Source organism: Mus caroli, unplaced genomic scaffold (assembly GCF_978045245.1).
Source record: "Mus caroli unplaced genomic scaffold, Mus_caroli_1 scaffold_7, whole genome shotgun sequence".
Taxonomy (NCBI): Eukaryota; Metazoa; Chordata; class Mammalia; order Rodentia; family Muridae; genus Mus; species Mus caroli.
In genome coordinates this window covers 7396294-7540472 of record NW_028227262.1, presented here as the reverse complement: position 1 = coordinate 7540472, position 144179 = coordinate 7396294, and the positions used below count along the sequence as shown (strand labels likewise).

The 144179-nt window shown below is 39.7% G+C and overlaps 1 protein-coding gene and 1 pseudogene across 1 annotated transcript; one reads left to right on the top strand and one right to left on the bottom strand.

Annotated features, from left to right (window-relative positions):
- Positions 1-39771: 39771 nt before the first annotated feature.
- LOC110288502 (solute carrier organic anion transporter family member 1A6) lies at positions 39772-111143 on the bottom strand. The gene is made up of 14 exons (XM_085839804.1): positions 111054-111143; positions 107423-107564; positions 102866-102998; positions 90723-90829; positions 90165-90311; positions 74397-74495; positions 70889-71110; positions 56161-56325; positions 54787-54982; positions 52660-52825; positions 49655-49827; positions 44678-44742; positions 43597-43714; positions 39772-40284 (listed from the first exon to the last, which is right to left on the bottom strand). The coding sequence occupies exons 1-14, from the start codon at positions 111111-111113 to the stop codon at positions 40065-40067; spliced, it is 2013 nt and encodes a 670-aa protein (XP_085695930.1). The 5' UTR covers positions 111114-111143; the 3' UTR covers positions 39772-40064.
- On the top strand, positions 71486-73066 carry LOC110288012 (sorbitol dehydrogenase pseudogene; annotated as a pseudogene).
- Positions 111144-144179: the final 33036 nt, after the last annotated feature.

The following is a 144179-nucleotide window of genomic DNA, read 5'->3' as shown; positions in this document are numbered from 1 at the left end:
GAGAATTCAGCCTCAAAACTCCTACCTGTCTCCCACAGATGGTCCCCTACTCATGCCCCAGGAACACCACAAAGTTATAGCCCTGCTACTAATTGTTTTCATAAAGATTCAGGAAGTCCCATGGTTGCAACTTCTAGTCACAAGAGAAAGAGGGGGATGAGATGCCAAAGGTTTTTAATTTAGGCTCCATTTTAGAGAACCTGACCTAAGTTTAAACTCAAGAAGACTAGCAGGCTGGTATAGCATTCATTTCCAAGTTGACCCCCAACAGAACCTGAGCCTACCTCCAGTCTCTAAGCTAATCCCCAACAAGAGCAGAGTTTCCAGGTTACACCCCCAACAAGACCAGTGTCTTCCGATTATTCCCCCCAGTAAACCTGCACCCCAGGTTACAAGCCCAGCTTCTACCTAACGACCACCAATGCAGAGGGAGCAGAAGTTAAGTTTATGATAGGAATCCCAGCACCAGGTAATTATATTAATTCAATTAGGTGCTTGCACATGTATTCCCTGCTTGCTGCTTACTATAAAGCCTTGACCCAGTAGATATTCGAGGCTCCCCCACCACCAAACTCCGTCCTGCGTGAGAGTGGTGCATTTGGGGGACCCTAGCTAGCTCAAATAGAATAAAGACCCTGCTGTGAGTTGCACCAGATTGGCTCCTATGTGTGTTTTGGGAGATCACTAACATTTCCCTAGCACAACAAAGGGATACAATAATATGACTCCTGGAAATTTCCTATATTGATGACTTAACTTACAAAGAGGGGCACTCTTCTATATACTTAGGTAATATGTAGAAAATATTAAATTCAGTGCTTTATTTCTCAGTCTAACCTTAAAATTATAGCAATAATCAATTAATTAATATTTTTTAGGTTTACTTATTTTTATTTCATGTATATAGTATTTTTGCCTGCCCACAACATGTGTGTAGTGCACATGGAAGCCAACAGAGGGTGTCAGGTTCCCTGTAATTGAATTTACAGATGGTTGTGAACAGCCATGTCAGGACTGGGAATTGAACCCACCCCCTCTGGAAGAGCAGCCACTGTTCGTAACTGCTGAGGTGTAGCTCTAACTCCTTAACCAAATTCAGATCCCTAGGTGAAACAATTATTTGATAAAATGTATTGTGTAGCATTACATTTTAAAAGCTGTTCTATAAATCTCAAATATTTACAAGTTCAAGATGGACAAATTCCCATCATGGAGACAGGAGGTAGGCACAAAACCCCATTCCTAGCTAAAAAGCTTGCTGCAGTTAATAGCTATTGGGAGAGGGAGAGTAGGGTTTTTTAGCAGTATGACCCATGATGGGCTTCAGACAGTCTGGAGAAGGCCACTCCAAGAGCATACAGACAGCACAAGCTATAGTTGATGAGTTGTACAAAATGAAGAAGGCCCAAATTTGGGTGAGTAACGAAGTAGGCATGGGTCAAAATGGTGAATGTGGTCAAAATTTATTGTGTAAGGAAAAAAATAATAACTATTGGTACTTGGACTCTGATTGAATGTTTATTCTGAATACAATGCCAAAGATTGGTCCATTCATTGGCTATATCATACAAACACATGTTGCTCAGATGTATATAGACATTGGATATATACACCTAAGCAAACAGAATCACATAAGAGACCAGGAGAATGTCTCTCAAATACCAGCCACCACACCTCAGAGTTACTGGTTTAACTACTTTTTTAATGATCCTTTGATTGCTCTGTTTTAGAAATTGTAAGAGCAGAGAATAGACCCATATATGTAACAAAGCAACATTTTTTATTTGCCTATGCCATGCTCCAAGTCAGTATAAAGTAGGGCATTTTGGAACAATCTTACTGTAGGTGACTATTTCAAAAGTAACCTGGTCATACAGTCAAATTAGTTGCACATTCACTTTCTGGTGAACTAGATTGAAAATGTGTGAGTTGCAAATTGAAGCTTCTGGAAGGTGCTGTGGAACTATGGGAGTGAAGAATGGCTGGAGGAGCTTGAACCACGGAGGGGCAATTCCATGTGTCTAAGATTTGATGCTTTCCTGCCATACCCACTCCAGTGAAAACTGTGTGACAAACCCAAAAGCTTGGATGCAGTCCTGAGGCAAAAAGTTTCATGGAAACTAGTCTCCTGGAGCCTTGGCATTCGTAGCATGAATGCTCCAAACTTGTTCTTGCGGCAGTCAGTGAATGGTTGTGTGTGCTTTCTTTAAGTATTGTTTTATTATAAGTGCCTCCAAGGAATGATTTGACAAATACCTAACTTAGATTAAACTTTGCTTCCTGGCCATCACCAATGTCCTAGGCAGCCCTTGAGCCAACCCTGGGCTTGGAATTTTGTAAGAATGTTACTAATTCAGATAAAATGCCTCAAGTGTTGATAGTTAGAAAACAGGCATTGCAGTTTGCCAGAGAGGAGCTAGAAAACTCAGGGCTAGTTCAAAACAGTAAAGTTAGAATTTTCGTTACATACATGAATGACAGCCTACATTATATAATAGTAGAAAGAAGGTAGGTTGTGGTTTAAGTAGGAAGTGGAGTATTGCATTATTCATGAAAAAGTTAGTAGAACAGAAATTCCCTTGTGCATGTTTTTCACTAGGCCCAAAGGAATTGCATAATTATATATTCACTTAGGGACCCCGGGTAGTGGGTTAGACAATAGACTAGAATTGCACCTGGACATATTAGCCCTTTCACCTGGCTCCTGTGAATAGCTGATTTTAGATAGGGCTGATCTTATCTCAGTTATAAACACTGCCTGGTTCCTGGTAACATTTATGCATTTACTTTGTTTTGTGTAAAGAGCCATTGTGCATCTCAATGTACCTTGCCTGATGTATTGCCTAATTTCCTTGTTTTTCTTCTGTGTTATAAATCTAATGCTTGCTTTTTTTTTTCTTTTTAAAATATTTTTATTAGGTATTTTCCTCATTTACATTTCCAATGCTATCCCAAAAGTCCCCCATACCCTCCCCCACCCACACTCCCCTACCAACCCACTCCCACTTTTTGGCCCTAGAGTTCCCCTGTACTGGGGCATATAAAGTTTGCATGACCAATAGGCCTCTCCTTCCAGTGAGGGCCGACTAGGCCATCTTTTGATACATATGCAGCTAGAGGCAATAGCTCCAGGGTACTGGTTAGTTCATATTGTTGTTCCACCTATAGGGTTGCAGATCCCTTTATCTCCTTGGGTACTTTCTCTACCTCCTCCATCTCTATCACCTCCCTGTGATCCATGCAATAGCTAACTGTGATCATCCAATTCTGTGTTTGCTAGGCCCCCGCATAGTCTCACAAGAGAGAGCTCTATCTAGGTCCTTTCAGCAAAATCCTGCTAGTGTATGAAATGGTGTCAGCGTTTGGAGGCTGATTATGGGATGGATCCCTGGATTATGGCAATCTCTAGACGGTCCATCCTTTTGTCTCAGCTCCAAACTTTGTCTCTGTAACTCATTCCATGGGTGGTTCGTTCCCAGTTCTAAGAAGGGGCAAAGTGTCCACACTTTGGTGTTCGTTCTAGAATTTCATGTGTCTAGCAAATTGTATCTTATATCTTGGGTATTCTAAGTTTCTGGGCTAATATCCACAGTGAGTACATATCATTTGAGTTCTTTTGTGATTAGGTTACCTCACTCAGGATGATGCCCTCCAAGTCCAACCATTTGCCTAGGAATTTCATAAATTCATTCTTTTTAATAGCTGAGTAGTACACCATTATATAAATGTACCACATTTTTTTGTATCCATTCCTTGGTTGAGGGGCATCTGGGTTATTTCCACCTTCTGGCTATTATAAATAAGGCTACTATGAACATAGTGGAGCATGTGTCCTTCTTACCAGTTGGAACATCTTCTGGATATATGCCCAGGAGAGGTATTGCTGGATCCTCAGGTAGTATTAAGTCCAAATTTCTAAGGAATCACCCGTCTGATTTCCAGAATGGTTGTACAAGCTTGCAATCCCAAAAACAATGGAGAAGTGTTCCTCTTTCTCCACATCCTCGCCAGCATCTGCTGTCACCTGAATTTTTGATCTTAGCCATTCTGACTGGTGTGAGGTGGAATCTCAGGGTTGTTTTGATTTGCATTTCCCTGATGATTAAGGATGTTGAACATTTTTTTCAGGTACTTTTCAGCCATTGGGTATTCCTCAGGTGAAAATTCTTTGTTTAGCTCTGAGCCACATTTTTTAATGGGGTTCTTTGATTTTCTAGAGTCCACCTTCTTGATTCTTTATATATATTGGATATTAGTCCCCTATCTGATTTAGGATAGGTAAAGATTCTTTCCCAACCTGTTGGTGGCCTTTTTGTCTTATTGACATTGTCTTTTGTCTTACAGAAGCTTTGCAGTTTTATGAGGTCCCATTTGTCAATTCTCGATCTTACAGCACAAGCCATTGCTGTTCTATTCAGGAATTTTTCCCCTGTGCCCATATCTTTGAGGCTTTTCCCCACTTTCTCCTCTATAAGTTTCACTGTCTCTGGTTTTATGTGGAGCTCCTTGATCCACTTAGATTTGACCTTAGTACAAGGAAATAGGAATGCATCAATTCACATTCTTCTACATGTTAACCACCAGTTGTGCCAGCACCATTTGTTGAAAATGCTGTCTTTTTTCCACTGGATGGTTTTAGCTACCTTGTCAAAGATCAAGTGACCATAGGTGTGTGGGTTCATTTCTGGGTCTTCAATTCTATTCCATTGGTGTTCTTGTCTGTAGCTATACCAGTACCATGCAGTTTTTATCAAAATTACTCTGTAGTACAGCTTTATGTCAGGCATGGTGATTCCACCAGAGGTTCTTTTATCCTTGAGAAGAGTTTTTGTTATCCTAGGTTTTTTGTTATTCCAGATGAATTTGCAGATTGCTCTTTCTAATTCGTTGAAGAATTGAGTTGGAATTTTGATGGAGATTGCATTGAATCTGTAGATTGCTTTTTGTCAAGATCGCCATTTTTACAATGTTGATCCTGCCAATCCATGAGCATGGGAGACCTTTCCATCTTCTGAGATCTTCTTTAATTTATTTCTTCAGAGACTTGAGTTCTTATCATACAGATCTTTCACTTCCTTAGTTAGAGTCACGCCAATGTATTTTATATTATTTGTGACTATTGAGAAGGGTGTTGTTTTCCTATTTCCTTTCTCCGCCTGTTTATTCTTTGTGTAGAGAAAGGCCATTGACTTGTTTGAGTTAATTTTATATCCAGCTAATTCACCCGAGCTGTTCATCAGGTTTAAGAGTTCTCTGTTGGAATTTTTAGGGTCACTTATATATACTGTCATATCATCTGCAAAAAGTGATATTTTGACTTCTTCCTTTCCAATTTGTATCCCCTTGATTTCCTTTTGTTGTTGAATTGCTCTGGCAATGACTTCAAGTACAATGTTGAATAGGTAGAGAGAAAGTGGGCAGCCTTGTCTAGTCCCTGATTTTAGTGGGATTGCTTCCAGCTTCTCACCATTTTCTTTGATGTTGACTACTGGGTTGCTGTAGATTGCTTTTATCATGTTTAGGTATGGGCCTTGAATTCCTGATCATTCCAAGACTTTTATCATGAATGGGTGTTGGATTTTGTCAAATGTTTTCTCCGTGTCTAAGGAGATGATCATGTGGTTTTGGTCTTTGAGTTTGTTTATATAATGGATTACATTGATGGATTTCCATATATTAAACCATCCCTACATCCCTGAAAAAAAAATCCTACTTGGTTCTGGATGGATGATTGTTTTAATGTATTCCTGGATTCAGTTAGGGAGAATTTTATTGAGGACTTTTGCATCTATATTCATAGGGGAAATTGGTCTGAAGTTCCCTATCTTTGTAAGATCTTTCTGTGGTTTAGGTATCAGAGTACCTGTGGCTTCATAGAATGAGTTGAGTAGAATACCTTCTACTTCTATTTTGTTGAACTGGAATTAGATCATCTTTGAAGGTATGATAGAACTCTGCACAAAACCCATCTGGTCCTGAGCTTTTTTTGGCTGGGAGACTATTAATGACTGCTTCTATTTCTTTAGGGGATATGGGACTGTTTAGTTCATTAACTTGATCCTGATTTAACTTTGGTACCTGGTATCTGTATAGAAATTTGTCCATTTCGTCCAGGTTTTCCAGTTTTGTTGAGTATAGCCTTTTGTAGAAGGATCTGATGGTGTTTTGGATTTCTTCAAAATCTGTTGTTATGTCTCCCTTTTCATTTCTGATTTTGTTAATTAGAATGCTGTCCCTGTGCCCTCTAGTGAGTCTGGTTAGGGGTTTACATGTCTTGTTGATTTTTTTCAAAGACTCTTCTCCTAGTTTGGTTGATTCTTTGAATAGTTCTTCTTGTTTCCACTTGGTTGATTTTGCCCCTGAATTTGATTATTTCCTGCCACCTATTGTTCTTGGGTAAATTTGCTTCCTTTTGTTCTAGAGCTTTTAGGTGTGTTGTCAAACTGCTAGTGTGTGCTCTCTCTAGTTTCTTTTTGGGGGCACTCAGAGCTATGAGTTTTCCTCTTAGAAATGCTTTCCTTGTGTCCCATAAGTTTGAGTTTGTTGTGGCTTCATTTTCATTAAACTCAAAAAAGTCTTTAATTTCTTTCTTTATTCCTTCTTTGACCAAGGTATCATTGAGAAGACTGTTGTTCAGTTTCCACATGAATGTTGGCTTTCTATTATTTATGTTGTTATTGAAGATCAGCCTTAGTCCATGGTGATCTGATAGGATGCATGGGACAATTTCAGTATTTTTGTATCTGTTGAGAACTGTTTTGTGACCAATTATATGGTCAATTTTGGAGAAGATCCCATGAGGTGCTGAGAAGAAGGTATATCCTTTTGTTTTAGGATAAAATATTCTGTAGATATTTGTTAAATCCATTTGTTTCATAACTTCTATTAGTTTCACTCTGTCCCTGTTTAGTTTCTGTTTCCACGATCTGTCCATTGATGAAAGTGGTGTGTTGAAGTCTCCCACTCTTATTGTGTGAGCTGCAATGTGTGCTTTGAGCTTTACTAAAGTTTCTTTAATGAATGTGGCTGGCGTTGCATTTGGAGCATAAATATTCAGAACTGAGTGTTCCTCTTGGAGGATTTTACCTTTGATGAGTATGAAGTTGCCCTCCTTGTCTTTTTTGATAACTTTGGGTTGGAAGTCGATTTTATTCGATATTAGAATGGCTACTCCAGCTTGTTTCTTCAGACCATTTGCTTGCAAAATTGTTTTCCAGCCTTTCATTCTGTGGTAGTGTCTGTCTTTTTCCCTGAGATGGGTTTCTTGTTAGCAGCAAAATGTTGGGTCCAGTTCGTGTAGCCAGTCTGGTAGTCTATGTCTTTTTATTGGGGAATTGAGTCCATTGATATTAAGAGATATTAACGAAAAGTAATTGTTGCTTCCTATTATTTTTGTTGTTAGTGTTGGCATTCTGTTCTTGTGGTTGTCTTCTTTTTGGTTTGTTGAGGGACTACTTTCTTGCTTTTTCTAGAGTGTGGTTTCCATCCTTGTATTGGTTTTTTCTGTTATTAACCTTTGAAGGGCTGGATTCATGGAAATAAAATGTGTGAATTTGGTTTTGTCGTGGAATACTTTGGTTTCTCCATCTATGGTAATTGAGAGATTGGTTGTGTATAGTAGCCTGGGCTGGCATTTGTGTTCTCTTAGTGTCTGTATAATATCTGTCCAGAATCTTCTGTCTTTCATAGTCTCTGGTGAAAAGTCTGGTATAATTCTGATAGGCCTGCCTTTATATGTTACTTGACACTTTTCCCTTACTGTTTTTAATATTCTATCTATATTTAGTGCATTTGCTGTTCTGCTTATTTTGTGTCCGAAGGAATTTCTTTTCTGGTCCAGTCTATTTGGCGTTCTGTAGGCTTCTTGTATGTTCATGGGTATGTCTTTCTTTAGGTTTGGGAAGTTTTCTTCTATAATTTTGTTGAAGATATTTGCTGGCCCTTTAAGTTGAAAAATCTTCATTCTAATCTACTCCTATTATCTGTAGGTTTGGCCTTCTCATCGTGTCCTGGATTTCCTGGATGTTTTGAGTTAGGATCTTTTTGCATTTTGTATTTTCTTTTAATGTTGTGCAGATGTTCTCTATGGAATCTTCTGCACCTGAGATTCTCTCTGCCATTTCTTGTATTCTGTTGCTGATGCTCACATCTATGGTTCCAGATTTCTTTCCTAGGGTTTCTATCTCCAGTGTTGCCTCACTTTGGGTTTTCTTTATCGTGTTTACTTCCCTTTTTAGGTCTGGGATGGTTTTATTCAATTCCATCACCTGTTTGGTCGTGTTTTCCTGCAATTCTTTAAGGGATTTTTTGCTTCCTCTTTAAGGTCTTCTACCTGTTTGGCAGTGTTCTGTATTTCTTTAAGTGAGTTATTAAAGTCCTTCTTGATGTCCTCTACCATCATCATGAGATATGCTTTAGATCCGGGTCTATCTTTTCGGGTGTGTTGGGGTGCCCAGGACTGGGTGGGGTGGGTGTGCTGCGTTCTGATGATGGTGATTTGTCTTGGTTTCTGTTAGTAAGATTCTTACGTTTGCATTTCACCATCTGGTAATCTCTGTAGTTAGTTGTTAGAGTTCTCTCTTGTTAGAGCTTGTTCCTCAGGTGATTATGTTAGCCTCTATCAGCAGACCTGGGAGACTAGCTCTCTCCTGAGTTTCAGTGGTCAGAGTACTCTCTGCAGGCAAGGTCTCCTCTTGCAGGGAAGATTCCCAGATATCTGGTGTTCGAACCTGCCTCCTGGCAGAAGTTGTGTTCCACTCACCCGAGGTCCAAGATCCCATGGAGAATCCTGTGGGGACCTTAGGGGTGTCCTCAGACTCTGTGCCCAAGATGCCACAGTGCTAACCCTAATGCTTGCTTTTGAGACATTACATTCAGATACAGCACTCCCTTGTCTGTTTGGCCGTTTTTCGACAATTCATTGCCTACCTGAGAACCAGGATCCTGATTCTCCTTCAGGTTGACAGACTGACTGAGTCCAGTCTGAGGCACTTTCCCTGGTCTTAACAGATCATTTGGCATAGGGTCCCTGTGATGGTTTGTATATCCTTGGACCAAGGAGTGGCACCATCTGAAGGTGTGGCCTTGCTGGAATAAGTGTGACCTGGTTGGAATGGGTGTGTCACTGTGGGTGTGGGTGTAAGATCCTCACCCTAGTTGCCTGGAGGTCAGTCTTCCACTAGCAGCCTTTGGATGAAGACATAGAATTCTCAGCTCCTCCTGCGCCATGCCTGCCTGGATACTGCCATGCTCCCACCTTGATGATAATGGACTGAACCTCTGAACCTGTAAGTCAGCCCCAATTAAATGTTGTTTTCTTTATAAGACTTGCCTTGGTCATGGTGTCTGTTCACAGTAGTAAAACCCTAACTAAGACAGAAGTTGGTACTGGGAGTGTGGTATTGCTGTGATAGGCCTGACCATGCTTTTATTTGAAAGAATGTGGATTTTTGGACTTTGGATTTGGAACTCAGTGGAATGCTTTAAATGGGGATTAATGTGTCATCCTATTAGGAATATGGAAGACTTTATTGCTGGGAGTAATTTGAACTGTGTTGACCTGGCCCAAGAGATTTCAAAGGAGAAGAATTTCAGTATGTGGCATAAGGACTGGTTTGTGGTATTTTGGTGAAGAATGTGGCTACTTTTTACACTTGTCTGAAAAGTCTGCCTGAGGCTAAGGTGAAGAGACTTGGATTAATTGCATTAATTGCATTGATAAAGGAAGTTTCAAAAAAGCCCAGCAGAGACTTTGTTCGCTGTTTAAGTCTCACAAAGAGAAGTTTGAACAAGCATAGCAATCTTAGAAAGGCAAAATATAAAATATATGGTTTGAGTATTAAAGTAATACCAGGAAGTGAAATGGAGCAAAATCCTGTGTTCTAGGAAATAACAGGTTAAGGGAGTGGAACCTTGGAGCAAGACCCTACCCAGCTGAATTTAGAACCAGGCATGGTTGTACACACCTTTAATCCCATGAGACAGGCATGCTGATCTCTGTCAATCTACAGAGCAAGAACCAGGATAGCCAAGCTTAGGCAGTGATGGATTTAGAAAACATAAAGCTAGCGAAAACGTAATAGTACAAGGGGATCATGGTCTAGTTCCTGTAAGCAGCAGAACTTGGCAGCTTCAGCCATGTGGCTCTGGCTCTAGAGTTAAGAATGGAAGGAACTACTGGGAAAATTGATGCTGGATAGCTGGAGCTAAGAAATTAGCAGTGATTAAGAAGAGATCAGCATCACTGAGGTGAAATCTTCTGGAAATTGTTTTCTGAGAGCACAAAGAAGCTGTGTTCCAGAGATACCCAAGGTTGTACCTCATGCTGTGGCTGGACTTGGTAATGTGTAAGAGTCACTCAGGTGGTACTGCTTGTGAAGGAATGAAGGGATCATGGAGAGAAGCTGAGGCTTAGCATTGTGAGAGGCCAGGGAAGGCCATTGGAGAAGATGAAGCCTCAGCTGTAGTTGATGGCCCAGGCCTGAAGGGGTCATGCAAAGGATTTGAGGCTTGGCACCCTGAAGAGAGCCTATGACAGGCTATTGGTGAAGCCTAGTTGGAGTGGAATACCCCAGCGTATTGGAGATGTCAGTACCATGGAGTGATCACCAAGAACTGCAGCTGTAGTGGAGTTGATCAACCTGAGCTTAGAGTGCTACAGAAGGCAGAGCTGAAAAAGTGATGCCAGCCCTGAGCAGGAGTCCAAAAGATCAAGTGGAATCCCAGACACTAAAAAAAAAAAAAAAAAAGAAGCTGTAACATTGAAATTACCTTGGAGACTCAAAGATGTTAAAGATGCCAGAGCCATGGGATACATGCTGAAGAAAGCTGCTAACAGGGAGTGGAACCAGCCTAGAAGAAAGCAGTTTGTTGCAGTCAACAAAGATGAAATAGGAGTGGAGATCTGAAGACTGCTTTGACATCAGACATGGAGATGCAGAGTTTTGAGTTTGCCCAGCTGGTTTCCTGCCTTGCTTTGGGGATTACAGTTAATTAAGTTGAATGAATCTCAGAAGAGACCTTGAGCTTTGGACCTTTAACGTTGTTGCAACTGCTATAGACTATGAGGACTTTGAAAGTTGGACTAAATGCATTTTGCATTATGCTATGTTTAAATATGGCCCCCATAGACTCATGTTTTTAAACAAGTCTATGGGGACCAGGGAGTGGAATGTCATGGTTTGTATATCCTTGGACCAGGGAGTGGTACCATCTGAAGGTGTGCCTTGTTGCAATAGGTGTGACCTGGTTGGAATGGGTGTGTCACTGTGGGTGTGGGTATAAGATTCTCACCCTAGTTGCCTGGAGGTCAGTCCTCCACTAGCAGCCTTTGGATGAAGACATAGAATTCTCAGCTCCTCCTGCGCCATGCCTGCCTGAATACTGCCATGCTCCCACCTTGATGATAATGGACTGAACCTCTGAACCTGTAAGCCAGCCCCAATTAAATGTTTTTTTATAAGACTTGCCTTGGTCATGGTGTCTGTTCACAGCAGTAAAACCCTAACTAAGACGGTCCCGTTCAATTAGAGGATGAGGAAATGCATCCCCATAACTGTTCTTGTCTCTTAAATAATCCTTTTCTTCATACTTTAGAGAAATTCTCCAACATGTGGAAACTATCTCAAGTTCAAATCTGTCCCACATCTATCTTCATAACAATAAGTTCCACATCTATCTTCATAACATCACTTACCATTCCCCGCAAAGTCAGTAAAAGTTAGACCTGTCTTTAGCTTATGTTTGTAGACACTCACCCTAGGGATTACATTTCTTCATTCTGCAACTTCAAGACCTTCAAGATCGGTCTATCATTAAATCCTTCCTGATTATCTTCAACCCTCTACTTCCACAAAGCACTCTCCATTCTCTGCAACACACACACACACACACACACACACACACACACACACACACACACACACACACACACACATGAATGATATTATCAGGTCCTCAACCCACTTTGCATCTTGTTTTATATTTTAATATTTCTCTTAATCATCAAGTATCTTGGAAAAAATTTGACTTTGGACGATGTCTCATTTATTACCTCCCATGTACTCTCAGCTGTAATCTCATTGAACTTGCTCATGAAACAGGATTACCTTATTTTTTTAACTATTTATTCACTTTTTCTCTTTTTAAATATCAAAATTAAACAGCTAAAATTCAACATGGTAAAGACTAGGCTCCCAGTCTCACCTGCAAAGATTACATTGTTTCGCACACTCTTTTAACGAATAGCTGAACCTTAATTATGTTATTGGCTCAATCATCACATAACTGTCTTTCCCATTATCCTGACTCCTGCCTCAGCCCCATTCATTCATTATGTTTCCAGAATAATCTTTCTTTTAAAAATCTGATTCATGCTTGCTTCGTTCTTATAGCTATTTAAGACCAGGCTTTGGTGTGGCAGCCAGCTCTTCAGAACTAGACACGTGGTTCCTTGCTATCCCGAGCTTTTGTCCCCGCCGGCAAGAACACACTCAGGACAACCGGAATCTTCTGGGCAAAGCTTTATTGCTTACTTCTCAGGAAGACCCCGACCCCAGAAAATGGAGTCGCTTATATAGCCCTCAGCATGATGTTTCAGCACCTGATGTGGTGTGACAGCTCCTGATTTGTTGCTTGCCCATCACCCCATTACTACACCCCGATAATGGGCAGTGACTAGGAGTGAGTTCACTCTCGCACCTGCATACAAGGCTTGTTTACTAGTTAGGCACAGCGGAGGCCAGCGCCATCTTATAATGGCGATTGCTCGTGGCACGCACAGCTCTCCACAGCGATTGCTCGCAGCATGGCTCTCCACATCTCCCCCTTTTTATTTTATTAAATTGAGGCTGGACTAGGTCTGTGTAATTATACCCATCCACTGTGGCTCCTGTCTTAGGTCGTTCCTCCAATGTCACAGCCTTTCCTGTCATAGGGTAACCCTATCGCCACCGGGCCAGTGTCTTAGGTTGATCTGTGCATGAGGAAAGTTGCCGTCCCTGGATACCACAGTGCTATGTGACAGTAACTACTAAATGACCTAGGGCGAACTCTACAAAAGAGGCCAGCCACCAATGTCAACTAATTTTTGAGCATAGATAGCCAGATTTCGGGGGAGGCCCCTTGCTCAATGGCAGCAAGTGCTTGAGCTATCACAACTTTGTCACGTGTTTGTTGGGTTCTGAGCTTGCAAACCAACCAGAGCATGAACACAAGTCCACAGCAGGTGGAAACACCAAATAAACCTACCCCCATCCATTCCTTAAAATAAGAAAATGCAGATGAAATCCAGGAGGAGAGGCCCTCTGTCAATGACAGGTCCACTCGCGTTGAGTTGATCTTTAAAACTGCCACCCTCAGGGCCTCAAGAGTCTCATCGAATCCCTTGGACCAATTTCCTGCAAGATACAAGGAAAGCTGTCTAGACAGATTAGCTGCATAAGTAAAATTTTCATATTGGACACTGGTAATACACAGAGCTTCCAATTTTCTTTCACAACCCAACTGGGCCATCTGGTATAGAACGCCTATCTGTTCCTCCACCAGGTCAAGACGCTGATTCAAAATCATCAACCCTCCCTTTAACTTGGTACTAGCAGAATTTTGGATGTGATGGCATCAGCCAGATCTGCTGAAAGCTGATTTAATTTTGTGCCTGATTGAACCGTACTAGCCATAGCTGTAGCATCAGCTGCACTGGCTGAAATTGCTATGATCACGGCAGCAGTAATGCCAAAATCTCTTTTTTGTCGAAACAGAGATAAGGTGGAGGGTATTTCCACCGGAACAGGGATCCAACTTGGGATCCGGGCCACCATGGCATGGGTGTTTTTTGTTACATCCCAACATTGAGAAATCCAACAAGAATCATTGGAACAGACTTCAAATGAATCATTTAAAAGAATAAACAAGAAAGGGGGGTAAACACAGACTGGGGTAGACGGATAATTAATCTGGTTTACCAAAGTTTTATTGAACCCAGTGATCTCTACACTGGTATTAGTATATCCATAAGAGTCCTGGGAGGCATCATGTATTCCCCAATACTGAGCAAATCTTGAGATGCCAGTAAAAGAAGCCTTTCCAACTGCTCCTCCCTGGATAAAGATCAAAGGATTGAGTTCTGTACAACTGCCATTGACTCCACAAAGCACCCACTTGTGAAAGGGATGCATTCTAAAGTCCTGTATGAAAGGTCCCTTTTTCATAACAAATTCCTTCTCTGGGTCATCTATCATGTTGGGAGAAAAGGAAAAGGTTTTACTCTGATCTGCCCAACGAGTGATGGAGGATTGACAATCAGACCAAGGCGGTATCAGCCCTTCATCTTCCAAGTTACAATGAGGGGCTATTTTTGGTTGGTGGGGACGTTCTTTGTCTGAAAAGTTAGGTGGTAGAAATGTACCATTAACCCAAATTGCCTCCTGCCAGAAGGTCCGATTTGTAAAGGTTATATCTACATTGGAAGTATCTTGGGTTGTGCTCACCCAACCTCCTCGGTGCTCATAAAACTTCCCCAAAGCTCGAGCTGTGAAGTTGATAGATTTTCCTGGTCCATTAATTTGAAAACATAAAGAACCCTGTTCTAATAAAGAGCGATTTTCCCCTAATGGTGCTCGGGTGGGATCATAGGGTAGATATGGTAAATCTAATGTTTTATTAGTAGTAAAGAATTTTGGAAAAACTATAGCATCATGGCAAACTGGCTGGCATTGGTTTAGGGAAAGTTGAGGGAATGGCCCATCTCTGTTCACCCCTCATACTAGGAACCTGAGACAAGTTCAGCATTGTCAGGATCAGGAGCAGTCCTCGGGAGGTCAGCATCTTCTGCACCATCCTTGATGAATATCTTGCGGGTGAGTCATTCCGGTAGCCAAAATGGGTTGTCTTCACTCTGTGGAAAAACACAAACAGCTCCCCTGGATCTTATCAAAATAGGATCTGGGCCTTTCCACAGACCAGTTAAGACATCCTTCCATTTGACCATTTCTTTTGGTCTATCAGGGTCTGAGCTATGTCGATTGGCGGCAGAGCGACCTTGCTCATCAAGATTCAAAAAATTAAGTGTAAAGATTGCCATAGATACAGCTACTCTTGGCACTGAGGGCAGAGTCTCATCAACTCCCCCTTTTTGTTTTATAAGATAAGACTTGAGTGTACGATGGGCACGTTCCACAATGCCTTGTCCTTGAGGATTATAAGGAAGGCCACTCAAGTGAGTGACATCCATTTGATAACAAAATTGCTGAAATTTAGTAGACGTATATGCTGGCCCATTATCAATTTTAAGAATTGTGGGCTTGCCCCAAGCACTCCATGCTTCTAAACAGTGCTGTATAACATGAGAGGCTTTCTCACCTGTTAAAGGTATAGCAAACATAACACCAGAGCAGGTGTCAATGGAAACATGTAAATATTGATTTCTTCCAAAGGAGAAAATATGAGTGACATCCATTTGCCATACCTGTAATGGTCTGATGCCTCAGGGGTTTATCCCTACATGAGGAGTAGGTAGAAATTGACAACAGTTTTGACATTGGGTGACAATATCACGAGCTTCTTTCCTGGTTAAGGTGAAACGGTGGCGTAATGTTTCAGCCATCACATGGAAGCATTTATGAAACTCCCTTGCAGCCTCTGCCTGTGAGGCCAGAGCAGCAGCCACGATTATAGTGGCTTTGTCTGCCAAGTCATTTCCATGAGACATGGGGCCAGGAAGGCCAGAATGAGCCCTGACATGAGTAATATACACAAGATGTCTTCTATGTAACAAGGCTGACTGAATTTGCTGGAAAATGTGAGCAAGCTTGCTAGAGGGTCTAATTAAGTCAGCAACTTCAAGCATATTAACTGCATTAACCACATATAAGGAATCAGATAAAATATTGAGCGGTCCCAGAAAAGTTTCAAGGACTTCTAGAACTACCAAACACTCTACAACCTGGGGTGATGTCTCATTATATTGTTTAGATGTTACTTGGCCATTTACTACATATGCGCCTATGCCAGATTTGGATCCATCTGTATACACTACTACCCCATCCGGAAGTGGGTGTTTGGCTGTTATTACTGGAAACACTATGGCTTGGCTTAAGGCAAACTGTAAAATTGGATGTTTTGGATAATGATTATCAATTTTTCCTGAATAGGAGGCAACCAAGACTGCCCAATCGTTAGTTGTTGCTGCCAGGGTTTGAACTTGAGCAGAAGTATAAGGCACAATTAGCATATGAGGTTCTTTCCCAAAATGAGTAATGGCTGCTTTTATCCCCCTAAGTGCAAGTTGAGCAACTGCATTAGGATACCACTCAATGATTTTTGCAGGGGAAGCATTAGGGTGGTCCCACAATAAGGGTCCATTTTTCTATAAGACTGCTGTTGGTAACTGTGCAGCTTTTAATATGCTCAATTCAAATGACTTTGACTCATCAATGCGTTGTAATTGAGCATCTTGTAAGGCCTTTTCTATCATTTGTAAAGCTTGACATGCAGCTAGTGCCTTGAACTCATCTAATGGCGGGTAGAGGCTCCTTTCCTTATGTGCCTCTCCAGCTCGATCTTTCCTTTTCTCTCCCTTTCCATCCCTTTTTCTAATTTCTCCCAGGGCATTTTTCCCTTATATCTCCTTTCCTCGGGCTCAAGGCCCGTGAAAAGGCCTAAATTCTTCAGTGCACCTTGTTTCGTCCCAACTTTCACTCTCTCTCCCCACTCTGCCTCTGATAGACTGTCTTGAATTTCGTCCAAAATCTTCTGCCCTGCCTCTACCATTTGCTGACAATCCTTGTCTGTTAAGCACGATCTCACCAATTTCCACAACAGCATGATCCCTGCTTTAAGTTTGCCGTTCTGCTGTTCCCTAACTAGATCTCCTTTCAGTTTTTCCCAAGAGGCGACAGTTAATGAACCTGAGCAAGCATACCATGGTGCCAAACTGTCTATCTCCCTGACCATTCCCTCTATAGTCTTAGAGGCAATTTTTAGGCCACACTGCTTCAGGACCGACCTTAACGCCACTACTACAGTGTGAGAAATAACCATACTGCCGCTGTCCAGTCCTGACCGCGACTGAAACTGGTCGCTGTCCATGCGCTGTCCAGGCCTGACCGCTACTGGGAACCAGTCAGCAGTTCCAGTGGTGGAAGCAAAACGAAACCAAAAGGAAAAGTGCAATCGCTGTGCAAAAAATCAAAAGGGCGTCTAACTCTGGAGAAATTTCAAGACTGCACGTACCTTGCAGAGCTGTAATGTCCCGCAGTTCTGGTTCTGTCCCGCAAATGGGGGATCTCCCTTGCGCCGGGTCTTCGGCGCCACAATCCTGAGCTTTTGTCCCCACCGGCAAGAACACACTCAGGACAACCGGAATCTTCTGCGGCAAAGCTTTATTGCTAACTTCTCAGGAAGACCCCGACCCCAGAAAATGGAGTCGCTTATATAGCCCTCAGCCATGATGTTTCAGCACCTGATGTGGCGTGACAGCTCCTGATTTGTTGCTCGCCCATCACCCCATTACTACGCCCCGAGAATGGGCAGTGACTAGGAGTGAGTTCACTCTCGTACCTGCGTACAAGACTTGTTTACTAGTTAGGCACAGCGGAGGCCAGCACCATCTTAAAATGGCGATTGCTCCACAGCGATTGCTCGCGGCACAGCTCTCCACACTTTGTGATAATTTTTGTTTGTTTGTTTGTTTGTTTTATAATTTGACTCTCTTCTTTCCCACTTTTCTGTCTCTGATACTAGTCTCTGTAGTACACATTACTACCAGTTGTGGGACTCTAAAAAGACCCTTTCATCTCACAGTCCTGAATCTTCTAGTGTAGAGTTCTGTTTCTCTTTTCATTAGCATATTTCTAAGACATAGGCCCTCTAAAATGCTTCAATTCACTGACTCCATGCTGGGTCAGGATTCATACAATGCATGATAATCTCTTTAGAAATTACAGAAAGAAAACTGTCTAAATATATAAATGATTAATGTGAAACCAAATCCAGTTTTCTATCTCATCAGGACTCTAATGGCTTCAAATGACACAAACTTCCAAGTGTTTTCAATACAAACCCTTAATCAAATCATTTCCTCTCATTCATTCCCATGTTCATCCTTGTTTTCAAAACTCATACAGAGCCAGAAAAGATGTTTTGGATGGTAGTTAGAAAATGATTTACTATATTTGGAAATAATAATCTGTAGTACACTAAAAATTATGGGAACTAGATTGCTGCAAATGAGTGTGCAGATCTGTTTACATCCCCTCTTATTCAGCGATGGATTCAAAAGATTTTATGTGCTTTTTCCTCCTTGGTTTACTGTTGATGCACTAAAAGTGAGACTTTTCATAATTTTGTTTTCAGGCAGTTTTTTTGGTAGTTTAGAAAACAGAATTTTGCTGCAATTTTTTTACCCAACAATTCCACAACAAAAAATTAGATCATAACTACTATAATTAAGGGTATTCTTATCTCTTGTCCTAGTGTCAGTGCCAGGGTAATGCTGGCTATGTTGAGTCTGGGAGTGTCTCCTCATGGGTACATAGAACAATTGTGAGGAAGACTAGAGTTAGGTCTTATCTGAGTGCTAGGCAGAGTACTCCAGCGAACCTATCAGGCTCTGGGTTTTTCTCTGTGTTCTTGATCCAGTGTCCTAATTATCCACAGGGCTGTCCATAGTTTCTACTAACTCATGATTTAGTTTTTGGAAGTTATATGTCTTCTGGAATTTCCTTTAGGATTGTCAACTGACTGACATCATTCACAGACGTATCAGCTGATAGCTACTATTGATGTGTCATTCCTCTTCACACTTCCAAGGAAGTTAGATGAATACATAATGTCAACAATCCATCTTTTTTAGGTTCCTTCTCAACTCAGACATTCACTGTGTTCTTTCTCAGCACTTCCTTTCTCTGCTATTAGTAGGGCAACATATGCAGCAACTAGATGTAACAGAATGGAGTCTTCCCATTTCAGAAACAATGTTACCCTTCACTCTGGTGCTATCCTGTCATTTCTGGCATGGCTGCTTAAGGGTTGGTGTGACACAGTTGCTGTCTCTAGATCATCACCAGGCCTTTGATCCCTACATGTGCTGATGAAACTGATCTGCTTGTCTCTTCTATTTTATTTTCAATCTCTTTCTGGGGAATATACTTTCCCCATTACTCAAAGCTGACCATTTCATAATAAATGAAACAGGTACAGCTCTCAGGAATGAGTAATGGAGATGGTCATGAAACTAGGGGACAAGGAACAGGCCTTCTGCTTGGAGGCTAGCAGTCTTACCAAAATTGACTTTCAGGATGACTTCTGAAAGTCCTGTTCTAATTATTCATTCCAGGCAGGGTCTGGATAACTACTAAAGATGCTCACTAGGTTAGCACCTGGTGGCTCAGCTTCCTTGTGTCTACACTATTATCCATTATTTGTTTCTACACTACTTATTTCTATCCAAATTTCCAAAGACATCACAGAGAAAATTTTCAGTGTGTCTTCATGTACTCAGAACAGATGAAGAAAGGAATCACATGACTAAATTGACCAAACAAGAGAAAGTAGCTCCTGCCAACAAGACAGTGATTCCACTGTGGTTAATGTGCAGATGATAATTCCATTGGAATCTAAGAATATTTCAAAACAGTATTTTCAGCTCATCTATCTAGCTTTCTTCTGTACTACACTTTGCTTACTCTTTCTAAATTCCCTATTAAAATTGATATTTCCCATTTTAGTTATTTTTCTATGTCATGAAGAGACACAGTGAACAAGGCAAACTTGTAAAAGAAAAAAGTAAATTTGGGGGCTCATGATTTCAGCAAGTATGTCCTATGTTGCTTCTGCTACTGTGATAAATACTGAACAAAAGCAAGTGGAGAAAGACTCAGTTTATTTCATCTTGCAAGCTATAGTCTATCATTGATGGAATTCAAAACAGGAACTCAAGGTAGGGCCCATGAAACCCAAAACCTGAACTGGACCAGAGTTCATGAAGGAACACTATTAAGCGGCTTAATCCCCATAGTTTGACCAGCCTACTTTCTTAATATATCTCAGGACCACCAGCTCATCTATGGCACAACCCACAGTGGACTCGGCACACCTACAGTAATCATTAAACAGAAGAATGTCCAATAAACTAATCTACATCTAATCTAGACCTACAGTCTAATCTGACAGTGTCATTTTCTCAATTGAGATTCTATCTCCCACATAACTCTAGATTTTGTCACATTGACAAAAAATAAAAATAAAAATAAAAATAAATAAAACAAACAAAAAAGCCAAAAAAACCTACCCAGGACAAATGATTATTAGACTCTTGCCCTAGTCTTCCTCTGCCTCTACTACCTACCACAGCTTTATATAATTCTTCTCCAGTTTCATACAGTGTTTGGAAATAATGGAGTATCTAGAGGGTGTAATTTCAACTAAAGCAAACTTCATCTATGCAACTGTGGAAGTCATCAAATTTTCTGTACTGAAAATTTTGGTGATATAGCTCTTTTGAGGTACCCCATGTACTTTTAACCTTGCATCCATGTTCCCAAGTGAAATCCCACTGACCTCCCTGATTCACCATGATAGACAGTAGAATTATTAATTTAGTCTATCACTGGTGGCCTTTCTGGAATAAATAGAAAGTTGTCCATAGCTCCTTTGAAAGTGTTGCTCATATGTAATGTTTGTAGAGAGTCCAGTGGCTGATGACATCACAGGCAGTGGCATGAATAAGTGTGGAGGAGATCACATGATGAGGCAGAAACTCAAAGCAACCAAGGGACCAGGCTTGATGTTTTGCTAAAAGTCCAGTTTCTCTAGAATTAACTAGATTCTTCAAAAAGAACAACAATACCAGAGCCCTATAGAACTTGATAAAGCTCCACCTCTTGACACCACCATCTTGAAAAATCAATCAACCAACATATGACACCCATACAACCTTGTCCAAATATAGCAATTCCCAAGTAGGCAAAGCTTCAAATCTCTTTGACTATCTCTCATGATTTGAATTAGCTGTCTGTCCAATAACTTTGGCTCATTGCTAAGGAAACTAAAGGTTACAATTTGCATCTTTTCCAGCTATGTTTCTATTGTAGTTCATGGCTAAGGCATTCTGGATTAAATCAGAAGCCTATTTTTATTACAGTTTCATAATGGACATATTGCCAATAATTTTTATGAATATTGAAGATCAGTTTGCATATACTTGATAATATCCTGTGATAACAAAAGAACAAAACAAACAAACCAATAAAACCTACATTTTATAATAGGCATCCATTTTGGTACCCACTAGCCATTTGGCTCTGACTCTAGTCCTCTAAGATAAATTTCTAGTAACCCTAATTCTGTGACATACTTCTGCAAAGAAATGTACAGTCATGACCACCTATTTGCTATCCGATGACCAATAGCATTTCGGGTTCTATATCTGCTAATGCAAACATTTGGGTGGCATTATGTATCTAATCTTGGCATAGCAATACAGCTTTTGGCTTACTTTTGCAAACACTTAAGGTATTTTGTCTTAAAACCCATTCCTCACTCTATTTTTTTTAACAGAGTCTCAAGTTTGGCTCAGAAACTGTAGTCCAGGTTGGAGTAGCAATAAGCCTTTTAATTAAATTGGGTTGAATCTGATATCTTTCCAGGAATCAGGAACTCTATAACATTTGGAGGACCCAGTAAGAACCCTAGGAAACCCCAGACTCAGGAAAGGGTGTACAATATAGACTTCCTGGAGTTCAAAGTCCAAGGAGCCTGAGATAGACCCCAGGTTAATCAAGTCCAAATCAGTCTTGATAGTTCCCAGGGAACTCATACTGCAATAATGTCACATTTGGAAATTGAAGGAAAATGAAAAAAATGCCAGCCTCTGTGCTTCTGTAGGTCAGATTAATTAGTGAGTAGTTTTGTTCTGTTTTGGACTCTGGACATTTGGAGAGACAAAGTGGAGATCTGATCCTGGGCATAGGGGTGTATGGCTGTCCTTCTAATTATGATGTAGAAATGAAGGTGGCCATTACATGACTGTGTTTGCCTGGTCTTTGTGATTGATTGTATTATTGTGCTATCTTTTCTTCTTCTTTTTTCTTAATTTTTTTTATTATTTAAATGCATTTTACACATCAAACATATTAATGATGTTGAATATTTTGAGAATCAAATAATACATAAAATTTTGTTCAACTTTTATATCCATATCCTTATACCCTAAAATATCATTAATGAACATTTAATACTATCCATAATTGAGGATCCTAAATCTAATGTTGAATACTAACTTGTTTCAAAACATACAAAATATTCTTTGGGAATTAACATAGTAAAAGAGCATAAAATATTAAAAGTGAATCATTAAGAAATATATTCAAGAACCCTTATATGATACTACCTGACATAGTGAGAGAGTATTTAAAACTCAATATATCTGTGTACATTGTCTAAATATAAGTTTACTTTAAAAATATCTGTTTCTAGGAGAAAAATTATTTTATCAGTAAATATATTTTAAAAACTTCAAGATAGCAAAAACTCTTTGAAGTTAAACATTAAGAAAATGCTAATTTCAAGCACGGTGAGAATAGTTATCAATAATATTTCCATGAGGTTTTAGAACATGGTTTTAATATTTTCAACTGTTAATATTCAGAAAAGAGAATAATTATTATTAAGATATATTGTGTTGTTATGACTCCCTTTTCATTACTGAGTTTATTAATTTGAATACTGTCTCTGTGCCCTCTGGTTAGTCTGGCTAAGGAATTATCTATCTTGTTGATTTTTCTCAAAGAACCAGTTCCTGGGTTGGGTGATTCTTTGTAGAGTTCTTTTTGCTTCTATTTGGTTGATTTTCAGCCCTGAGTTTGATTATTTCCTGCCATCTACTCCTCTTGGGTGTATTTGCTTTCTTGTGTTGTAGAGATTTCAGGTGTGCTGTCAAGTTGCTAGTGTGAGCTCTTTCCAGTTTCTTTTTGGAGGTATTTAGAGCTATCAACTTTCCTCTTACCACTGCTTTCATTGTGTCCGATAAGTTTTAGTATGATGTGTCTTCATTCTCATTAAATTCTAAAATGTCCTTAATTTCTTTACTTCTTCCTTGACCAAGTTATCACTGAGTAGAGCATTTTTCAGTTTCCATGTGTATGTTGCTTTCCGCTTTTCTCTTTGTTTTTTGTTGTTGTTATTGTTGTTGTTTTTTGGTATTTAAGACCAGCCTTAGCCTGTGATGATCTGATAGGATGCATGGTATTATGTCAATCCTCTTATATGTATTAAGGCCTGTTTTGTGACCAATCATATGGTCAATTTTGGGGAAGGTACTATGACGTGCTGAGAAGAAGGTATATTCTTTTGCTTTAGGATGAAATGTTCTATAAATATCTGTTAGATCCATTTGGTTCATAACTTCTGTTTGTTTCACTGTGTCTCTGTTTAGTTTGTTTCCATGATCTGTCCATTGCTGAGAGTGGGGTGTTGAAATCTCCCACTATTTTTGTATGAGGTGCGATGTGTGATTTGAGCTTTAGTAAAGTTTCTTTTATGAATATAGTGGCCCTTGCATTTGGTGCATAGATATTCAGAATTGAGAGTTCATCTTGGTAGATTTTTCCTTTGACCAGTATAAAGTGTCCTTCCTTATTGTTTTTGGTAACTTTTGGTTGAAAGATGATTTTATTTGATATTAGAATGGCTACTTCAGCTTGTTGCTTGGAACCATTTTCTTGGAAAATTGTATTCCAACCTTTTATTCTGAGGTAGTGTCTGTCTTTGTCACTGAAGTGTGTTTCCTGTATGCATTCAGTCTGTTAGTCTACATGACATAGAAGGCACTTAATAGTCAAACTCAGGGCCAAAATCAACCAAATAGAAACAAAGAAAACAATACAAAGAATCAACAAAATCAGAAGATGGTTCTTTGAGGGAATCAACAAGATTGATAAACTCCTAGCCACACTAACTAAAGGGCTGAGAGGCAGTATCCAAATTAACAAAATCAGAAATGAAAAGGGAGAAATACCAACAGACACAGAGGAAATTCAAAAAATCATCAGCTCCTACTATAAAAGCCTATACTCAGCTTAACTGGAAAATCAAGATGAAAGGAATGATTTTATAGTCAGATACCACATACCAAAGTTAAATCAAGAACAGGCCCATATTGTATAAGGAAATAGAAGTCATTTACCCCCCCCAAAAAAAACCCAAACAACAACAAAATAGGGCCAGATGGATTTAGTGCAGAATTCTACCAGACTTTCAAAGAAGACCTGATACCAATATATCCCATAAAATAGAAAGAGAAGAAAGACTACCTAACATGTTCTATGAAGCCACAATTAAGCTGATACCTAAACCACACAAGTCCCCCCTCCCGAAAAAGAACTTCAGATCAATCTTGCTTATGAATATCGATTCTAAAATACTCAATAAAATTCTTGCAAACTGAATGCAAGAACACATCAAAACCATCATTCACCATGACCAAGTAGGCTTCATCCCAGGGATGCAAGGTTGGTTTAATACATGAAAATCCATTAACATAATCCACTATATAAAAAAGCTCAAAAAAATCACATGATCTTCTCCTTAGATGCAGAAAAAGCATTTGACAAAATACAACACCCCTTCGTGTTAAAAGTATTGGAGAGATCAGGGATTCATGACCCCTACCTAAACATAATAAAAGCAATTTACTGAAAACCAACAGCCAATATCAAATTAAATAGAGACATACTTGAAGTAATACCACTGAAATTGGGGACAAAACAAGAATGACCTCTCTCTGCATATCTATTCAATATAGTACTCAAAGTGCTAGCTAAAAGAATAAGATAACAAAAAGAGTTCAAAAGGATACAAATTGTCAAAGAAGAAATAAAGGTATCACTATTGCAGACGATATGATAGTATACATAAGCAAGCCCCAAAATTCTACCAGAGAATTTCTCCAGCTCATAAACAACTTCAGCAAAGTGGCCAGATAAAAAAAACTAACTCAAATAAATCAGTAGCCTTTCTTTATACAAATGATAAACAGGCAGAAAAAGAAATTAGGGAAACAACTCCCTTCACAATATAGCCACAAATAATATAAAATATCTAGGAGTAATTCTAACCAAACAAGTGAAAAACCTGTATGGCAAAAACTTCAAGTCTCTAAAAAAATAAATCGAGTATGATTTGAGAAAATGGAGAGATCTCCCATGCTCATGGATTGGCAGAATTAACATAGTAAAAAATGGCCATCCTACAAAAGGCAATCTATAGATTCTATGCAATCCCCATCAAAGTCCCACACAATTCTTCAAAGACATAGGAAGAATAATTCTCAAATTCGTTTGGAAAGGCAAATAAAATCAGAACAGCAAAAACAATTCTTAACAATAAAAGAACTGCTGGGAGAATAACCATCCCTCACCTCAAGCTTTACTACAGAGCAATAGTGATAAAACTGCATGGTGTTAGTATAGCGACAGACGCATTGATCAATGGAATAGAATTGAAGACCCAGAAATAAAACCACACACTTAGACACTTGATCTTTGACAAAATAGCCAAAAATATACAATGGAAAAAACAAAATATATTCCATAAATGATGCTGGTCTAACTGGCTGTCTGTAATTAGAAAAATGAAAATAGACCCATATTTGTCACCTTGCACAAAGCTCAAGTCCAAGTAGATCAAGGAACTCAACATAAAACCAGATATACTGAATCTAATAGAAGAGAAAATGGGAAAGGCCCTTGAACTCATTGGCACAGGGAAAAATTTCCTAAACAGAACTCCAATGGCTCATGCTCTAACATCAAGAATTGATAAATGGGACCTCATGAAACTTGAAAGCTTATGTAAAGCAAAGGACATTGTCAATAAGACAAATCAGCCACCTAAAGATTGGGAAAAAAAATCTTCACTAACCCCACATTCACTAGAGGGCTAATATCCAAAATATATAAAGAAATCAAGAAGTTAATCACCAAAAAAGCAAACAACCCAATCAACAGAACTAAACTGAGATTGCACAATTGAGGAATCTTGAATGGCTGAGAAGCACCTAAAGAAATGTTCAGTCATTAGCAATCAGAGAAATGCCAATTAAAATGACCCTGAGGTTCTACCTTACACCAATCAGAATGGCTAAGATCAAAACTTCAGGTGACAGCACATGTTGGAGAGGATGTAGAGAAAGAGGAACACTCTTCCATTGCTGGTAGGATTGCAAACTGGTACAGCCACTCTGGAAATCAATCTGTAGGTTCCTCAGAAAATTAGAAATAAATCTACCTGAAGACCTAGCTATACCACTCTTAGGAATATATCCAAAATATGCCCCATCATGCCACAGGAGCACATGTTCCACTATATAGCAACCTTGTTTGTGATAGCCAGAAGCTGGAAACAACCTAGATGTCCTATGACAGAAAAGTGGATACAGAAAATGTGGTTCATTTACACAATAGAATACTACTCAGCTATTAAAAGCGAGGACATCCTGAGTTTTGCTGGCAACTGGATGGAACTAGAGAATATCATCCTGAGTGAGGTAACTCAGACCCAAAAGGATATGCATGGTATGTATTCACTAATAAGTAGATATTAGCCAAAAAGAAAAAAAAAGTACAGAATATCAGAGATATACTCCACAGAACTCAAAAAGGTCAACACACTGAAGTGCCCAAGTGAGGACACCTCAGTCCCACTTGGGAGGGAGAAGAAAGCAATCACAAGTTGGAGATGGAGGGAAGGACCTGGGAGGGGAAGTGGAGGGGGAAGGGGAAGAAGTGGTGGGGAGAGGGGAACCTGATCTTGCACTGGGTGAGGGAAAAGGACTGAAGCCCTGTAAGCCAGCAGAAAGAATGGAAACAGGCAACCTACAGAGATAGGAGGTTGGCGGGAGAAGTGGGGGGGGGGGGTTGTTACAGTCCAGAATGCACCAGAGACCTGGGAGATCCAAGATTCTCAGGACTTAAAGGGAGGGATCTTAGATGAAATGCCAGACAGTAGGGAGAGGGAACTTATAGAACCCACCTCTAGCAGGAAGACAGGGGCATCAAATGAGGGAGATGTGAGCCATCCCACAGTCACAAAATTACAGGGATGGAAATGGAGAGGAGCCTGAGGAAAAGAAGATCCAGTGACAGGCCCAAAGTGGGATCCAGCTCAAGGGGAGGTCCCAAGGCCTGACACTATCACTGAGGCTATGGAGTGATCACAAAAAAGGGACCTAGCATATTTACTACTCTCTGAAAGACCCAACAAGCAGCTGAAAGAGTCATGCCATGGACTGGACTCAGTCAGTCCCTCAACCCGCGGGGAACCAGGGTCCCTGTGTTCTGGTGAGGAAGGAGTCCATGAAAAGTGAGTAACATTCTTATGAAACTCCAAGCCCATGGTCAGCTCCTGGACTGTTGAGGACACAGAGAGAGTGCTGTATCTGAATGTAATTCTCAAAGCGAGCATCAGACTTATATTACAGAAGAAAACAAAGAAGTTAGGTGACAAGGTACAGTCAAGTTATCTGACACAAAACAGAGAAATGCGTACATAAAGACTGGCAGGAACCAGACAGGGGCTACAAATGAGATAAAAGATGGCCCTTTGTAAACTTAGCCATTGAGGAGCCAGGTGAGGATTTCAAACCCTAGTCAGAATTTATGCTATTCCTCTGAGCCTTGTGAAAGCTTGCACCAGGGGGGTTCTGCTCTTGCTGGCCTTTTCATGAATAATGCAATACTGTAGTTCCTCCTTAAGCCACAACCCTCCTTCTTTCTAGGCCATTGTAAATTCTTGCATATGGGAATAACTTGGCTGCTCTTTTACATGTCTGTAGGGAATCTCCATTTGTCAGAACTCACTAATTTTTTTCTAATATGTAATGTAGTCTGCCATACCTGACTATAAAGAGGATTCTAAGTTTACTATTTTGAACTAGCCCTGAGATTACTAGCTCCTATCCGGCAAACTGTCAAACTGTGAGATGCCTGATTACTAACTGTCAACACTGGGGCATTTCATCTGAATGAGTAACATTCTTACGAAATTCCAAGCCCATGGTCAGCTCCTGGACTGCTGAGGACATTGGTGAAGGCCAGGAAGCAAAGTTCAATCTAGCTTAGATATTTGACAAATTATTTCTTGGAGGCACCTATAATAAGACAATACTGAAAGAAAGCACACAAATCCATTCACCGACTAACACAGGGACAAGTTTGGAGCATTCGTGCTACAGGATGCCAAGGCTCCAGGAGACTAAGCTTCCTTGAAACTTTTTGCTTTGTGACTGCATCCAAGCTTTTGGGCCTGCCACAGTTTTTACTGGAGTGGGTGTGGCAGAGTCAGATGCAGATATTTGTACCCATCCAGTGGACAGAAGCAGCTGACCCCTGTTGAATTAGGGATGACTGAAAGAAGCTGAGAAGGGTGACCAGGTAGGATGACCAGCCGTCTCAATTAATCTGGACCCCTGAGATCTCTCAAACACTGGACCACCAACCAGACAGCATGCACTGGCTGATATGTGTGTTAGGCCCCCAACATACATACAGTAGAGGACAGCAGAGTCTGTTGTGTTCATTCAGATTTGATGCACCTAATCCTCAAGAGACTGGAGGCCCCAGGGAGTTTAGAGGTCAGGTGGGGTGGGGTATGGGGATGGGGGGTAGGGAGGTGGCATGAGATGTGTAACAGTTGCAGGGTGGGTGGGGGCGGGAGAATGAAATATGGAGTGTAAAAATAAATAACTTAATCAATTAATTAAAAAAAGAGAGAGTGACACTATTAGGTAGAGCTAGCCCAGTGGTTCAGATTTACTGCTTATGAATCAAAGCACACTGTTTTACCTGGTCATAGTTTACTCACACGTGCATCAGTTTCTGGCTATTTGTGGTTTGCTTGGCTGAATATGTTTGGGCAGAAAGATATGCCAAACAATGTCCTGGAATGTGCTGTTTAAAAAGACATGTTGTAGCATCACAAGATGACATACGGGAGTTGTAGAACTTATAGCAAGATTGTGTTCTTGTGGACAACCTCTAAGTAACTCTTCCTGAAAACACTGATTAGTTCTTTGTCTTCACCTGAAACCATGGAGAACTAAGAAGGAGCACAAAATGAAGCCCCTAAGATTTAGCAAGCCTGATGACGTAATGACATTTGAGGGGACCACTGCCTAATGTGTCTGCTAGAAGCTTCTATGTCATCCACACCCATCTCTTGTTCTCTTCTGCCCTGCCTGGGTCTTACAGCACAACTCCCAGGTCCAGCATTGCTGTGTAGGGAGGTGTGACACGGTTTCTGCCCCTGGAGCATTGCCAAGCTGTTGATTTCATGATCATTGCCTGTGCTGATGGTTGCTCTTGCCCAGAGTTAATCGGCTGCCTTTACTACTCTATTTCCAATCTTTCTTTCTGGGAATATAGCACTGCCCCAAGGCTCCCCACATATGAGGACTATTTTCATTCAAACCACCGCAATTGGCAAGAGGATCTATGAAGTACAATTCAGAGAGATAAATGAGAGGTATTGAAGTGTAGTTCCTGCCTCCCAGGTAAAGACCAGAAACTCAATTCAATTATAATTCAAAGTTTTATTGATTACTGCTAACATAACAACAGGATCTGAAGCAAACTTCATATTTCCTTGATACTGGGAAGGACTTTTAAAGGAGAAAATGAAAAGAAGAACTTGAGTATTTACCCAAGCAAGCCAACAGATGTTTTGCTCTGCCAAGATTATGTCATCAATGTGACCTGAATCTCTGCAGAAGCAGGTTACAGAACATAAAAGGCAGTTAGTTATAAAATAACAAGTAGACCGCCATAGGTGTACACTTCCAGGAAGGTGGACTTTCTGATTCTGGTTACTGGGAATTTATCTTCTAGAAACTTGAGTCATAGACAAATCACTAGTAGCTGTCAAGATGGATATGTAGCATAAAATGAATTTTTTTTTAAAGACATCATTTTCACCACTGGCTCTAAAGAACATCAATATAAAAATTTATTCATGTTTAAATAGGGTTGATTGCTGATCTCAATTGTTTTGAATATATAGAACTATCTTCAAGTTTATATTTAGAGGACAACCAATGGAAATTTGAAATCTTAAGACTTTAACTATGTTAGAAATGGTCAATGCTTCAACAGAGCTAGACTTCACCAGAACTCAGTGGAGTTTGATTGCTGTGAAGGGACAGACCAAGGCAACTTTTTTGTTGTTGTTGTTTTGTTTTGTTTTTTGAGACAGGGTTTCTCTGTGTAGCCCTGGCTGTCCTGGAACTCACTCTGTAGACCAGGCTGGCCTCGAACTCAGAAATCTGCCTGCCTCTGTCTCCTGAGTGCTGGGATTAAAGGCATGCGCCACCACTCCCGGCCCAAGGCAACTCTTACAAAGGGAAATATTTAACTGGGGCTCACTTACAGTTTCAGAGGTCTCATCCATTATTATCATGGTGGGAAGCATGGCAGCCTGCAACAGACATAGTGCTGGAGGAGCCAAGAACTTTACATCTTCATCTGAAGGCAGCCAGGATGAGGCTCTTTCTTCTACACTTGGTGGAGCTTGAGCACCAGGAGCACTGGAAGTCTGCTTATGTAGTGACACACTTCGTCTAGTAAGGCCACACCAATTCCAATATGTCCAGACCTCCTAATAATGCCACTTCCCATGACACTTATCAAACCACCACATTCCACTCCCTGGCCCCCATAGACTTGTTCAAACACATTAGTAAAATCAGGGCCATGCCTAGCCCTGGCATAATGCAAAATACATTTTGTCCAACTTAAAGAATCTCCATAGGGTATAACAGTCTCAAAAATGTTAAATGCGTGTCTCTCCTGTGGGCCTGTAAGTCTATGCCAGCACTCCTGGGAGACCAGCACTGTACTGGCAGGACCTGTGCACAGAGGCAACTAAACCACCAACCAAAGAGTACACATGGAGGGGCCCATGGCTCCAGCTCATATATAGCAGAGGATAGTCTTGTCAGACATCAATGGGAGGAGAGGCCTTTGGTCCTGTGAAGGTTCCATGCCCCAGTGTAGAGTAATGCCAGAACAGGGAAATGTGCATGGATGGGTTGGTGAACTGGGAGAGGGGGGATGGGATAGGGGATTTTCAGAGGGGAAATGAGGAAAGAGGATAACATTTGAAATGTAAATAAAAATATCTAATAAAAATATTTCAACAACAATAACAACAACAACAAAAAAAACCTATGTCATGTCTGAAAACAGTGTTTAGTTGCCAATGTACACAGTCAGTCATGGCCTGACTTGTTTGGACACAGATGGGTTTAAGTGAAGATATCCTTATTTCTTTTTAAATCGTCTATGTTTTACAAATTGCCTTCAAACCCCTTTATCTTTCCAATTGACAAATATAATGCTGCATTCTCTTTCAAGGGCTCTGTCCTTTGTGCAAGGCTTTCCTTTGAAAGAGAATGTCCTAGCATCACCATTGCAAGGAATATGGGAATCAAGTATATCAGCCACACATTCCAAATACCTAGAGCATTCCATACATCAAAGAAGATCGATCAATCAATCCTCCTGTCTTGACCTATTTCAAAAGTTCATTCTCTGATTGCATTTAGACTCACCAGTACATGGTGTGAAAAATGTTGAGTTTTAATTCTGTAATTGCAACTGTGGCCAGATTCAACAGAAGAAGATATAAAACTCTGAATACACAGACCCTCCACTCCCCCAACTCCCACCCCCCAACACACACACACACACACACACACACACACACTGAAATAGGGCTGCAATTTGCTTATGGAGAGCAGCTGCTTTTTAATTTTTACCTCTTACTTCTCTTATGTGTCTCTGTGTATCTTCAAGGGACAAAAGAGAATTTTAATCCCTATACCTGGAGATACAGCTGGCTGTAAATCACCAGCATGGATACTGAAAACCAACCTTGGCACCTCTGCTAGTGCAGCAAGGACTATTAACCACTAAAGCATCTCATTTCCCTCCAGTTAATTTTTTAATAGAAGGAATTTTCTAAATTGTCTGGTTTGAACCATAAATGCTTTGCTTAAAGGTTTATTCATGAAATCAGTTGCACATGAGGACCTGAAGTTTGTGTAACAGAATTTTTCATACTTTTTTTTTCCCTTGGGAGAAACATGTTTTAATTAGCTTATGGTTTATTTTGGCTCCCAGTCTTGAAAAGGAAAATGTGTCAATATGTATTTTCAAATTTCAAACCATCACTATCTGTACAGAGATCACAATCAATATTGGTCTAATATTTTTATATTCACTTTTTTTCTTAACAATTAATGTCAAAATTGAATTTTACCTTGTTCCATAAATCATAAATCCAATTTTATATACCAAATATGTGTTAGAAATTCAATATGCAAAGTTTTTAATCTATGAGGTACTCTTTGGAAAGGATTGGCTTGAATAATTGAGCCAAACAACTAAAAAACCTGGGTCAGACTTCTGCATGTATTGTTAGATAGGCCTTAGCAAACTTGGGTTTTGTTTGTTTGTTTATTTGTTTATTAACATTTTTTAATTAGATATTTTCTTAATTTACGTTTCAAATGCTATCTCTATAGTCCCTTATACCCTTCCCGCAGTCCTGCTCCCCTACCCACCCACACCTGCTTCCTGCCCCTGGCATTCCCCTGTACAAGGGCATATAAAGTTTGTAAGACCAAGGGGTGTCTCTTCCCAATGATGGATGACTAGGCCATTTTCTTCTACATATGCAGCTAGAGACAGACACAAGCTCTGGGGGTACTGGTTAGTTCATATTGTTGTTCCTCCAATAGGGTTGCAGACCCCTTTAGCTCCTTGGGTACTTTCTCTTTCTCATTCATTAGGGGCCCTGTGTTCCAACCAATAGATGACTGTGAGCACCCACTTCTGTATTTGCCAGGCACTGGCATAGCCTCACAAGAGACAGCTCTATCAGGGTCCTGTCAGCAAAATCTTGCTGGCATATGCAATAGTGTCTGCATTTGGTGGCTGATTATGGGATGGACCCCTGGGTGGAGCAGTCTATGGATGGTCCATCCTTTTGTCTCAGTTCCAAACTTTGTCTCTGTAACCCCTTCCATGGGTATTTTGTTTCCTATTCTAAGGAAGAATGAAGTATCCACACTTTGGTCTTCCTTCTTCTTGAGTTTCATGTGTTTTACAAATTTTATCTTGGGTATTCTAAGTTTCTGGGCTAATATCCACTTATCAGTGAGTGCATATCATGTGAGTTCTTTTGTGAATGGGTTACCTCACTTAGGATGATACCCTCCAGATCCATCCATTTGCCTAAGAATTTCATAAATCCATTGTTTTTAATAGCCTTGTAGTACTCCATTGTGTAAATGTACCACATTTTCTGTATCCATTCCTCTGTTGAGGTACATCTGGGTTCTTTCCAGCTTCTGGCTATTATAAATAAAGCTGCTAGGAACATAGTAGAGCATGTGTCCTTATTACCAGTTGGAACATCTTCTGGGTATATGTCCAGGAGAGGTATTGCTGGATCTTCCAGTAGTACTATGTCCACTTTTCTGAGGAACTTCCAGACTGATTTCCAGAGTGGTTGTACAAGCTTGCAATCCCACCAGCAATGGAGGAGTGTTCCTCTTTCTCCACATCCTCGCCAGCATGGATTATTCATTAATGATATCTCTACATATCTAATGAATAAAAACTAAGGCCACCAGGAGTTCAGACTGAAGAATAAGCATATCCATGCAAATGCATCAGCTACCATTCATACTTGCTGTAGTATGCACTGTGAGGCAAACTTTTCAAAGTTATTGTATGTAGACACTGTGAATGCTTTCGACGGGATCTTAACATCATACATATTCAAAAAGAAGGTGCTTAGTCAGCCAGTGGTGACACTGAAACCTTTCCACCCAAATTAGACATTCTAGGAACCAGTCTAACATGTCATGACTTACAGGACAGATTCTCCTCCTTTTTGCAAACATTTAGATATCAACAAATAAATGGGGGGCTGAGTTTCTTCTTATACAAAAAGCACTACTTACTTTTAATCCCGCTTTAACTTTTGATAAAAAATTAATCATATTTTATTTGTACTGAGGAAAATTCAAAGCATATATAAAAATTAAATTGAAAGACAGTGCCTAGGCCTTGCTCTTCCTGTTGACTCTCATAAAGGCCCAGAAACAATAACTTAATAGCTTGCAAGTATCTCTTTAATTCATATGATAATGAACTCAACTGTGATAATAAACCCACATCATGAAATATTAACTTACTAATTTCATTTCTATGCCATGGAATATAAAACAATTATTACCTCTCTTTTCTTTTGCATTTCTCTTAAGTTTCTATGTTTTGAACCTGGCTTTTTAACTTCTTGCAATGTTAGTTACATTGGGAGTATAGCTTAACAACTGATAAAATATTATATATTCTCTTAAATTTAGACATATACCAATTCTAAATGAAGAACTTATTTACTTCCTAGAACTTATTTACTTATTTACTCTGCCTCTTCCCTCTCTCTTCTCCTCCACATCTGTCTGCTGTGCCATGATCATGCCCTGATGAGAATAAAGTTCAGAATAATAAACGACTTCCCCAGAACTCATGGCCACCATGAGGAAATCCCTAATCACTCCAATATCTTTTTTTTTTTTTACTTGTTTCTCCACTAAGAAGTATCAAGCAAGGACCTGTTCTCTTAGAGTAAGAGTACTTCCTTCATAGGGGTGAGTTAGGTTGTGTATTTTCTGTTTGCTATTGGTTTTGGTTTGGACTATTCTTCCAATAGTCCATGTCTTAAAACTCTTAGTCTTCAGCAAGGTGCTGTAGAAAGCTGTGGAAGGGGCCAAGAATTAAGAGGAGGGGCCAATAATTAGGAAGTTGAGTCCATGATAGTCAGTCCTTATAACAGATACTAGGCCTCTAGTCCTTTCCTTCATTCTCTTTCCATCCCAAATGACTTAGCTTGGGTTTTATTGCTTTGAAGAGACACCATGACCAAGCCTACTCTTGTAATGGCAAACCTTTAGTTAGCTCTGGATTATAACTTCATGGTGAGAAGCATGGAACTATGCAGGTTGAAATGGTGCAGTAGGAGCCAATAGTTCAACATCTTGATCTGAAGATAGGCAGGGGACACTGTCATACTGGGTATAGCATGGGCTTGGGAGAAAAATAACTCTCTCTCTCTCTCTCTCTCTCTCTCTCTCTCTCTCTCTCTCTCTCTCTCTCTCTCTCACACACACACACACCCCTCTAATGACCCAATTCCTCCAAAAAGACCACACCAACTGCAACAACTCAGAGTCTCCTGATATCACTGTTCTCTATATGCTAAGCATTCAAACTTATGAATCTATTGAGACCAACCTTACTCAAACCACCACACCAGACAGTGTGACACGACATCAGAATCTTCTTCAATGTGCTGAATAGACACAGGCTTAAAGCAGCAGGGCCAAATCACTGTGGCCTAAGACATTTGGAAAAATGAGGAAGCTAAATCTTCCCTTTTTAGAAGTGGGTTGACTTCAGTTCAAGTAACAGAAAGTCGTCAGCTTAACACTCTGACAAACATTCTGGCTCTCTCGAAGAGCTGTTGAGATTGTACCCTGCTTTGTTCTGCGCTAGCCTACAGATATGCTCACTTCACTGTGCATAAATAACTATAGTCTATAGACCTCTACCTCTCACCTTTCTTTCCTTCATCTTCTCCATCTTTAGGGATTATCCCATTGTTTAAAACATTTTACCTTTGTGTGTATGTTTGTAAGAGAGAGAGAAAGAGAGAGAGAGATTTTCATATCATGTATCATGTACCCCAATCTCACTCATCTCATCCCCTTGGACACCGCCCCCGCACCCCAAGCTGCAGCCTCTCCCACAGCAAAGGGAAAATAAACTCTCATGGTGTAAGCTGTAGTGTGTGACAGTGTTTCCCACAGTGTGTTCTCTCATCTCCACTTTATTTACAAGTTGTTCATGACGATGGCTAGTTTGTGTAACAGCAGACGTCTGCTTCTGCTACTCCATCAAAACTGGAACTTCAGTGGGACTCCTCAAAGATAACTTGTTATTTCCCTGTATCATAGAGATCCTGTAGTTTGGACCTGTAGAACTAACCCCTTCCTGCACTCTAGCCATTCACTCATGATGGGCCAATTCAACACCCTGGAGCTGTGCCCAAGAGGTATCTGAACTGGTCAGGCCACTGTTCAACTCACACATCCTTGTGAGCTACTCACCTACAACCCCCAAATCAAGATCCAGCTCTAACCTGCCACACGGGGGAGGTGCAAGGCCTTCTCTGCTGAGTATCGCAGCCAGTGAGGGATGTGGTCAGTTGTCCCACTCTGATGACCTCTCTTTCCTGCTATAGGTGTAAAGGGATGACAAAGGTCAGCATCTCTCCCTTACTCATGTCATTTCGTGGCAGATAAGAGGCAGAACCAGCTCTCTTTTAACCACATCCTAGGGGCAAGCTTGCTTGAGCCCTCCCCACCAGGGTAAGCTCTGCTGTGCTGCTCCAATGAGGTGCAGAGTCTACTCTCCAGAATGTTGCCCGTGGTAAGGGGTAGGGACATCTCTCTTGATCTCATGACCCCAGGGCCAAGTCTTCTCTTGTTACAGGTGGTGAGAGGTGAAAAAGGAGGAAGGTATCTCTTCCTCATCCATGCCACTACACTGGATATAAGTTGCATGGCCAGGCATCCCATGCTCATATCCTCTGGGCTGGTGCACCTACAACTCCTGCAATGTGAGGGGCCTGCTCTCTCAAATACTACAGGCGGCTATGGGTAGAGTCAGTTCTCCTGATCTCATGCCCCCAGTCCAGCTCTCTCATAATGCCCAGATGAGGGATAGAGCCAGTTCTGCACAGCCCTCAGACAGGAAAATGTATCCCCTTGGCAACCCAGACAGAAAGTGTCTTGGTTCTTAAAAATCTCTATATTCTTTATTAGCCACAAAAATAAGATGACTTCTATCTATTCCTTTTCACTGCTGTGATTAAACACCACAAAACAGCCTATAGAAGGGTTTATTTTAGTTTATGATTCCAGAGGGATTGAGTCCCTCATGGCAAGGAATCATGACTACAGGCAGCAGGCATGGTGACTGGAGCAGGAAGCTGAAGTTTCACATCCTCACTCATAATACAAAGCAGAGAATGGAAGAAGAGGCTTTTAATTCTCAAGCCAGTCCAGTGATATACTTACTTCAAAAAGGATGCATTCCCACTCTGGAAATCAGTCTGGTGGTTCCTCAGAAAATTGGACATAGTACTACTGCTAGATCCAGCAATACCTCTCCTGGGCATATACCCAGAAGATGTTCCAACTGGTAATAAGGACACATGGTCCACTATGCTCATAGAAACCTTATTTATAATAGCCAGAAGCTAGAAAGAACCCAGATGTCCCTCAACAGAAGAATGGATACAGAAAATGTGGTACATTTACACAATGGAGCACTACTCAACTATTAAAAACAATGGATTTATGAAATTCTTAGTCAAATGGATGGACCTGGAGGGTATCATCCTGAGTGAGATAACCCAATCACAAAAGAACTCATGTGATATACACTCACTGATAAGTGGATATTAGCCCAGGAAGTTGGACTACCCAAGATACAATTTGCAAAAAACATGAAACTCAAGAAGAAGGAAGACCAAAGTATGGATCCTTCATTCCTCCTTAGAACAGGAAACAAAATACCCATGGAAGGGGTTACAGAGACAAAGTTTGGAACTGAGACAAAAAGGATGGACCATCCAGAGACTGTCTCACCTGGGGATCCATCCCATAATCAGCCACCAAATGCAGATACTATTGCATATGCTAGCAAGATTTTGCTGACAGGGCCCTGATAGAGCTGTCTCCTGTGAGGCTTTGCCAGTGCCTGGCAAATACAGAAGTGGATGCTCACAGTCACCTATAGGATGGAACACGGGGCCCCCAAAGGAGGAGCTAGAGAAAGTACCCAAGGAGCTGAAGGGGTCTGCAACCCTGTAGGTGGAACAACAATATGAACTAACCAGTACCCCAAAGCTTGTGTCTGTCTCTAGCTGCATATGTAGAAGAAGATGGCCTTGTCGTCCATCATTGGGAAGAGAGGCCCCTTGGTCTTGCAAACTTTATATGCCCCAATACAGGGGAATTCCAGGTCCAAGTGGGAGTGGGTGGGTAGGGGATCAGGGCAGGGGGGAGGGTATAGGGGCCTTTCGGGATAGCATCATTCCCTAATCTTCCCTGAGCAACATTATCAGCAGCATACTAAATATCTTATTGTCTAAGCCTAAGAGAGACATTGTCATTCAAACCACCACAACTTGATTTTGTTTTTAATGGTTACCTTGAATTATATTAAACGCAATTTTTAGCAAAAGTCTCTAAAATTTTCTTGTTTTTAACCTATGTGTATATTTGATTTTTTGCTTGCTTGCTTAGGAGTAAGGCATGTACACCACTGTACCTGAGTAGAGGGCAAAGGACAACTTTCAGAAGGTGGTTCTTTTCTTCTACTATGTTGGTCCCAGGGATTAACCCCACATTGTCAAACTTACTGGCAAACACCATTTCTGCCGAGTCATCTAGCTGATCCTTCTTCAAAGGTTTTACTCTAAGATGATTTTGAAAGTTAATAACCATGTGCTGTTAGGACATATGAATGAAATGAACATGAGCCAAAGACACCTCCTGAATATGAGAATTAGCCTCATCCTTCAACCACCATTGATTTATTTTGTCAGAATATTATTGTTCCTTGGGGTTTAACCTAGGGCCTCTTATGTATTGGGAAAGCATTGTTGTTGAGGTTTGGTCATAGCCTTATAATGCTAAATACTGGCCCCTAAATCCTGGTTGCTTCCAGGAATAAAAGAATCTGCACACATACGAATGATGCTGTGTAACCCTGCCTCTCAATTTGGCCTTGATTGATGAATAAAGATACCTAAAGCCTATAACTAGGCAGAAGAGAGATTGGCAGAGTTTGGGTTTCTGGGCTGGGGGTTCTGGGAAGAGACCATGAGAATGAGAGGGAAGAAGGTGGAGAGAGGAGAAACATCATGGGGTAAGTAAATCATGAAAACATGGACATGAAGGTTGGCCATTTGGAGTTAAGAGCTTGCCAAGTGGAACATGGTAAGTTATAACTCAGGGCTATTGATAAGGAAGTAGACATAATAGCTGAGATGGTAGACATCTGCCCATCTCTACTGCCTTGAAGGCTTATTATAGGTACAAAAGTTGTGTGACATTTATCTGGAAACTGAATAACCAAAGATGGGGTAGAAACACTTGTTTGAGATTAAATATTTTCTACAACATATTGTACCACTGAGCTACAACTTATCTCTTCAAAGTACCTTTGAAGGGATTGGCTATCTCAAATATTTGCTTTTAAGAAAGAGTTTCATGACCAGGATTGAACTTCTAGAAAAAAAAAAGCCATTTTTCTATATGAGTTTTAATAACCTGTTTAAATTTGTCAGAGTTCTAAACAAAATGATCAAATATGTGACATGAATAATGAAAGAGGGAATTGAAAACAAGAGATGACACATTAGTGAGAGTCGAATCTCTGAAGCATCAAAAGTCTAGAATGAGAAAAGAAAGATAACAGCTCCCAAATAGTTAAAGACACATGCAGACACCTTGCACATGGAAAGGATCAATCTGAACAATTTATTTCAATATGATACAACCAGAAGGCATACTTTCAGCTCTAATTACCTCCAATATTGAAATGTAAATTCAATGAAATTAAAGTGAAATGAAATCTACTTGAAGATATGTAAGAAACACACATTTCCTTTGACTGAGTTTAAAGAGAAAATGCTCTTTGAAAATGGAGGCTTTTTAAAGTCCAGGGTGGGGGTCACCATTAAAGTCTTCACTAGGAAAATCTTAAGTACTACCCTGAAGTTCTGAAAATAATATCAGTAATTATTTTTATAATGAGAAAAATAGTTTTTGAGGTCCTTAAAGATGAGGGTTCCTATTATTTCTCTTAAGATTCAAAGGAAGTGAAATGAGTATTCAGTTCATGGCCTTGCACAGGCCAGTAGAAATCTCATTACAGCTTAGTTTTCAGTTCTCCATCGTTCTCGACCTTAGGACTTTTGTGCATGTCTGTGCACTCACTTTCCTTCTCTGTGGGCTTCGTCTCTGCAAGTTCAGTTTCTGAAGAGTCAATGTCACCAGGGATTTGGAGTTTCCCGATAAGTCTTAGAATGAAGAATGAAGGAAGAATGATTGATCCTCTTAGAGCTGCAGGCAATCCAAGATAAAGGCGCCTGTTGTAAAGAAGTAACCTGTATTACATCTTAATGTGTTTAGTGAAAGCTAAATTTTTACATTGTTACAGATCTTTTTTACAAGAAAAGTGTCCAGTGATAATTATGCTCATGCATTTAATCTACTCTATTTTGTGTGTTAAAATGCCAAAAAAAAAATCGCCATGAAACTTTAGACATATATTCTTCATGTTGGCAATGGTTGGCAATGGTTCATTTCTATTATCAGCCTAACGATACTTAGGATTATTGTAGAAATACATCTCTGGGTGTGTCTCTGATGGTGCTTTTAGAAAGGTTTAGCCAACACTGAAATTCTCCCATGAATGTGGGCACCATCAGCTGGACTTCCAGCACTAAGTGCTTTCTGAAAGAATGTTCAACATGACCAGCATTCTCAAACTTAGCCATCATGCCTCATCTGCCATTACCACAGACTCTGTCACCAAGCTTAGCCTGACATTACCACACACTCTGCCTCCATTCCTACCTGCTATAATCACCTGTTATCTGAAATACTGAGCCAAAAAGCTCTAAATAAGATTAAAGAAACTCTTTTCTGTTTGGTTTGCTCAAATTTTAATCACACATATGTAAAGCATCATGAAGTCACTTTGCAAGTTATCTCTTCTCAGCATTTGTAGTGTTACACCAATAGATTCTTGTAATATTGAAACTCTTTTATGTCTAAAAGAGGTCCTACTGGTCATTACTATATGTTAATAGACTCAATTTGTTAATTTTCACATATGCTTTAGCATGTACAAAAATTAATGTATCATATTATTATTTTTATTATTTTTTAATTATATATATATATAGGTTTGTTCTCTGTGTAAGTATGTGCTCATGAGTTCAACTCCCACCTGGAAGTTGGGGTGAGTGGACGTTGTGAGCTTCCCAGTGTGGGTTATGGTGATGGAACTCATGTCCTCTGCAATAGCAATATGTGTTCTTATCCCCTGACCCATCTCTATAGTTACTAATTCTTTCCATTCGAGAAGATTACCCATTTATGTCTGAGAACTGCACAAGCTTCCTGAAATGAATGAAGTAATTTCCCCTTTTAAAATTTCTTGATATGACTTGGATACTATTATATGCATCTGTTCTTTGTATATTTAATAAAATAAGCCTTAAGGTTTCTGGATTTAATGGGTTGGGAAATCTGTATTTTTGACATATGCACATTTGTAAACAACTATAAAAGTATTCCTTTCTGTTCTTAATATATTTATAGTAAAATCTAGTGCAATGGTTAGTGTTGTAAACCTCAAACTGTGTACAATATTCTGGGAAGGAAGTTTCAGTGAAGGTGTGTGTAGATTATATTGGCCCTGCGAACATGCTGGTGGGGCATTATTGTTTTGATTAGATCAATAGAGGTGAGAAGACCCAGCCCAAAGTTGGCTGTTCCATTCCTTAGTCAGGAAATCCTGAACTACATCTGAATAGAGAAAATGGAGCATGGACTTGGTGGTTCATACTTTTAATCCCAGCACTGAGGCAGGCATTCCTCTGTGAGATCAAGGCAAAGCTGATCTACAAAGTGAGTTCCAGGACAATGAGAGCCATACACAAAGAAACCATGTTTTGAAAAACAAAAAAACAAGAATATAGAAAATTATCATGGCTACTTGTACAGAAAGAAATCATAGATTATTTAGACTTCAGGTGTAACTGTCTGGAAATATAATATTTTTTCTAATAATTTCTAATAATTTCAGAATAGATAATAACAAATATCTTAGCTTATTTTTCTGACATTATAAAAGATCTTGTCAAAACCAATTTAAGGAAGAATGGTTAATTTGCTCATAATTCTGGGATATGTTCCACCTTTCTAGGGATGTCAAGGCAACTGGAACTTCCACACATACACATACACACACATACACACACACACACACACACACACACACACACACACACACACGTGAGCGCGCGCTAAAAAAAAGTCCTTGAGTCCTTTCATTTTGTTGTGATTCGTACACAAGGCTGGGAATGCAATCTCAGCCATCCCCTGCCATAAACACTTTGAACAGCGCAAAGGCTCACTTTTCTCTTCAAGAATTTTTCAGAATAGTGCCTATCCAGAAACAAAACCATAGGTGCAAATTCCTTTAGGCTGAAAAAGTTTTAGGAGCAAGGAGTAGTATTACTATGATGTGTTTTATATATATATATATATATATATATATATATATATATATATATATATATATATATAAAACAGTTTGTCTGTGGGCTTCTTTGAAAATTGCACCTGAGAGGTCAAGCAAGATAACCACAGCCAGAGTCTATTTCAAGGTCAACTTGGCATGACACTGGAGATGGAGCAACAGTGAACCCACCACCATTCTCTCAGTATGCTGTTAGTGACAGCTGCCTGCTTAGCATTGAGAGTGATGGGAACCACATAAGTAACTGCTTTTAGATCAAGTAGCAGCATGAAACCACACACAACTGGTTATACCCAAACTTCAAATGGTGTGCTCCCTGTTCTTTCAGTACTTGAGGGTAAGGTCTTCAGTTATTTCTATGTGGCAACCTTGTCTCCTCGTGACACACTCTAAGTGGGTTTGTACCACAATCACTCTACTGAGTTGCATCCATGAGACAGCTAACCATATGTGCAGTGGCATATCTGTGTGTTTCCAGAGACTAGACCATCAGATAAATTTATATAACAAGTCTCTTTTCAATATAGTCTTAGCTACGGTACCTGGAAATTTTTGTTAAGCTGCAAGGTACTACACAGATTTGAGGTTCTCATCAAGTTAGGCTGTAATATGCAACTTTCTAGAAGCTAGAATGCCAGAATACATGCTACCTGGATGTGCTGGGACTCTGTCATCCCAACCAGTGCAATAGGGAATCCCTTCTCTCTGTCTGCAGATATCGGGTGATAGGAGCTGAAAGATTTTGTTCCTACATATAGCACCATTATTCTAGGTATCTGGATTTGGCTGTCTTGTTCATATCTAGAATTCTTCCATACTAGCTAAACTCAAAACTGAGCTCTCCCCTATTAATCGAGGTCTTCTGTTCACATACCTGCTCCCTTTCTAAAGTAGTTCTAAAGTTTTTGAAGGGTTCTTAGGAAACCCACTCAGGGTATGTATACATATATACATATATATCAAATACTTTAGAAATAACGGGTAAATATTAAAATATATAAATGAGGAAGATATACCATTCATGTGTGTTTTGAAAATGAAGCTATATATAATCTTATTAGTCAAAAAATGTTAGATATGAATGAGGAAATTTTATAATACAAAAGTTGGTCTCAAAGGTTATCTTTACCTGAAGGCACTGACTTCATAGGTCCTGCATGCTCCTGGCTCACCACATTTCTGAGTTCCCCAATGTAAGCAGGTTCTGTCTATCAAAGCTCCAAAGTAAATAGGTGCAGGGATGCCAGCTGCAATGGAGAGAGAAAGAGAGAAAATAAAACAAATCACAATCAAAATATAACCAAAGACAAGACTCATTGACAGGAATAAAGAAAAAAGAGAGCTGTATTATTTTTTCTAGAAGTATTTCAATTCTCCTATTTAAAAAAAAAACAACATAACAAATTATGAATCACATGTTCTAAACTTACTTTTAGGAATTTTAAGTTAATGTAAATTTTAGATCACAATGAATGAAATTTACATATAAGACACTAAGAAACCATTCATGAATTTCATAATCATAAACCTCATGTATTTTCTGAAATATTTTCCATTACTTCATTTACAATTACTTCATTCTCAGACGAATTACAAGTAGCCAGTTCCAAACACAGAAGCTTATAAACTGAAACTTATAAATTTCACTGTAAAGTAGGCAGAAAACACCTATGTTAAATATGCTACAAGGTCATAGGGACTTCCTAGATGTGAGCAGCTACAATATGTCAGATCAAAGAACAAATTATCTTTACTCCCTCTTATTAACCGTTCCTGGCCCCATCCCTGTGTCAGACCATATATCTGTTCGATTACTGCATGAAACTTTTGAGAAGTAGTGGCTTAGGACCTCAGTGCCTTCCACCCACCCAAACACTAAGAATGCCATCAGATAGCACTTGAGGCTAGAGCAGAGAATTACCTGCTTTGCTGTAACCAACCTACCTGATGTCTCCATAGATATATTTAAGAAGAACCTTGTTCATGGATTCCTCTAACTATAAACCACATAAAACTCTCTTCCTGCTGGAACATATTTGGATAACCACATCATGGTCACTCGTGTTTGATTCTAGAATAAACTCTTATTCCCTTTAAGGTGATAGTTGCATTTTGTGTTGACAAGATAGTTTTATCTTCTTATTCAGGGGAAATAAATTGGCTAACTAAGCACTTAATATTGATCTGATATGTTGGGAAATTCTTCATACCAAATAGTCTCATGAAAAATGCCTGTAATCCAATTCCAAGTGACTTCTCTTCAGACTTCATACATCTGAAAACACATACAGAAATGAATAAAAGTTCATCATGCAAATCTATATCTTCTGGAGCATCATTCCAATGACAGCAGCAGTTCACAATTCTAGTGGTTAGGCTTCTCATCCCTAAGTGAGACTGATACAGCTATTCCTCTGTAAAGTCTCCATAGAAAGACGAGAATGCAAACTTCTGAAAGCTGGCTTCTGGCCTCCCCACATCTGAAGCAGGGCTGAGCTCCTTAGCAGCTAGACACTGCCAGTTAACTTAGATGAATATTTTGGTGGTGACTATGGCCACAACCATGCCATACCCACTAGAATGGACCTCAAGGTGTGAAAACACAAACCATATACACAATCCTTCTCTTAAGTTATTTGCCAGGCATTTCCTCATGTTGATAAAATGCATGTCATATAAAAATTCAAAGGATGGTAAATGCATTCGCACAGATAAAAAGAGAAAGAATCCATTGAGCATGCAATGACAATGAGGAAACTACTTTGTTATATGGATTTAAAATTTGTAAACATTTGTCTCTCCTATACTGCCTATGAAGATAGACTTGAGATGGCTTTGAAAATTACATTCAAAGGGAAAACTACAAAGCCATAAGGACAAAAACTGAAAAATATTCTGATAAATTCAGAATGTGGAAGCCTTTTTTAATGTGGCCTTTCCCCAGCAAATACATCCTTAGACAAGAAAATCATAATATGTATAATTGTTGAGATTTTTGTTTCGGAAGTGATTCCGTGAAAGACTTTAAGAAAACACCACAGACTAAAAGAATAATGATGGCATCCAAACAGAACTCCCATGTTTTCTAGCATTTACATTGCAATCATCATATTCAGCAGGAAAGATCAAAGAAATATGGGGGAAATGATTTGAATACACTTTAGCCTCATTACATCATGAAATCACACATTACGGCTTATAAGATGGCTCAAATTTGACAAACTGAGTTCAGTGTCTAAAAACCCAAGTGGTACAAAATGAACCAACTCCTGAGAGATGTCTTGTCATCTCAATAGGCATGGCATGGCATGCAAAGAGACACACTAAACACTCTCTCATATACACACACATACACACATACACACACACACACACACACATACACATGCACATATATGTACATTCACAATAAACATGTTAAATAATAATACATTAAAACATTAATTAGCCATGTTTTTACAACCAATTGAAGAGTTGACTTAAGAAAGTAAAATAATTGAGAAACTGAGTGGGGCATGGAAATGGAGACAGTCATAGAAGAAACATGAGAGCCTCTCACCAGAGCAAGCTTGGAGGCTTTAACACGAGAGTTCAGTTGCTCCTAAGCTCTTCATCTGTGACCATTCTCCTCTATAAGGAAACATCCTTGTCAACAAAGCATGCAGGTTTGAGACATCTGGAGTAGCCACATCACCTCAATCTGCCTGGCTGGTGATGTGAGTGACAGATGTGACAGCCAAATGTCCCTCACTTGCAAGAATAACTAGCAGTACTTGGTGTGTTTTTTCTGTCTGTGAACTTATGAAATGAAACAAGGCATATACCACACTTCCATTTGGTGAATATAAAAATATAGTATCTTACAGTGGAAAAATGAATAAATAAGAGCAGATACATAGCCTATTCCAATCAGTATATATGAGAGGTAGAAGGAGGGGAAAGAAAGACTAGAGGGAGGGAAGGAAAGAGTGAGCAGACAGAAAAAAGGAGGGGAGAGGGGAGGGGAAGGGAAGGGGAGGGGAGGAGGGGAGAAGAGGAGAGAAGAGGAGAGAGGAGAGGAGGGAAGTGAGGGAAGAGGAGGGGAGGGAAGAGGAAAGGGAAGGGGAGGGTGGGGAGGAGAGGAGGGAAAGGGGAAGAGGATAGGAAATGAGAGGTGAAGAAGAGGAGAGGAGGGAAGAGGAGAGGAGGAGGGAAGGGAGGGAAGAGGAGAGGAGAAGGAGGAAAGAGGAGGGAAGAGCAGAGGAGAAGGGAGGAGAAGACAGAAGAGGGGAGGAGAGGGGAGGGGAGGGGAGGAGGGGAGGAGAGGGGAGGGGAGAAGAGAAGGGGAAGGGAGGGAGGGGAGAAGAGGGAAGGAAGAGAAGAGGAGAGGAGAGGAGAGGAGGGGAGGGGAGGGGAGGGGAGGGGAGGGGAGGGGAGGGGAGGGGAGGGGAGGGGAGGGGAGGGGAGGGGAGGGGAGGGGAGGGGAGGGGAGGGGAGGGGAGGGGAGGGGAGGGGAGGGGAGGGGAGGGGAGGGGAGGGGAGGGGAGGGGAGGGGAGGGGAGGGGAGGGGAGGGGAGGGGAGGGGAGGGGAGGGGAGAGGAGAGGAGAGGAGAGGAGAGGAGAGGAGAGGAGAGGAGAGGAGAGGAGAGGAGAGGAGAGGGAGAGGAGAGGAGAGGAGAGGGAGAGGAGAGGAGAGGAGAGAGAAGGGAAGAGAAGGGAAGAGAAGAGAAGAGAGGTGTGGGGGAGAAGGAGGAAGAAGAAATGGAGAAGGAAAGGAGAAAGGAATTTGGAAAAAGAGAAAGATGTGCAAAGGAAATGTGGGCAAGGAATCAGAAAAGCACAGGAAAAGAAAGAAGTGATAACCTTGGTCCACTGTATAAGAATAAAACGTATTACACATAAATGAATTACACATCATGGTTAACTCAACTTGCCCCTGAATTCCAATGACAGGGAAAGCAGGTTGAACTGTTTTTCACTTTGTTAGTGGATGTAAAGTTCTCTAGACTGGAAAGAACACCTACTAAGAAAATAAACTTTGAAACTCAGCTCTGCAACTTCTTCATTTTATGTTAAAGAACTGAGAATATCTTGTTGCATTCATAACTGTCCTTGTTCAAGTATATATGTTACTGCACGAATGTACTTCCTGGTTAGAGAGTAGCTGTTATTTGATTCATGAAGTTTGTTAAAGACAAATTGGGCTCAGGATGGGAAAGAGAACTGGACTGTTTTACACAGAGTCTCACACTCTGTGGTTAAGTTAGCTGAGCCATAGGAATGAGTGCTAAGCAACTGCTCTCACTTTTGGGGCTCAGAGCTAAACAAAGAATTCTCACCTGAGGAATACCGAATGGCTGAGAAGCACCTGAAAAAATGTTCAGCATCCTTAATCATCAGGAAAATGCAAATCAAAACAACCCTGAGATTCCACCTCACACCAGTCAGAAAGGCTAAGATGAAAAATTCAGGTGACAGCAGATGCTGGCGAGGATGTGGAGAAAGAGGAACACTCCTCCATTGTTGGTGGGATTGCAAGCTTGTACAACCACTCTGGAAATCAGTCTGGCAGTTCCTCAGAAAATTGGACATAGTACTACCAGAGGATCCCACACTACCTCTCCTGGGCATATATCCAGAAGATGTTCCAACCAGTAAGAAGGACACATGCTCCACTTTGTTCATAGCAGTCTTATATATAATAGCCAGAAGCTGGAAAGAACCCAGATGCCCCTCAACAGAGGAATGGATACAGAAAATGTGGTACATTTACACAATGGAGTACTACTCAGCTATTAAAAACAATGAATTTATGAAATTCCTAGGCAAATGGATGGACCTGGAGGGCATCATCCTGAGTGAGGTAACCCAATCACAAAAGAACTCACATGATATGTACTCACTGATAAGTGGATATTAGCCCAGATACTTAGAATAACCAAGATATAAGATACAATTTGTGAAACACATGAAACTCAGGAAGAACAAAGACTAAAATGTGGACACTTTGCCCCTTCTTAGAATTGGGAACAAAACACCCATGGAAGGAGTTACAGAGACAAAGTTTGGAGCTGAGACAAAAGGATGGACCATCTAGAGACTGCCATATCCAGGTATCCATCCCATAATCAGCCTCCAAACACTGACACCATTGCATACACTAACAAGATTTTGCTGAAAGGACCCTGATATAGTTGTCTCTTATGAGACTATGCCAGAGCCTAGCAAACACAGAAGTGGATGCTCACAGTTAGCTATTGGATGGATCACAGGGCCCTCAATGGAGGAGCTAGAGAAAGTACCCAAGGTAATAAAGGGATCTGCAACCCTATAGGTGGAAAAACAATATGAACTAACCAGTACCCCCCTCCCCGAGCTCATGTTTCTAGCTACATATGTATCAGAAAATGGCCTAGTTGGCCATCAGTGGAAAGAGAGGCCCATTGGTCATGCAAACTTTATATGCCTCAGTACAGGAGAATGCCAGGGCCAAGAAGTGGGAGTGGGTGGGTACGGGAGGTGGGAGCAGGGTATGGGGGACTTTTGGGATAGCACTGGAAATGTAAATGAAGAAAATACCTAATTAAAAAAAATTTTAAAAAAAGATGTCATTCATTTAGGCTTACTATATAAAGGAAAGAAATAGGGAAGGGCAGAAAGGCAAAGTCTACCAAAGGTTAACTTATTGTTAAATTTAGCAATGCTTAGTATAAGAGTCTTGATAAAAGCATCTTAGAGCATTGATATTCTAGGAACCAATTCAAAGGGACTCTCTTGGAAAAAAAGGAAACTTTAATAAATGACAAAAACAAAATCTAAATGACATCAGTGGGATGGCCACAGAGGCATGATGACCTGAATTCAATCCCCAGGACCTCAGAACAAATATAAAATATTAAAATTAAAGGACAGGATGCATCTGCAATTCCTGCATCCCCACAGTTAAATAAAAAGAGAAAACAGAAGCTCTTACAACCAAAGTCAAGGTATACTGGAGAGCACCTGCAGCATGGCAGGAGAAATAGCAAGAGAGATCCTGCCTCAAACAGAAGGTGAAAGGGGAGAATGGACTCCTCAACATTGTGCTTTGTCCTTACTGTGTTTTAGAGACACACAGGAAACACACACACACATACACCATATACTTGCATATGCACACACTATGAAGAAGAAAAGATAGAACGATAAATAAATGAGTCCAGTTTTACCTCAGAAAAAACATGTACCCAGGTATGGTTGCTAAAGAGTAGAAGAAGCAGCAAAATACCGTTATGATTAAAAAGTACTGCAGCTTGTTTGCACAGTCAGGGCCTTTCGTACACAACCCCAGGACTGCAGATGAGTTTCCTGATGACCGAATGCAGCTGCAATTCTGAAACACCTGTCAAAGAAAGGGGGGTGAGAAAAAGTCCCATCTAAGGAAGAATATTGTGCTTAAACCTTTATAGTTTTTGTTATTGTTGTTGTTGTTGTTATTTACACAGCCAGACAGTAGGAGCAAAATGGAGAGTGTTGGGTCAGTGATGTGACTCAGAGAAAGAACATTCATCTTGTTTAAATGTGGCCCCAAGTTTGGGCACAAAAACCATAAATAAAAAAATACTAAATAAATAAATAAATTGAAGTTTCTTTTCATCTTTATTTCCATCACCCTTTGTTGTTGTTATTTTTGATTTTTGTTTTTCTTTGTATCTCAGAAGTCAGTCATAAAATATAAAGAACCAAAGAGGTCAGGGACACCACGAGGAAACCTGCAGAATCAACTAGTCTTGGCCCATATGGGCTGAGACTGAACCACTAACCAAAGAGCATCAATGGAATGACCTAGGCCCTCTGCACATATGTAACAGTTGTGCAGCTGAGTATTCATGTATAATTCCTAAAGCAGGAGCAGAGGATATATCTGACTACACTGCCTGCCTTTTGCTGCCTTTTCCCTAACTGGGCTTCCTTGTCTAGCCTCGATACAAGAAGATGTTCCTAGTCATATTGCAAATTGGTATGGCTGGTTGAAATCCATGGGAGACCTCCCCTTTTCTGAGGATAGGGGAAGGGGGGATGAATTGGGGAAGGAGGCAAGAGGGGGGTACTGAGAGGAGAGGGGAGAGGGGAAACTGCAATTGGAATGTAGAGTGTTTAGATATTATTTATTTTCTAAGTACATGGAATAAATTTACAAAAATTCAATTATCCTTAATGCACACTTAATATATTTATATTTATTTGGATGATTGTGTTTTCTCATAGATGTGTGTGCTGTGCATGTGGTGTGTGTGTGCATATGTGTATCCATGCATACACATACATGTACCTATGTATGGACATGTGTTTGCCACATCGTACAAGTAGAAGTCATTGAATAAGTTATGGGATATACTTCTCTTCTTATACAACATGGGTCCCAGCATATAATTTATAGTTGTGAAGCTTAATAGCAAATGCCTTTACACATTGAGCCAACTTTATAGTCTGCACAATTTTTTTCTGATTTTTTGCAACAGGATTTTTCTGTGTAGCCTTCCTTGTCTGTCTTGTAACTCACTCTGTAGACCAGGCTGGCCTCAAACTCTGAGATCCTCCTCATTTTGATCCTAAAAAGATAAAGAGGTATTGAGATATGGTCTATGGGGGTATAGTGAAGTGTGGGGGAAGAAGATGTCTTGGTGGCCCATGCCAAGGCATTCCCTCCCCCTGAGGGACCAGTATAGAATAGAGTTTATTTAGGGCATGGGGAGGGGAGTTAAGAGAGTAGTAGAGAAAGGCCAAGAGGAGAGGGAGAAGGGGATGGGGAGAGAGGGGGAGCAATGGGGCAAGAGGCAAGAGAGCAAGAGTAAGAGAGAGAGGATGAGCAAGAAGCCCCTGTATAGTGGGCCAAGCCTACCTGACTGTTGCCAGGTAACTGTTGGGGTGGAGTCTAAACAAAATACCAACACTCCTGCTTTCAGAGTGATGGGACTAAAGAAATATGTCATCACCATCTGGCAGGGTTTTTTTTAAGTAAATAAATATGAATTTGTATTATTTTGACACTAGTAGTAAGTGCTAAAACAAAATGTATTTCAGAATACAAGTGGAATAAGTAGCTGCTTACTAACAAAGTCATGTTGCCAAGAAAAAAGTTCATTTAAAAAAATAGAGTCAATGTTTTTCATTGTTCTATTTGCAGAACTGATTAATAGTCAAATATTATATTTCATTTTGATTACCAACCAATTCTAAGTATTAAACATGTTGAGATGAAGGAAAATTTGTGGCTTTATCATACTAAAATGTCCCGATGAGGCTGGGGGAAATGGGACAGTCAGTGATAATCTGCACAAGCATGAGGACCTGAGTTCTCATCCCAGCACACATGGGAACAATGCATGCAAGAGGATGTGCCTGTAACACTAGATCTGAAGGTGGGTACAGGTGACTCCCTGGGCTTCATCTGTTAGGCAGCCTAACAGAACCAGAAAATTCCAGACCAGTGAGATCCTGTGTCAGAAGCACAAAGTGCATGATCCTGAGAGTCAACAGCTGAGGTTGCCTACCAGCCTCCATATGCACATGCTCCTGCGTACTACACACATACAAACACAGTAACCAAATTGACTAATTAGCAATAATAAAACAGTTGACAAAAGGCTTGCGATATGAAAAGTTTTCTGTCAACCTCAACAACACAGCAAGTCTGAGGCCATCCTGGGATTCACGAGACCCTTTCACAACAAAGGGACAATTCTGTCGTGAGTAATCTAAAGTTTTAACTTAAATGTTGATTTATGTGTATGTTTCTGTATCTACGTGTATACAAACAGGTAGATGTGTGTATCTGAGAAAGACAGAAGAGAGTGACAGATGACCTGAAGCTGTAGTTGTGAGCTGCCTCATGTGGGTTCTGGGAACTAAACATGTCTTCTGAAAGAGCAGCAAGTGCTCTTTACAGCTGAGCCATCTCTCCAACCTAAACATTGCATTGTTTTTTTGACTAATCATCTTTGTGCTTTGCAATTATAAAATAATGCTCAGACTCTGTCAAGGTTTTCTATAACATCTAAGAATTTTAAGGTCACTTATATGTATACAAAATAAATTGAGTTGTTCACAAAAATATTAATCTATTTATCTATTTTAAGCATGACTAAATTTCTTTTAATAAATGTAGGCTTAGTTCATAGCACATGGTCATGCAGAACACAAACATCAGTCCAAACACTGAAAGGATTCTTACCATGTTGACTCCTGTTCCAACAGACTTTTCACAGCCTGCAAGGCAAGGTGACATGTATGCTAGGCCATTGTCCCCACACACTGGATCCCATGTTTTTGTTAAGCAGCTACACCTTGTGTTGCAGTCAGCAAGAAACTTATTCTCCATATCAAAAGACTGCTGAATTCTGAAATGATTTAAAATAATGTCACAGATACAGAAAATCCACAGAAGTACTTTATTTTCTTCCCTTCATCCCAGCATGTGTGCACAAAACCGACAGGGGTGGGGGGACGGCAGGAGGGATGGATGGATAGAGGAAGGAAGGCAGAGAGAAAGAGATTCGAGGGAGGGATGGAGGGAGAAAGGGAGGGATAGAGAGGAGAGAGAAGGAGGAGGAGGAGGAGGAGAGAAAGAAAGAGAAAGAGGAGGAGAGAGAGAGGAGAGAAAGGGAGAAAGAGGGAGAGGAAGAGAGGGAGGGAGAGAGGGATAGGGAGAGGGAGGGAGAGAGGGAAGGAGAGAGGGAGAGAGGGAGAGGGAGAGAGTTCATTTTCTCCTACAGAACAAATACAGGAATCATACAAATATCAATGTGTGGTATCTGTACTAGGTTTTTGGCACACATGTTTTCTTCTCTACTGGTCTCATGACTGCTTTTTTCAATTACTTCAGAAAACAAACCTTAAGTGCCTATTCTGTGGGAAAGTACTGTGCTGCCAAAGCTAAAATGTAGAGGGTTTATCTCTCATTAATCTGCATAATGGGAAATAATGAAAGAGGGTTGTCTTAAACAAAACCTGCAATTTCCATTTATTAGCTGCTGCATTCTGCCCCCAAAACAGAGGAGTTTGAATATCCAGACATGATCTTCAGAGACAGAAAGTGGCCAGCACTCATAGTAGGATTGAAAGACAATAAGATGGAAGTCTAGAGGCTGCATTTAAATTCTGTCCCTCAAATACAGTGTGGAGTCAGCACCACTGGACATGGACTCTATATGTACAGTTCTAGTTGGTGATGTTGAAGCCATTTTCTGTAAACTCAATAATGGCCCCTGAGTTTCAATCTCTACATTTACAACATAAATGGAAAAACTCTTTTCTTAAAAAGGGATTTAAATCTGATGATATATATATATTATAATTTTACATTTGAAATTATTCATATTTTTCAATTCTTAAGGATTTTTAAACAAATTTTACTTTTAATCTCTATCTCTCTCATGTGCTTGTGTGGGTGTGAACATGCATGTGTGCATAGACACACGTGCACAACAGCATGTATGTGGAGATCAGAATATAACTTTCCATCTTGTTAGAGACAGAGTCCCATGTTGTTCACTGCTGAAAATGCCAGACTAGCAGGTGCAGGAACTTTGAGTCATTTTCTGCCTCAGCTCTTCAGCTCACAGTAGGAGTGCTGCTATTACAAATAGCCAACCATGCCAAGCTTTACATGGGTTCTGGGCACCTGAACTCAGGACTTCCTGCATGCCCAGCAAGCATTTTACAACTGCATTGTCTCCTCAGCCCTTTGAAGGGAATCTCCAAGTGTATGCTTTATTTCATTTTAACAAATTGGTTGATTAGGTCACTGTGTCCTAAACCAAGTTTTTATTTTCCAGGCTAATACAGAATATGGACAGGTAACACTTGAAATATAAAAGTCTAAGACTTCAGAGTACATGAGATAGAAGCACACTAATATATATATATATATATATATATATATATATATATATATATATATATAAACTCAGCATGTACCAGATTCAATTATACTAAAGTTGAGTCCATTGTAGAGACTTATGAAGGATTACAGACTGTACAGTAAACTTTTACAACTGTTTATGGTAGAATAAAATATATGTATAATTTAGACTATAAAGCCCAGGTTATTTTTTGCTATCACACTTTAAAGCAGACTAGGAAATCACCATGGCAACTACATATATATAAATACAGAATCATAAACTTAGTCCTTGGTGTTCTCATACATCTTTAATAAGCATATAACTTGTATGGGCTTGGTGTAATGAATGGAAGGAAGCCACAAGATAACCATGGACCATCTGATCATATATAACCTATGAAGAAAATGGACTAGAACTTGCAAACATATTATGATATTCATAAGGAAACAACATACCCTTCATAGGAGGTAGTTAAGCCGGCAATTGGAATGGTATCACAGGTTAGCATAAAGTTACAGAGGGATAGAAGGCACTCAGAAATGAATAGGCAAAGTGCTATGAATGCAGCTTTCCTGAGAGTAATCTTCAACTTCTTCATAATAAAACCACTAATTAAATATCCAGCACATATTGAAGGTGTGGTATAAAGACCTGTAAGTGCAATTAAAATAATATTTATAAAAATAGGAGAAAAATAAATGTTATTGATCTGTCTAGTACATCTTACTTAAGAAATTATTTAGTACAAAAAGGAAATAAAATAAACTATTTAGTTCTGATATTAAGTTCTGATACACAGTGATCATAACTCCTATTCTTTCACAAATTACATAAAAAGAGGTTTCCCAGTGCCCCTATAAAGTCACTTTTAAAAGAGTACTAGCATTTATTTAATCATTTGCAGAAATTATAAAGACTTTATAAGCATAACACACAAACACACATACATGCATAATACATACATACATATGATTATATGTACATATTAAATATGTTGTATATTTCTTTTTATTGGGAATTTGATTCAGATTCAGCTTCTGGTGATCCTGAAGGTTGCTGCTGTGTGTGTAGTTGTCAAGTGTAGAACATTTTGTGTAATGTATGTTGCCCAGCATTCATTCCTGGCTCTCTTTTCACAGCCAAAAATCAAAGGGGAAAAACAAAAAGAGAAAAGAGAAATTCCTGGCTAAGTTGCACTTGCATAACACCAGCCCCAGGCTTGGAAGAATTTAATCATCTTTTGCAGTTCCATGCCACTGCATTTAATTTTATACATCTGAGGATGAGAACTGGGATCTGGGCTTTCAGAGAATCCTAGATAATGTGGATGCTAGCAGCCTGTGACAGCCAGTTTTTCAGGGTAAAGTACAATCCCTAGGTTTAGTATACCAAGAAGAGAAACAGCATTTCTACACACACTCTTCAGATCACCAAGCAACTGAATTAGAAGTAACAAGCCCAGAACTGAAATCTGGGAGTGAGACTAAGAATCTCAGTGAGCTAACTCTGTATTGCTCTTTGAATTAACATATTCCCTGTCTGAAAATTGATTGACATGAGCTGCCTCCAAAGACTTCCATAACTTATGATTTCCATTCAAATTGGAGAGGGAACTAGAGAATATTTCTGGACGACTTGTTTCCCTGTCATGTCTTCATTTCTCTGGATGTTGAAAAAGGAAATTTATAAGAATATGCTAAGAGAATTTAATTACATTGTGATCTACTACTAGTTAGGTTATGTTACTCTTTATCATGTCCTTGAGATACTGTTTAAGCATGTCCTTCTGGGAGGGGAAGTACTACCAAGCAAATAATAAAACTACATACCAGTGAGGAAGACTGCCTTTGCTGTGGAGATTCCAAAATGATGTTCCAGGTATTTAGGCTTGTAAATCATAATATTGACAACTGCATTTATCTGGAGCACACTTACAAGGACACAAAGCATGTAAATAGGGTTGCAGAAGAGGCTCCTCATCATAAGGAAGAATTCTGAAACAAGGGGGTGTTGAGACCATCAAGTCAACTTAGCCTTGCATTTCATATCCAGTGCCCCCCTACAATTTTCTCACAGATTCTGTACTGTGACACAAATGTATTTTATTTTTCTCTCCTTACCTTCTACTAATATCCTGATTTCACTAAAGAGTGACTACTCTGTTCTCTGGAATCAGCAAGAAACTTACTTTGATGATGACTTCAGACACTGATACTATCATAAAGATGCAAGAATGGATATTCTAAAATCTTGGGAATGCTCCAGGAATCATGCTATAGCCCAGACAACCTCAGCATCTCTGCAACAGTTTACAGCAGGACATGCATTAGAACACCTAGTGATAACCATAAACATTTCAACATGAACGCCTCACTATATGAAATGCTGGTATATATCAAGCACTTTTAAAGTGACTAAACCAAAATTTTTCCATGTTTAAGAAGCTGAGAGTCGAGACTCTTAGCTGGTCTGCTCCAGTAAAGACATCATATCTAGAGGAGCCCCTAAACTCAGAGAGCAGTTGGTAAGAACACCCCATCCCTCCAGATTCCCAGAGCTGCTGTGGGGAGTCCAGGAGTCCAGTGGACTTGGGACCCATAACCTACCAAAATCCCTGCCCTCCCGAATACCACTCCCCTTCCATTCTTTCATTCCCTTTAGCCTGATACTTTTTGCTGGAGTAGACTACTAGCTGGTCTACTCCAGTGAAGACATCATATCCTGACCCATCATAGAGGACCCACTGCACTCAGAGCAGTAGAGGACCTATTCTACTCAGAGTTGTTGAGGATCCACTGCACTGAGAGTAGTTGAGGACCAGCTGCACTCAGAGCAGTTGAATAACAGCTTAACTGCACAACTGAAGACCCAACAGTCTGAAGGCATCCTGGGAGATATACTACAGTCAGGGCAACAGATAAGTAGCTTCTTTGCCCCCATGAAGAGCCCCAAGTTGGAAGGTCCCACAGATACTATGCTACAGCCAAGGCTGCCGGCCTACCAGGAGACTTGAAGCATACCAGAGACAAAAAAAGGCAGACTCCAGATAGTTACCAAGACCATCAAACACCAGGGATATCCAGATGGTGCCAGGCAAGCACAAGACCATAAGCAACAAAAGCCAATATAGGTGGGCATCATTAGAACCCAGATCTCCCATCACAGCAAGCCCTGAATACAACAACACACCTGAAAATTAGGAAGCTGACCTAAAATCCTATTTCATGAAGATAATAGAGTCCTTTAAGGAGGATATCAATAACTCACTGAAAGAAGTAAAGAAAAACACAGGTAAACAGGTGAAGGAATTGAAGAAAGTGATCCAAGACCTAAAAGTGTTAATAGAGACAATAAAGAAAACACAAATGGAGGCAAACCTAGAAATGGAAAACCTAGGAAAGAGGTCAGTAATTATAGATGTAAGAATCACCAACAGAATACAAGAAATAGAAGGGAGAATCTCAGGTGTAGAAGGTACATTAGAAGAGATGACACAACTGTCAAAGAAAGCGCAAAACATAAAAAACCCTAACCCAAAGCATCCAAGAAATTCAGGACACAATGAAAAAAATCTAAAAATAATTGGAATAGAGTAGAAGAAAGATACCCAGCTCAAAGGACCTGAAAATGTCTTCAACAAAATCATAGAAGAAAACTTCCCCAACCTACACAAAGAGATGGCTATAAAGGTAGAAGAAGCCTATAGAACACCAAATAAATGGAACCAGAAAAGAAAATCCTCTCATCACATAATAATCAAAAGAACAAAGAAAGAATGTTAAAAGCTGCAAAGGCCAAGTAACTTTCAAAGGTAGACCTATCAGGATTACACCAGACTTCTCAACAGAGTCTATGAAAGCCAGAAGAGCCTGGTCAGAGGTCATACAGACTCTAAAAGAACACAAATGCCAGTCCAGACTACTATACCCAGCAAAACTCTCAATGAACATATATGGAGAAACCAAAATATTCCAGGACAAACCAAATTCAAACAGTATCTATCTACCAATCTAGCCCTACAGAGGATACTGGAAGGAAAACATCAATATAAGGAAGGTACCTGCACCAAAGAAAAGACAAGGTATTATGCATCTCACAACAAAGCCAAAAGGAGAGAACCACAAGCACATAAAACCACCTACAAAAACAAACATATCAGGAACCAACTGTCATCTCTCTTTAATATCTCTGAATACAAATTGACTCAATTTAATCTATAAAAAGGCATAAATTAACAGACTGAATATATAAACAAGATCCAGCATTTTGCTGCATACAAGAAACACATCTCCCTAACAAAGACAGAACTATTTAAAAATAAAAGGATGGAAAAAGGTCTTCCAAGCAAATGGTCCAAGGAAACAAGCAAGAGTTGCCATCCTAATATCCAATAAAATAGACGTTCAACCAAAAGTTATCAAGCATGATGAAGAAGGACAAGTCATATCCATCAAGGGTAAAATCCACCAAAAGAAAGTCTCAATTCTAAACATCTCTGACCCAAATGCAAGAACAGCCACATTCATAAAAGAAACTTTACTAAAGGTCAAAACACACATTGGACCCCACACAATAATAGCAGGAGACTTCAACACCCACTCTCACCAATGGACAAATCATTGAAACAGAAACTAAACAAAGACACAGTGAAACTAAGAGAGGTTATGAAACAAATGAACTTAACAGATATCTACAGAACAGTTCACCCTAAAAAAAAAAGGTTGCAACTACTTCTCAGCACCTCATGGTACCTTCTCTAAAATCAACCATATAATTTGTCACAAAACAACTCTCAACAGATACAAGAAGATTGAAATAATACCATTCATCCTATCAGATCACTATGGCCTAAGGCTGGTCTTCAAGAACAGCAAAAACTACAGAAAGCACACTTACATGTAGAAACTGAACAACTCTTTGCTCAATAACTTGGTCAGGAAAGAAATAAAAAGAAATTACAGACTTCCTGAAATTTAATGAAAATGTTCACACATCATACCCAAACTTATGAGATACCATGAAAGCAGTGCTAAGAGGGAAGTTCATATCACTTAAGTGCCCTGGAAAAGAAACTGGAGAGATCTTGCACTAGCAACTTAACAGCACACCTGAGAGTTCTAGAACAAAAAGAAGCAAACACACCCAAGAGGAGTAGAAGACAGGAAATAGTGAAACTCAGAGCTGAAATCAACCAAGTAGAACAAAGAAAACAATACAAAGAATCAACAAAACCAGAAGCTGGTACTTTAAGAGAATCAACAAGATAGATAAACCCCTAGCCAAACTAACTAAAGGGCTGAGAGGCAGTATCCAAATTAAGAAATTCAGAAATGAAAAGTGAGACATAACAACAGAAATGGAGGAAATTCAAATAAAGCATCAAATCCTACTATAAAAGCCTATACTCAACAAAACTGGAAAATCTAGATAAAATGGATGGTTTTTTAGACAGATATCACATACCAAAGTTAAATCAAGAGCAGGTAAACTATCTAAGGACCATATCCCATAAGGAAGAAGTCATTAAGAAGCTCCCAACCAAATAAAGCCCAGGGCCAGATGGATTTAGTGCAGAATTCTACCAAAATATATCTGATACCAATTTTCCTCAAACTATTCCATAAAATAGAAAGAGAAGGAATACTACCTAACTTATACTATGAAGCCACAATTACACTGATACCTAAACCACACAAGGACTCAACCAAAACAGAGAACTTCAGGCCAATCTCACTTATGAATATTGATGCAAAAAATACTCAATAAAATTCTTGCAAACAGAATCCAGGATCACATCAAAACCATCATTCAACATGATGAAGTAGGCTTCATCCCAGGGATACAAGGTTGGTTTAACATATGAAAATCCATTAAAACAATCTCAAGGGAAAACAAACTCAAGGGGGAAAAAAAACACATGATCATCTCCTTAGATGCAGAAAAAGCATTTTACAAAATACAACACCCCTTACTGATAAAAATATTGGAGAGATCAGATTCAAGGCTCTTACATAAACATAATAAAAGCAATTTATTGCCAACCAACAGCCAATATCAAATTAAGTAGAGATATACTTGAAGCAATCCCACTGAAATTGCGGACAAGACAAGGATGTCAACTCTCCCCATATCTCTTCAATATAGTCTTGTAAATTCTAGCTAGAACAATAAAACAACAAAAGGAGATAAAGGGGATACATATTGGCAAAGAAGAAATAAAGGTATCACTATTTGCAGGTAATATGAGAGTATACATAAGGGACCCCAAAAATTCTACCAGAGAATTTCTCCAGCTCATAAAGAACTTCAGCATGTGGTCAGATATAAATTTAACACAAATAAATCAGTAGTCTTACTTTATACAGATGATAAACAGGCTGAGAAAGAAATTAGGGAAAAAACTCCCTTCACAAGAGCCAAAAATAATATAAAATATCTAGAGTAATTTTAACCAAACAAATGAGAGTATTACAATAACTTCAAGTCTTTCAAGAAAGAAATCGAAGAAGATCTCAGAAAAATGGAGAGATCTCCCATGCTCATGGACTGGCAGAATTAATATAGTAAAAACGCCCATCCTAACAAAAGCAATATATAGACTCAATGAAATCTCCATCAAAATCCCAACACAATTCTTCAAAGACATGAGGAGAGCAATTCTCACATTCATTTGGAAAGGCAAAAAAAAAAAAAAAAGCAACTCAGAATAGCGAAAACAGTTCTAAACAATAAAAGAATCCTTGGGCGTGGAGTCTCCAGACACCCACAAGGACCCCACAGGACCCTCCACGGGATCTTAATACCTCTGGTGAGTGGAATACAGCAACTGCTCCAATCCAATCGTGCGGGACTTGAGAATGCATTAATTAGTCTCAGGTCCCACATTAATTAATTAATTAGGGAAGCAGAAAACCCTGCCTGATCAGGGTCACAAGTCCCTTCCGGTCCATGCCAGCACCGGGGTTCCTTGAGCACAGAGTCTCCAGACACCCGCAAGGACCCCACAGGACTCTCCAGGGGATCTTACAACCTCTGGTGAGTGGAACACAACTTCTGCCAGGAGGCAGGTTTGAACACCAGATATCTGGGCACCTTCCCTACAAGAGGAGAGCTTGCCTGCAGAGAGTACTCTGACCACTGAACCTAAGGAGAGAGGTAGTCTCCCAGGTCTGCTGATAGAGGCTAACATAATCACCTGAGGAACAAGCTCTAACCAGAGACAACTATAACAACTAACTCCAGAGATTACCAGATGGTGAAAGGCAAACATAAGAATCTTACTAACAGAAACCAAGACCACTCACCATCATCAGAACGCAACACTCCCACCCCACCCAGTCCTGGGCACCCCAACACAACCGAAAAGATAGACTCAGATTTAAAAGCATATCTCATGATGATGGTAGAGGAAACCAAGAAGGACTTTAATAACTCACTTAAAGAAATACAGGAGAAAACAGGTAAACTGGTAGAAGACCTTAAAGAGGAAACACAAAAGTCCCTTAAAGAATTCCAGGAAAACACGACCAAACAGGTGATGGAATTGAATAAAACCATCCAAGACCGTAAAAGGGAAGCAGACACAATAAAGAAAACGCAAAGTGAGGCAAGACTGGAGATAGAAACCCTAGGAAAGAAATCTGGAACCATAGATGTGAGCATCAGCAACAGAATACAAGAGATGGAAGAGAGAATCTCAGGTGCAGAAGATTCCATAGAGAATATCGGCATAACAATCAAAGAAAATACAAAATGCAAAAATATCCTAACTCCAAACATCCAGGAAATCCAGGACACAATGAGAAGACCAAACCTACAGATAATAGGAGTAGATGAGAATGAAGATTTTCAACTTAAAGGGCCAGCAAATATCTTCAACAAAATTATAGAAGAAAACTTACCAAGAAAACCTAAAGAAACACATGCCCATGAACATACAAGAAGCCTACAGAACTCCAAATAGACTGGACCAGAAAAGAAATTCCTCCCGACACATAATAATCAGAACAACAAATGCACTAAATAAAGAGAGAATATTAAAAGCAGTAAGGGAGAAAGATCATGTAACATATAAAGGAAGGCCTATCAGAATTACACCAGACTTTTCACCAGAGACTATGAATGACAGAAGATTCTGGACAGATGTTATATAGACACTAAGAGAACACAAATGCCAGCCCAGGTTACTATACCCAGCCAAACTCTCAATTACCATAGATGGAGAAACCAAAGTATTCCACAACAAAACCAAATTCACACATTATCTTTCCAAGAATCCAGCCCTTCAATTCCCCAATAAAACGACACAGACTAACAGACAGGCTACACAAACAGGACCCAACATTCCGCTGCTTACAGGAAACCCATCTCAGGGAAAAAGACAGACAATACCGGAGTGAAAGTATGGAAAACGACAGGTGAGAGTACGGAATACAGAAGCTAACCGCTTCTGGGACAGGCAGGAGCCACAGAGCTTCTAAGGCAGCCCCCTTTTCAGGCCCCAGATATCCGGCCACTTTTCTGGCCAGAGGAAAGGGGTCTGACCAGCCCGGGAGTGCTTTGCCTGAGCGTTGGCAGCAGACATCTTAGTTCCGGGACCCCGCCGAGTGTATTTTGCACAGGTAAGAGTACGGAATACAGAAGCTAAAAGCTTCGGGGACAGGAAGGAGACACAGAGCTTCTAAGGCAGCCCCCTTTTCGGACCCCAGACAGCTGGCCACTATCCCAGCCAGAGGATAGGGGTCTGGCCGGGATGGGAGCACTTGGCCTGAGCATCGACTGCAGACATCTTGGTTCCAGGACTCCTCTGAGAGTATTCTGCACAGATGAGAGTGTAGAATGCAGAAGCTAACAGCTTCTGGGACAGGCCAAAGCAACTCAGCTTTGGGACAGGTCCTGTTTTGGGCCTTCGTCTTAGGCCAGGATGGAGGTCCAAAGGCCAGATATCTGTACACCTTTCCTGTAAGAGGAGAGCTTGCCTACAGAGAGTGCTCTGACCACTGAAACTCAGAGGAGAGAGCTAGTCTCCCAGGTCTGCTGATAGGGGCTAACAGAATCACCTGAGGAACAAGCTCTAACCAGAGACAACTATAACAACTAGCTCCAGAAATTACCAGATGGCAAAGGCAAACGTAAGAATCCTACTAACAGAAATCAAAAACACTCACCATCATCAGAAGACAGCACTCCCACCCCACCGAGTCCTGGGCACCCCAACACAACTGAAAATCTAGACCCAGATTTAAAAGCATATCTCATGATGATGGTAGAGGACATCAAGAAGGACTTTAATAACTCACTTAAAGAAATACAGGAGAAAACTGCTAAAGAGTTACAAGTCCTTAAAAAAAAACACAGGAAAACACATCCAAACAGGTGATGGAAATGAACAAAACCATACTAGAACTAAAAAGGGAAGTAGACACAATAAAGAAAACCCAAAGTGAGGCAACGCTGGAGATAGAAACCCTAGGAAAGGAATCTGGAACCAGAGATGCGAGCATCAGCAACAGAATACAAGAGATGGAAGAGAGAATCTCAGGTGCAGAAGATTCCATAGAGAACATCGGCATAACAATCAAAGAAAATACAAAACGCAAAAGGATCCTAACTCAAAACATCCAGGAAATCCAGGACACAATGAGAAGACCAAACCTACAGATAAGAGGAGTTGATGAGAAAGAAGATTTTCAACTTAAAGGGCCAGCAAACATCTTCAACAAAATTATAGAAGAAAACTTCCAAAACTTAAAGGAAGGCCTATCAGAATTACACCAGACTTTTCATCAGAGACTATGAAAGCCAAAAGAGCCTGGACAGATGTTATACAGACACTAAGAGAACACAAATGCAAGCCCAGGTTACTATACCCAGCCAAACTCTCAATTACCATAGATGGAGAAACCAAAGTATTCCACGACAAAACCAAATTCACACATTATCTTTCCACAAATCCAGCCCTTCAAAGGATAATAACAGAAAAAAAAAAAAAAAACAATACAAGGACGGAAATCACATCCTAGAAAAAGCAAGAAAGTAATCCCTCAACAAACCAAAAAGAAGACTGCCACAAGAACAGAATGCCAACTCTAACAACAAAAATAAAAGGAAACAACAATTACTTTTCCTTAATATCTCTTAATATCAATGGACTCAATTCCCCAATAAAAAGACATAGACTAACAGACTGGCTACACAAACAGAACCCAACATTCTGCTGCTTAAAGGAAACCCTCTCAGGGAAAAAGACAGACACTACCTCAGAGTGAAAGGCTGGAAAACAATCTTCCAAGCAAATGGTCTGAAGAAACAAGCTGGAGTAGCCATTCTAATAATGAATAAAATCGACTTCCAACCGAAAGTTATTAAAAAAGACAAGGAGGGACACTTCATACTCATCAAAGATAAAATCCTCCAAGAGGAACTCTCAATTCTGAGTATCTATGCTCCAAATGCAAGGGCAGCCACATTCATTAAAGGTACTTTAGTAAAGCTCAAAGCACACATTGCACCTCACACAATAATAGTGGGAGACTTCAACACACCACTTTCATCAATGGACAGATCATGGAAACAGAAACTAAACAGGGACAGAGTGAAACTAACAGAAGTTATGAAACAAATGCACTTAACAGATATGTACAGAACATTTTATCCTAAAACAAAAGGATATACCTTCTTCTCAGCACCTCATGGGACCTTCTCCAAAATTGATCATATAATTGGTCACAAAACAGGCCTCAACAGATAGAAAAATACTGAAATTGTCCCATGCATTCTATCAGACCACCATGGACAAAGGCTGATCTTCAATAACAACATAAATAATGGAAAGCCAACATTCACGTGGAAACTGAACAACACTCTTCTCAATGATACCTTGGTCAAGAAAGGAATAAAGAAAGAAATTAAAGACTTCTTAGAGTTTAATGAAAATGAAGCCACAACATACCCAAACCTATAGGACACAATGAAAGCATTTCTAAGAGGGAAACTCATAGCTCTGAGTGCCTCCAAGAAGAAACTGGAGAGAGCAAATACTAGCAGCTTGAAAACACATCTAAAAGCTCTAGAAAAAAAGTAAGAAAATTCACTCAAGAGGAGTAGACTGCAGGAAATAATCAAACTCAGGGGAGAAATCAACCAAGTAGAAACAAGAACTATTCAAGGAATTAACCAAACGAGGAGTTGGTTCTTTGAGAAAATCAACAAGATAGATAAACCCTTAGCTAGACTCACTAGAGGGTACAGGGACAGCATCTTAATTAACAAAATCAGAAATGAAAAGGGAGACATAACAACAGATCCTGAAGAAATCCAAAACACCATCAGACCCTTCTACAAAAGGCTATACTCAACAAAACTGGAAAACCTGGAAGAAATGGACAAATTTCTAGACAGATACCAGGTACCAAAGTTAAATCACGATCAAGTTAATGATCTAAACAGTCCCATATCCCCTAAAGAAATAGAAGCAGTCACTAATAAATAGTCTCCCAGCCAAAAAAAAAAAAAAAAAGCCCAGGACCAGATGGGTTTAGTGCAGAGTTCTCCCAGACCTTCAAAGAAGATCTAATTCCAGTTCTTCACAAACTATTCCACAAAATAGAAGTAGAGGGAACTCTACCCAACTCATTCTATGAAGCCACAATTACTCTGATACCTAAACCACAGAAAGATCCAACAAAGATAGAGAACTTTAGACCAAATTCCCTTATGAATATTAATGCAAAAATCCTCAATAAAATTCTTGCTAACCGAATCCAAGAATACATTAAAACAATCATCCATCCTGACCAAGTAGGTTTTTTTTTCCAGGGATGCAGGGATGGTTTAATATACAGAAATTGGACATAGTACTACCGAAGAATCACGTAATACCTCTTCTGGGCATATATCCAGAAGATGTCCCAACCAGTAAGAAGGACATGCTCAACTATGTTCATAGCAGCCTTATTTATAATAGCCAGAAGCTGGAAAGAACCCAGATGCCCCTCAACAGAGGAATGGATACAAAAATGTGGTACATTTTCACAATGGAGTACTACTCAGCTATTAAAAGGAATGAATATGAAATTCCTAGGCAAATGGTTGGACCTGGAGGGCATCATCCTGAATGAGGGAACACAATCACAAAAGAACTCACATGATATGTACTCACTGATAAGTGGATATTAGCCCAGAAACTTAGTATAGCGAGATATAAGATACAATTTGCAAAACACATGAAACTGAAGAAAAATGAAGACCAAAGTGTGGTCACTTTGTCCCTTGTTAGAATTGGAAACAATCACCCATGGAAGGAGTTACAGAGTCAAAGTTTGGAGCTGAGACAAACAGATGGACCATCTAGAGACTGCCATATCCAGGGATCCATCCCATAATTAGCTTCCAAAAGATGACACCATTGCATACACTAGCAAGCATTGGCTGAAAGGACCCTGATATAGCTGTCTCTTGTGAGACTATGCCAGGGCCTAGCAAACACAGAAGTGGATGCTCACAGTCAGCTATTAGATGGATCACAGGGCTCCTAATGGAGGAGCTAGAGAAAGTATCCAAGGAGCTAAAGGGATCTGCAACCCTATAGGTGCAACAACATTATGAAATAACCAGTACTCCAGAACTCTTGACTCTAGCTGCTTATGTATCAAAAGATGGCCTAATCAACCATCACTGGAAAGAGAGGCCCATTGGAAGTGCAAACTTTATATGCCCCTGTACAGGGGAATGCCAGGGCCAAAGAGTAGGAGTGGGTGGTTAGGGGAGTGGGGGGTAGGGTATGGGGGACTTTTGGGATAGCATTGGAAATGTAATTGAGGAAAATACCTAATAAAAATATTTAAAAAAAAAACAATAAAAGAATGGCTGTGGGAATCACTATCCTTGACCTCAATAGATCTTTACTACAGAGCATTAGTGATAAAAAACTGCATGGTATTGGTACAGAGAAAGACACATTGATCAATGGAATAGAATTAAAGATCCAGAAGTAAAACTACACACTTACAGACACTTGATCTTTGACAAAATTGCCAAAAATATACAATGGAAAAAACAAAGCATATTTCATAAATAGTGCTGGTCTAACTGACTGTCTGTATGTAGAAAAATAGACCCATATTTGTCATCTTGCACAAAGCTCAAGTCCAAGTGGATCAAGGAACTCAACATAAAACCAGATATACTGAATCTAATAGAACAGAAAAATGGGAAAGGCCCTGAACTCATTGGCACAGGGGGAAATTTCCTACACAGAGGACCAATGGCTCCTCAGGCTCTAATATCAAGAATTGATAAATGGAACCTCATTAAACTGGAAAGCTTTTGTAAGGCAAAGGACATAGTCAATAAGACAAATCAGCAACCTACAGATTGGGAAGAAGTCTTCACTAACCCCACATTTAATAGAGGGCTGGTATCCAAAATATATAAAGAAATCAATAATTACCAAAAAAATCAGACAACCCAATCAAAAAAATGGGGTATAGAAATAAACTGCGATTTCACAACTGAGGAATCTTGAGTGGCTGTGAAGCACCTAAAGAAATGTTCAAAGTCCTTAGCAATCAGAGAAATGAAAATCAAAACAACCCTGAGATTCCACCTTATACCAATCAGAATGGCTAAGATCAAAACCTCAGGTGACAACACATGTTCAAAAGGATGTGGAGAAAAAGGAACACTCCTCCATTGCTGGTAGGATTGCAAACTAGTACAACCACTCTGGAAATCAATCTTGAGGTTCCTCACAAAATTGGAAATAAATCTACCTGAAGACCCAGCTATACCACTCTTGGAAATATACCCAAAAGATTCCCCACCATACCATGTCCCACGATGTTCATAGCAACTTTGTTTGTGATAGCCAGAAGCTGGAAACAGCCTAGATGAACCATGACAGAAGAATTGATATAGAAAATGTGGTTCATTTACACAATGAAATACTACTCATCTTTTAAGAATGAGGACATCCTGAGTTTTGCAGGCAACTGGATGAAACAAAAAAATTATCATCCTGAGTGAGGTAACTCAGACCCAAAAGGTCATGCATGGTATGTACTCACTAATAAGTGGATATTAGATAAAAAAAAAAAGTACAGAATATCTGAGATATACTCCACAGAACTCAAAAAGTTCAGCAAGCTAAAGTGCCCAAGTGAGGATGCCTCAGTCCCACTTGGGAGAGAGAAGAAAGCAATCACAAGTGGGGAGGGAAGCAGAGACATGGGAGAGAAAGTGGATGGCTAGGAATGAGTGGGGAGGAGAGGGGACCTGATCTGGTATTGGGTGACATAAAAGGACAGAAGCCCTGAGTGCCGGCAGAAAGAATGGAAACAGGCAACCTCGCCAAGTAGGAGGTTGGGGGGGGGGGGGACTCTCCAGAATGCACCAGAGACTTGGGAGATGAGAAACTCTCAGGACTCAAAGGGAGGTAACTTAGATGAAATGCCAGATAGTAGGGTGAGGGAACTTACAGAGACTACCTCCAGCAGAAAGACAAGGTATCACATGTGGGACAGGCAGGCCATCCCACAGTCACAACTCTGACTTATAAGTGTTCCTGTCTGAAAGAATTACAGGGATGGAAATGGAGAGGAGCCTGAGAAAAAGAAGGTCCAGAGACAGGCCCAAAGTGGGATCCAGCTCAAGGGGAGGTTCCAAGACCTGAAACTATTACTGAGGCTGTGGAGTGCCCACAAAAAGGGACTTAGCATGACTGCACTCTAGAAGACCCAACAAGCAGCTGAAAGAGTCAGATGTAGATATTTGTACCCAAACAAAGGACAGAAGCAGTTGACCCCTGCTGTTGAATTAGGGAAGGCTGAAAGAAACTGAGGAGAAGGGCGACCCTGTAGGAAGACCACAGTCTCAATTAATTTGGACCCCTGAGATTTCTCAAACACTGGACCACCAACCAGGCAGCATGCACCAGCTGATATGAGACCCCCAACATACACATACAGTAGAGGACTTCCAGGTTTGTGTTCATTCAGAGTTGATGCACCTAACCCTCAAGAGACTGGAGACCCCAGGGAGTTTAGAGGTCAGGTGGGGTCAGGGATTCTGACATCCACATGGAGACAGGGCACAGTGGGGAGGAGGTATGGGATGTGGAACAGTCAGAGGGTGAATGGGAGGATAAAATATGAAGTGTAAAAAATAACTAATTAATTTTAGAAAAAAGAAGCTGAGAGTCCTGTTTAGAGCCTTTCTCTAGGAAACGTACTGAGGGTAACTGAGTATAATTTGGCTGAAATGTGCACTTATTAGTTTCTTTCCTTTTCATGCCTTCGTAGTGATTGCCTTATATTCTAATTTTATAGTATCCACCATAAACTGCCTATAATTTCATTGAGATAAAAGTATCCAAAAGAGACCCCTTAGAAGTAGGGGCAGGACAGTTTAATAAAAGCAAAGGAACTCCAGTGGCAAACCAATCTTCATGATTGAGGCGGTTCCTGTCTGTATTCCTGGGAACTTTCGAATTCACATGTTTGTGGGCATCCCTGTCCTCTTCAATGAGTCTCCACAGTTCACAGCTACTGTCAGTGTGCCTTATTCTCTGCTCGGCTCTTTCCTAGTTTTGAAATTTAGGTTGCTCTGGCAGATCACAATGTCTCCCAAGACAGCATTTGCCCTTTCAGGAGATTCCATGACAATCATTCTAAGAATGTTCACACCTGCGCACTGACTCCCTGGACTTGGCCTATAGTGTTTAAGGCATTCCATGCACACAGGTGTTGGGGGCTGTGTGTGAAGGTGGAAATAGCCATATCACTCATAAAGTGCTCCCCACAGGAGTCTGTGCCAGAACAACACACAAACCCAGGAATATAATGCCCTCTTACCCTCATTTGATAGGTAAAGCACTAGCCACTCCCATCTCCTAACTATACACTTATAAGACTAGCCTTTATCTCGCAAGAAGACTGCACAGGCCTCAACACACACAACTGTGAAAGCAGTGGCAAGTTTTAAGAATGTGCAGTGTTGAACACTCTGCTGTCCCACCTTAGCGTCTCACAGAAGCTCTCTACTCTACACTGTTGGTTAATAACATTCCTGCTTGGTGTAAAACAGTCTGTTCTAAGGGAACAATTGTCCTGTAAACTATCACAGACCTTTATATAGAGGATTATTTCATCTGTCATGTTTTCTCTTTAAGCCTTGACTTCAGGGATGCTCACAACTAAACTAACATTTTCGTTATCAAACAGATTTTTATCTTTATCTTGAATTTCTGGTTTACTCATGCTTTTCACTTGGAGCAATATTTTCTCTAAATAATAAGCTAAAATGAATAGGGAAATATATTTGCTGGTTGAGTGTTCAGACTCAGACTAACTTGAACTTTTAAGAGTCAAATCTGAGGTAAGTCATGTAAGTCAGGTTCCCTCTCATGTCAGTCGTTTCTACGTAGTGGCTGTAGAAGACAATTAAAACAACTGAGTAGTGATGGTTACCGACAAGCTGTCTTATCTCAGCACAAGTGACAAGTGCCCACTGACCACAGACCCATCTAAACCAAACAGAGTTTAAAGTTTCCATGTTTGCCTTTAGTGATTCCTCGGTTTTCCTCCTTAGCCTTGTTTCTGTGCTTCTCCTCTTTGGCATTTTTAGTTCCATCCCCATTATCCTGTACTCCTTCCTTTGGGAGTGTTTTTGGAAAGAAGAAAAAGGGGATGCTGGTCAGGATATTCACTCCTGCACAGACCAAAAAGCCAATCCACCAAGCACCGACCCAGCGTGTATCTTCGGGAGTTATGGTCAGGTCATCTGTAAAGAAATACAGATATTGCATTAGCTTGCATCATTCTTTCCTGTGTGAACTGTAGAAAATTATTCCACATCATGAATCAATCTGAGCATTAAACTTTATATATGATGTATTCTTGTTCTTGTTTGGACCTTGAACTTGTGATCCTCTGCCTCTGCTTCTTAATGCTGGGATTACTGGCATCGCCAAACCCACTGGGATAATTCAGACCATTAGAAAAAGTGTCTGAGGTTGATTGACTGAGCAAAGTTAAAACTAAGTATGAAGAAGAGGTTCTGAAGTACTGCATGAAGAAATATTTAAAACTACATCTCAAAAAGACTTAAACAACAGTTGAGACACATTTAAGCAACTAGCTTTAACCTGATGTAGTCATGTCTCAAAACATCATGGTGAATGAGGAAGGAGGCTGAACTGACAGTTAAGTGGCTAAACAGTTGTTGTTGATCTTACAGAGGTCCTGAATTCTATTCCCAGAAGCCACTTGAAAACTCACAATTCCTGTAACTTTGATTTCAGGAGATCTGACACCCTCTTCTGACTGTCAGGTACCAACACACACAGTGGACACACACAGACACACAGACAGAGTTAATAAAATACATGTTATCCAATTATTATTTTCATTTTGTGTATATTTTCCAGTAGTAAATGAGTATTTTCACTTGTCATGTGAAACCTTTATAATTTGTTACTCATCATATAACTAAAAATTGTTTTATTATCCATACTGACTGTCTCATTGAATAAAAATCACTATGTAGACCAGCTCCCAGCTGGATCCAGCTGACACCTCGAAGCAAGAGAGCAACAGGGCTTTGGGGATAGCATTTGAAATGTAAATAAAGAAAATATCTAATAAAAAAATGCCTTTAAAAAGAGCAACAGGGCAGCTACAACTAACAGGGAGCACCTGTCCCTGGTGATGCACAGACCTAGAGACAATTCACCTGGAGAACTGCCCAATCCCTGAGCTGGGCCCAAATGATGTGGTACTAAAGATGCATCCGGTGGGGGATCTGTGGCTCTCAGATATTCACTCCTGGGAGCATGGCTGAATTGGGGATTTTGTTGTTGAAAAAGCCAGTGGTGCTTGGGCATGAGGCTGTTGGAACAGTCACAAAAGTAGGAGCGTTGGTGAAACAACTAAAACCAGGAAATCAGGTTGCCATTGAGCCTGGAATTCCCCAAGAAGTAGATGAGTACTTCAAGATTGGCTGATACAATCTGACGCCATCAGTCTTCTTCCAGACCACAACCCCGAATGATGGGAACCTCTGCTGCTTCTACAAGCACAGTGCTGACTTCTGCTACAAGCTTCCTGACTGTACCACCTTTAAAGAAGGGACCCTAACTGAGCCTCTATCTCTGTGGGGATCTATGCCTGCTGTCCAGGTTCAGTTTCCCTAGGAAACAAGGTCCTCGTGTGTGAAGCTGAGACAGCTGGGATAGTCATTTTGCTTATGTCCAAAGCAGTTGGAGCTGCTCAAATGGTGGTGACTGAACTATCTGCTGCTTGGTTAACTAAAGCCAAGGAAGTTGGGGCAGACTTTACCATCCAAGTTGCCAAAGAGACCCCTCAAGAAATTGCCAGTAAGGCGGAAAGTCTGCTGGGGGGCAAGCCAGAGATCACCATTGAATGCACAGGAGCACAGTCCTCCATCTAGACGGGCATCTATGCCACTCACTCTGGTGGAACCTTGGTGATTGTGGGAATGGTGATGATCAATTTACTCCTAGTCCATGCAGCCATGCGGGAGGTGAATATCAAAGGTGTGTTTCGATACTGCAACCCGCGGCCAATTTTCATGCTTACATTGAAGACTTTGAATGTAAAACCCTTAGTTACCCACAGATTCCCTCTGGAAAAGGCTGGATAAGCCTTTGAAACAGCCAAAAAGGGAGTGGGGCTGAAAGTTACGATCTAGTATGACCACAATGACCAGAACCCCTAGATGTGAATTGATCTATGCCCTCAGCCCACTCTCTAGCATCTAAGGACTAAATGGCTAGAAGGGGAGGCCGTTAATGCAGAACTTCCTTTTGAATGGTAAAAATAGTAAACTATAAGCCGAGAGTCTTATATATAGTTGGTGTGTCTTAAAGACACAAGCAGAGACACCTTGGGGGACCTTGTAGCCAGAATGAGATGCTTATACTGAGGAAAGTCTAGCACAAAGAGTCTGGCAGATAGGTCCTGGAAATGCCCTTTCTCTAGTACCTTCTTCTTTGAATGAGGAGACAGAGCATGCCTTTGTCCATGTTCCACTGTGCCTGCCAGGGAGTGGGGCTGACTTATGAAGAAGCAGCTTCATTAACATGGAAGTGGCCCCAGGGCTGATCTTTGGGTCAAGCTAAGTGTCATTTAATTTGAGGGTAATAAGAAAAGGAACTTGCCTTCTGGATCCTTCAGGCAAGGAACTGATGGGAAGAATAAGGCAAATCGCAGATGAGGTACGCTAGCTTCCCTCCGATGTGGAAAGAATATGGGCACTCAGCTCTGCCCAAAGACCACCTCTGCCTCAGCTCCTAAGTATTCTGTCCTTACATTTGCAAAGTGGAAGCCCACCCTACCCAACACTGCTCAAGTATGAACAGGAGCAGTACCGGTTGCTAGGCAACCAGGAGACTTCCACCCAAAGATTTTAAATCCTGCCTAACTCATATAAGAGGGCCACAGGAGGGCTTGTGTTTCCCACTCAAAGGATTAGACTCCTCTCCCAGGCTCACTCACAGGCAATTATTTTCCCATTCCACTCAGTTCTGGCTATCAGAAAATGCCCCCCCCCCAGCTGGGTAAGGCTGCTGATATCTGTCAAATGGGTATCACAGAGCATAATTTCATCATAGGGCTTTTCTTTATAACATTTGGGTCCAAAACACATCCTTTGTGATCTTAAAATAATCAAGAAGTACACAGTAACTATGATGCAACTTGGGCTGGGTCTGTAATTCACCTCTTCAGCTATGCATTGGGGATATGTTGGGGGGGGGGAGGGAGACTGCTGGAGAAGATCATGGCCAAAACCTGAGCTTTCTCCAACTGCTTCACATAATAAATTCTATGTAAGCAAAATTTTAAAACCAATAGTATGGCTGAAACATAGAAGGGGATGAAGAATTTTGAATCAGAATATGGCATTTCACCCTTACCTCTGCCGCCATTAGGTCTGCCATCTGTAAATGGTGATAATTAATTTATCAAAAGAGACATTCATTTAGCATTCCAGAGTATTCTCTCACACTCTGGGAACTGGACTTTATAAATAAAATTCACTGTGTTACCTGTATTCACAGACCCTGTGTCTACATAAATGGTTGCACAGAAAGGTCCCATCAAATATCCAAGTATTGGGCCAATCATCTTCCCAACTTCTAAAATTCCTGGAAGCAAACAAAGATAGGTCATTACATAATCAGATTTCTTCCCCTTAGTTTATAGAGCTGGGCATCTCATCCAAAAGGCTAACAAGTGTTCTACCATTGAGCTACCTCAGATATTTTTATATATTCAACATATAAAGAAATTATACTTCATGCACATTTCCACCATAATGAGATTCCTCATAACAGGCCTCCAAACCACACAGCCCAGTGACATAGACCCAAAGCCCCAAAGATGTGAGCCAAGTGAATCCTTTCTCTTCACAAACCATTAACTCAGGTATTAATTAAAATGAAAGAAAGGATGATTGACACGGAAACTTCATTACTTAAAGCTACAGTTCAAATTTTCTTTTAAGCTGAGATAAGGCCAAAGACTATACTACCCAACAAAGCCATGATTTGAACAAAGTCCTTTGATGCTTCTGTAGTATGTTTTCAGAGGGTTTCCGTGATGGCTCCCTTTCATTGTCAACTTGACACAACCTAGAATTACCTGAAAGGAAAGTCACAATGAAGTTCTCTCCACACTGCATCAACTTTGCTTTGTTTCCTCGGATGTGGAGATGCAAGACTTTCTAACTCTTTCTGAACACTCACTAACTGGTTCAGTTCACATGCTATGCCCTACACTCCTCCACAGGCCGACTTACTCAAAAAGGCTTCTCTTGGCTTTTAATCGACTAACACTGCCTGGTCTCAAACTAATTCAGGCAAGATGCTTTTGTTGTTGTTTTGAGGGTTTTTTTTAATTAATTATTTTATTTATTTGCAGCCCAAATGTTGACCATGATCCTGACCTCCCCCCTTGCAGAGTTTTTCGCCCTTCCCCCTCCCCTTTGCATGCTACCTGACAGTATCCTCCTACCCTGGGGCATCAAGCCTCTACAGGACTAGGCACATCCTCTCCTACTGAGGACAGACAAGTGCTACATGTGTGCTGAGAGCCTCAGACAAGTCCTGGAAGCCTCCTCCATCCCAGGTCACTGAGACTTCCTAGAGATTCCCCTCAACCCCCACTGCCAGCAGCTGCAGATTTCCATTCATTCTCCTGGCCTTCTGGGCATCTATCCTGTTTCTCCCCAAACTTTATCTGGTCCCCCTATTCCCCTCCCCATCCCTTCTTCCACCAAGGTCCCTCCCTCCCTCTATCTCACATGACTAGGTTGTTCCCCTTCTCAGTGGGATTTAAGCTTCCTCACTTAGGCCTTCCTTCTTGTTTAATTTCATTAGGTCTGTTCGGTGTATCACAGGTAGTCTGTATTTTTTTGGCTAATATCCACTTATCACTGAGTACATACCATGCATGTCATTTTAGGTCTGGGTTACCTCACTCAGGATGATATTTTCTAGTTCCATCCATTTGCCTGCAAAATTCATCATGTCCTCATTTTTCATAGCTGACTAGAATTCCATTGTGTATATGAATCACTTTTGCTGTATACATTCTTTGGTTCAGGGACAGCAGGATTGCTTAGTTTCTGGCTATTACAAATAAGGCTTTTATGAACATAGTAGAACATACGTCCTTATGGTATGGTGGGGCATCATTTGGATGCCCAGGAACAGTAGACCTGGATCTTCAGGTTTGCAATACTACCAGCAAGGGAGGAGTGTTCCCCTTCCTGCACATCTTTACCAGCACATACTGTTGCTTGAGATTTTGGTCTTAGCCATTCTGATTGGTGTAAGAAAGAATCTCAGGGTTGTTCTGATTTACATTTCCCTGATGACTAAGGATATTAAGCATGTCTTTAGGTGATTCTCAGCCATTCAAGATTCCTCTGTTGAAAATTCTCTGTTTATTTCTGCAACCCATGTTTTAATTGAGTTATTTGGTGTTTTAGAATCTGACTTTGTGAGTCCTTTATATATTTTAGATATTAGCACTCTGTCAGATGTAGGGTTACTGAAGATCTTTTCCCAATCTGTAAGTTGTTGGTTTATCCTATTGACAATGTCTTTTTACCTTACAGAAGCTTTTCAGTGTGAAGAGGTCCTGTTTGTCAATTGTTGATCTTAGAGCCTGAGTCATTAGAGTTCTGCTCAGGAGATTTTTCTCCTATGCCAATGAGTTCAAGTGTATTTTGCACTTTATCTTGTATTAAAGCCAATGTATCCACTTGAGATTCAGCTTTGTACAGGGTGATAAATGTGGATCACTTTATGTTCTCCTACAGGGGCATTGCCAGTACAACCAGAGCCATTTGTTGTAGATGCTTTCACTTTTTTCTACTGAATGCTTTTAGGTTCTTTGTCAAACATCAAGAACATATATATGTGTGTGTGTGTGTGTGTGTGTGTGTGTGTGTGTGTGTGTGTGTGGCTTTGTTTCTGGTTCTTCATTTCTATTCCATTGATCACCCTATTTCTATACCATGTGTTTTTTATAACTATTGCTGTTTAGTACAGCTGAAAAGCAGAGATGGTGATTCCTCCAGAAGTTCTTTTATTATTCAGAATTTATTGGGCTATTCTGGACTTTTTGTTTTTCCATATGAAGTTGAGAATTGCTCTTTCCATGTCTGTAAAGAATTGTGTTGGCATTTTGATGGAGATTGCATTGAATCTGTAGATTGCATTTGGTAAGATGGTTATTTTCATTATGTTAATCTTACCTATCTATGAGCATGGAATATCTTTCCATCTTCTGAGGTTTGCTTCATTTCTTTCTTCAGGAACTTGAAGTTTTTGTCATATAGATCTTTCATGTGCTTGGTTAGAGCTAGACCAAGATATTTTTTACTATTAGTGGCTATTGTGAAGGATGTCATTTCCCTAATTTCTTTCTTGGCCCATTTATCATTTGTCTAAAGGAGAGCTGATAATTTGTTTGAGTTAATTTTATATCCAGCCACTTTGCTGAAGCTATCAGGTGTAGGAGTTCTCTGGTAGAATTTTTGGGGTTGTTTACGTATACTGTGACCCCCAAATAGTAATACTTTGAAATCTTTCTTTCTAATTTGTATCTCCTTGTTCTCCTTTGGTTGTCTTATTGCTATAGCTATAACTTTAAGTACTATATTGAATAGATAGGAAGAGAGTGGGCAACCATGTCTTGTCCCTGATTGTAGTGGGACTGCATCAATTTTCTCTCATTTTAATATGATGTTAGCTATTAGCCTGCTGTATATTGATTTTATTATACTTAGGTATGCACCTTGAATTCCTGATCTTTCCCAGATTTTTATCATAAAGGAGTGTTGGATTTTGTTGAAGGCTTTTTCAGTATCTACTGAGATGATCATGTGATTTTTGTCCTTTAAGGTTGTTTATATAGTGAATAACATTGATTAATTTTTGTATATTGAACCATCCCTGCATCCCCGAAATGAAGCATACTTGATTGTGGTGAATGATGTCTTGATGTGTTCCTGCAATCCATTTACAAGAATTTTATTGAGGAATTTGTGTAGGTGTTCATAAGTCAAAGTGGTCTGAAGTGCTCTTTCACTCCTGGATCTTTGGCTGGTTTGGGTAATAGAGTAACTGTGGCCTCATAGAATGAATTGGGTTGTGTTCCTTCTCTTTCTATCTTGGGGAATAGTTTAAAGAGAATTGGTGTTAGCTTTTCTTTAAAAGTCTGGTACAATTTTTGCACTAAAACCATCTGCAACTGAGTTTTTTGTTGTTGGTGGTGGTGGTTGGTTGATTGGTTTTTTTGTTTGTTTGGTTTTGTTTGTTTGGCTTTTGGTTGGGAGGTTTTTAAATAGTGCTTATATTGCCTTATGGGTTATAGGACTGTTTAGATAGTTTAACTGATCTTAATTTAGATTCAATATGTGTTTCCTGTCTCAAAAAATCATCTACTTAATCTACATTTTCCAATTTTCTTGAGTATAGGCTTGTTTTTTTTTAATTAGGTATTTTCTTCATTTACATTTCAAATGCTATCCCAAAAGTCCCCCAATTCCTCCCCTATAGCCCCCACTCCCACTTCTTTGCCCTGGCATTACCCTGTACTGAGGATTATAAAGTTTTCAAGACCAATGGGCCTCTCTTTCAAATGATGGCCAACTAGGCCATCTTCTGATAGATATGCAGCTACAGACATGAGCTGGGGGGGAGGGTACTGGTTAGTTCATATTATTGTTCCACCTATAGGGTTGCAGATCCCTTTAGCTCCTTGGGTACTTGCTCTAGCTCCTCCACTTGGAGCCCTGTGATCCATCCAATAGCTGACTGTGAGCATCCACTTCTGTGTTTGCTAGGCCCCAGCGTAGCCTCACAAGAGACAGCTATATCAGGGTCCTTTCAGCAAAATCTTGCTAGTGTATACAATGCTGTCAGCTTTTGGAGGCTTAATATGGGATGGATCCCCGGGTATGACAGTATCTAGATGGTCCATCCTTTAGTCTCAGCTCCAAATTTTGTCTCTGTAACTCCTTCCATGGGTGTTTTGTTCCCAATTCTAAGACGGGGCAAAGTGTCCACATTTTGGTCTTCCTTCTTCTTCAGTTCCATGTGTTTGGCAGATTGTATCTTGTATCTTGGGTATTAAAAGTTTCTGGGCTAATATCCACTTATCAGTGAGTACATATCATTTGAGTTCTTTTGTATTTGGGTTAACTCACTCAGGATGATGCCTTCCAGGTCCAACCATTTGCCTAAGAATTTCATAAATTCATTCTTTTTAATAGATGAGTAGTATTCCAATGTGTAAATGTGCCACATTTTCTGTATCCATTCCTCTGTTGAGGGGCATCTGGGTTCTTTCCAGCTTCTGGCTATTATAAATAAAGCTGCTATGAACATAGTGAGGCATGTGTCCTTCTTACCTGTTGCAACATCTCCTGGATATAAGCCCAGGAGAGGTAATGCTGGATCCTCCAGTAGTAGTATGTTCAATTTTCTGAGGAACCACCAGACTGATTTCCAGAGTAGATATACAAGATTTCAATCCCACCAACAATAAGGAGTGTTCCTCTTTCTCCACATCCTCGCCAACATCTGCTGTGACCTGAGTTTTTGATCTTAGCCATTCTGACTGGTGTGAGGTGGATTCTCAGGGTTATTTTGATTTCCATTTCACTGATGATTAAGGATGCTGAACATTTTTTCAGGTGCTTCTCAGCCATTCAGTATTCCTCACGTAAGAATTCTTTATTTAGCTCAGCCCCATTTTTAATGGGGTTATTTGAATTTCTGGTGTCCACCTTCTTGAGCTCTTTGTATATATTGGACATTAGTCCCCTATCTAATTTAGGATAGGTAAAGGTGCTTTCCCAATCTGTAGGTGGCCTTTTTGTCTTATTGACGGTGTCTTTTGTCTTACAGAAGCTTTGCAATTTTAGGAGGTCCCATTTGTAAATTCTCAATCTTACAGCACAAACCATTGCTGTTCTATTCAGGAATTTTTCCCCTGTGCCCATATCTTCCAGGCTTTTCCCCACTTTCTCCTCTATAAGTTTCAGTGTCTCTGGTTTTATGTGGAGTTCCTTGATCCACTTAGATTTTGCCTTAGTACAAGGAGATAGGAATGGATCAATTCGCATTCTTATACATGATAACCACCAGTTGTGCCAGCACCATTTGTTGAAAAATGCTGTCTTTTTTCCACTGCATGGTTTTAGCTCCCTTGTCAAAGATCAAGTGACCATAGGTGTGTGGGTTCATCTCCAGGTCTTCAATTCTATTCCATTGGTCTACTTGTCTGTCGCTATACCAGTACCATGCAGTTTTTATCACAATTGCTCTGTAGTACAACTTTAGGTAGGGCATGGTGATTCCCTCAGAGGTTCTTTTATCCTTGAGAAGAGTTTTTGCTATCCTAAGTTTTTTGTTATTCCAGATAAATTTTCAGATTGCCCTTTCTACTTTGTTGAAGAATTGAGTTGGAAATTGATGGGGATTGCATTGAATCTGTAGATTGCTATTGGCAAGATAGCCATTTTTACTATATTGATCCTGCCAATCCATGAGCATGGGAGATGTTTCCATCTTCTGAGATCTTTGATTTCTTTCTTCAGAGACTTGAAGTTCTTATCATACAGATCTTTCACTTCCTTAGTTAGAGTCCGCCAAGGTATTTTATATTATTTGTGACTATTGTGCAAGGTGTTGTTTCCCTAATTTCTTTCTCAGCCTGTTTATTCTTTGTGTAGAGAAAGGCCATTGACTTAAGTTAATTTTATATCCAGCTACTTCACTGAATCTGTTTATCAGGTTTAGAAGCTCTCTAGTGGAATTTTTAGGGTTATATATATATATATATATATATATATATATATGTAATCATATCATCTGCAAAAAGTGATATTTTGACTTCTTCCTTTCCAATTTGTATCCCCTTGATCTCCCTTTGTTGTCAAATTACTCTGGCTAGGAATTCAAGTACAATGTTGAATAGGTAGGGAGAAAGTGGATTGCATTGTCTAGTCCCTGATTTTAGTGGGATTGCTTCCAGCTTCTCACCATTTACTTTGATGTTAGCTACTGGTTTGCTGTAGATTGCTTTTATCATGTTTAGGTACAGGCCTTGAATTCCTGATCTTTCCAGGATTTTTATCATGAATGGGTGTTGGGTTTTGTCAAATGCTTTTTCAGCATCTAACAAGATGATAATGTGGTTTTTGTGTTTGAGTTAGTCATATAGTGGATTACATTGATGGATTTCCGTATGTTAAACCATCCCTGCATCCCTGGATTGAAACCGTCTTGGTCAGGATGGATGAATGTTTTGATGTGTTCTTGGATTCGGTTAGTGAGAATTTTATTGAGTATTTTTGCATCGATATTCATAAGGAAAACTGGTCTGAAGTTCTCTATCTTTGTTGGGTCTTTCCGTGGTTTAGGTATCAGAGTTATTGTGGCTTCATAGAATGAATTGGGTAGAGTACCTTCTGCTTCTATTTTGTGGAATAGTTTGAGAAGAACTGCGATTAGATCTTCTTTGAAGGTCTGATAGAATTCTGCACTTAACCCATCTGCTCCTGGGCTTTTTGGTTTGGAGACTATTAATGACTGCTTCTATTTCTTTAGGGGATATAGGAATGTTTAGATCATTACCTAATCCTGATGTAATTTGGTACCATTTATCTGTCTAGAAATTTCTCCACTTCATCCAGGTTTTCCAGTTTTGTTGAGTATAGCGTTTTGTAGAAGGATCTGATGGTGTTTTGGATTTCTTCAGCATCTGTTGTTATGTCTCCCTTTTCATTTCTGATTTTGTTAATTAGGATGCTGTCCCTGTATCTTCTAATGACTCTGGCTAAGTGTTTATCTATCTTATTGATTTTCTCAAAGAACCAGCTCCTTGGTTGGTTGATTCTTTGAATAGTTCTTGTTTCCACTTGGTTGATTTCACTGCTGAGTTTGATTATTTCCTGCCGTCTACTCCTCTTGGGTGAATTTGCTTCCTGTTGTTCTAGAGCTTTTAGATTTGCTGTTAAACTGCTACTGTGTGCACTCTCTAGTTTCTTTTTGGAAGCACTCAGAGCTTTGAGTTTTCCTCTTAGAAATGCTTTCATTGTGTCCCATAAGTTTGGGTATGTTGTGGCTTCATTTTCATTAAACTCAAAAAAGTCTTTAATTTCTTTCTTTATTCCTTCCTTGACCAAGGTATCATTTAGAAGAGTGTTGTTCAGTTTCCACGTGAATGTTGGCTTTCTATTATTTATGTTGTTATTGAAGATCAGCCTTAATCCATGGTGATCTGATAGGATGCATGGGACAATTTCAATATTTTTGTATTTGTTAAAACCTGTTTTTTGACCAATTATATGGTCAAATTTGGAGAAGGTACCATGATGTGCTGAGAAGAAGGTATATCCTTTTGTTTTAGGATAAAATTTTCTGTAGATATCTGTTAAGTCCATTTGTTTCATAACTTCTGTTAGTTTCCCTGTGTCCCTGTTTAGTTTCTGTTTCCATGATCTGTCCATTGATGAAAGTGTTGTATTGAAGTCTTCCACTATTATTGTGTGAGCTGCAATGTGTGCTTTGAGCTTTACTAAGTTTTTTTTTAATGAATGTGGCTGCCCTTGCATTTGGAGCATAGATATTCAGAATTGAGAGTTCCACTTGGAAGATTTTAACTTTGATGAATATGAAGTGCCCCACCTTGTCTTTCTTGATAACTTTGGGTTGGAAGTCGATTTTTTTAGATATTAGAATGGCTACTTCAGCTTGTTTCTTCAGACCATTTGCTTGGAAAATTGTTTTCCAGCCTTTCATTCTGAGGTAGTGTCTGTCTTTTTCCCTGAGATAGGTTTCCTGTAAGCAGCAAAATGTTGGGTCCTGTTTGTGTAGCCAGTCTGTTAGCTTATGTCTTTTTATTGGGGAATTGAGTCCATTGATATTAAGAGATATTAACGAAAAGTAATTGTTCCTTCCTATTTTTGTTGTTAGAGTTGGCATTCTGTTCTTGTGGCTGTCTTCTTTTTGGTTTGTTGAAGGATTACTTTCTTGCTTTTTCTAGGCCTTTGTTTCTGTTCTTGTATTGGTTTTTTTCTGTTATTATCCTTTAAAAGGCTGGATTCCTGAAAAGATAATGTGTGATTTTGGTTTTGTCGTGGAATACTTTGGTTTCTCCATCTATGGTAATTGAAAGTTTGGCTGGGTATAGTAGCCTGGGCTGGCATTTGTGTTCTCTTAGTGTCAGTATATCTGTCCAGGATCTTCTGTCTTTCATAGTCTCTGGTGAAAAGTCTGGTGTAATTCTGATAGGCCTGCCTTTATATGTTACTTGACCCTTTTCCCTTAATGCTTTTAATATTTTATCTTTATTTAGTGCATTTGTTATTCTGATTATTATGTGTTGGGAGGAATTTCTTTTCTGGTCCAGTCTATTTGGAGTTCTGTAGGCTTCTTGTAAGTTCATGGGCATCTCTTTCTTTAGGTTTGGTAAGTTTTCTTCTATAATTTTGTTGAAAATATTTGCTGGCCCTTTAAGTTGAAAATCTTCATTCTCATCTACTCTTATTATCCCTAGGTTTGGTCTTCTCATTGTGTCCGGGATTTCCTGGATGTTTGGAGTTAGGATCTTTTTGCATTTTGCATTTTCTTTGATTGTTGTGCCGATGTTCTCTATGGAATCTTCTGTACCTGAGATTCTCTCTTCCATCTCTTGTATTCTGTTGCTGATGCTCGCATCTATGTTTCCAGATTTCTTTCCTAGGGTTTCTATCTCCAGCATTGCCTCACTTTGGGTTTTCTTTTGTGTTTACTTCCCTTTTTAGGTCTAGTATGGTTTTGTTCATTTCCATCACCTGTTTGGATGTGTTTTTTTCCTGTTTTTCTTTAAGGACTTGTAACTCCTTAGCAGTGTTCTCCTGTATTTCTTTAAGTGAGTTATTCAAGTCCTTCTTGATGTCCTCTACCATTATCATGAGATATGCTTTTAAATCTGTGTCTAGCTTTTCGGGTGTGTTGGGGTGCCCAGGACTGGGAGAGGTGGGAGTGCTGCGTCTGATGATGGTGAGTGGTCTTGGTTTCTGTTACTAATATTCTTACGTTTGCCTTTTGCCATCTAGTAACCTCTGGAGTTAGTTGTTATAATTGTCTCTGGTTAGAGATTGTTCCTCTTGTGATTCTGTTAGCCTCTATCTGAAGACATGGGAGACTAGCTCTCTCCTCTGAGTTTCAGTGTTCAGAGTACTCTCTGCAGGCAAGCTCTCCTCTTACAGGGAAGGTGCACAGATATCTGGAGTTCAGACCTCCCTCCTGGCTCTTAGCTTCTGTAGTCCACACTCTGACCTGCAGACTAATCTAGGAGGGATCAGGGAACCAAGATAGCTCCCCCAGGTGCTCTGGCAAAGCCCTTTTGGGCAGGGCGGACACCTCTCCTCTGGCAGGGAAGGTGCCCAGATGTCTGGAGCCCGAAACGGGGTCTGTCTTAGAAGCTGTCCTCTATGGACCTTGTGGGTGTCCACTGACTCTGTGCCCAGGTGACCCGGTGCTGGTGCTGACCAGAATGGACTTGTGACCCTGGTCAGGCCAGGTTTCCTTCTTTCCTAATGCTGTCTTAGGTTCCGCACGATTGTATTGGAACATAAGTTGTGTTCCACTCATTGGTGATCCTAAGATCATGTGGAGAGTCCTCTAGGGGACCTTGGGGGTGTCCTCTGACTCAGTGCCCAAGGTGACCTGGAGCTGGTGCCAATCAGAAGGGACTTGTCCAGTATAGGCTTTTGAAGTAAGACCTTTTCATACTTTGAATTTTCTCAGTTTCTGTTGTTATGGCTCCCTTTTCATTTCTGATTTTGTTAATTTGGATACTGGTTCTGTGCCTTCTAATTGGTTTGGCTAGGGTTTGTCTATCTTGTTGATTTTCTCAAAGAACCAACTCTTGGTTTTGTTGACTCTTTGTAATGTTCTTTTTTTTTTTTAATTAGTTGATCACAGACCTGAATTTGGCTATTTCCTGTCATCTACTCCTCTTGAGTGTGTTTGCTTCTTTTTGTTTAGAGCTTTCAGGTGTGCTGTTAAGCTGCTAGTGTAGGATCTCTCGAATTTCTTTATGAAGGCACTTAGTGCTATGAATTTTCCTCTTAGAACTGCTTTCATAGTGTCCCATAAGTTTAGGTAATTTAGATGCCTTGATTTTTGTTGAATTCTAGAACGTCTTTAATTTCTTTCTTTATTTCTTCCCTGACCAAATTATCATTGAGTAGAGAGTTGTTCAGTTTTCATTAGTATGTGGGCCTTCTGTTCTTTTGGCTATTGTTGAAGTCCAGCCTTAATCTGTGGTGAGCCAATAGAATGCATGAGATTATTTTAGTCTTTTTGTATCTGTTGAGCCTTGTTTCTGTTTGATTATATGGGCAATTTTGAAGAAGGTAACATGGGGTGCTGAGAAGACGGTATATTATTTTGTTTGAGGGCAAAATGTTCTCTAGATATCTGTTAAATGCATTTTCTTCTGTTAATTTCCTATGTCTCTGTTTAGTATTTGTTTTGATGACCTGTCCATTGCTGAGAATGAGTGATTGAAGTCTCCTACTATTGTTGTCTGAGGTTCAATGTGTTTTTTGAGCTTTACTAAAATTTCTTTTACAAATACAGATGCCCTTACATTTAGGATATAGATGTTCAGAATTGAGAGTTCATCTTGGTGGATTTTTTCCTTTGATGAGTATAAAGTACCCTTTGCTATCTCTTTTAACTACCTTTGGTTGAAAATCTATTTTATTAGATATTATAATGGCTACTCCAGCTTGCTTCTTGGAACTATTTGCTTGGAAATCATTTTACAGTCCTTCACACTGAAGTAATGTCTGTCTTTATTGCTGAGGTATGTTTCTTGTATGCATCAGAATGATGGAACCTGTTTATATATCCATTCTGTTAGGCTGTGCCTTTTTATTGTTGAACTGAGTACATTGATTTTAAGAGGTATTAATGACCAATGATTTTTAGTTCTGGTTATTTTGTTGTTAGAGATGGTACTGTGTGTGTGATACTCTTCTTTTGGGTTTGTTGTGAGATGATTTAACTACTTGTGTTTTCTTTGGTGTAGTATCCTCGGTGAGGCTGGATTAGTAGAAAGATATTTTTTTAATTTGATTTTTTCTTGGGATATATTGGTTTATCAATCTATGATGATTGAAAGTTTTACTGGGTATATACTCTGGACTGGCATCTGTGGTCTCTTGAGGTCTGCAAGACAGTTTCCAGGATCTTCTAGGTTTTAGAGTCTCTGTTGGGAAGTCTGGTGTAATTCTGATAGGCTTGTCTTTATTTTTTTGGCCTTTTGCCCATGCAGTATTTAATACTCTGTCTTTGTTCTATACATTTAGTGTTTTAATTATTATGTGGTTGGAGGATTTGCTTTCTGGTCCAATCTATTTTCTGGTCTCTACTCTTCTTGTGCTTTTATAGCCATCTCTTTCTTTCTGTTAGGGAAGTTTCTTCTATGACTTTGTTGAAGATGTTTTCAGGTCCTTTGAGCTGGGAATCTTCTCTATTTGAGCTGGGAATTCGTTCTCTATTCTTATTATTCTCATGTTTAGTCTTTTCATTGTATGTCAAATTTCCTGGATGTTTGGTTTAACAACTTTTTATACTTGCCATTTTCTTTAATGGATGAATTTCTTCTATGTTATCTTCTACCTTGAGATTTTCTCTTCCATCTCTTGTATTCTGTTGGTGATGCTTGTTGTCTGTAGTTCCCATTCTCTTTTCTGAGTTTTCCATCTCCAGGGTTTCCTCCATTTTTGTTTTCTTTATTACTTCTAGGTCTTAGACCATTTTCTTCACCTGTTTTCCTGTATTTCATTAAGGTATTTGTTTCCTCTTTAAGGGTTTCTACCTGTTTGACTGTGTTTTCTTGTATTTCTTTAAGGGAATTATTTATAACTTTTTAAAATGCCTCTATCATTTTCATGAGATAGGATTTAAAGTTAGAATCTTTCTCTTTGGTTGTTTTAGGATATCCAGTGCTTGCTGTTCTACTACAGAGAGCTAGGTTCTAATAGTTCCATATTGCATTGGCTTCTGTTGATCACTTTCTTGCACTTGCCTTTCATCATATGGTTGTCTCTAGTTTTTGCTGGCCTGTGTGTCCCATATTGGAGCAGGGGTGGGTGGAGGTGTGTGTCCAGTGTTAGAGCAGACTGTGTCACTGGTTAAAGCAGGCCTCCCATGTCCCAGGTTAAAACAGACCTCCTGGGAGACAGGCAGAGATGGGGAGGGAGCTGCTGATCTCTCAGTGCTGTTGGAAGTGAAGACTGGGAGGAAGATGGGACTCTGACAGGGAGGGTCAGATCCCATGTCTCCTTGACCCTAGCCAGTATGGGGGTTATGTCAGGGATCTTACCTCTGTCCTTGCTTAGAAAAATCCTCCTAGGTGACAGGCAAGGCTGTGGTGGGGGCCAGGTGTGCTGATGTACTGTGAGTACAGATAGAAATCCTGAAAATATGTTTTGATCTTCTGGTTCCTTCTAAATCTCTGGTTTATTCTGTTTTTACTGTGCCTACCTTGTTCCTTCTCTGCAACCTGTGTCTGGAAAGTTGTCCTAGTATGAAACTCTCAGTAAAAACTCAACGCATCCCTCTCAACTCATCACAACTCAACTTTATATCCTTCCATATCTCTGTGTTGCTCTTAAGTAGCCTCTCTTTCCTGTCCCATTCTTGTGAGAGCTGGGCATATCCTATCTCTGACTCATCCTGCCACGTCTTTCTCTCATTCATCAGTTTGTCTACCACTCAATGAGAGATCACTTTCAAACATGGTTTCTTCCTTCTATGAACTAACCATACTTAGATTGTCTGGGATATAAAAGGTATGTAATAGTGGAGAATCTGTACTCCAGCTTGATCATGCTATAATCCAAAGCATGTCTGAATTTCTGCCAGTTAACATAGACCTAGAAGATATTTCTATGAGATCCTTTACCAGAGCTTCCATATTGCTGTATTAAAATTCTTCTACATCTTGACCTTTCTGTTCAAACTTAAAAATTGTACACAGTTTAACTGCTACAAGAAAAACAATAACTAATCCCATAAATTTAACAATTCAAAGTCCTTATGAACATCTACTATTGCATGATCTTACAGCATCACATACTGTAAGAGTGATCTTCTGTCTTACAAATGTAGATTTCAACTTCAAGAATTTTCAAGCAGCCAGTTTGATGAATTTTAGCTGGTTTGACGAGCTATCCCTATACAGAGAGGATAACTTTCTCTGTCATCTGTTTCTATCTTTCTGTGTCTCTTCCTTCCTGGAGTCATGCCTTTCATGTACTCAAGGTGGATTTTTATAAATTTTGATGGAACCCATAATTTTTCATAAACAAAAAACCTCTTACCCAATGTAACACATTCCATGACTTCCATTCCAATGTTAAAACATGATTAAAATATACAGGTTAATCAAATTCAGCCTCTTTTTTTTTTTAACAATCCAGTGTCTTTAAGAAGCTGTTTTTTCTGCCCCATTGGCATTCAAAAAATTGAAGTTAATAAAGCATTATTCAGTCTATTTCTTGCAGATCTTATTCCCATTTCTGTTTACTAAGTACCTCTGTTAAGGTAGGATTAGTTCATTCAATAAGTGCTTTACCTGTTGAATTCTAGGATATAACTGTAATAATATGTATAATTGTATAGCTAGTCATTTAGAAAACAAAGCTATTTATGTACTAAATATAATAAATGTAAAGGTATTTTCACCTTAATATAACTATTATATATTTTTTATATTTATGTGTACAATTTGTTTTTAGAATTTTGATAAAGGGACCCATATTCTAACAGCTTATTCAAGAAAAGTGCTTGTATTTCCTTTCTTTATATCTGCAAAAGCATCTAAAGAGATGACTAGATTAAAAATGCAAAAGAATATTGTCAAACTAATAAGTCTCCAGGAAAAAGACAACATTAATTTTTAAAATTTAATTCATTTTGATTAATCCTAAGTCTAATCCTGTCTTCTCTCATGCTCTTCATTTTTCAAAGTGATATGTCTACATTATTGGAAAAGATCCTATATTCCAGTGGTTCTCACACTTCCTAATGCTCTGACCCTTTAATACAATTCTTCATGTTCTGGTGACTTCCAATAATACAATTGTGTTTGTTCCTATTTCATAACTGAAATTTTACGACTCTTAAAATTGTAATATAGATATGTATGTTTCCCAATGGTCTTATTTGAACCCTGTGAAAGGGTCACATGACTTCCAAAGGTATTGTGACTCACAGGTTAAGAAACACTGCTATATACAGTTATAGATTTTTAGTCAACTAAAGATGGATTTACTCACAGATATAAACAATTATTCATAATAATCTCAGATCATTTAGAAGACAACATAAGAATATGGACAGTATTTGGCTCTTGCCTTGGAAGTGCATAGATTTTTTTTTAAAGATATCAAGGAATACAATGAAGAGAATGAACCGAAATATATGTTAAAACGATAAACCTTTCTAGGCTAAGGGAATATAAGGAAGAAAACTGTACTGCTAACTTCATAGAAAAGCAGGGTATAGAGCCCACAGTAGTAAAAGAGAGCAACTAGTAAATAAGAAACCAGTTGCTATGGTAAACATGATAGAGAATATCTGATTAAAATATGTGTTTGGTAACACTTACTCTGCAAGAATGTTTATGAGACAGCAACAAGAAAAAACACTATAGGGCCCACCTGATGGCTCAGCAGGTAAAAACACTTGTCCACCAAACCTGGCCCAAGGACCCCAGCTCAGTCCCCAAGACTACACCTGATTTCTGTCTTCTGACCACCACACTGACATGCATGTATGTGCACATGCACACAGAGGGGGGTTAATAAAAAAGTAAAACTATATTTTAAAAGAGAATTGACTTAATTTTAAAATACTACAGGCATAAAGTGGCCAATAATAAAGCAGTAATAACTTACAGATGAAAAGAAGAGAGAGAGAGAGTCTAAAAGCAACAAAAATAAAGAAAACAACTGAATCTAAGGAACATTTTCCAGTAAATATTGGGGAATCTCTTAATGATTTTGAGATAGTGTGGTGGCATCAGAGGACTGTAGGGTAAGGAGATAAGAGGGATCTTCAATAGTGAGAGGAAGCTTGATGAAGGAGCTTATCTGGGCCTACCATTATATCCCCCCATTGAGGTATCTTATGACCTGAAGTGTAGTAGCACTTTGCTTAGTTTCAGGAAACCATAGAGCATCCAAATCAGTAATTGATTCCTACCCTCCTAATGATGATTCTCATACTTACCAATGTATAAAGGAGAGTTTTCTGATTTGGCAAAGTCTTCTATATAGGAAATACCTAAAGGCATGATGGGAGTTTCACCAATTCCACGTATAATGTTTCCTACCAGTACATATATCCACATTAATGATTTCATTTCTTTCACACACTCTGCATTAAAACAAGAGAAAACCACATGAGTATTTGAAAGTGAAGTATAGCTAACAATAAATGTTTGTAAGCCTATTTTAGGTCAATGTTTCATTATAGCAAGAGAAAACAAAAATAGACTAATCACATAGATTATATTATATTGCTAAATTTATCCTTATAAGTCATTTTTCCTTATGGGACTAAATATATAATGTTGGTTGAGTAACAAAGGATTCTTAATAAGTATATTCAAACTCAGGAGGAAGAATATTCTTGATAATTAGACATCTCCATTCCGTGGAGGGGGAACTAAATTGTTCTCATTCACCTTACATGTCTATCAAACCCAGTGTGGTATTATAACCCTTCATAAAAGAGCATTCTGTAGCTAAGTCTCTGAACAGAAATCAATGAGAATCATGAGTCAACCTGCTGGGTCTTGCGTTGGCTTTAAGGTCTGGGATCTGTTTTCCACACACAAAAAGCTGTTTGAGGACAAGTTGCTTGTAGGTGAAATCGTTGTTTCATATTTGTATCTGTGTGGACACAGGAAACATTCACTGTGAGGAGTTGAGTGCAAAGAGAGCATCTGCTGATTATTGACTCCTGTTTCCCTGAAAACAGGGCATCTGGAACCAGTAAAAACATTTCCAGAGCAGGCAGTCTAATAAATCCTACAGTGTGGCCAGTGAGAATGCAGCATGGGAAGCACTTGCTGCACAAGCCTGACCTCCTGAGTCCAATGCCTGAAACCCATGGGAAGCAGAAAGAGAAATAGAGGAATGACTCCATAAAATAGTCATCTGATCTCTCCATGTACACACACAGATACACACACACACACACTGTACACCACAGAAATAAAAAAATAGATGATAGAGAGATAGAGAAATAGATGATGTTAGATGGATAGATAAATGATAGATAGATGATAGATAGATAGATAGATAGATAGATAGATAGATAGATAGATAGATAGACAGAAACAGAAAACTGTATCATTAGGCTGAACATGTAGGCCTGGGGGTAAGTTCCAAAGCACTTGAGAAATAGTAAAGGGAGAATGAGAATCTCAAGGCTACCCTCAGGTGCAAAACAAGTTTGAGTTAAACTTGGGCTTCATTAGAGTTTGTCTCAAAAACAAAATAAAACACAACAAAATAAAAAACTGAATGAATAGAAGTAAAAACAAATGAACAAACAAAAATAAAACAACAAAACAAAACTCATGCACTTTCTTTATACTTACCTCACACATCTCTACATTTAGGAGACACAGTATTCACATTCTCAAATGTCATCTCCTAGTGATTTCTAATTGAATATTTCCTAGAATTAATTGTTGTGAGATAAAGGACAAAAGCAAGGAAAAAAGGAAACTCAGTAAAGTAGAATTAAGAAGATAAGAGAAACACAAAGAATATACAACAAGACACCTGCTTTGGGTTCTCTGAACTGTGGACCTATTCTTCATTTCTGAGAATTCAAACAACTACTCTTCCATGTGCTCATCAACTACAACAGAAGAAACAATCCACATATCATAATGAGAAGTAACAGAATTTAACATCAGGCAACACCATCTCATGGGACTGCTTATATACTGTGGTCATTTAACTTGAACAAATCACCAGGGATTGCCATCCTAGAAAGAAAATGACAGAATACGAACATAGAGGAAAAGGTGTCCAAACTTTCAGGTGCCTTCAAAAATACCTGAGAACATAAAGTAGCCTTCATTTAGTTCATTATCCACTTAAAATTCAATTACTCATTCAAGGTCGATTTATTCCCCCAAATGACAATAAAGTGGCACTGAGAATGTTTCAAAATGAAAAAGAGGAAAGTTCCTTTCCTGAAAGATAAAGAATTCTAAATATGGAGATGTAGCTCAAATAGTCATTAGTGCCTGGCAAGCAACAGTACCAGGTTTGATCCTGAGTACTCTGAGCACTCAATAAAACCAGACTGGACACAGTGGGAAATGCCTGTAATCCCAGCATTCAGGATACAAGGAAGAGGATCAGAAGTTCTTGAATATCTGTAACTACACAATGAATTTCATTCCACCCTGAGCTACCTGAGGTTCCATGCAAAACAAACAAACAAACAACAAACCATCAAGTCTCATGAGGTACCAGATACCTCTATGGATAAAGATGCTTATAGGCAAACCTGACAGCACAGAGACGAGGTAGAGATGATCTTCTGAGGGCTACTGACCAACTTCACATGAAAGCGCATGCACCATCATCACAAACAAAATAGATTAAAATTTTTTTATTTTTTAATTTAAAAAAATAAAATAAATGTAAGAAATAAATTAGAAGTGTAGTCAACTTAAGCTCAATAAAAATTTGAGATTGGGTTGTGGATATTTGAAAGGCCACTGAATCTGGGAGTAAGGGAAACCTAACCAGCATGATGCTTGTCACAACAGGAGATGTTACAGGCCTCCCTTGACAGCTGCAGGAAGAGAATCTCAATGCAGGGCCCATGTGAATACCCAACACAAAATCTAAAGTGAGGGTTCAAGTGCAAATACAGAACACCTATATCCTCAGACTTGTCATCCATCTCTCAAGTGGAAACACTCACAGGTGTAAGAGGAACCAAAAAGACACAGAGGTTAAAAAAAAGTTATTAGACTTTTTTAAATTCTCCAAAATAAAAGATGATATCCATATTCTTTCTGCCTGCTTGTACATCTATTTTCTCCTTAAGAAGAGAAGAGAATTCTTTCCAAGTCTGGAGAGAGCTCAAAATCACTCATTCCTGCTCAATCACCTGTTAACTTATCCTCCTGTAAAACACATCAGGGAAATGCAAATCAAAATGACTCGGAGATTCCATCTTAAACTCATAAGAACAGCTAACATCAAAAACTCAAGCAATAGCACATGCTGGTGAGGATGTGAAGAAAAGGGAAAACTACTCCATTGCTGACGGGACACCAAACTTGTACCACAACTCTGGAAATCAATGTGGAGGTTTCTCAGAAAATCAGTAATAGTTCTATCAGAGGAAACAACTATACCACTCCTGGGCATATACCCAAAAGATGCTCCACCATTCCACAAGGACACTTGCTCCAGTGTGTTCATAGCAGCCTTATTTGTAATAGGCAGAAACTGGAAACAACCCAGATCTCCCTCAACTGAAGAATAGATACAGGATATGGGGTTCATTTACACATTAGAATACTATTCAGCTAAATAAAAACAAGGGCATCATTATTTTTGCAGGCAAAGGGATGGAACTAGAAAATATCATCCTGAGTGAAGTAACCCAGACTCAAAAGGATGTGCAATGGTATGTACTCATTTATAAGTAGATATTTTCCATAAAGTAAAGGATATCCATACTACACTCCACAGACCCAAAGAAGCTAAACAAGAAATATGGCCTAAGTGGGGATGTCTGAACCTCATTTAGAAAGGGGAATAAAGTAGTCATAAGAAACAGATGGAAGGATGGATCTGGGTGGGAAAGGAGATGGGGAGGGGAATGGGAGAGATTCTGGATCAGGTGTGGGGAGAGACAAGAGAAAAGGCCAGAGGTCCACCAGAATGATCTGCAGATGGCTGGGGTGGAAGAGAGTCATCTCTAGGACATGACAGAGACCTGGATGGGTAGGCTAACAGGAGTCTCTGGGGATACATTTAGCTGTGACTTATAGCAGTAGAGATATGGAAGCTGAAATAGCCACCTCCTACAGCCAGAGAGGACTCTCAGTGGAGGGATAAGGTTACCAACACATCCAAAATATTTTTGACTCTAAAATTGTCCTTTATACAAGAAATTCAGGGACAAAGATGGAGCAGAGACTGGAGGAACAGCCAACCAATAACTGGCCCAACTTGAGATTGATTCCATGGGCAAGTACCAATCCCTGACACAATTAATGATACTCTGTTATGTTTGCAGACAGGAGCCTGGCATAACTGTTCTAAGAGGTTCCACCCAGCAGATAACTGAAACAGATGCAGAAACCCACAGCCAAACATTGGACAAAACTTGGAGAATCTCGTGGAAGAGTTGGGGAAAGGATTGAGGGTCCAGAAGAGGATAGGAACTGCACCTACAGAGTCAATTAACCTCAATCCTTGGGGGCTTTTAGAGCATGAATCATCAACTAAAGATCATACATGGGCTGCACCTAGGCCCCCCACACATATGTAGCAGATATCCAGCTTGGTCTTCATGTGTGCGCCCAACCACTGGAGTCGGGGCTGTACCTAAAGCTCTTGCCTGTTTGTGGAATCCATTCCCCTAACTAGGCTGCCTTGTCTTGCCTTGGAGAGAAAGGATTAGTCTCACACTGCAGAGACTTGTTGTGCCAGGGTGGGAAGATTCTCAGGGTGGTGAGTGAGGGACTGGATGATTGGGGAACTAGGAGTGGGGCAGGAATTAGATGTAAATAAATGAAAAATAAAAATGTGTGCATACACACACACACACACACACACACACAAAACCTTAACCAAATCTGTCTGTACTTGTATGCAGAATTTTCAGTTAGTTTTCTGTTGTTATTCTCTCTTAGATATGAACAACTAAGTTTATAATGTGAACACTCTATTACATAAATTCAAAGACAAAATCTCCAAGAAAGGAGCCAGGGGCAATGGTGGTATAAGGAGAGAGTTACATAAAAAAAAAAAAAAAAAAAAAAAAACAGTGTGCTGGACAGCGGACAGTGGTGGCACATGCCTTTGATCCCAGCACTTGGGAGGCAGAGGCAGGCAGAATTCTGAGTTCAAGGCCAGCCTGGTCTACAAAGTGAGTTTCAGGACAGCCAGGGCTATACAGAAAAACTCTGTCTTGAAAAAGCAAAAAAAAAAAAAAAAGACAGTGAATTCTTGTGAAAATAACAAGATGTTTTCTCAGAAGAGAAATTTGCAGCACATGGTATCTTTTTAAATACAGCAATAAATAAATAAATAACATAACATAACATAACAAGCCTATTCAAGAGACAAAATGACAAAGTTAAATCTACTACAAAGCACCAAAGAGATGGTGTTGTGTTCTGAATAAGTATGGCCCCGTGGATTCGTATGGGTGAATGCTTGGCCATAGGAAGTGGCACTATTAGAATGGGTAGTTTTGTTGGAGGAGGTGTGGCCTTGTTGGAGAATGTATATCACTATGGAAGTGGGCTCCGAGGTCTCATTACTACATGTAAGCTCTGCCTAGTGTAGAACACAATCTTCTTCCCCTGCCTATGGATCAAGATCCAGAACTTTCAGTTCCTTCATCAACATGTATGCATGCATGCCCCCATGCTTCTTGCCATGATGATAATGGACTAAACCTGTGAGAGTGTGACCCTGCTCCAAATTAAGTGTTTTCCTCTACAAGAGTTGCCTTGAGCTTTCAGTCTGACCCTCTACCTGCACCCTTAGAAGAGTAGCATCCTTGCCCCCTAACACCAAAGGCTGCTTGTTTCCTAGGAGCTCTGCTCTAACCAGAGGATACAAGGAGGACTGCTTTAACTGGGGACACAAGCAGCTTGCTCTAACCAGAAGAAAAGGAAGCCTACCTTAACCAGAGAGAGAATTGACTGCCTCCCAGGAGATGTGCTCAAACCCAGGTCAAACAGTTCTATACCCAGGCCAGTTAACACAACAAATAACCAGATGGCAAAAAGCAAGCACAACAACATAAGAAACGGAAGCCAATGTAATCTGGCAACATCAAAACCCAGTTCTTCTACCACAGCAAGTCCTGGATACCTTAACAGACCTGAAGAGCAAGATTCTGACCTAAAATCCCATCTCATTAAGATGAGGATCAATTTTAATCTAGAGGTCATTAAGAAGAATATAAATAGTTCCTTTAAGGAAACACAGGAAAACACAGGCCTTTAAGGAAAAACAAGTAAAAACCGTAAAGAAATACAGGAAAATACAATAATACAGGTAAAAGAATTGAGCAGAAATGGTCAAAGACCTAAAAATGGAAATAGAAACAATAAAGAAATCACAAATGGAGGCAACCCTGGAAATGGGAAATCTAGAAGAGAGATCAGGAGCTATAGAATTAAGCATCACTTACAGAATACAAGAGATGGAAGAGAGGATTTCAGGTATAGAAGAAACTCTAGGAAATAACACGTTGGTCAAAAAAAGTATAAATCCTAACCCAAAACATCCAGGAAATTTTAAACACAATGAAAACATCAAACATAAGAATAATAGGAATAGAAAAGGGTGAGGATTACCAGTTCAAAGAGACAGAAAAATCAACAAAACCACAGAAGAAAACTTCCCTAACCTAAAATAAAGAGATGGACATTAAAACACAAGAAGAGTAGAGAACACCAAATGATTTGACCAGAAAAGACTCTAGCCACATAATAATCAAAACACAACCATGTACAGAACAAAGAAATAATATTAAAAGCTGTAAGGAAAAAAAAATACCAAGTAACACATAAAGGCAGGCCTGTCATAATTACACAGATTTCTCAACAGAGACTAAAAGCAAAAATCCTGGTCAGATGTCATGTAGACCCTAAGAGAACACAAATGCCAGCCCAGGCTATTATACTCAGTGAAACACTCAATTACCATAGATGGAGAAACCAAGATATTCCATGACAAAACCAAATTTAAACAATATCTTTCTCCTAATCCAGCCTTACAGAGGCTACTAGAAGGAAAACTCCAACAGACAGAGTGTAACCACACACACCCCAAAACATGCAAGAAATTAATCATCCCATAACAAATCCAAAAGAAGAGAATCATACACACATAATACCAACTCCAACATCAAAAATAACAGCAACTAACAATCATTTGTCTTTAATATCTCTCAACATCAAAAGACTCAATCACTAATAAAAAGACAAGGCTAACAGACTGGCTATGCAAACAGGATCAATCATTTTGCTGCATAAAAGAAGCACACCTCAGAAACAAATACAGACAATACCTCAGAGTAAAGGTCTAGAAAAAGTTTTCCAAGCAAACAGTCCCAAGAAACAAGCTGTAGTAGCCATACTAATATACAATAAAATGGACTCTCAACCAACAGTAATCATAAGAGATGAGGAAGGACCTTCCTACTCATCAAAGGAAAATCCAGCAAGGTGAAGTCTCAGTTCTGAACATCTTGTCCCAAATGCAAGGGCACCCACATTCATAAAAGAAACTTTATTAAAGCTTAAAGCATGCACTAGACCTCACACAATAATGGTAAGAAACTTCACCATCCCACTCTCACCAACGGACAGGTCATCAAAACAAAAACTAAACAGAGAATCAGTAAAACTAATAGAAGTTATGAACCAAATGGGTTTTACAGATATCTGTAGAACATTTCACCTCAAAACAAAAGAATGTACCTTCTCAGCACCTGATGGATCCTCCTTCAGAATTTACCATGTTATCAAACATGAAGTCGCCTCAACACATACAAGAAGATTGAATAATCACATGCATTCAATCAGATCATCAAAGACTAAGGCTGGACTTCAATAACAACAAAAATAATAGAATATATATATATATATATATATATATATATATTCATAGGGACTGAACAACTGTCTATTCAATGATACTATGTGCCACACCACTCCAGTGAAGTCTGTGTGCCAGGCCCAAAAGCTTGGATGTAGTCCTGAGGTGAAGAGGTTCACAGAAACTCAGTCTCCTGGAACCTTGGCAATAATGCTCCAAACCTGTCCCTACGTTCGTTGGTGAATGGATCTGTGTGCTTTCTTTCAGTATTGTTTTATTATAGGTGCCTCCAAGAAATGACCTTACAAATACCTAAATCAGGTTGAACTTTACTCCCTGGCCTTCATCAATGTCCTAGGCAGTCCTTGAGCTGACCCTGGGCTTGGATTTTCATAAGAATGTTATTCATTCAGACAAAATATCCCAGTGCTGACAGTTAGCAAACAGGCATCTCAGTTTGCCAGATAGGAGCTAGTATTCTCAGGGCTAGTTCAAAAGAGTAAACTTAGAATTCTCATTACAGACATGAATGGCAGCCTATAATACCTAATAGTAGAAAGAAGGTAGGTTGTGGTTCTAGGAGGAACTGAAGAATTGTATTATTCATGAAAAGGTTAGTAGAATGGAATTCCCCTGGTGCATGTTTTTCACTAGGCCCAGAGGAATAACATAGTTAGGTATTTACTGAGGGAATAACATAATTAGGTATTTACTAAGGGACGCCGTTGGTGGTTTTAACAACAGACTATCATTGCATCAGACCTTTCACCTGGCTCCTGTGAATAGCTGATTTTAGATAGGGCTGTTCCTATCTCAGTTGTAAACACTGCCTGGCTCCTGTCTGATTTTTATGTATGCATTTTCTCTATTTTGTGTAAAGGATCATTATACATCTTGGCTGATGTATTGCCTAGCTTTCTTGTTTTTCTTTTGTATAATAAGTCTGGTGCTCGCTTTGAGAAATTACATTCAGATGCAGCACTCTCTCTGGTATCCGTGTCTGTTTATCATCCTCCGAATCCTTGCTCACCTGTACCGGTATCCTGGTTCCCCACAGGTTGAAGGACTGACTGAGTCCAGTCCATGGCAACCATGGTCAGGGTAGAAATAAAGAAAGAACTTAAAGGCATTCTAGAATTCAAAAAAAAAATTAAGGTTCAGAATAGGCAAAATGTATGGGACACAATGAAAGCTAAGAGGTTTCATAGCACTAAGTATCTCATAAAGAATCGACAGAACTAAGAGCTGGTTTATTGAGAAAATGAACAAGACTGATATAACTTTAGCCAACATAACTAAAGGGCAAATAGACAGTATCCAAATTAACAACATCAGATATGAAAAGGGAGAGATAACTAGAGAAACTGAGGAAATTTAAGAAAAAAAACTCATATCTTACTACAAACACCTATACTCTACAAAACTGAAACTCTAGATAAAATGGGTGGGTTTCAAGACAGATACCATGTACCAAATTTAAATCAAGATCAGATAAACTACCTAAACAGTTCCATAGCCCCTAAGGATATACAAGTAGTCATTAAAAACCTCCCAACCAAAAAGAATCCAGAGCCAGATAGTTTTAGTACAGAATTCTACCAGACCTTTAAAGAAGAGCTAATACCAATACTCCTCAATCATTTCACAAAATACAAATGGAATAAACACTACCTGATTCATTCTATGAAGCCACAGTTACTCTGATACTATAAACTACACAAGGACCCAACAAAGAAAGAGATCTTCAGACCAATTTTACTTATGAATATTGATGGGAATATATGCAATAAAATTCACACAAACCAAATCCAAGACGACATCAAAAAAAAAAAAATCATTCACCACAATCATGAAGGCTTCATCCCAAGGATGAAGGGATGGCTAAATATAAGAAAATATTTCAATGTAATCCACTATTTAACAAATAAAGGAAAAAAATTGCATGATCATTTCATTCGATGTTGAAAAAGCCTTTGAGAAAATGTTAAAACTCATGGAGAGATCAGGAATTCATGGCACATACCTAAACATAATAAAAGCAGTATACAAAAAACCAACAGCCAACATCAACTTGAATGGAAAGAGATTTGAAACAATCCCACTAAAATCAGGGACAAGATAAGACTGCCCACTCTCTCCCTATCTATTCAATATATTACTTTAGGTTCTAGATAGAACAGTTGGAGAAGAAAAGGAGATCAAGGAGCTTATATATCAGTAGTATTAGCATAGTGAAAATGGCCATCTTACCAAAAGATAACTATAAATTCAGCCCAATTTCCATCAAAATTCCAACTCAGTTATTCACAGGGAAAGAGCAATTCTCAACTTCATATGCAATAACAAAAAAAAAAAAAAACAAAAAAAAACAAAAAAAAAAAAAACAAAGATAGCAAGAACAATTTTCAACAATCAAAGAACTTCTAGGGGAATCACCATCCCTGACCTCAAGCTGTACTGCAGAGCAATAGTGATCAAAACAAAATAGTGATATTGGTACAGAGACAGACAGGTCCATCAATGGAATAGAATTAAAGACCCAGAAATAAACCCACACACCTATGGGCACTTGATATTTGACAAAGAAGCCAAAACCATACAGTTTAAAAAAAGAAAGCATCTTCAACAAACAGTGCTGGCCTAACTGGTGGTATGCATGTAGAAGAATGCAAATTGATCCATATTTATCACCTTGGACAAAGCTACAGTCCAAGTGGATAAAGGACCTTCACATAAAACCAGAAACATTGAATCTAATAGAAGAGATAGTGGAGAATAGCATCGAATGCATTGATACAGGTGTAAACTTCCTAGACAGAACACTAATGGCTCAGGCTCTAAGATCAACAATTGACAAATGGGACCTCATGAAACTGAAAAGCTCCTGTAAGGTAAAGGACACTGTCAATAGGACAAAATGGCAACCTACATATTGGCAAAAGATCTTCACTAACCTTACATTAGATAGAGAGCTAATATCAGAAAATATATAATAAACACAAGAAGTTAGATTCCAGAAAAGCAAATAACTCAGTTTAAAAATGGAGTACAGAGCTAAACAGCGAATCCTCAGCAAAGGAATCTTGAATCCTTGAGAACTACTTAAATGTTCAACATCCTTAGTCATCAGCAAAATGCAAATCAAAACAACCATGAGGTTCGACCTTACACCAGTCATAATGTCTAAGATCAGAAACTCAAGTGACAGCACATGCTCTTGAGGATGTGGAGAAAGAGGAACATTCCTTTATTTCTGGTGGGATTGTAAACTGATTCAACCACTCTGGAAATCAATCTGTAGATTTCTCAGAAAATTGGCCCTATTTCTACCTGAAGAACCAGCTATACTGCTCCTGGGCTTATACACAAAAGATGTTCCACCATAGCACAAGGACACTTGTTCTAGTATGTTCATACCAGCCTTATTCATAATAGCCAGAAACTGTAAAAAACAAAAACAAACAAACAGACAAACAAAAAAAAAACAGATGTTCCTGAACCAAAGAATAAATAAAGAAGACATGGTTCGTTTATACAATGAAATACTATTCCTTTAAAATTGAGAATATCATGAATTTTGAAGTTAAATGGGGGAAACTAGAAAATATCATCCTGAGTGAGATGTCCCAGATGCAAAAGGACATAAATAGTATGAACTTACTTATAAAAGAATATTAACCAAAAAGTACAAAATACCCATGATACAACTCACTGACCATAACCCACAGAGTATAAAATGTTTTAAAAAAAAGGAAGGCCTAAGAAAAGATGCTTCAATCCCACTTAGAAAGGGAAACAAAATAATCATGAGAGGCAGAGGGTTATAGGGACGTGGGTGGGAGAGGTGAGAAGGAGAAAAAAGGGGGAAGACAGGATCAGGTATGGGGGAAAGACAGGAGAGAAGCCTAGAGGGCCAGGAGAATGAATATAAATATGCAAAGGGTGGGAGTGGGAGCAACCTCTAGAAAGTCCTAGACACCAGGTATGTAAAAGGTTCCCAGGACCCAATGGGGATTACATTAGTGGAAATGCCCAAGATGGGAAAATGAAACCTTAAGAGACAACCTCCAGTAGATACACATGGCCTCCATTAGAGACATAGGTCCACTCACCCATCTTCAAATTTTTTAACCCAGAATTGTTCCCATCTAAAGGAATTGCAGGGACAAAAATGGAGCAGAAACTGAAGGAAAGGACATCCAGAGATCAGCTTAACTTGGGATCTATCCCACCCACAAGCACCAAACCCATACACTGTTACTGATACTAATGTTGTGGTTGCAGATAGGATTCTAGCATGGCTGTCCTCTGAGAGCCTCTACCAGAAAATGACTGAGACAGATGCAGGTACCTATAGCCAACCATTAACTAAGGTCAGAGATCCCAGTGGAAAAGTTGAGGGGAAGGACTGAAGGAGTTGAAGGAGTTTGCAACCCCATAGGAAGAACAACAGTATCAACTAACCCAGATCCCTCCGAGCTCCCAAAGACTAAGCCACCAATCAAAGTGCATACATGGGCTGGTCCATGGATCCTACTATGTATATAGCAGAGGATTGCCTTGTCTGGCCTCAGTGAGAAAGGATTGGCTTAATACTGTAGAACCTTGATGCCCCAGGGAAATGGGGTGCTAGTGCTTGAGGTAGAAGGAGGTGGGTGGGGAGCACCCTCTTAGAAGCAAAGGGGATGGGGGAGTGATGAAGAACTTGTGGAGGAGGGACGCGAAAGGGGGAAAACATTTGAATGTATATAAATCAAAAAATTAATTAAAATATAATTTAGAGAAACCATTTCAAATTAACTCAGGGGAAAATAATCCAGGAAAAAGACACAAGTTTAGGCAGTGAGAGAAAAGATAGAAAGCAGAAAGCTGATGAAGATCTAGTGAAGGAAGGAGTCAGTCATCTTCCAACTCCAGCTAGCAGCAGAACTTGACAGTTTCTGCCATGTGGTACTGGATTTATACTCAAAGAAGGAAGGGCTGTGGAATTTCCCTCTGGGACAAAAAGGAGCATTGCTCCTCCCAGAGAGGAAATTCTGAGCTTCATTTCCTGTAGGTTAAAGTTGAATCTACAATATCATCAAGGACTAGAATACTCACCTGCCCATGAGGAAATGAGGTAGTGATATTATGAAACACCCTAGGCCCATAATTGCACAACCAACACCAATCATGATAGGTCTATGCAGTTTTGCTCCAAAATAACTCACGAATACAATCACCAAAAGGTTTCCTGAAAGAGGGAAATGAGAATGCATGTTTTAGTAAAGTATTAGTAGCTCTTAGACAACAGCCTCCCCAACATTTGGACTCTAGGGATCATTGAGGTTTGTTGTTGTTGTTTTGTTTTGTTCATTTGTTTTGTTTGTTTGCTTTGTTTGTTTGTTTTTAATTTTATTTACGTCCAATCATTATAACCCTCCTGGACTGATTTTTTTTTAATATTTTTTAAATTTTAATTAATTTATTTTTTTACACTCCATATTCTATACCCTCCTTTAGATCCACATTCCAACTCTTCCACATTCTATACCACCTCCCCACACCCCTGTCTCCATCTGGATGTCTCCAACCCTCCCACCCTACCAGACCTCTAAACTCCCTGGGGCCTCCAGTCTCTTGAAGGTTAGGTGCATCATTTCTGAATGAACACAGGTCTGGAAGTCCTCTACTGTATATGTGTGTTGGGAGCCTCATATCAGCTGTTTTATGCTGCCTGGGTGGTGGTCCAGTGTTTGGGAGATCTAGGGCATCCAGATTAATTGAGACTGCTGGCTCTCCTGCAAGGTTGCCCTTCTACTCAGCTTCTTTCAGCCTTCCCTAATTCAACAACAGGGGTCAGCAGCTTCTGTCCATTGGTTGGGTTCAAATATCTGCATCTGACTCTTTCAGCTGTTTGTTGGGTCTTTTGGAGGGCAGTCATGATAGGTTACTTTTCATGAGCACTCAGTCTCAGTAATAGTGTCAGGCCTTGGACCCTCGCCTTGTGCTATCATAAGGGCACATGTTCCACTCTGTTCATATTGGCCTTATTTATGATAGCCAGAAGCTGGAAAGAACCTAGATGTCCCACAACAAAAGAATGGATACAGGAAATGTGGTTCATTTACACAATGGAATACTCCTCAGCTATTAAGAATGAGGACATCCTGAGTTTTGCAGGTAAATGGATGGAACTAGAAAATATCATCCTGAGTGAGGTACCTCAGACCCCAAAGGACATGCATGGTATGTATTCACTAGTAAGTGGATGCTAGGGCTCATTGTTTATCAACCACCTAATATGGGGACTGGGGCTTAGAATGCTTTGGGTATTGCTTCATATGTAAAGCAATAGTGATCCTGAAGGAAGACTTTTCTTCCAGGCTGGAAAATCCTAAATCTCTGTTCAGGATACTCCTCCCCTTGGGTCACAAAAAAAGAACCAAATACATAAGTAAATTATCTACAAACTACATAATTTTATTATGATGAAAATGTCTACCCTGTTCAGATTATACATAATAGGAAAATCAGAAAAAAAATCCAACCCTCTTTTTTGATGACTTAGTGTACCTCTAGGTGGTATTAAATATTTGAAAGTTAAATGAAGATTTTGTATTTCTTCCAATGCTATCTCTCCTTAGACAGCTAAGTAAAAAGTCTAAGTAAAAGAGACTTTGCAGTAATTTGAATGGTATGTGCCCTTTCTATCTCCTTATTACAGCCATTCTCTTTCACAAAGGCCATCATGTAGAATGCAATGTCCTAGAATATCTACTGTTTGAACACTTTGTGTCTCTTTCTAATATATGGCTGAACCCTCTGAATGCTCTAAATCATGCCTGAAATACCTACTGTTTGGAAAAAAAGAACTCGCATTATGCTAAGTTCACCTCCTCCATTGCCTTGTTGTTTTCTTCAAATAATATATTGGGAGGTATGGGGAGAGATGTAAATTTTATCCATGGTAAGAAAAGGTTGCTTGCAAAACTCCCTAGGAAATGCCCACCAAATGCTGCTTTCACTGGCCAAAGTGAATCGCTTCTTTTCACAATTCTTTCTACTTAAGACTTTGCCTTATATCATGGGTCATAGTCAGTGTTGTTATTAATAGTTAGTATGTTCTGCTTTAGACAGACACCTTTAATATTTAATCTTAAGTCCATGTAGTTTACAGAAATTAGAGTTATGCAAGAAATAAAGTTTTCCATAAACTTGTATAAAATTATTTTCAATAATCATTAACTGGACATTAGCATTTCTGTTAACCGTGAAATAGGAAGCAATAGTGACATGAGCAGTCATGATTCTGACATCAATAGAAGTAAAAATATGACTTTGACATTGTGACTGTGACATTGTGGTTGTTGTAAATACTACAACATGTCATGAAGCCAATAATTACTTGAAAAACACATCTAGATATTTACCTTGTTAAAAAGCACAAATGTTGACAGGTTGTTTAAAGGTTCTGGTAATTTTTTTAATATGCAATCATCAAAGTTTTATGCAATTTGAATACCATAATTTTGAGTAGAAATGAAAAAAGAAAATGACATTTTAAAAAGACTCTCTTCTATAGTTGAAAATAAATGTTACTTATTACATAAGAATTTAGGTTCCCAAGTTACATATATTCTGTCTCCCATACCATAGTCTCCTGAAGCTTTCTGAATTTTTTATTACGTATTTTCCTCAATTACATTTCCAATGCTATCCCAAAAGTCCCCCATACTCTCCCCCCCACTCCCCTACCTACCCACCCATTCCCACTTTTTGGCCCTGGCGTTCCCCTGTACTGGGGCATATAAAGTTTGCATGTCCAATGGGCCTCTCTTTCCAGTGATGGCCGACTAAGCCATCTTTTGATACATATGCAGTTAGAGTCAAGAGCTCTGGTTAGGTTATAATGTTGTTGCACCTACAGGGTTGCAGATCTCTTTAGCTCCTTGGATACTTTCTCTAGCTCCTCCATTGGGGGCCCTGTGATCCATCCAATAGCTGACTGTGAGCATCCACTTCTGTGTTTGCTAGGCCCCAGCCTAGTCTCACAAGAGAGAGCTATATCAGGGTCCTTTCAGCAAATGCTTGCTAGTGTATGCAATGGTGTCATCGTTTGGAGGCTAATTATGGGATGGATCCCTGGATATGGCAGTCTCTAGATGGTCCATCCTTTTGTCTCAGCTCCAAACTTTTTCTCTGTAACTCCTTCCATGGGTGATTGTTTCCAATTCTAACAAGGGACAAAGTGTCCACACTTTGGTCTTCATTCTTCTTCAGTTTCATGTGTTTTGCAAATTGTATCTTATATCTCGGGTATACTAAGTTTCTAGGCTAATATCCACTTATCAGTGAGTACATACCATTTGAGTTCTTTTGTGATTGTGTTACCTCACTCAGGATGATGCCCTCCAGGTCCAACCATTTGCCTAGGAATTTCATAAATTCATTCTTTTTAATAGCTAAGTAGTACTCCATTGTGTAAATGTATTTTTATTCAATGTAAATGGCTCCCTATTCACCTAAATACTTCAATTGCATGTAATTAAATGTCATTGGATTTTCATGGTGAGTTCTCTGCATAGAAAGACAAATATCCACTTGCAAACTTATACTGGCACTCTGACACCTGCGAGGTAAAAGTCATACTCAAGAGTAAGCCACAGTCTCTACTCATTTCTCATCCTTGCACATCTCTCCAGGCTCATTTTCTAGCAACATCCAACTTCCCATAAAACTGGGCTGACTCCATGCCCACAAAAAAAATGATTTTATGCTTCATCTTCTGTCCAAATCTCCCCTTCACATTAACCTCACCTTTTCTTCTTCTGGAAAGCCTTTACTCCTTCAGGAATCTTTCTTCCCTTGCACAGCAGTGCCTTGTAGGACCTTGGATAATCGATAAACTACATTTCCTGCATCTAACTCACAGAACACTAGAAGAATTTGTGTAAAGTCTATGTGCCACACTCATCCCGAGTTTACTGAAGGCTTAGGACATGGATGCAATCATAAGCACTGAGGACCTTGACCCTGGGAAGCAGGACAGATCACCTTCAGTGTGTGTACCTTCTTCTCAATCCTAATTTTTCTTGCCATTTTTATCAAATACATTAAAGACAATTTCACCTTGAATGAGGTAAAAGCAACGATCAAACTTCTAGGTCTCTTGGCTTATAAAGGGAATATTTCCTTCCTTCACCCTTTGTACTCTCATGAGTTCATGAGTTGAAGTTCAAGGTATTGTGTCTGACACAACTCAAACACAAGAAATTTTCTTTATCATTCTGAAGAACTATGAGTGAAGAGCTGTAACCCTCAGAGATACAGTAGTGGGAAGAGAAACATTTGCTCTCTCCTTTGGAATATCAGTTTCTCTGAGTCCCAAAGTGACCTTGTAAAATGCCAATAAAAGGCACTAGCTTCTCTTTGAGTTACCAAATGATAGAACTAGATATTAATGTTCTTCATCTCTTGCCCCCTCCAGAGAAACAGAATGATATCACCCTATGTGATAATAGTTATCTGCTATCACGAGGATATTTAAATAGGAAGCTTCTTCACACCAAACCAGACAACACCAGGAAGCATATAACGCAGTCATACTCTATAGTCTAATGCAGGAAATAAGGAGAAAATATCAATATATAAAAATAAATAAGTGTAAGAACTCACCCATCTCAAAGCTCCCATTGATAAGTCCAACTATAGATGTGGAAATATTGAATTGTCTCTCTATTTGTGTGAGCATAGTACTCATGTATACTCCTGATAGTATTTTGGATATATATGCCCATATTAATGCCAACAGAAACACCTAGGAAGAAAAAAAAAAAAGGAAAGAGAACTTTGTCTTAAACAGCTCTTAACGTCCAAGCAAGCACCTTCAAAGTGTGTCACCATGTCTGCACTCTGAACACACAGAATAGTTGGTTAACATTTAGTAAATTTTGTAGATAGGGCTTTGCTCTCTTATGGTGTACCTTACTCATACAGAAAGATATGGAGTTGTTCCATGTAAGACATAGCTATTGATGGATCTTTATTACTATACTGTTACCACTGAGTATCCTTGGTCAGTTCAACACTTTGTTCTCTTTGTCTGCATTCTCAGGCACAACACAGGATGCAATTGTCAGAGTGAAGAGTGACCTATGGGGTTGTTTTTCTCCTTTGTACAATATTCTCTGTAACACTTTATCAAAGCAGCCCAAATGGTGTTCAAGTAATTAAACACTAGGGCAGAACATTGTGGGTTCCCACAGGTACAGGATAAACTATGGCTTTATAGAAAACACTTCCAACTACCTGCCTATGACTAATTAACTCACTTGGAGTGATGTAGTGAATGAGATTTCTGTTTCTGTTAACTTATCTTCCAGCAGCTGGTTGATGGCAAATTTTATCGTCCAAGTTTCTGGAATTTCTGAACTGTCTTATCCAAAACTATATTCAAATGTTATTATGTGAAATTTTTATTTAGTGCTTATAACTTAACTGTCACAGGTATCAATTAAGATAGATGAACTAAAGCAAAAACATGAAAAAAGAGAAAACCTAATTTAGAAATGAGGGTACTAACTTTAGCATACCTCAAGAGTACTCTTTATCTGTCATATAGTATAATTCCATCTCTAGACATTGTTAAATTCTAATGCTGTTTAAAGCGATGATCGCTCTTCCCATCATACTGCTTTCAGAGGATGGAACTGGCACTTTATAATTTTCACTTGAGACTTATAATTCAGATCCTTTATTTAAAACCAAAGTCTACAAAATTACAAAAATAATCAGACTCTGGATGATCATTTATTTTCCTTGTGTTTTCGAGAATAAAGTAGCTATGCACATCTGGGTCTCCTGCTACATAACATCTGTATTCATGGAGCTAATCTTACCAACTTTCTACCTTAGCTCTCCAGAGTCTAAAGTAAACTCCTTTGGAGTAGTCTTTTCATGCTTCCTAAAGTAGTTTTCTTTTTTTTTCCCCTCTTAAGTTCTTTCATCTTTTCTTTTTTGTTTTTTTGTATGTGTGTGTATGTTTGTGTGGGATGAGTTCATGCATGCATATGTACATGGGTAGAAAGAAGACAATTTCAGGGTTAATACCCCCCAAGAATTGACATATTAAAAACAAAAACAAACAAACAAACAAATAGAGACTCTCAAGTGCCTGGAATTCAGCCAGGAGGCAAGACTGGCTCATCAGTGAGCCACATGTATCAGCAAGACTCCATCTCTCCATGCTGAAGTTATACTTATATGTCACCATGCTGAGTTTTTAATGAGAACCTTGAGGACTGAATTTAGGACCTCCTGTTTTCCAAGCAAGTACTTTACTTTACTGATCAAGGTATCTCCCCAGCCCTCTTGAGAAATTCTCCCTTCTTTTCTTTAAAAATTTTTGTTGATTAAATATATTTTTTTACTGATTTCATACATACATGGTATGTTCTGATTATTTTCTTCTTCCCCTTTTTTTCTCCTCTATTCTCCATGGGCATCTTTATTCTTAGAAGCCCTTATGCATGGAGCATAACCAAGGCCATCTGTGTAGCCACTGTGTTAGAACTAACCATTGGTACCAGGAAGGTCATCAATGCATGCATGATTGAAGGGCATCAAGGGCATTTCTCCTGTCCTGGAAACTTTTGTTAATGATAATATTCTCAATTTAGAAAGCAGGACCTACATTCAGTCTGTCAATGTAGACCATTTGGCCCACTAAACAATGAAGATAGTTCTAACTTCAGAGAAGAGACATGTGATTAATTTTAAACAATTACTTCTAAATTTTATCTTGTAAAGTCATGGATTTAACATTTTTCCATAACACTAACACCAATATCTACTCTTATTAAACTCTAAAGTAATTCAGGTGGTTGGGCTAGAAATAGCCCCATAAACACATGAGCCTGAAGGCTTGGCCACCAGGGAGTAGTAGTATTAGAAGTTTAGCCTTTAAGAGGCAGTGTCTAACTGGGCTGGGCTCTGGGGATTCAAAAGATCCATTCAATCCCATAGTCACTCTCTTCCTGATCCCTGACGACCTGATGTATATCTAATGGCTCCTTCTCCTGTACCATATCTGCCTTTGCACTACCATAATTCCTTCCATGATGGCAGTGAACTAAACCTCTAGGTATTTAAAATGGCCCAAATTTCTGGCTTTTCTTTATAAAAGTTACAGTGGCCATGATGTCACATTGCAGTAACTGAAACCTTAATTAAGTCATTTACCTGAAACAGACTATGAGAAGTACGGTTATAGATACCTAATGACATTTCTCAACAAATTCTCATTATCCTAGTAAGTAGTAATCAAAATCCTCGTCACTCTCCTAATTTGTGAAGGTGGAGATGCAGCTCAGTGGCGAAGAGCACTGACTGTATTTTCTGAGGACCGGGATTCAGTCCGCTGCACCCACTTGATAGCTGAGTAGGCATCCGGTGAAGGTCAGGAACCAAGGGACCTGGACTCCTCAAAAGTATGTGAGAACTGAGGATAACCGGAATGCCTTTGGTTTCCAATAATAGCAGGCAAAAATACTTTCCAGGTTCTCTTTTATGTTCATAAACCTCTAGCACATGTGAATAAAAGTAAAATGATCATTTAGTAGGATGACTTAGCAGCTTGGAGTGGAATATTTAAGGGATTCTTCAGAAACTAGGCCAGTGCTCAAATTTCCTAGGTCAAAATAAGCTTACATTTTGTGGTATAAAGCTGACTTTGGAGCTATAAAAACAATTTTTGTCTCTAGAATACTGAAAACCACCAAACCAGCTAACAGTATCTTCTTACCAAAGAGTAACTGTTGTATTGCCAAAACTTGAAGAAAATATTTGTCTGACTGGATCATAAAGTTATCTTTGCATATTAATCAACATAGCACTTCTATTAGGGAACTATTTCCTAGCTGTGACTTCTAACCTTCTGTCAGGAATCCATGAAGGCTAAGCACTGGTTTGACCTCTGACCTCAGACTAAACACCACTACAACATAATATACACTTAAACATTTTAAACTCCATTTTTTTAAGAGGGAAGGAGGCTGCAACTGAAATTTAATTTAATTTTAATATAGAAATTAAGATGAAAGAAATCTTTCCCTCTTATCCTGGATAAATAATACTGGTTAGATATTCCTAATTATAAAACCAATGCTATTAAGTCAAGAAATTAACAACACATAGGATGAAATGGCATTTGTGTTGCAAAACTTCATGTAAGCTTAACAATATTACAGCAACTTTCAATTCTTGTTTAAAAGACTCCTGTGCCTGCATATTTCTAAACAATACATACCTTGATCTTGGCAAAGCACCTGAACCTGTGGATTCTAACCCTTTTCTCAGGTTCTCCCATTTTGTTCTTTTGATTGTTCAAGGATGTCTCTGCTTTCAAAGTCCTACCACTGCCTGTTTAAAAGACAGTGCTTAAATTATTTACTGAACAATAACAAGTCATTTTTTTTTCATTTGTGACCTTGAATTTCCTTATGTTTTTTTTCTCTCATGCGTTAAATCCCAACCACAGTGTCCCTTCTCTCCACTCTTCCAAAGTCCTTACCCTACCCCTTCCTTCTCCCCCCCCCACACCAACTCTTCTTCATCCCCACCTCCAAAAATGTGCTTGCCTTGTAAAAATATCAATGGAATGTTTAATAAGTTACAATGAAACTAGGCTCAAACCCTGGTATCAGGGCCAAAGGGTACAACTCAGTAGGGGAACAATTGTTAAATTATTAAAGCAGTTAACTTATTTACTGAACTATAAAATGTGACGGGGCATTCTTTCTTGTCAGGGCTTCTTGAGGCAGCAGAGGAGGAAGAGTGTCGATGGAGGGTAAGACTTTGTCATACAAGATATTTAGGGTTGCTGTATAATAATAAAAAGTTTATTTACCTAAGTCTAAGTTCCTATGCTACTGTAGCTAACCTGCCTTCTAAGATCCTCTGAAGCCAGAAACTGCAATTTCTAAGGATTAAGTAAATAGCCTTTGCACTATCTCAGCAGGAACCAAGCAGCTCTAACTCTCGCCCTGCTATTAGGAAATTGCAGGAAGAAAAGGGGACACTTTGAAAAGTGGATATAGAATTTATTACTATGTTGTAAAAAGTTTCCTATGAAAGCTATCTAAGGGGAAAAGCAGAAATATCCTAAGTGGGGAAAAGGAAAAAAATTCTTCTAAGGGAAAAAAATTCTCCTCTCTTCTCTTTGTCCTCAGTACTTCTACATCTTTCCGAATACATGATCACATGTTACAAAGTTCACCACAAGTTCACACAAAAAAATCAAATCATAAATTGAAATAGAAATTTACAACATAGAAGGTTTACATGCATATTCACTAGGAGTAATTATCTGGCTAAACATCCATCACCTGTCTCAGCTCCACAAGGTGATTGTAAGTTGAAAACCATAACTAAGTTATTAGTGAAGTTTTGTATAGATAGACCTAGTCAATATTTTATCTTCTGTCATAGCACCTATAATAAATCATTATTTCTCTTTTTATGACCTTTGGTTGTTTTACAACCTCTTAGAAAGTGTTCTGAGTAGGAGAAATTCTGGTTGCTCTCTAAGAGCAATTAACTGGTGACACTTGGGGGCCTGGCAGAGTTCTCATTGCAGTTTTGACTATCAGAAAAAGACCTAATAGCAGTCCTACTATAAAAGAGCTTAATAATCACAAATATAATTTTAGAACACCAAGACTAATGTCATCTATTTGTCTATATAACATCACTACAAGTTAGTACATCTTCGTGGATCTGCACCAAAGATGTGTGCTATTACTTAGTGATTGTTATATATGTTTAATAATAACAGGAAAAGTATATTAATAGCAAGAATCTTTCCTAAAGTGAATCCCTTACAGCCTTACTGAATAAGGGCAAACCTGTCACAGATTATACAATAATCTGAAGCAGGCTATCTCAGGAAGATCATCAGCTAGTTTTTACTTGTCCCATTATGGCTCCTGACAATAACAAGTGATTCTTTAAAACAAAACATAACAAAACAAAAATCATCTCAGGGCTAGGCTGTCTTAGTCAGTTTTTCTCTGGCTATCATAAACTACTAGAACCAAAAGCAACTTATAGGTAAAAGGTGTTTTTTTGGGGTGTGTTTGGATCTGGTTTGTTGTTGTTTTTTGGTTGGTTTTTTGTTTGTTTGTTTGTTTGTTTGTTTTTGTTTTGCTTTGCTTTATTTTTCCTTTGCTTAATTTCTTGTTCTTAATTAACATTACATCTCAATTGCAGGCCCCTCCCTCTTCTCGTACCAGTCCTGCCCTTACAAGTCCCCCCCCACATTGCTCCCTCTCCTCCTCAAAGAAGGGGAGACCCACCACCACCCCCTTGAGTACAACCCTTACTCTGGAACATCTAGTACTTGTAGGACTAAGCACCTCCTCTACCACTAAGACTGGATCAGGCAGATGTGATTTCCAGTTTTTTCCTTATCTACTACATCCTTGATTGGAGAGATTCACACAGCACATCATGTAGATCTGTTATCCAAAAAATGTGTCAATAGCATCCATGATCCAGGAGACTATTAACAGGGGACTCTAGTGTTGCAGGATTTTCCCTGTCCAATCACATTAGGGCAGTTGGAGGCTTATGATTGAACAGGAGAAGGAAGGCAGAGCAAGGAGTGGAGACAGAGAAAAGAAGGAGGGGAGGCAACTGTCTGCACTCCTAGAGACCAGCATCCTGCTGGCTCTGCTCCGGGCATGGAATTCCATGTTTCACAGTCCCATCCACAGCCATGTAGTACTTGGCATCTTACACTTTCTGTTTTAATTCGAAAGGGCAAACATTCATTGACTGAGTTCAGTTACTGAGTACATGACTTTTTGAGGAAGACTTGAAGAACTCCCTGCCAAGATTAATGACTCCATAATAATTAGAAACAGAATGATCCTGGGAGGGAGGGTGTGTCTAATGTTCCTCAGCCAAATGGTGAATGCTGTCACCTTCAGGACAGCCCTTAAAACTGTGGGGAAGTACTGCGGGGAAACATGAGTTCAAAAATATCTAATTTCTGAACTATCCAAAATATAAGGATGCAATATTGAATTGTATGAGGGGCTTCATGGACCTAAAAGAACAGATATACCTGCACTGAGTCAGCTTGTCAGAAAGATATTAAGGAAGGAGATAAAAAGATTTAGGGAGTGACAATCCAAAGGCAGAATTCCACCCACTAAACTTATTTGTACTTACAAAGGTGGGCAGATTTCTGGTTCAAAGCCAGCCTGGGACAGAGTGAGTTTAGGTCGAGGCAAGATCGAATTGGTGATCTCTGAGTGGGATCCCACCAAGCTAAACTTGTTGTTTGTACTTACAAAGACAAGTAGATCTCTGAGTACATTTGCTATGTTAAAAGAAAATGTACTTGATGTCTCTTTCTAAGAATCAAGAGCCTAAGGTCATAAAATGCTGAATTGCAGGATAATAAAAAGGGAACCTGGTGTGGATGATTGAATTAATATACAAATAAAAAATTGGACTTTGGTCTGCATGAGCTGAGACATCTACACAGCTGACTGGAAAGCCAGCTCAAGCAGAGCACAGAGCTGTTATCTATTAGTTCATCACTGAAGGAAGTGAGGACTCAAGTAATTAAAGGCATGGCCCAGAGGAGTGGCACTATTAGGAGATGTGGCCTTTTTGAAGTGGATGTAGCCTTGTTGAAGGAAGTGTGTCACTGTGGGGTCAGGTTTTGAGGTACCCTATGCTCAATATAAGCACAATGTGGAACACAGTCTGCTTCCTCTGCCATTGGATCAATACACAAAACTCTCAGCTTTTTCTTAAGCATCATGCCTACCTGCAATACACCATGCTTCCTGCCATGATGTTAAGAGACTAAACCTCTGAAGCTATAAAAGAGCCTTGATTAAATATTTTCCTTTATAAGCATTGCCTTGGTGGTCATGGTGTTTCTTTAGAGCAACAAATTCCTAGGACAAGACCACCATCAAAAACACATAAGGCTGAGTACTCTAGAGGAAGATATTCAGCATTGATTTCTGGCCTCTATAATACACACGCCTGTTTATGTGTACCTGCACCTGAACATACTCAAATGTATACACACAAACCCATACATATAAACATGTATGCAGACATGCACACCACTCAAATGTGTCAAGACAATCTCTTGAATAGAAACAACTTAAGAAGCAGTACCTTGAATATTATAATATTATCTAGGAAGGTTAGTATATTCTGAGTGACCTTGTAAATAAAAGCATAAAAGATTACCTCTTTATGATTTCTATTGAAAAACCCAATGCAAATAACTATACTCATTCTTTGGTGATACTAAAGATAGCCTCAGAGCTTTTTGCTATGACATTAAGCTAATGACAATATAGATAAAATAAAGGTTTTCATTTCTTTACACAAAGTAAATGAAACCTAGAAGATGACTTTTGAACTCACTTGAAGGCTGTTGCCTTTAAAACTGGGAAGATATCTGTTGTACTTGTACTAAACCTCTGCCTCACTGAAGCCTAGACTATTTGACCAGGATTCTTTCTTGAAGCCTTTGAATTCCAAAATTTACCCAGAATTTCAAGACTAAAACACTTTCTAGGGCAAGGTAGAGTCACAGGAATCTGAGGATACATGGAGTTTTAATCACAAGAATAACCTAAGTAAAAGCCACAAGTCTCTGATATAGAGAAAAATCCAATAATTCTAAGTTTAAAAATATAGAGTCTAGGAAAAGACCAGACATCTAAACAGAGATCTATATATGTGATTACTTATGAGATAAATATTATGTGTGGATGAACGTGTCCTTCTCTGAATAACTGATATTTACATACAAGCATTTAGATGCAATTCAAAAAGGTGACGAGCTCTATTCAATTGTACTAGCCTCATTAAACTGTTTTCTGTCTTTGTGAAGGTTTGTATATGCTTAGCCCAGGGAGTGCTACTATTAGGGGGTGTGGCCTTGTTGGAGAAGGTGTGTCACTGTGGGTCTGGGTTTAAGACCCTCACTTTAGCTGCCTGGAAGTCAGTCTTCCACTAGCAGCCTTTAGATGAAGATGTAGAACACTCAGCTCTGCCTGCACCATGCCTGCCTAGAAGCTGCCATGCTCCCACCTTGATGATAATAGACTAAAACTCTAAACCTGTAAGCCAGACCCAAATATGTGTTGTCCTTTATAAGACTTACCTTGGTTATGGTGTCTCTTCACAGCAGTAAAATCCTAACTAAGACAGAAGTTGGTACCAGGGACTCGGGTATTGCTGTGATAGACCTGACCATAATTTTGTTTGGAAGAATATAGATTTTGGGACTTTGAATTTGGAAAGCAGAGGAATGCTTTAAATGGGGCTTAATCAGTTATCCTAATAGGAATATGGAAGAAATTGTTGATCCGAGTAATTTGAACTGTGCAGACCTGGCCCAAGAGGTTTCAGAGAAGAAGAATTTCAGTATGTGGCATAAAGACTGTTTTGTGGTATTTTGGTGAAGAATGTGGCTAATTTTTGCCCTTGATCTGCCTGAGGCTACAGTGAAGAGACTCAGATTAATTGCATTGACAAAGGGAGTCTCAGAAACACCCATCATAGATTTTGTTCTCTGGTTAAGAAAAACATTCTAAACAAGTGTAACAAGCTGATAAAAAGAAAAATATAAACTATATGCTTCAAGTATTAAAGATGTACCAGGAAGTGAAATGGAACTGAATACTATGTTCTAGGAGATAGGAAATTAAGGGAGTGGGAATTTGGGGCAAGATCCTATCCAACTAAATTTAGATCCAGCATGTCAGTACACACCTTTAATCCCAGGAGACAAAGCCAAGCAGATCACTGAATTCAAGGCCAACCTTGGACACAGCAGGTTCTAGGTGAATAAAAGCTTAAATCCAGGCATGGTAGTACATGCCTTTAATTCCAGGATTAGTATAGATAGCCATGGAATCTCTGAGTTCATGTCAGATTCCAATCTTCAGAGCCAGTTCCAGGAAAGCCAAATTTAAGCTGTGAAAGAGTTGAAAAAGAAATAGCTGGTGATAATGTAATAGAACAAGAGGCCCATGCTCCAGCTCCAGCAAGCAGCAGAACTACGCAGCTTTGGCCATGTGTCTCAGATACTGTTCCAGTACCATATGCCTGGAGCCTTGCTCCCCACAATGATGGTCATGGACTAACCCTCTAAAACTATAAATAAGCCAGCAACTAACTGCTGTCTCATCACAGCAATAGTAAAATAGGTTAGACAGCATCTTAGATCAAAGTTCATTCATTCATGTTGTCTAGGGGACTTCTGTTTATTTTTAACCTTAAAATATTTTCCCAGCATTCTAAAAGCACTGCCTTTGAAAACATCCTGCCAATCCCTAGAGGTGGTTTCTGCTGAAACAAAGGTTAGTCTAAAGTAATAACCAGCTGAGATTACCCACTTAGAAATCAGTTTATAATCTAATAGTGTTAACTTTACTGCTTTAATGACTGATAACTAAGTTAGAAAGTTATGTGTTATCTCTACAATGACAACATTAAAAATGTTAAGGCATTATCAACTGCTAATAGGAAAAGACAGTTATACTGTCTTCAATTAAAAACAAGAAAGGTTAAACAAAAATTATATCTTTACATTAAGTAGAAAAGCAATTGAGTTTTTTTAACCAATCCTTCAGTTAACCTTTATTCTCCTCTCTGCTTTTTCTTAGATACTTGTTGTAGCCTTCTCATTCAGTTAGAGATGCAAAGCCCAGTGGAATCGTGATGAAAAGTTCCATCACTCTGAAAAGTTCCATCACTCAAAGAGAAAGATTTGCCATGCCATCTTCTATTGTTGCTTTGATGGATAGAGGCTTTGAAATAGGTGATACTTATTTCTATTTACTGTTCAGACATGTACTGTACCCATGTTCTCAACCAGGGATGACTCTGTTCTTTCTGCCAAATGCAGCAATATCTCTAGCAATTTTTGTTGTCCTATCTTGAGAAACAGAAATGCTGATGCCTAGGAGTTAAAATCGGCAATATCACTAAATATGGTAAAAAAAGTGATCATGAAAAGAGGATCTTTGAAGATTGATTGTTCACAGACACATTATTTTCAACTTACTCCTTTAGCTTTCCCTTTCTTAAGATGACCAAACGTGAAGAAAAGTTGAGAGAGCCTATAGTGCTTTTCATTTAAGAAGCAAAGAACAACTTTGGAATAATCTCTGTGTATTTTTGCTCTTTGATTCTATGGGGTGTAAAAATGATTATTAATGTTTTGTACATATTAATTAAAGCTAGAAGTTAATATGGTGGCAGTCTTTCCTTAACCAGCGAGTTCCCAAAATAGCCATCCAAAGAAACCGTAGAATCCAAAATAAGTTAGAGGCTACCTAACCCCTTCCCCTTTGAAGGGACTTTCAGAAACATAGCAGTCAAAATGACTAAGTCTACCGCTGCCAAAACAAAAGAGCTGTTCTCAGAAAAATAACCATAGCAAGATAGCAGTTCCCAGGGAAATTCCCCTACCCTTCCCCACACTAAATGCTGAGGGAAAAAAAAAAAAAAACACAAACTGCCCTGACCTTGTTGATAGCTGTGATGGTAATAGCTGTGATGTTGATAGCTGACCCTTAAGTTCAAAATGTACTACTGCTTTGCTGACCAAATCATAATAACCCACCATGGGGGCAGTCAAAGTGAGTCGCTAGGGCAAAGGGTCACTTAGTCACCCTATACAAACCAACCAATGCCTGAAAAGGTTACTTGCTACACCAATAAGAATAAGCCAGCTACCCTGTTGCCCAAATGTGCCCCTTACAAGGTATAAAAAGTGTGCTCCTTCTTTGTTCTGGGTCTCTCCTCTAGTCTGTGTGCTGAGAGGAGGGTCCTCAACATGTTGGATCAATAAAAAAAAAAAATCCTCTTGAGGTTTGCAGCAATGGCTGTCTCTGTGGTCTTTGTGAGTGAGGGTCTTCTGACGAGCTCCAAATTTTGGTGCATGGCCAGGAAGACCCTCCTCAAGAGGACCCAGACACTGTGCATCGAAGGTCTGCTCAAGCAAAGTAAAGTCGGATCTCAGTCTGCCTATCTGAATGTCTGCCTTGTCAGTGTCTGCTGTCTGTGGTGTTAGGTCTGAGGAAGGGACCGACTGGTTTCTGGTTCTAATTTCAGGTCTGGTTTTGGTCATGGGGAAAATGACTGGTATTCAGGTGCCGGGGCTCTTGTGGGAAACCCCCATCTGGGTGGTCGCTGTGACTCGCAGACATGTCGAGATGTCACAGGCCATGGAGAACTGGAGGACACTCCAGAATCCCCCCTGGGGGTTGATGCTTTATCTGGACAGTTTCTGTATGTGTCTTCTGTATCTCTGTGTGTTCAGACTTTGACTGATGACTGATGACTTTTTTGAGTTATGCCCTCTGGGAAAAGCCTAAGAATCCTGTCAGACCCCAATAATGACCTCCCAGAGATCAGATGGTGGAGCACAGTCAGCTGTGAGCTCTGCGGTCCCTTCCCTGCCGGGGTGGGGGGGGTGTCTTTCTCAGGTGGCCCCACCCCGTTCCCATCCCCCTTTCACTTCTGGCCTTGAGTCTGTTCCAAGCTCCATCGAGGGAGCCATCCGCCCACTTGGGGCTTCTCCTGCACAAGGTAGGGAGCATCTGAAAAGTCTGTTGCCAAACTCTATGGAGGGTCTCACGTCTGTGGAGTTAGAAAGTGCTCCACCAATCTGACCAAGATAACAGGTAGAAACAGAAGTTAGAAGGAAAGACAATGTAAGTCAGTGAAAGAGTTGTACAGGTCGTTAAGAAGGTACAGAGGAGGAGGAAACAAAGGAAGAAAGAGAGGATGAGGAAGACAGATGTGTACAGATAGAGGTCTGGAAAGAAGTGAGCTAAGACTGGAAAAAAGAACAAAGCTTCTGCAGACTCAGGAGAGATACATGACAATGGCAAATGAAGAGATTAACAGTGAGAAGTGGAAATAGAGATGAAAGGAATTAGAAAGAGGGCTGAGATAAGAGAGACAGGCAAAAGGAAGGGTTGCTATATAGAAATCAAAAACAAGATGGAGAGAAGGACAAAGTACAAGTGGTGAGGCACAGGAACAGGCTGGCAAAGACAGAGACCAGAGTCAGATTCAGAGATGTGTAGTAAGACAGAAGGATAAACCAGGGCAGAGGCAAACTATGGGAGAGGATGAGTGACAAGATGGGGACTTGACAATTGGATAACATCCAAAAGAAGCAAAGACAAAAAAAAAAAAAAAAAAGGAGGAACATGAAAACATGAGCAAAGAGAGGTAAATAACAAAGACTAGAACCTTGGAAGGTGGCATATGATGATAATGGTAACACTTGGGACTGATCTGTAAGGAACAGGAAGCCAAGGAATTAAAAAGGGATAAGAACAAGACAAACTTGCATAAAATACTGGCCACAGGTATTCAGGGAAGCTAGAGAGCCTCAAGAATCTAGTAAAATAGTACGGGGCAACAGAAGAGAGCCTTTAGTAAAAGATCATTGTGTTTACTGTAAAAAGAAAGGATACTGGGCAAAGATGAAGAAGAAAAAGAAGAAGGAGGAGGAGGAGGAAGAGGAGAAGAAGAAGAAGAAGAAGAAGAAGAAGAAGAAGAAGAAGAAGAAGAAGAAGAAGAAGAAAGAAAGAAAGAAAGAAAGAAAGAAAGAAAGAAAGAAAGAAAGAAAGAAAGAAAAGAAAGGAAGAAGAAAGAAGAAGGAAAAAGGAGAAGGAGAAGAAGGAGAAAAGAAGAAGGAGAAGGAGAAGAAAGGAAGAAGGAGAAGAAAGGAAGATGAAGAAAGAAAGTGCAAATAAGAAAAAAGAAAGAAGAGAGAAAGAAAGGAAGGAAGAAAGGAAGATGAAGAAAGACAGACAGACAGACAGAAAGAAAGAGCAAATAAGAACAAAGAAAGAAGAGAAAAAAAGAAAAAAGAAAGGAAGGGAGAAAGAAAGAAAGAAAGAAAGAAAGAAAGAAAGAAGAACAAAGAGGAAGAAAGGAAATAAGAAGAAAGAAAGAAAGAAGAAAGGAAGAAGAAGAAGAGGAGGAGGAGGAGGAGAAGGAGGAGGAGGAAGAGGAGGAGGAGAAATAAGAAAGGAAGAAGAAAGAAGAAAGAAAAGAAAGAGAGAAAGAGAGAAAGAAGAGCAAAGAAGAACAAAGAAGAAAGGATGAAGAAGAAAGAAAGGAAGAAGGAGGAGGAGGGGAAGAGAAAAAGAAAAGAGGAAGATGAAGAAGGAAAGAAAGAAAGAGAAAGAGAGAAAGAAAGAAGAGCAAAGAAGAACAAAGAAGAAGAAAGGAAGAAGAAGAAAAAAAGAAGGAGAAGGAGGAAGAAGAAGAAAAGAAAAAGAAGAAAGGAAGATGAAAAAAGAAAGAAAGAGAGAGGAAGGAAGGAAGGAAGGAAGGAAGGAAGAAAGAAAGAAAGAAAGAAAGAAAGAGAACAAAGAGGAAGAAAGGAAATAAGAAGAGAGAAAGAAAGAAACAAGAAGAAAGAAGAGGAAGAAGAGGAGGAGGAGGAAGAGGAGGAGGAAGAAGAAGAGGAGGAGGAGGAGGGGAAGAGAAAAAGAAAAGAGGAAGATGAAGAAAGAAAGAAAGAAAGAAAGAAAGAAAGAAAAAGAGAGAGAAAGAAAGAAGAGCTAAGAAGAACAAAGAAGAAGAAAGGGAGAAGAAGAAAGAAAGGAAGAAGAAAAAAAGAAGAAGGAGGAGGAGGAAGAAGAAAAGAAAAAGAAGAAGGGAAAATGAAGAAAGAGAGAGAGGAAGAAAGGAAGGAAGGAAGGAAGGAAGGAAGGAAGGAAGGAAGGGAGAGAGAGAGAGAGAGAGAGAGAGAGAGAGAGAGAGCGCTTCCGGTCGGCCCCAGCACTGGGTCACCTTGGGCGTGGAGTCAGCGGATACCCCCAAGGTCCCCAGAGCACTCTTCACGGGATCTTAGGACCTCTGGTGAGTGGAACACAACTTCTGTTCCAATCCAATCGCACGGGATGTGAGACAGCATTAATCGGGGAAACAGAAAAACCTGACTGACCAGGGTCAAAAGTTCCTTCCGGTCAGCCCCAGCACCCGGTCACTTTGGGCTCGAAGACTGCGGACACCCCCAAGGTCCCCAGAGCACTCTCCACGGGATCTTAGGACCTCTGGTGAGTGGGACACAACTTATGCCAGGAAGCAGGTTCGAACTCCAGATATCTGGGCACCTGCCCTGCAAAAGGAGAGCTTGCCTGCAGAAAGTGCTCTGACCACTGAAACTCAGGAGAGAGCTAGTCTCCCCAGGTCTGCTGATAGAGACTAACAGAATCACAAGAGGAAAAAGCTCTACCCAGAGAAAACTATAACAACTAACTCCAGAGATTACCAGATGGTGAGAGGCAAACATAAGAATCTTACTAACAGAAGCTAAGACCACTCACCATCATCAGAACGCAGCACTCCCAACTTGCCCAATCCTGGGCACCCCAACACACCTGAAAAACTAGACCCAGATTTAAAAGCATATCTCATGATGATGGTAGAGTGTGGGGAGCAGGTGTGGCAGCAGTCCCAAGAAGGCGCCAGGGACTGCAGCTAAGTCTTATGACTTGCACCTGACTTCTTCATACATCTGAATATGAGTCACAAACATCGTGAGAGCTGCGCAGGTGTACCGGGTTACTGGCGAAGCCATTTTGGTGGAGATATGCCCCTGCTGCCCTGATTAGCTGAAGCTGTGTGCCTGGTGAGGTGGCGTGGCCTGCTGTGAGTGGATGAGAACTGATAGTATATAAAAGTGAGAGAGCCAGGGCTCTGGGTCTTTCGCCTACACAGTCAATGCTCTCCCAATAAACGTGTGCAGAAGGATCCTATTGTGGTGTCTTTCTTGCTGGCGAGTCAGGCATCCCACAGTAGAGGACGTGAAAAAGGACTTTAATAACTCACTTAAAGAAATACAGGAAAACACTGCTAAAGAGTTACAAGTCCTTAAAGAAAAACATGAAAACACAACCAAACAGGTAGAAGTCCTTAAAGAAAAACAGGAAAGCACATCCAAACAGGTGAAGGAAATGAACAAAACCATACTTGACCTAAAAAGGGAAGTAGACACAATAAAGAAAACCCAAAGTGAGGCAACGCTGGAGATAGAAACACTAGGAAAGAAACCTGGAACCATAGATGTGAGCATCAGCAACAGAATACAAGAGATGGAAGAGAGAATATCAGGTGCAGAAGATTCCATAGAGAACATGGGCACAACAATCAAAGAAAATGCAAAATGCAAAAAGATCCTAACTCAAAACATCCAGGAAATCCAGGACACAATGAGAAAACCAAACCTATGGATGATAGGAGTAGATGAGAATGAAGATTTTCAACTTAAAGGGCCAGCAAATATTTTCAACAAAATAATAGAAGAAAACTTCCAAAACCTAAAGAAATAGAGGCCCATGAACATACAAGAAGCCTACAGAACTCCAAATAGACTGGACCAGAAAAGAAATTCCTCCCGACACATAATAATCAGAACAACAAATGCACTAAATGAAGATAGAATACGAAAAGCAGTAAAGGAAAAAGGTCAAGTAACATATAAAGGCAGGCCTATCAGAATTACACCAGAATTTTCGCCAGAAACTAAATAGGGACACAGTGAAACTAACAGAAGTTATGAAACACATGGACTTCAGAGATATCTACAGAACATTTTATCCTAGAACAAAAGAATATACCTTCTTCTCAGCACCTCATGGTACCTTCTCCAAAATTGACCATATAATTGGTCACAAAACAGGCCTCAACAGATACAAAAATATTGAAATTGTCCCATGCATCCTATCAGATCACCATGGACTAATGCTAATCTTCAATAACAACATAAATAATGGAAAGCCAACATTCACATGGAGACTGAACAACACTCTTCTCAATGATACCATGGTCAAGGAAGGAAAAAAGAAAGAAATTAAAGACGTTTTAGAGTTTAATGAAAATGAAGCCACAACATACCCAAACTTATGGGACACAATGAAAGCATTTCTAAGAAGGAAACTCATGGCTCTGAGTGCCTCAAAAAAAAAAAAATAGAGAGACCACACACTAGCAGCTTGACAACACACCTAGAAGCTCTAGAACAAAAGGAAGCAAATTCACCCAAGAGGAGTAGATGGCAGGAAATAATCAAACTCAGGGGTGAAATCAACCAAGTGGAAACAAGAAGAACTATTCAAACAATCAACCAAATGAGGAGCTGGTTCTTTAAGAAAATTGACAAGATAGATAAACCCTTAGCCAGACTCACTAGAGGGCACAGGGACAGCATCCTAATTAACAAAATCAGAAATGAAAAGGGAGACATAACAACAGATGCTGAAGAAATCCAAAACACCAACAAATCCTTCTACAAAAGGCTATACTCAAAAAAACTGTAAAACCTAGATGAAATGGACAAATTTCTAGACAGATACCAGGTACCAAAGATAAATCAGGATCAGGTTAATGATCTAAGCAGTCCCATTGAAGACCCAGAAATGAACCCACACACCTATGGTCACTTGATCTTTGACAAGGGAGCTAAAACCATCCAGTGGAAGAAAGACAGCATTTTCAACAAATGGTGCTGGCACAACTGGCGGTTATCATGTAGAAGAATGTGAATTGATCAATTCCTATCTCCTTGTACTAAGGTCAAATCTACGTGGATCAAGGAACTCAACATAAAACCAGAGACACTGAAACTTATAGAGGAGAGAGTGGGGAAAAGCCTCGAAGATATGGGCACAGGGGGAAAAAATCCTGAATAGAACAGTAATGGCGTGTGCTGTAAGATCTAGAATTGACAAATGGGACTTCATGGAACTGCAAAGCTTCTGCAAGGCAAAAGACACCGTCAATAAGACAAAAAGGCCACCAACCGATTGGGAAAAAGATATTTACCTATCCTAAATCAGTTAGTGGACTAGTATCCAATATATAGAGAGAACTCAAGAAGGGGGACTCCAGAAAATCAAATAACCCCATTAAAAATGGGGTTCAGAGCTAAACATAGAATTCTCACCTGAGGAATACCGAATGGCTGGGAAGCACCTGAAAAAATGTTCAGCATCCTTAATCATCAGGGAAATGCAAATCAAAACATCCCTGAGATTCCATCTCACACCAGTCTGAATGGTTGAGATAAAAAATTCTGGTGACAGCAGATGCTGGCGAGGATGTGGAGAAAGAGGAATACTCCTCCATTGTTGGTGGGATTGCAAGCTTGTACAACCACTCTGGAAACCAGTTGTCGGTTCCTCAAAAAATTGGACATAGTACTACTGGAGGATCCCACAATACCTCTCCTGGGGATATATCCAGAAGATGTTCCAACTAGTAAGAAAGACACATGCTCCACTATGTTCATAGCAGCCTTATTTATAATAGCCAGAAGCTGGAAAGTACCACAATGCCCCTCAACAGAGGAATGGAAACAAAAAATGTGGTACATTTACACAATGGAGTACTACTCAGCTATTAAAAAGAATGAATTTATGAAATTCCTAGGCAAATGGATGGACCTGGAGGGCATCATCCTGAGTGAGGTAACACAATCACAAAGGAACTCACACAATATGTACTCACTGATAAGTGGATATTAGCCCAGAATCTTAGGATACATAAGATATAAGATACAATTTGCAAAACACATGAAACTGAAGAAGACCGAAGACCAAAGTGTGGGCACTTTGCCCCTTCTTAGAATTGGGAACAAAACACCCATGGAAGGAGTTACAGAGACAAAGTTTGGAGCTGAGACAAAAGTATGTACCATCTAGAGACTGCCATATTCAGGGATCCATCCCATAATCAGCCTCCAAACGCTGACACCATTGCATACACTAGCAAGATTTTGCTGAAAGGACCCTGATATAGTTGTCTCTTCTGAGACTATGCCAGGGCCTAGCAAACACAGAAGTGGATGCTCACAGTCAGCTATTGGATGGATCACAGGGCCTCCAATGGAGGAGCTAGAGAAAGTATCCAAGAAGCTAAAGGGATCTGCAACCCTATAGGTGGAACAACAATATGAACTAACCAGTACCCCCGGAGCTTGTGTCTCTAGCTGCATATGTATCAAAAGATGGCTAGTTGGCCATCACTGGAAAGAGAGGCCCATTGGTTGTGCAAACTTTATATGCCTCAGTACAGGGGAATGCTAGGGCCAAGAAGTGGGAGTGGGTGTGTAGGGGAGTAGGGGGTGGTTATGGGGGACTTTGGGGTAGCATTGGAAATGTAAATGAGGAAAATACCTAATAAAAAATTTAAAACAAGAAAAAAAATAAAGAGAGAAAGAAAGAGAAAGGAAGAAGCAGAAAGAAAGAAAGAACAGCAAAAAAGAATAACAAAGAAGAAAGGAAGAAGAAAGAAAGGAAGATGAAAGAAAGGAAGAAGAAGAAGAAGAAGAAGAAGAAGAAGAAGAAGAAGAAGAAGAAGAAGAAGAGAAAAAGAAGAAAGGAAGAGGAGAGAAGAAAGAAAGAAAGAAGAAAGGAAGAAGAAAGAATAAAAAGAACAAAAGAAGAAGAAAGAAAGAAGAATAAAAAGAACAAAGAAGTACAAAAGAAGAAAGAAAGAGAAGAAGAAGAAAGAGAGAGAAAGAATGAAAGAAAGGAAGGAAGAAAGAGAAGAAGAAAGAAATAAAGAAGAATGAAAGGAGAAAGAAAGAATGAAGAAGAAAAGAGGAAGAAAGAACGAAGAAAAAGAAGGAAGGAAGAAAAGGAGGAGGGGAAGAAGAAGAAGAAGAAGAAGAAGAAGAAGAAGAAGAAGAAGAAGAAGAAGAAGAAGAAGAAGAAGAAGAAGAAAAGGGAAAAAGAAGAAAGGAAAAAAGAACAAAGAAGAAGAAGAAAGAAAGAAGAAGAAAGGAAGAAGGAGGAGGAGGAAGAGAAAAAGAAGAAAGGAAGATGAAGAAAGTAAGAAAGAAAGAAAGAAAGAAAGAAAGAAAGAAAGAAAGAAAGAAAGACAGAAAGAAAGAAAAAGAGAGAGAGAAAGAGAAAGAAAGAAAGAAAGAAAGAAAGAAAGAAAGAAAGAAAGAAAGGGAGAGACAAAGAAAGGAAGAAAGAAAGAAGAAAGGAAGAAAGAAACAAAAAGAAAGAAGAGGAAGAAGAAGAAGAGGAGGAGGAGGAAGAGGAAGAGGAAGAAGAGGAAGAGAGAAGAGAGAAAAATGGCAATGGTGGCCTTCTGAAGCTAGAAAAGCTACTGTGTTTCCTATTCCCCCACCGACCAGTTGAAGTCAAGTTAGAGAGTTCCTGGACACTGAGATCTTTTATAGATTGTGGATTCCAGGTTTTGCTGAATTAGCAGCACTGCTTTATCCCCTCACAAGGGATAAACAGCCCTTTGTATAGGGAAGTAAAGAACAACAAGCATTTGACACCATTAAGACTAATGTTGGCTCCAGCTTTGGACCTCCGAATGACATTAAGCCCTACCATCTGTTCGTGGCTGAGAACAAAGATATTGACAAAGGGGTTTTTACTCAGAGATTGGGGCCCTGGAAAAGACCTGTGGCGTACTTACCTAAGAAATTAAACCCTGTGACTGTAGGATGGCCTGCTTTCCTATGCATGGTGACAGCTGTGGCTTGCTAGTCAAGAATGCATATAAATTGACTCTGGGACAGAACTTGGTGATATCAGTGCCTCACACCTTAGAAAGTGTGATTCAGCCCCCTGATTGATGGCTGACTAACACTCGCATGACACATTACCAAACTCTGTTGCTCAACTCCAATAGAGTCACTTTTACCCCCCAGCAAGTCTGAACTCAGCTACCCTGCTCCCAGACCCAGACTGTCAGCAAGTTCTTGCAGAGGCACATGGGTGGCATGAAGATCTGACAGACCAGCCACTAGAGGGCACTGAGGTTACCTGGTTCACAGAGGGGAACAACTTGGTAAATAGACACCAAGTTATCTAAACACAGGCCCTGCCAGAAGACATGTTGGCTCAAAAGGCAGAACTGATGCCCACACTAAGGCCTCGGAATTAAGAAAAGGAAAAAGACTCGACATCTACACAGATAGCAGGTATGCTTTTGCCACAGCTCACGTCCATGGGGCCATATATCAACAGAGGGATATATTGACATCAGGAGGAAAAGAAATTAAGAACAAAGAAGAAAATACTGGCTCTACTGAGGGCGCTCCATGACCCTGCCAAGGTAAACATCATCCACTGTCCTAGTCACCAGAAGAGGGATACCATGAAAATTGAACTGTTGTCATGTACTTTGGTTGAGTCAGTTTGACATAGCGAAAGCTGGGAAACTGACCGATGAAGCAATGGGTTTCAAAGGGAACTCTCTTCCTGAAGTCTGACATTCTTCTCCCCTAATTTTTAAAAATCATAATATCAATCCTCCACTCACCGTTAGTCTAATGTATAGATTCACGTGCACTCTATTAAGCATTACCTTATAGTAAATGCCTTTTAAGATTGTATTCTAACATAGCTAAAGCCTTTTTCCAGTGTTCTTAGATTCCAGATATATATTTAGGTTGATACAAAGCTTAAAGCAGCCTCAAAAAAGTTTGTACAAAGTTTCTTGCTTTTACAGACTGCACCTAGAAAAGTTCTTAAAACTTCACCCTCCCTGCCTTCAGGGAGATTTCTTTTAGCTAAACAACATTTTTCTTTTTAGATCTATCCAGGTGTTATTCATAATAAAGACTAAATTCAAGATTTATAAAAGGTCAATCAAGCTTTAGAACTTATAAAGGCATTACAAGATAGCTTACCTACTTCATACAAAATTATTATAGATTTGAAAGTTTATTATTTCCTTTTCATCATGTTAACTGTAAAGAGTTTACTTCTAGTGAACTGGTGACCATTAAAGATTTTTGTCCCTAGGTATGGCTAACATAGCTTTATAATATGAAAATTTTATTGTCGGCTTCAATACAAAAAACATAAAGTTTAAATCTTTCAGTATATATTGTTTCCTACGTGAAAAGTATTTTATTAGCTAATGTCTCTAAAAGAGAAATTTAAACTTCTAGGGAATAGTTGTTGCTTCATAAGATTCAAAGGCAATATCTTTCTTAATATTTAGGGTTTTAGTTATACTGGAAAATTGGTACAAATTTGCTTCAAAATTTTATTTTCAAAAGCTTCAAAAAAATGTTAATTGGTTAAAACCTCACCTTATATTCACCACTGGAGAACCTAAGCCTTTGTTAGGTGCTATCAAGTGAGATTTAAATTAACTGGTGAGAACCAAAGAGGCTTTAACAAAAAATGAAAGAAACTTCTATAATCTATTGGTATAGATTGTAATTGGTGGTAATCAAATATTAGATACATATTCTAGTTATTGTTATTAAATGTGTCCACAGCTATTCTTTGACAAGAAAAAACATTAATGTAAAATCATCCTTCTTCACCTCAAAGTTCTAACATCCTATTATGAGGCTGCTGTGGTACTAATTAAAAATTAAAAATTCCTTGTACCAAACAGCAATTGGTTATTGCAGAATATTGATATTTGACCTATTGCATACCATCATTTAAAATAAAATTGATACTCATCCAAAAATAAGTTTAAAAATTGCCTATATACATGCATCCCATTCACTGTATTTAAAACAACCTTTCTATGGGAGAATAATACATGTGAATTAGATCACATATTTATTCTTTTGAGTTTCTGCCTACTTCAGCACAGATAATTAAAATATGTACTATAGATAGTGTTTTAAAATGTTAAAGATTGCCTAAAAGAGACCTCTTAAGGCAATGCCACGCTAGATTTATATTCCAAGTAAATTATGGATCTTATACAAAAATAATTGGCCATATAATCTCATTCTTTACATCATCAAAATAGTAATGGCTTGAGATAATAATTTGGTATTTAAAATAATAAATAAATAAATGTGCATGTCATATTATAAAGATTTGATCTCAGTGTCCTCAGTTTCTACCTGTTCCACACATTGATATTAATTCTTGAGGATGTATACTTAATCAATTATTGCAAATGGATACTTTTTGATTTTACAAAAATAAAATATGCACATGTGACTATTGATAACTTTTTAGTCTTTCTAATTACAATTGCTTATACAAGAAAAGCAACTAGAAGTATAGTTGCCTGTTTTGATTCTTTTTACTTGGTGTTCCAACTAAAATTAAAACTGGCTACTACAGCCAAGCATTTAAGATGTTTTATCAACAATTTAAAGTTATCCATGTTACTAAGACTTTTATAATTCTCAAAGAAACAGTACTGTGGAACTTTAAATCTATATCTTTTAAAATTTAGATGCCAAAAATCTCTCTGAGTGTCTATAGCACCCTACAATCAGGCATACTCATGAGATGAAGGGATCCACTTATTGACACATGGCATGATCCTGTTCAGATACTTAATATGGGGGAAAGGGGGCAATATTTCTGTTCTTTTCACAGAACGCTACAAGAGCATGCTAGCTCCCAGAATGATTCATGTGACAGGCTGACCTGTGAGTTCCTGAGTGTCCTAACAGTGGTGACCAGAAAGCTGTATTGAGTGCACAGAAGAAAAAGAAATCAGAAAGCAGCCACTCACAAGCAAAATAAAGAAACTCTTCCTATCTCTGCCATGGGCTACAGCAAGGAGAGCAGACCTGGTGTCAACTTTGGAGACAACTAAAATAGCTAACTCGTGAGGCGGAAGGACTGCTACAAAGTATTGGACAAGATTTCATCAGAGACTGTTTTTGGCCATTCAGGCCAACTCCCCTATAGCTGTAAAAAATTGTGTACCTTACCTGTATGCTTATTGTTAACTAATTTTAAGAGTTAAGATCACCAATCTTGGCAAGTCTTTTCATATGCATTGTAATTCTTGTCATTTAACTAATTGTGTAAATCCTGATGTAAGTAAGGAATCTACTGTTATGATTTTGTTAAAAAGATCTACTTATGTTTTGCTGCCTGTAGAGTTGAAAAATGATCCTTGATTTGAAAATTCTAGATTACAAACTTTAAAGAGACTGAACGAACTTATTAGACCTAAGAGATTTGTAGCAGCTTTGATTTTAGGAATAACTGCTTTAATTGCCATCCTAACTACCTTTACAATATCCACCACAGCTTTAGTTCAGCAACTACATACTGCTCATTTTGTTAATGACATGCATAAGAATATTTCTGTGGCGTTGTCAGAGTTGTATATTATAGATAAAAAATTGGAAGCAAAAGTTAACACCCTAGAAGAAGTTGTGCTGGCAATAGGGCAAGATATTGCTAATATCAAGACCAGGTTAGCTACTAAATGTCATGCTTCTTTCCAGTACATTTGTGTCACTCCCCTACCTTATAATACTACTACTGAGTGGCTTAAGACGAAAACACATTTACAGGGAATCTAGAAGGATACTGATATTTCTCATGATTTAAAACAATTAAAGATAAAAATTTCAAAATTGAGTAAAAGCCATCTGGACACTTGGAACATTGACAAATTGGCTAGAGATTTAAAAATTAATTTAAACGCACTGAACCCTCTGGATTGGGTTCAATATTTAATCCTACTTATTATTTTTGGCATTACTTTATTAGTAATCGTTGTGTTTCCACTCATCTTTAGAGTGCTCCTGAGATCTATAGCTATGACAAAGCGGGACATCCTGGAACTTCAGCTAAGAAATAAAAATAATATAATTAAAAATAAAAAGGGGGAAATGTCACGTACTTTGGTTGAGTCAGTTTGACATAGCGAAAGCTGGGAAACTGACCGATGAAGCAATAGGTTTCAAAAGGAACTCTCTTCCTGAAGTCTGACATTCTTCTCCCCTAATTTTTATAAATCATAATATCAATCCTCCACTCACCATTAGTCTAATGTATAGATTCACGTGCACTCTATTAAGCATTACCTTATAGTAAATGCCTTTTAAGATTGTGTTCTAACATAGCTAAAGCCTTCTCCCAGTGTTCTTAGATTCCAGATAGCAACAAGGAGTTTAACCTATTCAATAACCAATTAAGTACTAGTCATTATTTCACCTATCTACAAAAAGAGACTGGAATTCTCACTGAGATAGAAATTCTTATTACAGACTATATTCCGTGCCAACAGCAAATTAAGTAACTATACTGATAAATGGGAATTCTCCAGACATAGATAAGTATTAACAAGGCCTAAGTCCTTGACACTACTTTATTCCTGAGGCCAGACAATAGTTAATACCCCTCTAGCCCAATTAACTCTAAAGTGCGAAACTCAGCACCAAACCCTGAGCAGGTGCTAATCTCTAAGATAAACATAGTCCTTTTGAAGTCTCTCCTCTTACATCTGGAAGGATGCTGATCCCTATCATAAACTTTGCAGTCACTCCCTTTGCACCTGGGAAACTTCAATGTACCATATCTGTTATGTTTTACAATTTATGATATTCGCTGTAATATAATTAGTCGAAGCTTAACCAGAAGATTACACTCAGATTCAACACCTCTCTTGTGTGTTTGTCTGTCTGTCACGTCCTAATCTTTGCCCATCTACTCTAAAGAACTGTTTTATGCAGGCACGGGACCCAGAGGGTCTGCGGCAAACTATCATGACACTCTGAATTTATTTAAAATCTTTAAAAATCTCTTATGTTTAAGTAAAGTCAAGCCATAAAAATACCCCTTCTATTTCCTGCTGTTAAGGGAAAACAAAGGCATTCAAACAAAAACCAAGCAAGGAAACAAGAAAAGTCTAAGTTTAGGGGCCACCTGTGCTATTTTTGCTGTAGCAGCAAAGCCTTGTCTATCAATCCTTGGAAATGTAGGTGTTGCTGCATTTTACTGGTTGGGCCCACAGCAGAAAGAGCTGAGAAACAGCTCATAGCTAGAGTGTTCTGAACTCCAGCTGCCATCCGTTTCCCTTTCGGCTACTGGTAAGCCTTTTGGTCTCCTCTATTCCTATTGTTGATAGTCTAGCATTCTACCTTTCAGTTTTCTCCTTATCTACATCTGTTCTATTCTGAACTTTCATAGAAATGACACAGAAAACTGTGATCATTACTGAAGATATTGTAACTAGTTCCATGACCACAACAACTAAAATTAAACTATAAAAGATAAGTGCCCTCCACTGTTGTTTTTTTTTTTCCATTCTTTAACATGGAAACTATTTTTCCCCTTTAATTTCTGACTCTCCCCTTAAAGATTTCAATTTACCAATTTTAAACTTAATACCTTAACAGTTCAGATACCTGGGGTCTTTAATTTTTGTAACTTGTGCTATTGCAAGCCCAGCCCTAGCTATTCAGATAGTTCAGGGCTCCTAGTTCCTCCTTATGCCATCCCTGGCCAGACCTTTCCAACCCATCTGTTTCTGTATCGTGTGTGTGTGTGTGTGTGTGTGTGTGTGTGTGCGTGTGTGTGTGCGTGTGCGTGCATGTGTGTATCTTCTATGTGCACATTTGTGGGGATGCCCTCAGAGGCTGTAAGTGGGCATTGAATACCCTTGAACTGGAGTTACAGATATTTATCTACACAACATGCTCACTGGAAATAGACACAGTTCCTACAACAGTAAGTACTTTTAGGGATGAAGTTATCTCTCCAGCTCTCACTTCATTTTCTCCATGGAAGCAGCTACATTTTCACAATTAGAATGATTTTGATTTTCAATTTGCCTTACAGCACGTTTCTTTGTCTGCATGACTCGTGAATCTATGATTCCAAAGTTTACCTCCTTTTCACTGTATATCTATGAAAAGTATGTATTTAGAAGCGGGAAATAGATAAGCCCCTGTTAACTGGAAATGTGTTTAATGAGGCTTATGGGTACCAGGACCTAAAAGCTTGAGGCTGGCAGCTGAGTCCTAAGAACTAAAGACTCATTACTGCAACCGCAAAAGAAAGAAAGAAAGAAAGAAAGAAAGAAAGAAAGAAAGAAAGAAAGAGAGAGAGAGAATGAGAGAGAGGGAGAGGGAGGGAGAGGGAGGGAGGGAGGGAGGGAGGGAGGGAGGGAGGAAGAAAAGGAAGGAAAGGAAGGAAAGGAAAGGAAGGAAGGAAGGAAGGAAGAAAGAAAGAAAGAAAGAAAGAAAGAAAGAAAGAAAGAAAGAAAGAAAGAAAGAAAGAAAGAAAGAGAAAAAGAAAGAAAAAAGAAAAAGAAAGAAAAACAGCATATGTACTTATGGCTCTAAATTCTTAGCTTTTTGCTCTGCATTATGAGCACTGAAAGCCCTGCAGAAGACTGGTTGGCTTCACAAGCTCCTGACATGAACTCCCATGAGTGGCTCTATAGTCTCCACACACAGCTGTTTCCTGTTCTACCTATTATTGTCTTCCATCTTATCGATAACTAATTATGCATTTTTTATTTTTTTTAAATTTTACAGTACTTTATTTTTCTTCTTAGTTTGCCACTTCTGATCTCATGAGCCAACTCTGTTTCTCCTCTCCTGTGTTCCAAAGTACTTCCTGTTGGCACCAGAACATTCCAAACATATGAGTTAACAGTGTGACCTGCAACCTGCAGACCTGTTGCAAAGCCAACAACCACCATATCCCAGGACCCACTTGGCTCACCTCCCACCCTTATTTGTGTTATGTCATTTTCCATATAAATAAGGAGTGTGGGACAATGGGCTATGCACAGACAGCCTGGTCTCCAGTTGAGTTGAGGTCTTGAATCCCAGTGGGACCTGATGGGTGGTAATTTCCACCTACATGGCACAGATGGTGTTTAATCATGTCTCCTGGACCCCTGGCTCCTGTCGAAGTTACCACCCCCACAGCCCCCACAAGAGAGTTGTATGGCTAGCAGTCTTGTAGACAATGTCCCAAACTTCTGGCATTCTGGCTAGATACCTCCCCACAGTTACATAACAACAGCAAGATAGCAACTCATTATAAGAGCAGCTGCTTGGCCCCTCCTCACTCTCTTTAAGCTTTCTTACTCACTCTTTCTCTCTCTCTTTCCCTTCCCACCTCACTCTCTCTAAACTTTTACCTCTCTTACTCTCTAGCCTTTCTTCTCTCTCTCCCTCTTCCCCTCTCTCCTCGTGGCCATGGCTGGTCTCTCTTTCCACCTTCTTTCTTTCCCCCTGCCTTTCTACAATAAAGCTCTAAAACCATAGAAAGCTAGGCGTGCTTGAAAGACGGGATAGGCTTTCTCTTAAAGAGCTGCGTCTAACCTCCTGACAGAAAGCCTTCCTACGCTGCAGCCACAGACTGGACTAAGGACTTTTGCCTACGTGGGAACCACCCAGTGCCCCCTCTCCTGCTGCCACCTCTTCCCTTATCTCCAGGGCCAAGTGCCACCCCGGGGCCACTATTCTGTTCTCAGCTCCTCAAGCGTGGGATGCTGGAGACTGAGAACCTGGTACCTGGTGCTGCCCCTTGTCCACCACCCACCCTGTGGGGTCAGTGACCTAACACAGCCAGGTGCCCACCCGGAGCTACATGGAAAGCATCCGGCAGTCCTCCTGCATCTGCCCATGCAGAGCACTGGAACTCTGGCAGGACACAGGCACTCTCCTACTCCCCTCTTCCCACACACCTATGCCCCCCCAAAGGAGAACACCCCCTCCTCGCTCTCTTTCTCTCTTTCTTCTCTCCCCTGCCACTCACTCTGCCACTCCCTTGTCTCTCCCTCACAATAAACCTTTCACATAGAACTGCCTTGGCGTAGCATCTGCTTGGTGCTACACACTATCTTATTACATCATTTCTTCTTTCCAGTTATTCCTTTATGTATTTTTTTTTTACTAAATATCCAGCAATTCTTGGTAACTACCTATTTGTAACTCCAGACTGATTAGAATTTACTTCCCCACTCGGATTCTTCTTCCCAATGTTACCCTAGATAATTTACAATCAATATGATATTTCAAATAGTCATTCCTTATAGAAATTTTGCTAAAGCTTTTAATTAAATTGCTTTTCTTTTCTTGCTGAGCTCTGACAGTACCCCTGTCCACCTACCTGTTTTCTCTACTAATGTGTTTTATCATTGGCTTGTAACCTTGTTTGTGGTTGGTTCTTTTATCATATTTTTGTCTACAAATACCATTTGGCATTCTTTAAAGAATCTCAGAAATGTGTGAAAACTGCATTCATTAATCAATGCTTTCTCTCCTGTTAGGAAGACTTTTCTCCGTATGTTATTTCTTACTACAATCTATTCAAATTAAAATTACTCAAAAAGAAAAAACTGTATTGATAATGTTATCAAACAATTCAAGTATGTTTTATTGTTCAAAAAACATAGCCCATTGACTGGTGCAAGAAATAAATATATGCACCCTTCCCCTAGCCTTGAGCAAGCTAAATTGACCTTAAGTGCTTGCCTCAGTTGGACCTTAAAGACCCAGGGGGAATCAATTTCCTACAGGAGTAGACTGCCTGCTGAGCTTGCCTTGCAACTCAATCCAGCTGAAACAAAGAATGAGTCTGTGGGCTCTCTATATAAATGCAGTACTGACTATTAAACTTTGAGCTTTGATCAGATACTTTTGTCTTGACTTCATCCTTCTCACGCACTCTCTCCTTTTCATTTCCAGCCCCCCTTTCAGGAAACCCAGTTCATCCATGGCTGCTGGACAGCTACAAATATGTTTTCTATTGCATCCAGAACCAAATGTTCTCTATGAGAACTGTGGCTTTGAGGTAAGCCTCAGCCATGTAATATGACTGTGTCTCAACAAACAATTCAATATGAAGATGTATTTTTATATAGTAATGCTGTGTAGACAAATTAATGATTTTACTATTCCTGATAATGATTCTATAGAATCCCTACATTTATATAAATAATCTCAAGCCCCCGATAGAATAAAATCTGTAAATTGATCTCTGTAAACCTTCACATGTAACAAGATAATTGCACTAGGAAAAGAAAGGCTTGGAACAAAATTACTGACAAGGAAAACATTCCTTCTAGATTAGGAATGAAGCCACTATCTGGTTACTATAGACTATAAACTGTAAATGGGCAGTTTATTATAGGTGCAAGGACAAAAAATAAATGATGGATTAGTCTACATATAGAAGTGTAGAGAAATTGTATGAGGTGACTGCCCCCTGCCCACTAGATACAAGTTGACATGGGAGCTCTGTAAATCTCAGCATACTGAAATACCGAGAAGGCATACTTTCACAGCAGAGAATCCTGGTGTTCTACCCAGTAAGCTGCATGCATGAGGAAGTAGCCTTCATAATAATTTTCTCATGAGAAAGTAACTTTGTTTATAGTTAAATTAGACAACACATAGGAGTGTTGGACTGCTGACAGATTTTGCATTCTGCAAGGAGGTCACTTGAAGCAAAACAAGCTATTGCTTGAGAAACAGAAGCTGTTGAGAGTTAGAAGCTGTGAGAAATCTTTATTCTGCTTGTCTACTAAAATATACTCGAACACTCAATAAAGTATGCCTCAGCATACCGTTGCAGTGCATCCTCTGTTTCCTGATTAGTGTAACCCTCACTTGGGACCCCCATTGCACTAGATGTTGACATACAAGACATCAAAATAATGAGACACAAGGCACACGACTTGTCTCTTGACAAAACTGTGCTATCTTATGACATAAAAAATATTTCTTTAAACTTACAATAAACTTATAGAGCTAGTAACAGATAATGAATGTTTAGTCAAATACAAGTCTTTTTTTTTTTAGATTGATTTATTATTATATATAAGTACACTGTTGCTGACTTCAGATGCACCAGAAGAGGGCATCAGATCTCATTATGGGTGGTTGTGAGTCACCATGTGGTTGCTGAGATTTGAACTCAGGACCTTCAGGAAGAGCAGTCAGTGCTCTTACCCACTGAGCCATCTCGCCAGCCCCAAATACAAGTCTTAATAGAAAGACATGCAAGCAAGTCTCCTGATCTATGACATGAACTATTGCCTTTAACTTACTATGAACTTATGGGATGTAAAAAATACTTACAAAACCATGTGATCAATTATCCTAAGAAAGTAAAATTACCAAGAACAACAATAAAAAGGCAATTTATCCCTTCTCCACTTAACCCAGTATGTGTGACTCTTCCTTCCTTTCTTCTTCTTTTTTTTCAACTTAAAAGGTTTCACACTCATTTACTGTGTATACGGTCATGATACAATGCATATGGAGGTCACAAGACAATCTGGGGGAGTTGGTTCTTCCCTTCCCCCAAGTGGGTCCCAGGAAACAAACTCAGGTTATCAGGTTTGGTTGCAAGTACACACTGAGACATTTTGCCTGCCCAAGATTTACTATTAGAAGAGATTAGGGTGCTCTAATTAAAATTCAATCTTTTATAAAATTTAACAGAAAATACAAAAAGAAATGCTAACTTCTGTCTTGAGTTTGATCATGCAAGAAACTGTGTCCTCAGCTGGATGTGGTGGCCCACATCTTTAATCGCAGCACCAGGGAGACAGAGGCAGACAGATCTCTGTGAGTTTGAGGCCAGTTTGGTCTACACAATAAATTTCAAAACAGTCAGAGCTATATAATGAGATCCTGACTTAAAAAAACAAAAAACAAACATGCTCTTTACTGTGTATTTGAATATATACATTTTAGGTACTCGGGACTTCATACTGCATGTTTAGAAATCCACCAGAGCTAAGAACTCAAGTCATTATGGAGAGTGTGAGTTAGGACTGCAGAGGAAATGGCTGCTTTTTCTACAAGCTGCACAAAAGCACCTTTCAAGTTATGTACGTGTTTTTCATTTTTAAAGATTAAACATGTAATTAATCTCATCTCTCATCTCTCTAAATGGTCCTTTCTATGGAGAGCTGAAACCCAAATCATGGTATGTTAGCCACACAGAAACAAATCAAACTGTCTTTCCCCACCTTCCTCCTCACTCCATGCCTAAAGGATCCAGCCAACAGTGGCAGGTGTTATGCCTGGGAAAGGGCTTACTACACCCCAGCACGAGAGGGCAGGAGAGTCCCAGAAGCTGCACTAGTAGTCCTGGAACCTTAAGTTGGGACAGGTAAGACACAGGTAAGGCACAGACAATTCCTCAGAGGGTCAGATGGCCGCCTCAGTATATATCAGACATACAGAGCAGCAAGGACAGGCCTCTGTACTAAAAACACCTGCTACACAAGCTCTCATAGTCTACAGATCTCCAGCTTTGCTGCTGAAAGCCAGCTGTATTTTTAAAGTCCAAACACACTACCTGCACTCAGTTCTCTACAGTTCCCCCTTTTAGTTATACTATGGGCTCTGACTATTTTAGGGACTGTTCAAGGGACAATGTCCTCATTCTCCTTGGAAGGTATTTACCCCGAAGGCCCAAATACAAAGATCAGACTTTCCCAGCAACATTGACTTCAGCGAGCACCCATCAGCTCCTGATTCCTCTAGCACACTTCCCTCCATGTGCTAGACTTAACAAGAGCAGCTTCCAAAACAAACCTGATGGAACTCAGTTTGCACCAGCAGCTGAGGAAGCAGCTGTCCCCAGTGCAGGCTGCCCTGGCCACAGGCTTCCCAGAGTTCAGATGACTTTGCTGCTCCCACTGTACACACTCTGTTTGAACTTCATGTCCTTAATTCATTTGTTATAACATTCCTCTAAAGTTCACCTATACCAGGAAGTCTTCTCAGATCATTGCTGTCTCCTTTCCTAAACCAAGCCATTCAACCACAGAGCACACACCTGGGCCCACAGATCACTGCCACACTGTGTAGTACTCCATCTGACAGATCAGACAGTTGACATTAAACCAAAGGTCTCTTTTAGAAACAATTTTATATAAATAGGTCCTTTAACAAATCCATGCACAGAGCATCCAGTTGTGAGTATGAGAGATTCCACCTTCTCCTCTGGGAAGTGGGTCCATACTTGCTCATCCTGCATGCCTATGCAGTCAGCTTCTCAAGCAGGATCTGGATGCCTCTGGTGCTGCTTTTGGTTAAACTGCTTGGCAGGCCCAAAAGCTTGGACACAGTCCTGAGGCAAAAGGTTTCACAAAAACTTAGTCTCGTGGAGCCTTGGCATCCTATAGCACAAATGCTCCAAACTTGTCCTTGTGTTAGTCAGTGAATGGATCTGTGTGCTTTCTTTCAGTATTGTTTTATTATAGGTGCCTCCAATCATTTTGATTTGTCAAATACATTTTGACAATTGATTGAACTTTGCTTCCTGGCCTTCACCAATGTCTTAAGCAGTCCTTGAGCCAACCCTGGACTTGGAATTTAGTAAGAATGTTACCTATTCAGATGAATTGCCTCCAGTATGGAAAGAGGGATAGTGAAAGAAATCAGGCATTAAAATCTACTACATAGAGTTAGAAATTTCAGGGTAAGCTTAGGAAAGTAAGTTTAGAATGCTTATTATAGTTATGTATGGCAGGTTACATTATTTAATAGAAGAGAGTCCTCCACAAAATCACTTAGAATAACAGCTGAGTCACTCTCATATACAGGAATTTACAATGGTTTAGGAAGTAAGTAATGCTGTAGTTTAAGGAGGAACTACAGTATTGCATTATTCATGAGAATGTTAGCTAGAGCTGAATTCCTTAGCACATATTTTCACTAGCCCAGAGGAATAGCATAGTTGAGTATTTACTTGTGAGGAGCGGGTGTGGCAGCAGTCCCAAGATGGCACCTGGGACTGCAGCTAAATCTTATGACTTGCACCTGACTTCCTCATACACCTGAAAATAAGCCACAACCATCGTGAGAGCTGCGCAGGTGTACCATGATGCTGGCGGTATAAACAAGTCCATATTTGGTGGAGACGTGCCCCTGATGCCCTGATTGGATGAAGCTGCATGCCTGGTGAGGTGACGTGGCCTGCTGTGAGTGGAAGGGGACTGAAAGTATATAAGAGTGAGAGGCCCGGGGTTCGAGAGAGAAAGAGAAAGATGAGAGAAAAAAAGATGAGGCGAGAGATGAAGACTGAAGCTTGCTGAATAAACTGCTGTTAGAAGAACTGGTGGTTGTGTCATTCTTGCTGGTTGAGAGCAGACGCGATAAATGGTGGCCCGTACAGGGAACCAACTCCCCCACCAAGAAGTTCAGAACTTTCAGCAGTCAGTGTTTGCCGGCAGGGTAAGTTCACGGTAAGTGAAACTTATGACCCCAGGAGTTTGGGAAGAACCTCGGATAAAATAGAGGCAAATATTAAGTTGCCAGGAAGCAGGCACAAAGTAAAAGTGATTTGGGAAGGACCTTGGATAAAACAGAGGCAAATATAAAGTTGCCAGGAAGCAGGCACAAAGTAAAAGTGAAACCATGGGGACAAGTTAAGGTTCACGGTTTTGGGACAAGTTGCACCAAGCACCATTGGGACTTGAGGTTTGAAGAGGAACAGGGGGTTTTACAAAAAGGGGTTTTGCCAGTCTGGAAGTTAGTGAGAAATTGCATAGAAGATAGAGAAAGATGTGGCACAGAACTCCAGAGAAGGTAATGAGGCGCTGAATCAGGTGAGAGAGGAACACTCTCAATTGGTTTGGGAGAGAGGGTCTGTTTGTGTGTTTCCCCAGGATCACCGACAACAGCTGTGGGTCCCAGAACGGCTGACCAGAGCAATTCAAAACAAGCAGAGCTGTGAGGACGTGGATGTTCCTGTGGCTGGGAATGCTCCCGCTAGTGAGAACTGAAGAACTCTGTGTTCCTGAAAACCATGCCATTGACACATTCAAGTGTTTCCTCAATTCTTTACATCGAATGCTTCACTACAATTGCCTTTTTTCTATGCTGCTTCAGCTAAAGGGATTGTTGTATTTTCAGATGATTCAAAATATTTCACAGATAAGTGATTGTGTTCAGCTGTATCTACTAAAGCTAATGCTACCTGGATTCGAGGGGTGTGGCCTGCCAGTCTATCCAAGGGCAATGGCTCTATACCCTCCCAACCTAGATGGGCCCCTCTTCCTTTTTGTAGGAGTGTTCCTGATTCCCTTCCACCATGGGCAGTAATGCCCCTTATATGTATGGTTGTTATGTGGGGTGAATGGTAGTTTCACTGATCCCTTGCCTCAGGGCTGATGGGAGCCCTGGGATGTATGCTTGTAATAGTGTGTGTGTTGTGTGTTTGGTGTCAGCGTGTGCAGGCCCGCACTTCCTCCATGGTGGCGCAGACCTTTGCCGCAGTGGAGGCAGGACAATCTCCTCAGATTTGGCTTGCCACTCTAAAGAAATAATGCTGCGTTATGCCATGGGTTGCGAGGCTAAGCACTGCACAGAGGATAGCTTGCTGTTGGCATCCTGTGGAAGGCACATCTGATTGCATGAAGGCTCAGTGTCCTAGTTCCCTTCCCCCAGGAAAAACGACACGGGAGGTGGCCAAGACCTCTCTGGGTGATGAGCCCTAGGGATGGTTTTGTGTAGGGCCCCTATGCTTGCACACTGGGGATCAGACCTCTACCTTCACCCATGAGGCTTGCTTGCAGCAATCAAAATCGGGCCATAGATTAATCAGAGTCCTGGCCTTCTGGAGCACCTGCCGCATGCAGACAGGACAATCTCCCCATGTGTGGCTTGGCATGCTAGAGAAGTAGTCAGTGGCAGATAAGACTCCCTGGTTGTGTCTCCAACCTAAGACAGGGATCAAACCAATGCTGTTTTGTCTCCCAAGGACGGGTAAGGGGCATTGCTGCAGGGGGCAATCTAAGACAGACATTCTCTGTCAAAAAAGAAAAAAGGGGGAGATGTGAGGAGCGGGTGTGGCAGCAGTCCCAAGATGGCTCCCAGGACTGCAGCTAAGTCTTATGACTTGCACCTGACTTCCTCATACACCTGAAAATAAGCCACGACCATCGTGAGAGCTGTGCAGGTGTACCATGATGCTGGTGGTATAAACAAGTCCATATTTGGTGAAGACATGCCCCTGCCACCCTGATTGGCTGAAGCTGCATGCCTGGTGAGGTGACATGGCCTGCTGTGAGTGGATGGGGACTGAAGAGTATATAAGAGTGAGAGGCCCGGGGTTCGAGAGAGAAGGAGAAAGATGAGAGAAAGAAGATGAACCAAGAGAGATGAAGACTGAAGCTTGCTGAATAAACTGCTGTTAGAAGAACTGGTGGTTGTGTCATTCTTGCTGGTCGAGAGTGGACGTGACATTTACTGAGAGCTGACTGGTGGTGGGCTAAACAATAAATCAAAATTAGAACTATGGCTTGGGTGTGAAAGCCCTTGCCCCAGGAGCATAAGGACCTCACACCTGACTTCTAAGAATATAGCTGACCTTAGATAGTGCTGCCTTTGTCTCAGATGTGATATTGCCTAGTTCCTGCCAGTCTTTATGTATGCATTCCTCTGTTTTGTGTAAAGAGTCATTAAGCATCCAGTAACCTCAATATACCTTGGTTGATGTGTCACCTAACTTTCTTATTTTCTTCTGTATTATAAGTCTGATGCTTGCTTTGAGAAATTATATTCAGATACAGCACTCTGTGTCGGTGTCTGTTTGTCACTTTCGCCCACTCCTTGCTCACCTGAATACTGGGACTTTGATTCTCCTGCAGGTTGAGGGGCTGACTGAGTACAGTCTGTGGCACTTTCTTTTCTCTTCTTTTCTCTTCTCTCTGGTTCATGAAGAGTTGTTAAACTCTGAGCCCCTCACCTAGCCAGCAAGGGTCCCTTGAGCCAAAGAGAAAACAGTCCTAATAACTAAGCCTTTTTTTCTTAATCCCCTGCTGCTATTAGCAGAAGTTAATCACCATAAGTCAGTGGCTTTGGGCCACAAAATAGCAACAAGTTAAGTAAGACAAAGAATTGCTGAAGGTAAAGCAGCTTTGGCCTCAATCACCTTCACTGCCTTCCTCAATTTACCTGGTGATGTCAAAAACTCCAGCGTAGATTCTTTTTTATCTAGTTGTCTAAAGTAAGTTTGCACCAAATGCTCCATTTTATAGACTTGCAGGAGTTTGGCATAGGCAAGAAATAATGTTTTGTTCTAAGTATGGGTACATCCTCTCCATTTATAATTTCTAAAACAGGGCAATTGCATGACTGTTGAATGAGTTGATAAACCAGTAACTTGGAGGCATGGTAGCTGGTATTTGAAGGGAATTCTCCTGGTCTCTTATGTGATTCTTTCTGCTCTGCTCTAGTGATCCATTGTCTACATACACCGGAGCAAGCACAGATAACATTATAAAGTCGATGACTAGAACATTGCTCTTGCATTCAAAATTACTGCAAACATTTCAAAACCATTCAATCTGAATCCAAATACATAGTTTTTTTCCTCACACAAGAAAGTTAGATCATATTTACCATTTCTTCTGTTCACCCCAGACCAATCTGTACTAATTCATGCCTTTTTCTTTTTGTAAAACTGATCAACTATAGCTTGTGCTGCCTGCATGCTTTTGAGAGTGGTCTTCACCAGAACACAGTAGGCCCATCATGGGCCACACTGTTAAAGGAAACTCTCTCTCTCTCTCTCTGTCTCTGTCTCTGTCTCCCAGTAGTTTGCAAGTGCTAATAGCTTCTCAGCTTGGGATGGGACATTGTGCCCACCACCTGTCTTTATGCTGGGGA

Coding starts and splice junctions, on each gene's coding strand:
- LOC110288502 (XM_085839804.1), bottom strand. CDS start 111,113: ATGGGAGAACCTGAGAAAAGGGTTAGAATCCACAGGTTCAGGTGCTTT. Junction 107,565..111,053: donor GGTGCTTTGCCAAGATCAAG/GTATGTATTGTT, acceptor TTTTCTTCCTAG/GTGTTTCTGTTGGCATTAAT. Junction 40,285..43,596: donor TATGAAGTCAGTGCCTTCAG/GTAAAGATAACC, acceptor TCTTTACAACAG/GCGCCTTTATCTTGGATTGC.